This window comes from Cannabis sativa, chromosome 3, assembly GCF_029168945.1.
Source record: "Cannabis sativa cultivar Pink pepper isolate KNU-18-1 chromosome 3, ASM2916894v1, whole genome shotgun sequence".
NCBI lineage: Eukaryota > Viridiplantae > Streptophyta > Magnoliopsida > Rosales > Cannabaceae > Cannabis > Cannabis sativa.
Genome location: NC_083603.1, coordinates 57,082,529 through 57,226,707, shown reverse-complemented (window position 1 = coordinate 57,226,707; position 144,179 = coordinate 57,082,529). Strand labels below are relative to the sequence as shown.

The following is a 144,179-nucleotide window of genomic DNA, read 5'->3' as shown; positions in this document are numbered from 1 at the left end:
TTGAAATGTATAAAGAAAAATTTGGTAAAATATATTTTAATTCTATCTCCTTCAATGTATCTTCATTTTAGTTGAGCAATACAAGTAGTATTATCTTCACAGAAAACTACTTGTGTTGATACTTCTTTATTGAGTGTAATCCTTATATTTCTCGAATATATTATGTCAATGATCTCACTCTCATACATTCTCTACTTGCTTCAATTGCAAGTACATTAACATGATTTAAAGTTTCCTCATTAAAAACCTTGTCAGGAAAATCTAGTGGGACAAAACCTAAGGTAAGGAAAAAAGAGTGCAATATATATTTTATATTCATAACAATTTGTAAGTTGCCTCGTTAAAAACCTTGCTAGGAAAACCCAATTGGACAAAACCTGAACTAAAGAAAAAAGAGTGCAACATGAATATGTCTTCCCCTCATGCACATATGATTCATAATTCTTTTGGTGATAATATATCTCATAAGATTATCGTCATCACTTTTAAAATATCACCGTATATTATCTATGATCATATGTTTTCTATAACTCTTCTAAGTGTATGTGTGGACTTCAAATTATGGATGAGGGGTTCCTGCAACATCAATATTTATCCAACAAGTGGTATCATTCATGTGTGTATACAACTTTGTTCATACTAAAATTTAAAATTTCAAGTAGATATGAACATAACACATTAATGATAATATAAATTTTCATTTGTGACAATGATGGTACTCTAAGACCATATATTTGTTCTATTCTTACTGTATGATCTTAATTTCCATATCAAATGATCATATATCTATAATTCTTGATGCATAAAGCACTTCAAGACTTCTCTATGTAATGAACAAACTACATATATTTAATATTTCTCAATATACAAAAAGAAAAAAAAATTGTTCTTCAATTAATCAAACACTCTTCAGGAGTCTATGACAACGTATAAATTACAAATTTATATTGCATAGACAATCATACGTGTTTTTCAAACAATAATTTACTTACACTTCTTTATTCATACAAAGATCTTTATCATATAGTGCGCGCGACTTTGAATTTATGTCACTTAAGACATGTATTAAATTCTTCTAAAATTTTTAGATAAGACTTATTTTAAATTCTCACTATATTAGGAGCTCAAAATAAATAACTTTTTATTGCAACATTTACGTGACGCTTATAAATCCTTATTATAAAATATATTCCAGGCTATAATCAAATCATGATTATATTTTCTCAATATTTAAGCCTTACTTCAATCAATCTCATGTTTATGCAAACTTTGTACAACAATTATTTTGTACAAATACATATATATATAAATTTCTCACTAGAAATATTTATTTGCACACCCTACAGGTCTTACTTCACTTTATGCGAGTAAACTTGCCTGGACTGCGTTATAATATTTTAGCCAAAAAACAAAATATATGTCGATAATTCTCGAAAAATCTAATACCGTGGTACCTGCTATATCATGTTAGTTTATTGAATATGCAAACATTCAACATCTATTGTCGACAAAAATTTAGTATATGATAATTTCCTCCCATATTGACATAACTTATAGAGATCTCTTTAAATTACATATTTTTCAAATATGTTTATCATTTATAGGTACCTATATAGAACCACTTCGGGGATTCAATTATGCTCAAATATGTTATGTCTAACTTCTCTAGGGAGTCTCTGTTGGGTTTTGTGCCCTAAATAAAACCCTTTACAATCTGATTAGTTATCAATATAAGAAATTTGAAGTGATTTATGTTTGCATAAATTTTAACCAGACATCTGCTATTAAGTGGGAGCTATCTGAGATGTAATCAAATAAGGACCGTTAGAAGATATTCAAGAAAGATTTATGAAAGTGATCTATATGTTAGATATTAGGGAACTGTATACCAGTTATTCTTATATCTACCCCAACTCATTCAAATTTTGAGGTGGTGGTTACTCTTGGGGTGGAGGAGTTATTCTATAATAATTCAAGCTCTACCAGAGAAGATTTATAACTTTATAAATTCGAAATTACTAGAAAGTTATTTTACTGAAGAAAAGTCTATGCTGTATTATCTCAATTCCATATTTTAAAATATGAGAGATATGTCTTCTGTTTATTCAGATGTACTTTAAACAGTAAGGATTTCAGTATCCCTTGTTGAGTAATGCATATAGTAAAGGATGTTTCATAAATATTTTTTTGAACTAGTTTTCAGAAGTTTGGGTGGATTCAAATATACTACACTTGATCTGAAGATCAAGACATCAGATTGATTAAATTGCACAGTTTGTTTTATGTTAGTGCAAGTGGGAGTTTGTTGAGTTTTGTGCCCTAAATAAAACCCTTTACAATCTGATTAGTTATCAATATAAGAAATTTGAAGTGATTTATGTTTGCATGAATTTTACATGCTTATGGTTTAATATGTTTATTATGTTTATACACAAAATCTGTTAAGTCCAGATCATATGTTTATTCACAATTGTAGTATTGTCAACACAGTGGAATGTGATTGTGATCATATGATTCAAAAGACTAAGTCCCTGTTTCACCAGTGTTTTGGATTTACACTGATGTGATAATCAGCGATGATCTGTACTTACACTTGGAGTAAGTGTTATGTTCTTTCTAGAACATTGGTAAAGTATACTAGTTTCGAATGTATGGAGTATACATTGGACTGGACCGATATTGAACTTAGTTAAGATATTTTAAACTTACCGTTGTATCTTTCCAAGTCAATATCAGTAGTTGATCTTAAGATTAAAAGAATCTAAATCCCGATATGCTTAGGCTCAACTCAGGAGTGCTATTCATGTTCTTTGATTTATTAGTTAAGCCTACTTTTGGGTTAGGATGATACGTATATTTTGGGAACATGATAGTATGATTGAGTGGGAGTGTTGAACATAAATATGGAATCTATAGCTTCTACTGGTGTATAGAAGTCAAGTGATGATTCCCTTCGAGCTTAGCTAAATAGAAGCAAATGGATTAGCTCTTGTTTAAGTGACTAATTCTTAGATCACTAAACATCATTTACAGGTAGCTAAGTGTTTTAAGGGGCAAAATACATTGAGGGGTGTAAACGATAAAATTATCCCATCTCGATGTAAATCATCTATATAGAGGATCTTTGATCACAATAAGGTTATAACGATTGTTAAATGAGATAGCATATCTATATCGTGGAACATATAATTGTTGGAAATTATTTTACCAGGATCTTAGATCTACTCACAAGTATGTTTATTAACACCCTAAATATGAACTTTCGAAAACGATGAAATAAACACGTATAAAGTTTAGTAAACCTTACATTGGTTGCAGCGGAATAATATGACTTCTTCCGTGCATATATCTAGCCCTTGATTCCTTTCTGTAGCAGAGCATTATCAATATCTGAACCTGGATCTCTTTCTCTGAATCTTTGATGCTGAAACTCCTTTTGTTGAATGTCTTTCTTCACGATCTTCCTCACTATGATTGAGGTATTGCTTGCTGTGTGTGGGCACTACTCTAATCACTAAAGGAATTTTGAAATTATGAAGGAAGAAGAGAGAGAGAGGGTGGCGGCCAAGGTAGAGAGAGAAAGGCTCAGGTTTTCTGATTCAGAAGTGTCAGAAGAAAAGTGTAATTTTCGTGAAGCCTTCACTATCTATTTATAGCATTCCACTAGGGTTAGGTTTGAATTATTTGGCATTAAATAAATGAAAATATCAGAGGTAAATTCCTATAAAAGTGGCCGGCCCTATACTAGTGGATTTGGGCCTCACTTTTTGCAATTTTGCAGTTTTATCTTTTTTGCATCTAATTTTCTCAAAAACGCCAATTTTCTAATTCAACCATTTAAAAGCCAATTTTAACTTTTTAATAACTATAAATAATTATTAAATAATATTGTCATTTATCATATTTATTAATTGAACCATACAAAGTATCATAATTAATAAATATGCCCCTAAAAACCTTTCTTTACAATTTCGCCCTTACTTAGTGAAAAATTCACAAATAGACATAGTCTAATTTGAGAATTATAATTGATTAATCAAAACCAATTATATGAGTCTTACAAGCAATATTATCTCAACTAGTGCGGGGACCATGGGTCTATATAACCGAGCTTCCAATAAGTAGATCAAGAATTTAGCACTAAAATTCACTAACTTATTAATTCTTCGTTGAATCCACGCATAGAACTTAGAATTGCACTCTAAGTATATAAAATGCTCTATATGTTCTACCATATAGACGCATCATTAGTTATCCATTGTTATAATCCTAATTTGATCAATGATCCTCTATATGAATGATCTACACTGTAAAGGGATTAAATTACCGTTACACCATACAATGTATTTATTCCTTAAAACACTTGACCCCGTATAAATGATATTTCAGCTTATGTGAAATGAGTACTCCACCATTTATGTTCGTTTGGTCAAGCTCGAAGGAGATCATCCTTTGCTTACTATTTGCCAGATAGAAGCTATAGATTCCATGTTTATGTTAGCGCTCTCACTCAATTGCACTACCGTGTTCCCAAAATGTACGTATCACCCTGACCTAAAAGTAGGCTTAACTAACAAATCAAAGAACACGAATAGCCTCTCGAGATTGAGCCTAATCATATCAGGATTAAGATCATTTGATCTAGGATCAATTAGGCGATATTGACTTGAATAGATATTACAGTAAGTTTATTAAATCTAAGTCAAAGTTCAATATCGGTCCCTTTCGATGCATACTCCATGCATCCAACCTGAGCTTTACTTTAACCAATGCTCTAGAAAGAACATAGCATTTCTCCAAATGCAAGTAAACTCTGTTGTAGATTATCATATCAATAAAACCCTATGTCTGATAAATCTAGGAAACTTTATTCACATAGTCATGTTTACTTTCCAATGTGTTGACGGCACAATAAACAGGATCAAGTATGTGAAAAGGGTTTCAGATGAATTTATACATTATGTACATATAATCATGAAATAAATCATGTGACCCATGCAACATTAAATGTTATTTCTGGTCTATATTAATAAGTAAATCTGATTATACTGAAATGAGTTTTATTTAGGGCATAAAACCCAACAATAATATGCTCTATATAAGTCTGAGAGTGCAATTCTAAGTTCTAAGAGTGGATTCAACGAGGAATTAATAAGTAAGGATTTACTTAGTAAATTCGGTTCACTTATTGGAAGCTCAGCATATAGATCCATGGTCCCCATTCTAGTTGAGACTATACTGCTTGTCAGACTTAATATTTGATTTGTGATTAATCAATTATAATTCTAAAGTGAGACTATGTCTAACTTGTGAATTTTCACTAAGCAGGGGTGAAATTGTAAAAAAAAAAGATTCTAGGTTTATTTATTAATTAAGAGACTCTATATGTCTAATTAATAATTAAATTAAATGATAATATTATTTCATAATCTATTTTAGTTATTAAATAATTAGTTTTAGCATTTAAAAGGTTAGAATTGGAAAATTGGCATTTTTGAGAAAATAGAAATAAAAATTGTGAAAACTGCAAAATCCAAGTGAGGTCCAATAACACCTGTGGCCGGCCACTTAAGCAGCTTTTTCCAATTAATATTTTCATTATTTTAATGCCAAATAATTGCTAACTTAAACCTAGTAGGTGCCTATAAATAGAAAGTGATGGCTCAGTCAAATAACAAGTTTTTCAAGTCTTCTGTCAGAAATTGCCTTTTTAGAAAAACTGAGCCTTCCACTTCTCTCTCTATAGCCGACCCTATCCATCTCTCTTTTCCTTTTCTCAATTTCGAAACCTTAGTGATAGAGTAGTGCCTACACACAGCAAGTGGTACCTCAATCATAGATTGGAAGACTGTGAAGGATCACACACAAAGAGAAGGACATTCGCGCTCAGATCTTGATAATACTCTGCGACAGAAAGGATACAAGGGTTAGAGATCTGACTGGAAGGAGACATTATTTCGCTGCATCAATGTAAGGTTTTCTTAACTTTATATGTGTCTAATTATCGTTTTAGAAAGTTAATATTTAGGGTGTTAAACAACATACTTGTGAGTAGATCTAAGATCTTGGTAAAATAAATTCTAACAACTGGCCTCAGAGCCATGGTAATTGATTTTCTTGCAAGAAATTTGGACTTGAAAACGATCGTTTGTGATTTGGATGGTTTCATGTTGTTTTGTGTGGTATATGATGATTGATTGATGTTTGTGAATTTTCATGAAAAATAATTGAAATTCTGTTTCCGGAATTATGTTTATTGGATAGTATGGAAAAAATTAAGCAATTTACTTTTTTACAGAACTCAATTTCGATTTAATTTTAATTAGTTATGATTTTTTGAGGTTTCAAAAAAATATTGGGATGAAGCACTCACCCACGCGTGCGGAACCGAGTGATCCTCGGTCAGGCGCATGTTTGGACAAGATTTTGTCCGAGCAACACGCCCAGAGGTGTCTGAAACCCCTCATCCGCGGGCGGATATGCTGCAGGTGTCCCTCTGCGCCGAGTTTTCTCGGTCGTGCACACTCCCCTGCGCGTGCGGGCAGTATGCAATGCATACTGTCCGTACTGCATGCAATTTTTTCGTTTTTCTTCGTTTTTCATGCTATTTCATGGAATTAACTTCCGATTTTTTGTGTAGATTTGTATTTAGATTTTTATTTTTCAATTTTTAAATCTAATATCAAAAATAAATTAATTTGAAATTTTTTTAAAAAAATTAATCTTAGATATTAGTGTAATTTGAATTTGAAAATAAGTAAAAATCTATCTTTTTGCTTGATTTTTTATCTTATTTTTAAATTTGATTATACTTTATCTTATTTTTAAATTTAATGTCAGAGATTAAATTTTTTACATTAAATATTTTTTTTAAATAATTTGACCTTATTTAAATTTAAAATAAGATAACTATAATCATGATATTTTTAATAGAAATAAGATATTTTGCTAACTTTTAAATTTTGTTATTTTATTTATTTAAATTAAATTATAAAATCTGAAAAAAGATATTTATTTATCTTTTTTAATTTTTATTGAATATTTAATTTATAAAATAATAATAATTTTTTTAAAATAAAAGTAGTTAGCAAATTTTTGAAATGATATTTAGGTTAGTTGAAACCTAATTTTTCAAAATTGTAGGTTTAATTTTAAATATTATTTATTTTTTAAAACTTGAAAATATTTTTTTTATTATTTAATTATTTTTTTTCGAAATTTAATTATTTAAAATTAAATAAATCCTACATCCAACTATCCAGTTAATCTTGTTGCAGGAGTATGTGTTTTAGCTTATGTGTAAGTTTTATAAAACATATTATTGCTTGATCTAAATTGCCATGGTTAACTTGTTGACAGATCCAATGATCTGATTATAACCCATGGTTCACTTGTCAATAGGTCAAGTAAATAATTTGTAACAGGTAAATTTTACAATCTTCTTTCATCTGTGTATGACCTAGCAACATGATAGGATCCATCCAAATGTGTGCCTGTGTGAGCCTATATGTTTATTTTATTATATAGATGCATATAGGTTGTTGCTAAATAAAATGTCACACCATGATAGATTTTATTTAGGTCCATTTAGTTATTGGACCTATTTAATTAATAACAGTTATTTATTTTAAGGTTAAATTCCTCTCTTTTGGGCCTTGTCTGAGTGTTGGGGGCCAATAGAAGTGGGTACGACGTACTGAACCCAGCTCCCCCTCACATGAACTACCCCAATTATGAAGGCACATTTTCCTGATTTGAATAGATGTGCTAGGTTAATTAAATTAGTTTAACCTAATAAAATTGATTAGCAACATAATTAACTTTTAAAATATATGAAATTTATTTTCATTTAAATATTTTAAAGTTAATTTTAAGAAAAACACTCTTAGTTTTAGATATTATTTCTGGACAAACTATTTGTATTTTTCTTGTATTTAATTAAATAAAGAATTTTAACTAACTAGAATCTTTCTGAAGCTTATTTAATTAAATATTCTTATTTAAGTTATAAATTAGTTACTTTAACTTATTTTTCTTATCTAACTTAAATTTGAATATTTTTTTTTAAATTTAAATTAAGTTGAGGAATTCTAGGCATTAGATATTGAAGATTCTTACGATATTTTTTAAGTTAGTTTTAAACTTAAAATGGAATATTTTTCAAATTAAGTGGTTACATCTTAATTTTTGATATTTAATTAAATTTAAATTTGAAAATATTTAAGTTCTAGATTTTTTTCTATAACTTAAATTAGATATTTTTTGAAATTTTTGTTGAAAAGATACTTAGTTGAAATAAGATATCTTCTAGATAGTTATTTCTAGACTACTTATTATTTCTAATATTAAATAGGAAAATATTATACATTGTGAAATTAATTATTTAAATAATTAATTTTGGTACAATTTAAATAAGTATATTTTTTTCCTAGTATTAAACTAGAGATTAATAATTAAGTCTTCTCTACACTTAATTATTTATTTCTTGAATTTAATACATTTAATTAAATTGAATATTAAATATCTAAGTTAATTTTCATCATGATACTTAAATATTTCTTTTTCATGACACTTAATTAAATAGAAAATTATTTTTCAGTTGAAATTTATTTTTTCAACTTAAATTTTAATAATTTTCAAAATATATTTTCTTTATTTTATTAATCAATTTCGAAATTGCATTTAATTATGCAAGATGATTTTGAATTTATCTCGAAAAATAGATTAAGTTGTAAATTAATTAATTATTTTAATTAATTTTTGGACCAACTTAAATCAATGATTTTTTCATTTAATGATTAATTTAAAATAAATGAATTAAAGTATATTATTAGAAATTGAATTAATTAGTCAAAGAAAAATCTAGATATGTGATATTTTTGCTTGAAGTATTTTTTCTAAGTAATTATTATTTAAGTATTTTGAAAATAGTAAAGTTTTATATTTTCTTTTTTTCGAAATACAATAACTATATTCTCATGAAAATTTAAATTTGAGTTGCAAATTAATTCAAATTAATACAACTTAAATTAATAATTTTCTTAATATTTATATATATAAAAAAAATGACTACTAAGATGGAAATAATTCAATTTATTTCAATCACCATCTAAGTATAATTTTATAAATATTAATGAAATTCTAATTTAGAATTTTAATTCTAAATTCGTATTTAATGAATATATTTTGTTATAAATAATAAAGAAAATACATTTTAAATAATGAGCTTTATTATTATTATTAAGATATTCGATCTCCATTGTTGGTTTTACATAGCTTTTGTTTTAGTGAGTAATCCTCCCTAATGGAGGAACGTTCATTAGCAAGTTAGCACCGTTTAATCTCAAAAGATAAGTAGCTTTGTAAGTGTTTTATATGGTATGGATCACCCTAATGGTGCCGACTGTATTTGACTTACAAAATATGAAACAATGGTAGAAGCTCATAAGATAGAATAGCCTTGACTCTCGCCTAAATGGGACAACGCTGGATTCCAATCTTGATCGAATAAAAGGTTGCTAGAATGTTTAACATTTTAGATGAGCTGACAACTCTATTCAATGGATGGTAGCTTTGACTCTCGCCTAAACGGGACACTGATATCAGTTTGTTGAAAACCTTGGAAATTATTTAGGATTGTATTTTTTTTAGTATTTTCTCTTATCATTCCTACATGCTATGTGCTTATAATTTCTGAATTGGATTTTGTGTTTAAACCATTGTTGATTTCTATTTATTATTTTGTAGTATCCTGTATAACCATGATGAATCCCATGTTATCACTCTTGACCGAAAGTAAGCTAAATGGATCTAACTTTCTAAAATGGAATGAGAACATTAATATTGCTCTCATAGGAGAAAGTGCCTTGTTTGTGTTAACTGAGCCGTCTCCTGAAGTGTCGGGTGACAATGCAACCAAAGCTATTAAAGAGAAGTATGAGCGTTGGCAGAATGCTAACAATAAAGCTCTATACTTCATGCTTTCCAGCATGGTTGACACCTTTAAAACTCGGTTTTCAAAAACCGAAAAGGCTGCTGAAGTTATGACGAAGTTAACTGAACTATTCAGTAGGGCATCTATTCAAACTCGCTTTGATGCGACTAAGAAATACATCAATGCACGAATGGAACCCCATCAGAATGTGCGTGATCATGTTCTCCTAATTGCAAGTTATTTCCAAGAAGCCTCGGATCATGGTGCTGAAATGGATCACACTACTCAAGTAAGCCTTATCTTGAATAGTCTGACTCCAGCTTTTCTGCCCTATACATCAAATTATGTCATGAACAAAAAGGACGTAGACTTTCATGAGTTAGTCAATGACCTTCAGACATATGAAAATTTGATTGGAGGACCCAAGAAGAAAAAGGGTAAACCTCCAAATTCTGGCAATGGTAATGGGACGGTTAAACCTGAGGCACATGTTGCCTCTACTTCAAGACCCAAATCTAAGAAGAAGTGGAAAAACACCAAGAAGCGAGCCAAAGCTGTGAAAACAGTTCAAAACAAAAAGGCTGCTGCTTTTGGTGATGTACTAAAAGGAAAGTGTTTCTACTACAATGAGAAAGGTCATTGGAAACCCCAATGTCCTAAACTTCTTGCAAAGAAACAAGGTATTTCTTTCTATAAACTTTAAGAGTTTTAGTGAATTATTATCCAATTGGATTATTGATTCTGGACTAACTTTGTTTATTTGCTTCTTCTTCTTATAGGCCAAGCTACTTAAACTCAGATGCTATCTTAGTGAGTTGGATCGGAAAGCTGGGCAAAAGGGTGAAGATGAAGCTCATTTATTTATCTATTTTTTGAATTCATTGTTTTAGTTTAAAAAAAAATTGGATTTCGAATTTTAGTTTGGGATTTTTATCCCTGTTTTTTCTCATATTGTTGCAATACTTTTTTTATTAATAATATTGTATTTTCTATTACGAATAAATTGCAATTTATGAGATTGAGCTTCATTTACTTTATCTTAAACCACAATTACCTGTAATATCCCAGAAAATAAATAATATTTAAATGGACATATTTTATTAAATATGTAATTACTTGGAAAATGAAGTAGGATTATGATCTTACTTAGGTAAATTGTTGAGAAATTATTTAATGAAGTGCGTTATTTTGGGCCCGGTAATGGTGGAAATTTAGCTATGTGGTTAGCAATGTCACGACATTAAATGAAAGAATTATTTTAAGAATATCCCGGATTAAGTTAGAATTTTATTAGAATGTCGGATTGGGGAATTAGTAAAATTACCAAAATGCCCCTAGGGTTTCTTTTAAAAAAAAAAATATTTACTTGTGAGAGGGGTAAAGTAGGAATTCAAGAAAATATTTTTTTGACTTTTCTTTTCTTTTCTTTGCTGCTGCCTTTTGTTTTAAAAAGGAAGGAAAATTTTAAAAAAAAAAAAGAAATCAAAGCATTTTAAAAAAGGAAGAAAAAGCTTCCTTCCAAGAGAAGTAACCCAATTTTCTCAACCTTCTTCTCTTCTTCCTTCGAGCAAACTGAACCAGCCTCTAGAGGGATTGTTTTGCTTCAGCCAACATCAATTTTCAGAGCTAAACTCCATCTCCAAGTTAACCTTGCACCCTAGGTAAGTTCATCCTTTTAGTTTTGGTGTTTTCTTAGGTTTTCAAGCTAGGTTTTGTTACTTTTTTTGAAAATTTTCAAAGCTGTAGGTTTAGTGAAGGTGTAGGTTTGTTATCCAAGTTAAATAAGGTCTGTTAATGCATGTTTGGATTGAATTCATGGCTGTTGGGATTGATTGGTGAGTGAGAAAGCTAAAAGAAACTTGATTTCTTCACTTGAGTGTGTGATTTCAAGCTAGAGATTGAACCATTGTGTTTTGCAGCTTAGGTTATGTCATATGTACGTTAATAAACTGTTCTGGAAAGTTTGGATAGGTTTGGAGGGGTTTTGGTTCGATTTTGGTGAAAAGGAACTTTTGTTCTGATGCCGCGAACCGGTCGACCGGATGGGTTACGGTATACCAGTAACCTGGTCGACCGGTTGCCTGCGAGGAGAATTTCTTCGGGTTTGTTTTATGTTCGGTTTTGACCCGGGGAGTTGTGTACTATCTGATTTAAATTAAATATGGGATGCTTGACCTAAATGAGGGTTGTTGGGAGTTAGGTTACATTTGATTTCTAAATTAGGGTTTTAATCCGAATATTATGTTAAGGTATTTATTGTGTTTCAATTGTCGTGACATAGGACCGGGATTGCCTAGCTTGTTTTTCCACCCAGGTCGGCCATATTCTTGACTTCTGAATTAAGGTAAGAAAAGTGGTAAGCACCGTATGTGGTTAAAAATCAATGAATGAATGGAGGTGATTTTGATTATTAACATGATGTTGATTAAAGCTTATTAAGCCTAGGTTATTACCTAGGGTTGGAAACGGTTATTACCGTTATGAGTAATTACTCTTGAAACCGCGGTTAGGTTTCTTACTTATCGTTTGCGTTATCGGGCAACGATAGTGACATATTCGACTCGTATGTAACGAGTGGTAAAAGTGGTACTTTATTAAGTACTGTGGAATGTATGATGTTTAAGGAAATGCTTATTATTATCGAATAGTGAGTAAACATAATGGCATGAGAATAAGTTGATAATCATTTTCTTTCAATTATTGTTTTAGTCACTTTCTTCTTTGAGTCTCGTGACTCACCGGTGCTTTATGGTGCAGGTAAAGGAAAAGCTAAAGTCGAACAACCATGAGTTATGGTCACAAAGAAGAATGTACATACCAGCCGCAGTGCAGCCCAGTTTAGGATGCTCTATTTTGATTGTATTTTGGAAAATATAAAGTTTATGTTGTAAAATACTTTGAAACCGGTTGTAAATATTTTGGAAACAGGGGGACCCCATAAATCATGTTACTTATCTTTTGTTAAATAGTTTAAAGGTTGAGTTTTAACTATCAAAATTTTTAATTACCCACACTTTTAGTATAATTACATCTTATATAATTATTGGTATTTTAAATAAAGTGCACACACGTGGCGTCCCTGTTGGACAGGGCGTTACAACATGGTATCGTAGCGCCAAGGTTTTTAGATCCCGAAGACCGGTTTGATATGTACATTGGCCGCAAGGACTCGATCGACTCATGGTTTAGTAAGTTTTAAGTTAAAAGATAGTTTGCTAATTTTACCGATTACCCGATTACTCCGAATTATGTCGATATCAGAATGTTGTGGGAAGGATTATAATATATGGAAATACTTATCAGTATTGTTATTACTTGGAATGTGATCGCAGGTGTATAGTTATGCACCCAAGGCGGACTGGTAGGGGTGCCCGCGAGCTAGCTGGGCTCAGGGCTGCCGGTGAGGGAGAGAACCCTTTACCACCACCTAATTGGGAACAGGTTATATCTCGCTATGCAAGAAACTATTCGGCGACGGGGTGAACAAATCGAGAATTAAGAGAGCGAGCGAGCTCGGCCCTGCTGTAAATCGAATCCCGATCCTCCGCACCTCTAGTAGTGCCACCGGATGCAGGAAATCGTTTGGAACCATTATATGAACGGTTCAGAAAGCAGAACCCGCCAGTGTTTGAGGGTGGTGCTGATCCACTCAACGCAGAGCAATGGATGAGTATGATAACATCCATTTTCGATTTTATGCGAGTTGAAGATAATGACCGGTCGTGTGCTACCTATATGCTACGAGATGATGCCCGTATTTGGTGGGAGATTGTATCTCAGGGCCATGATCTGAATAATATGACCTGGGAAACTTTTCGGGCCTTATTTTTTGAGAAGTATTATAATGAGTCTATTAAGGCAGCAAAGGCGAGAAGAGTTTATACGGTTAACTCGGGGTAGTATGACTGTGACAGAGTATGCTACTAAGTTTGATCGATTGGCAAAGTTTGCCTCAGATGAGGTGGCTACTGAAGCTGCTAGAAAAGCCAAGTTTATTCGGGGGCTGGATGAACACATCGCCCGGGATGTGATTGTTGCTTCTAAACAACCGGGGGTTGCCCGAACTTATGCTCGGATAGTTGAGTTGGCTTTAGTTTCGAGGGTGCAGAGGCTCGGATACGAAAGAAAAATATTGCCGAAGAGATTCATGGAAACAATCGGCAGTGCCGGTTCGGGTAGGGTACCGATCTTGGTGACCGGCAGGAAAAGACCTAGTGAAACATCGGCCAGCAGGCCCAAACAAAAGATTCCGGGGTAACCAAGGTTTCCGTCGTAGTGGGAATGAAAACCGGCGGACTTTTCCCGAATGTCCGAGGTGTAAAAGGCATCACACAGGCGAGTGTCGGGCTAGGGCCTGTTTCCACTTTGTGGAATGGTGGGTCATATGAAGAGAAATTGTCCACAATTGCTACGGTTAGAGCAAAAGAAGGATGATACACCCGCTCTGCTCGAGTGTTTGCCCCGACTCAAGCCGAGGCCGATGCCGGTCCATCTCTTGTGACAGTCGGCTTCGTTGCCGGTACTTTATTGATCGTATTAATTGATTCGGTGCGACGCATTCTTATATTTCAAGTAGAATAATTGAGCACTGAATAAACCTAGTGATGTGCTTTCTAGAGGTTTTGGAACCTTGTTGCCCTCTTGGGGAGTTGGTTATCTCCGGCGGGTGGGTTCGATCCCTTCCGGTGTTTGTGGAAGGAAGAGAGTTATCGATTGATCTGATAGAATTAAATCTGGAGGATTTTGATGTTATTTTGGGGATGGATTGGCTTGCTAAATACAACGCCACCATTGATTGTAAAAGAAAGATGGTAACTTTTCAGCCTGAGGGCGAGGACCCTTTTGTATTTGTGGGTAAGATGCAAGGATCTCGGATTCCCTTAATTTCAGCCCTTAAGGCAAGGGATTTGTTGTGTGAAGGGTGCATTGGTTTCCTGGCAAGTGTTGTGGATATTTCCAGGGAACCACTAGCGGGACCGGAGCATGTCCCAGTAGTTCGAGAATTTCTGGATGTGTTCCGAGAAGAGTTACTGTGGTTGCCACCAAAACGTGAAATTGATTTTGAGATTGATTTAATACTGTGAGCTGAGCTCGTATCGAAAGCTCCCTACGGGATGGCACTGCGGAAAGTGAAAGAGTTAAAAGTTCAATTACAGGGGATGATGGATTTAAAATTTACTAGACCTAGTACTTCACCTTGGGGTGCACCAGTTTTGTTTGTGAAAAAGAAAGATGGAACATTACGAATGTGTATAGATTATCGGGAGTTAAACAAATTAACAGTGAAGAACAAGTACCCTCTGCCAAGAATAGATGATTTATTTGATCAGTTGCAGGGTAAAATTGTCTTTTCTAAGATTGATCTTCGATCTGGTTATCACCAACTGAGGATTCGAGAGGAGGATATTCCCAAGACAGCTTTTCGGACCCGGTATGGTCATTATGAATTCTTGGTAATGTCCTTCAGATTAACAAATGCCCCGGCAGCATTTATGGATTTGATGAACCGAGTGTTCAAAGATTTTTTGGATGATTTTGTTATTGTCTTTATCGATGATATTCTAATTTATTCAGACTCGGAAGAGACTCACGAAAGACATCTTCGAATGGTATTACAACGTCTCAGGGAGCATAAATTGTATGCCAAATTTAAGAAATGTGAATTTTGGTTACCTCAGGTGAGTTTCTTGGGGCATGTGGTGAGTAAAGATGGTATTTTAGTGGATCCAGTAAAGATTGAAGCAGTGCGTGACTGGCCTCGACCTAAGTCAGCAACTGAAGTTAGAAGTTTCCTGGGGTTAGCAGGGTATTACCGAAGATTTGTTGAGGGCTTTGCAAAGATTTCTATGCCTTTAACTGAGTTGACCCGAAAGAATTGTAAGATTGTTTGGACTGACAAGTGTGAAGGTAGTTTCCAGGAATTGAAGCAAAGGTTGATTACCGCTCCTGTGCTAACCTTACCAAAAGGTGACGAAAAGTTTGTGATTTATTGTGATGCGTCCAAACAAGGGTTAGGTTGTGTTCTTATGCAATCAGGGAAAGTGATTGCTTATGCATCCAGGCAATTGAAGGAGTATGAGCAACGATATCCTACCCATGATATTGAATTAGCAGCGGTTGTCTTTGCACTAAAAGTTTGGCGTCACTATCTGTACGGTGAGAAGTGTGAAATTTATACGGATCACAAAAGCCTCAAGTACTTTTTCACTCGAAGGATTTAAATATGAGACAACGACGATGGTTAGAACTGGTCAAGGATTATGACTGCGAGATTCTCTACCACCCTGGTAAAGCAAATGTGGTAGCGGATGCTCTAAGTCGGAAAGGACCAGGGCAAGTTTGTGAACTAAAGGAAATCTCAGCCAAGTTGGCTGAGGATATGACGAGAGCGGGAATTGAATTTGTAATTGGAAAACTTGCTAATATCACCATACAATCTAATCTATTGGAAAGAATTAGAGTAGCCCAACAAGGTGACCTTGAGCTACAGGGACATAAGGAGAAGTTAGAGGCTGGATTGGCAAGAGACTTTTCATGCTTATCTGATGGGTTGTTGCGATACAAAAATAGAATCTGTGTACCTTAGGTTGACAAAGAAATCGGACAAGAGATTCTTGATGAATCTCATACTACACCGTACTCCTTACACCCGGAACAACCAAGATCTATCATGATGTGAAAGCTTTATACTGGTGGCCGGGTATGAAGAGGGATATTGTTGAATATGTGTCAAAATGCTTAACTTGTCAACAAATTAAAGCAGAACACCAAAGGCCGGCAGGTTTGCTTCAACCTCTAAAGATTCCTGAATGGAAATGGGAAGACATCACCATGGATTTTGTGGTGGGATTACCCAGAACAGTAGGGTATTATGATTCTATTTGGGTGATAGTGGATCGATATACAAAGTCTGCTCACTTTCTCCCGGTGAGGACAACGTATACAGTGGATCAATATGCTGATTTGTATATTAAGGAAATAGTTCGACTTCATGGTGCCCCAAAGTCGATAGTTTCAGATCGAGATCCAAAATTTACATCCAAGTTCTGGGGAAGTTTACAGCAAGCAATGGGTACTAAGTTGAGATTCAGTACAGCTTTTCATCCTCAAACCGATGGTCAATCTGAAAGGACTATCCAAATACTTGAGGATATGTTGAGGGCATGTATAATGGACTTTGAAGGTTCTTGGAACAAGTACCTACCTCTGATTGAGTTTTCTTATAACAATAGTTATCAGAGTACCATTGGCATGGCTCCGTATGAGATGCTTTATGGAAGGAAATGTCGATCACCTATTCACCGGGATGAGGCCGGTGAACGTAGGTATCTTGGACCTGAAGCTGTCCAAAGAACGAGCGAGGCTATTGAGAAGATTCGAGCTCGTATGCTTGCTTCCCAAAGTAGACAGAAAAGCTACGCGGATCCAAAGCGTAGAGATGTTGAATTCCAAGTTGGGGATTTTGTTTTTCTTCGGGTGTCCCCAATGAAGGGAATTCGAAGGTTCGGGAAGAAGGGAAAGTTGAGTCCCAGATTTATTGGTCCATTTGAGATTCTTGAGAAAGTAGGTCAGGTAGCTTATCGGTTAGCTCTACCTCCTGCCTTATCTGGGGTTCATAATGTGTTTCATGTCTCGATGCTTCGGAAATATGTATCTGATACAACTCATATCTTAAGTTATGAAGACATTGAGCTTCAAACCGACCTGTCATATGAAGAACAACCAGTACAGATCTTAGACAGGAAAGAAAAGGTGTTGCGAAACAAGACTATTCCACTAGTCAAAGTGTTGTGGCGGAATAGCAAAGTTGAAGAAGCGACTTGGGAATTAGAGTCGCAGATGCGGGAGTTGTATCCCGAGCTTTTCAGGTAAATTTCGAGGACGAAATTCCTATAAGTGGGGGATAGTTGTAATATCCCAGAAAATAAATAATATTTAAATGGACATATTTTATTAAATATGTAATTACTTGGAAAATGAAGTAGGATTATGATCTTACTTAGGTAAATTGTTGAGAAATTATTTAATGAAGTGCGTTATTTTGGGCCCGGTAATGGTGGAAATTTAGCTATGTGGTTAGCAATGTCACGACATTAAATGAAAGAATTATTTTAAGAATATCCCGGATTAAGTTAGAATTTTATTAGAATGTCGGATTGGGGAATTAGTAAAATTACCAAAATGCCCCTAGGGTTTCTTTTAAAAAAAAAAATATTTACTTGTGAGAGGGGTAAAGTAGGAATTCAAGAAAATATTTTTTTGACTTTTCTTTTCTTTTCTTTGCTGCTGCCTTTTGTTTTAAAAAGGAAGGAAAATTTTAAAAAAAAAAAAGAAATCAAAGCATTTTAAAAAAGGAAGAAAAAGCTTCCTTCCAAGAGAAGTAACCCAATTTTCTCAACCTTCTTCTCTTCTTCCTTCGAGCAAACTGAACCAGCCTCTAGAGGGATTGTTTTGCTTCAGCCAACATCAATTTTCAGAGCTAAACTCCATCTCCAAGTTAACCTTGCACCCTAGGTAAGTTCATCCTTTTAGTTTTGGTGTTTTCTTAGGTTTTCAAGCTAGGTTTTGTTACTTTTTTTGAAAATTTTCAAAGCTGTAGGTTTAGTGAAGGTGTAGGTTTGTTATCCAAGTTAAATAAGGTCTGTTAATGCATGTTTGGATTGAATTCATGGCTGTTGGGATTGATTGGTGAGTGAGAAAGCTAAAAGAAACTTGATTTCTTCACTTGAGTGTGTGATTTCAAGCTAGAGATTGAACCATTGTGTTTTGCAGCTTAGGTTATGTCATATGTACGTTAATAAACTGTTCTGGAAAGTTTGGATAGGTTTGGAGGGGTTTTGGTTCGATTTTGGTGAAAAGGAACTTTTGTTCCTGGTCTGCCAGAACCGGTCGACCGGATGGGTTCTGGTATACCAGAACCGGTCGACCGGTTGCCTGCAGGGGAGAATTTCTTCGGGTTTGTTTTATGTTCAGTTTTGACCCGGGGAGTTGTGTACTATCTGTTTTAAATTAAATATGGGATGCTTGACCTAAATTAGGGTTGTTGGGAGTTAGGTTACATTTGATTTCTAAATTAGGGTTTTAATCCGGAATATTATGTTAAGGTATTTATTGTGTTTCAATTGTCGTGACATAGGACCGGGATTGCCTAGCTTGTTTTTCCACCCAGGTCGGCCATATTCTTGACTTCTGAATTAAGGTAAGAAAAGTGGTAAGCACCGTATGTGGTTAAAAATCAATGAATGAATGGAGGTGATTTTGATTATTAACATGATGTTGATTAAAGCTTATTAAGCCTAGGTTATTACCTAGGGTTGGAAACGGTTATTACCGTTATGAGTAATTACTCTTGAAACCGCGGTTAGGTTTCTTACTTATCGTTTGCGTTATCGGGCAACGATAGTGACATATTCAGCTCGTATGTAACGAGTGGTAAAAGTGGTACCTTATTAAGTACTAGGAATGTATGATGTTTAAGGAAATGCTTATTATTATCGAATAGTGAGTAAACATAATGGCATGAGAATAAGTTGATAATCATTTTCTTTCAATTATTGTTTTAGTCACTTTCTTGCTGAGTCTCTGTGACTCACTGGTGCTTTATGGTGCAGGTAAAGGAAAAGCTAAAGTCGAACAACCATGAGTTATGGTCACAGCAGCAATGTACATACCAGCCGCAGGCAGCCCAGTTTACAGGATGCTCTATTTTGATTGTATTTTGGAAAATATAAAGTTTATGTTGTAAAGTACTTTGAAACCAGTTTGTAAATATTTTGGAAACAGGGGGACCCCATAAATCATGTTACTTATCTTTTGTTAAATAGTTTAAAGGTTGAGTTTTAACTATCAAAATTTTTAATTACCCACACTTTTAGTATAATTACATCTTATATAATTATTGGTATTTTAAATAAAGTGCACACACGTGGCGTCCCTGTTGGACAGGGCGTTACATTACCACATTATATTTATATGTTGTATGTGTAAGTGTTTTTATTATTGATACAAATTCTATAATATTTACAACTCTTAATAGAGTTATATTAAATAAAAACTAGAAATTATTTCTATGTTTATTAATAATTGTTAATTCTAATATGATTATTAAGAATTTGTTTAATAAAAGGATCTTTTGATCTGATAGGGGTGGAGAAAAGTTAAGAAAACTATGCAGTTCAACAATCTTTTATATCTAATGAACTCTGGATTGTATTCAACTCCACATAATCTCTATAACACTTAGAGAATCATGATCTTTATAACCTTTAGGGGTGGATCATAATCTCTATATACTTAGGGGTGGAATTTATCCACAATACCCTATGTAACACATATTTTCTTTAAACATGGAAGTAATATAATGAATTAGCTATTATGAGTATAAATCCTTGATCTTAATTGTATGTTCCAATTTAGTTTTACTGTTGTAGTAAATAATGATACCGATAAAAGTTCTTTGATAATGTATCACACTACCTTAATTGAGTGGGAGAATTTTAAAATTCTTTACCCATCTTCATTAGGTTGACACTTGTGATAGGAACTTCAGAACACTACTGAAAAGCAAATCTAACCATTCATGTGGATAGATATAACTTATCAGAATTATGAGAATAAGATAAAAGAATTCTAGTTTTGTCTATTCGAATGACTTGAGCCAAGATTTCTTAATCCTCATAACATTTTATAGTATCTTAATTTTGATTACTTAATCTCTGGCAAGTATTTTTCACTTCAAATACTAGTCTGCTATGTTGACGATTTAGTCTTAAAAGAAACTCATAGTTTCTCACTAATACAATAAGTCACAACTAGATAACTCTCCAAACAATAGGAGGTTAAAAGTATTATTTAACCGGACATCTACTATTGAGTGGGAGCTATCTGAGATGTAATTAAATAAGGAACGTTAGAAGATATTCAAGAAAGATTTATGAAAGTGATCTATATATTAGATATTAAGGAACTGTATACCAGTTATTCTTATCTCTACCCCAACTCATTCAAATTTTGAGGTGGTGGTTACTCTGAAGGTGGAGGAGTTATTCTATAATAATTCAAGCTCTACCAGAGAAGATTTATAACTTTGTAAATTCGAAATTACTAGAAAGTTATTTTACTGAAGAAAAGTCTATGTTGTATTATCTCAATTCCATATTTTAAAATATGAGATATATGTCTTCTGTTTATTCAGATGTACTTTAAATAGTAAGGATTTCAGTATCCCTTATTGAGTAATGCATATAGTAAAGGATGTTTCTTAAATATTTTTGTGAACTAGTTTCCAGAAGTTTGGGTGGATTCAAATATACTACACTTGATCTGAAGATCAAGACAACAGATTGATTAAATTGCACAGTTTGTTCTATGTTAGTGCAAGTGGGAGTTTGTTGGGTTTTGTGCCCTAAATAAAACCCTTTACAATCTGATTAGTTATCAATATAAGAAATTTTAAGTGATTTATGTTTGCATGAATTTTACATGCTTATGGTTTAATATGTTTATTATGTTTATACACAAAATCTATTAAGTCCAGATCATATGTTTATTCACAATTGCAGTATTGTCAACACAGTGGAATGTGATTGTGATCATATGATTCAAAAGACTTAGTTCCTGTTTCATCAGTGTTTTGGATTTACACTGATGTGATAATCAGCGATGATGTGTACTTACACTTGGAGTAAGTGTTATGTTCTTTCCAGGACATTGGTAAAGTATACTAGTTTCGAATGTATGGAGTATACATTAGACTGGACCGATATTGAACTTAGTTAAGATATTTTAAACTTACCGTTGTATCTTTCCAAGTCAATATAAGTAGTTGATCTTAAGATTAAAAGAATCTAAATCCTGATATGCTTAGGCTCAACTCAGAAGTGTTATTCATGTTCTTTGATTTATTAGTTAAGCCTACTTTTGGGTCAGGGTGATACGTATATTTTGGGAACATGATAGTATGATTGAGTGGGAGTGCTGAACATACATATGGAATCTATAGCTTCTACTGGTGTATAGAAGTCAAGTGATGATTCCCTTCGAGCTTAGCTAAATAAAAGCAAATCGATGAGCTCTTGTTTAAGTGACTAATTCTTAGATCACTAAACATCATTTACAGGTAGCTAAGTGTTTTAAGGGGCAAAATACATTGAGGGGTGTAAACGGTAAAATTATCCCATCTCGATGTAAATCATATATGTAGAGGATCTTTGATCACAATAAGATTATAACAATGGTTAAATGAGATAGCATATCTATATCGTGGAACATATAATATGCTCTTCATAAGTCTTAGAGTGCAATTCTAAGTTCTAAGAGTTGATTCAACGAGGAATTAATAAGTAAGGATTTACTTAGTAAATTCAGTTCACTTATTGGAAGCTCAGCAGATAGATCCATGGTCCCCATTCTAGTTGAGACTATACTGCTTGTAAGACTCAATATTTGATTTGTGATTAATCAATTATAATTCTAAAGTTAGACTATGTCTAATTTGTGAATTTTCACTAAGCAGGGGTGAAATTGTAAAGAAAAGAGATTCTAGGTTTATTTATTAATTAAGAGACTCTATATGTCTAATTAATAATTAAATTAAATGACAATATTATTTAATAATCTATTTTAGTTATTAAATAATTAGTTTTGGCATTTAAAAGGTTAGAATTGGAAAATTGGCGTTTTTGAGAAAATAAAAATAAAAATTGTGAAAACTGCAAAATCCAAGTGAGGCCCAATAACACCTGTGGCCGGCCACTTAAGCAGCTTTTTCCAATTTATATTTTCATTATTTTAATGCCAAATAATTGCTAACCTAAACCTAGTAGTTGCCTATAAATAGAAAGTGATGGCTCAGTCAAATAACAAGTTTTTCAAGTCTTCTGTCAGAAATTGCCTTTTCAGAAAAACTGAGCCTTCCACTTCTCTCTCTATAGCCGACCCTATCCCTCTCTCTTTTCCTTTTCTCAATTTCGAAACCTTTGTGATAGAATAGTGCCCACACACAGCAAGTGGTACCTCAATCATAGATTGGAAGACTGTGATGGATCACACACAAAGAGAAGGACATTCGGGCTCAGATCTTGATAATATTCCGCGACAGAAAGGATACAAGGGTTAGAGATCTGAGTAGAAGGAGACATTATTCTGCTGCATCAATGTAAGGTTTTCTTAACTTTATATGTGTTTAATTATCGTTTTAGAAAGTTCATATTTAGGGTGTTAAACAACATACTTGTGAGTAGATCTATGATCCTGGTAAAATAAATTCCAGCAGTCTCTTACCGTTTTCATTACAGTTATCATTTTTAAATTATCAATACTTTATAACATTAAGGTATCTCTTTGAGTACATCTAGATTTAACAACTTTAGGACGAATCAAATGAACATTTATTAATAATTTATACATTGTTCATTTACGCTTCAGGCGTTTTCAACTCATTTTATCTCAACTTTGAATAATATTGATTTGCAGTTGGCATATATCATTTTGAACTATATCGTTCTTATATACTTTGGGCAAGGATCATTTTTCAAAATTATCATCGATCCCAACTGCTTCTCTCCCCATGATCGATAGAATTTTTTAAAAATTGTGATATCTAAATATTAATACACATGTAGAGATTTCACTATATATCACAATGAATCAATATTTGTTTAAACTCATATATACTATATGACATTGAACTTCAAGTTTAATAAACTTCAAGTTTAAGTTTAGTAGTTATGAACTTAATTCATTTCTTCGAATGAGTCATACGTGTATAATTAGAAATACATAAATTCACAAATTTTGTAAATCCATGATGATATGATCTTATCACATCGATAAGAAACTATACAATAAAAATCGAACAATGGCTCAAGATTGTTCAAAAAATATAATTTAAATATTTTCTTGAAAAATAATTTAATATATATTTATTTTTTAGATAAATAAATAAAATCACTTATATTAAAATAAATTATATTAGAAAAATAATTATCAATAAAAATATAATTTTATCTTATAAACAAATATAAAAGAGAAGAATATGAAAACATATAATTTTCCTTTTTCTATGTGCAAAACATATGCATATTCTTCATTTGAGCCTTATAAATTAACAATGAGAAGAATCTTCTGGTTCTTCAATAAAATTTAGTCAAATCCTTTGACAATTTATTACATATAATTGATCATGTCAAAACAACTCAACTCATGAACTTCAAGTTCACTATAATTTGTATTTCAATGAAACTCTCATAAAGTAATAATGTAAAATCACTACAACATATAAGTAATCATTACAAGTTTCATTTTTTATATACACAAAAATAATTATATTATTTGCCAAAACATATACACTCTTCAGGAGTCAGTATTATGTTTATCAATCTTTATATTTCTTCATCATCAATTCAATAATGTGTACATTTAAAAGGTACATGACAACTTCATCATGTTGTTGTAATGATCAAATAGATATAACTATAATATAGCATTTATTTTTTCTCGTATCTTTCTAACAAGTCGTCTAATTTATTAATAGACTATTCATCGGTCTAATTATCATGACTTGCCACTTTCATAACTAGATCAAAATTATACATCTAGGTACATACAAAGATATTTTACTACTCCAAGTAGCAATTTAGGAAGCTTTTTAAATAATTATTTTGTGATTCTTTATCACTTTGATTATATTAGATTATATTAAATCACTAACAAATATTAGTAAATTATATATTCACTTCTGGGCATATGCAAACTGAATTAAATAGCAAACATATATATATACATATCTTATACCAACATAGTTTGAAACTATTGATTTTAAGAAATAAAATATATATTCTTTGAAATAGAATTTCATGTCTATTCATTCTCTTCATGGAATGATATTTAAATATTCTAAATATACAATAAATTTGTGATATACTAAAGTATATGTACAATTCACATGCTACTCAATAATCAAATATACTTTTATCTTGATTATAAGTGTGTCCGTACTACAGGTACGCGACTACTATTATTCAATTCCACACATGATATATAGATTTCATGATGTCATTGAATATTTAAAATTATTGCATTCACTTCAGGGAATGTCGTTGAACAAGTAGAATATTATTATAAATTTCTTAAATATTTATTAATTGTTCATCTATAAAAATATAAAAAATTATTCAGCAATTTCTTTTACAATATTTCAAAGAATATATGAATACAATTTTTACATAATCTTCAAGCTATATGTAAAATTTGATCTATAATATAAGTCTCATGCAATAATTTTCAATATAAGCATTGCAAGTAATAACAATGACTAATATATAGAATATGAACAATCTTTAAAAGTAATTGAATTCAATTCGTATCATTCTCTGCAGGAAATGATGAACAATAAATACATGTCTCATGTATTTAAATAACATTAATCATGTTCATTGTTATTCTTTTGATGTTTCAATGCAATTGTTGGGTGTACATCCAAAGTCCCACATTGGCTAGAAATGGGAAGGATCTTGGGTATATAAGGATGAACACTATCTCCATTGGAATGAGGCCTTTTGGGAAGGTGCCTAAAAACAAAATCGTGAGGGCTTAGGCCCAAAGCAAACATTATCATACCAATGGAGAAATAAATGGTGTTTAATGGTCCTTACAAGTAATATCATAGCCAAATCTCAAAATTAGCCATGTGAATGTATCCCTGGATTGCCAAACAAAAAAGAAGGTGAAGCTTGCTACTAGAGCCGTCAGAGGTTTAGATCTGGTTTGAAGGGATTTCGAATCTTGCTGGTGAAGGGATTCATCTGTTGGATTTTATGCCCTAAATAAAATTCATTTCAATATAATCAGATTTACTTATTAATATAGATCACAAATAACATTTAATGTTGCATGGTTCACATGATTTATTTCATGGTTATATGTATATAATGTATGAATTCGTCTGAAACCCTTTTCACATACTTGATCCTGTTTATTGTGTTGTCAACATATTGGAAAGTAAACACGATTATGTGAATAAAGTTTCCTAAATTTATCAGACACAGGGTTTTACTGATATGATAATCTACAATAGAGTTTACTTGCATTTGGAGAAATGCTATGTTCTTTCCAGAGCATTGGTTAAAGTAAAGCTCAGGTTGGATGCATGGAGTATGCATCGGAAGGGACCGATATTGAACTTTGACTTAGATTTATTAAACTTACCGTAATATCTATTCAAGTCAATATCGCCTAGTTGATCCTAGATCAAATGATCTTAATCCTGTTATGATTAGGCTCAATCTAAAGAGGCTGTTCGTGTTATTTGATTTGTTAGTTAAGCCTACTTTTGGGTCAGGGTGATACGTACATTTTGGGAACACGGTAGTGCAATTGAGTGGGAGCGCTAACATAAACATGGAATCTATAGCTTCTATCTGGCGAATAGTAAGTAAAGGATGATCTCCTTCGAGCTTGACCAAACGAAAATAAATGGTGGAGATCTCATTTCACATAAGCTGAAATACCATTTATACGGGGTTAAGTGTTTTAAGGATAAAATACATAGTAGGGTGTAACGGTAATCTAATCCCTTTACAGTGTAGATCATTCATATAGAGGATCATTGATCAAATTAGGATTATAACAATGGATAACTAATGATGTGTCTATATGGTGGAACATATAGAGCATTCTATATACTGAGAGTGCAATTCTAAGTTCTATGCGTGGATTCAACGAAGAATTAATAAGTCAGTGAAATTAGGTTATAAATTCTTGATCTGCTTATACTTATATAGATCCATGGTCCCCCCACTAGTTGAGATAATATTGCTTGTAAGACTCATATAATTGGTTTTGATTAATCAATTATAATTCTCAAATTAGACTATGTCTATTTGTGAATTTTTCACTAAGTAAGGGAGAAATTGTAAAGAAAGAGTTTTAGGGGCATACTTATTAATTATGATACTTTGTATGGTTCAATTAATAAATATGATAAATGACAATATTATTTAATAATTATTTATAGTTATTAAATAGTTAGAATTGGCATTTAAATGGTTGAATTTGAAAATTGGCGTTTTTGAGAAAATAGAAATAAAATTTGTGAAAACTGCAAAATCCAAGTAAGGCCCATTACACAGATCTATGGCCGGCCACTTGGGATGCTTTTTCAAACTGATATTTTCATTATTTTAATGCCAAATAATTCAAACCTAACCCTAGTGGAATGCTATAAATAGATAGTGAAGGCTTCAGGAAATTTACACTTACCTTTCACTTTTTCCTTCAGAGACAAACCTGAGCCTTCTCTCTCTATACCTAGCCACCACTTCTTCTCTTTTTTCTTCCTCTTGAATTTCGAACCTCTTAGTGATTAGAGTAGTGCCCACACACAGCAAGTGATACCTCAATCATAGTGAGGAAGATCGTGAAGAAAGACTTTCAGCAAAAAGGAGTTTCAGCACAAAAGAAGGAGAGAAAGAGATCTAGGTTCAGATATTGATAATGCTCTGCTGCAGAAAGGAATGAAGGGCTATATATCTGAACGGAAGGAGTCATTATATTCCGCTGCACCCAATGTAAGGTTTACTAAACTTTATATGTGTTTATTTCATTGTTTTAGAAAGTTCATATTTAGGGTGTTAATCAACATACTTGTGAGTAGATCTAAGATACTTGTAAAATAATTTCCAACAACTGGCCTCAGAGCCATGGTAATTGATTTGCTTGCAAGAAATTTGGACTTTAAAACGATTGTTTGATGTTTTGGATGGTATCATGTTGTATTGAGTGTTATATGATGATTGATTGATGTTTGTGAATTTTCGTGAAAAATAATTGAAAATCTGTTTCTGAAATTATTTTTATTGGATAGTATAGAAAAAAATTAAGCAAGTTACCTTTTTACATAACTCAATTTCGATTTAATTTGAATTAGTTATGATTTTTTGAAGTTTCGAAAAAATTTCGGGATTGAGCAACAGGGACACGCGCGCGGAAATCATGCAAATCCTCCCTGCGCCGTGTCCTCTCGCCCATGCATCCCCACCAGCGCGGGCGGACGAGTATGCACAGCATACCGTCCGTACAGCTCGCATTTTTTTCGTTTTTCTTCGATTTTTCATGCTATTTCATGGATTTAACTTCCGATTTTTTGTATAGTTCTGTATTTATACATTTACTATTCCTAATTCAATTCTAATTATCATAATTAAATTAATTAATATTTTTTAAATTTAATTCATGATATTAGTGTAATTTGAATTTGAAAAATAGTAAATATCTATCTTTTTTGCTTAATTATCTATCTTATTTTTAAATTTGATTATATCTTATCTTATTTTTAAATTTAAGGTCAGATATTAATTTTTTTAAATGAAATTTTTTTAAAAAATAATTTGACATTATTTAAATTTAAAATAAGATAACTATAATCATGTAATTTTAAATAGATGTAAGATATTTTCCTAATTTTTAAATTTTGTTATTTTATTTATTTAAATTAAATTTAAAATCTAAAAAGATATTTATTTATCTATTATAATTTTTATTTAATTTTTATTTATAAAATAACATTAAATTTTTAAAAAGTAGTTAGCAAATTTTGAAATGATATTTAAGTTGGTTGAAACCTAATTTTTCAAAATTGTAGGTTTAATTTTAAATATTTTTTTATTAATTTTGAAATTTTGAAATTTTATTTTATTTTATTTTATTATTTTCGAAAATAATTTTTTTTATTTAATTAATTTTTTGAAATTATTTATTTAAAATTAAATAAATCCTACATCCAACTATCCAGCTAACCTTGTTGCAGGAGTATATGTTTTAGCTTGTTTTTAAGTTTTTAAAACCTATTATTGCTTGATTGCAAATAGCCATAGTTAACTTGTTGACAGATCCAATGATCTGATTTTAACTCATGGCTCCCTTAGTCAAGTAAATAATTTGTAACAGGTAATTTTCACAATCTTCTTTCATCTGTGTATGACCTAGCAACATGATAGGATCCATCCAAATTGTGTGCCTGCGTGAGCCTATATGTTTAATTTTGTTATAGATGCATATAGGTTGTTGTTGCTAAATAAAATATCATAGTTTTTGATAGATTTTATTTAGGCCCATTTAGTTTTTGGGCCTATTCAATTAATAACAGTTGTTCATTTTAAGGTTAAATTCCTCTCTTTTGGGCCTTGTGTGAGAGTTGGGAGCCATAAAAGTGGGTACGACATACTGAACCCAGCACCCCCTCACATGAACCACCCCAATTGTGAAGACCCATTTGCTTGATTTGAATAACTGTACTAGGTTAATTAAATTAGTTTAACCTAATAAAATTGATTAGCAACATAATTAATTTCATTTATTTTGAAATTAATTTAAGAAAACCATAGTTTAAAGAATTTTATTCTAAGTTAAACTGTATGTATTTTCTTGTATTTAATTAAATATAGAATTATAACCATCTAGATTCTTTCTGAAGCTTAACTTAAATTTTTCATTAAATATTCTTATTTAAGTTGATATTTAGTTATCTCTAACTAATCAACTTAAATCTAAATATCTTATGGATTTAAAATTTCAAAATTAAGTTGAGGAATTTTAGGAATTAGTTATTAAGATTCTTTAGATATTTTTTTTAAGTTGATATCTTTTCGAATATTAATTAAAATGGAATATTTTCAAATTAACTGGTTACAACTTAATTTTTTGATATTTAATAAAATTTAAATTTGAAAATATTTAAGTTCTAGATTTTTTCTAATACAACTTAAATTAAATATTTTTTCAAATTTTGTGAAAAAAAGATACTTAGTCAAATAAGATATTTTCTAGATAGTTATTTCTAGACTACTTATTATTTCTAATATTAAATAGAAAAATATTATACATTGTGAAATTAATTATTTAAATAATTAATTTTGGTACAATTTATTTTAAGTATATTTTTTTTCTAGTATTAAACTAGAGATTAATAATTAAGCCTTCTCTACACTTAATTATTTATTTCTTGAATTTAATACATTTAATTAAATTGAAAATTAAATATCTAAGTTAATTTTCATCATGATACTTAAATATTTCTTTTTCATGACACTTAATTAAATAGAAAATTATTTTTAGTTGAAATTTATTTTTTCAACTAAATTTAAATAATTTTCAAAATATATTTTTTCTTTATTTTATTAATCAATTTTCGAAATTGCATTTCATAATGCAAGATGATTTTGAATTTATCTTGAAAAATAGATTAAGTTGTAAATTAATTATTGATTTTAATTAATTCTTGGATCAACTTAAATCAATGATTTTTTTTTCATTTATTGATTAATTTAAAATAAATTGAATTAAAGTATATTATTAGAAGTTGAATTAATTAGTCAAAGGAAAATCTATATAGGTGATATTTTTGCTTGAAGTATTTTTCTAAGTAATTATTATTTAAGTATTTTGAAAATATAAAGTTTTTATACTTTCTTTTTCAAAATACAATAAATATATTCTCATGAAAATTTATTTTGAGTTGCAAATTAATACAACTGAAATCATTTTCTTAATATTTATATATCAAAATTACTCTTGAGATGGAAATATTTCAATTTATTTTATCACCATCTAAGTATAATTTTATAAATATTAAATTAAATTTTAATTTAGAATTTTAATTCTAAATTCGATATTTAATGAATATATTTCATTATAAATAATAATGAAAATACATTTTAAATAATGAGCTTTATTATTAAGATATTCGATCTCCATTGTTAGTTTTACATCGCGTTTGTTTTAGTGAGTAATCCTCCCTAATGGAGGAACGTTCATTAGTAATTTCGCACCGTTTAATCTCGAAAGATAAGTAGTTTGTAAGTGTTTTATATGGTATGGATCACCCTAATAGTGGCGACCATATTTGACTTGCAAATTATGAAACAATGGTGGAAGTTCATAAGATAGAATTGCCTTGACTCTCGCCTAAACAGGACAACGCTGAATTCCAATCTTGATCGAATAAAAGGTTGCTAGAATGTTTAACATTTTAGATGAGCTCACAACTCTATTCAATGGATGGTAGCTTTGACTCTCGCCTAAACGGGACACTGATATCAGTTTGTTGAAAACCTTGGAAATTATTTAGGATTGTATGTTTTAGTATTTTCACTTGTCATTCCTACTTGCTATATGTTTAATAATTTCTGAATTGTGTATGAATTTATATTGAACCATGTTATTTTCTGTTATTAAGTTGTAGTTTAATTTCGAATCTTCATTGTTGGTCTAACTTGGTTTGTTTATCTAATGAGATAAATCCCTAATGGATTTTCACCATTAGACATACATAATAGTGTTAGATCTTGAAAGATAAATATTGTATATGCGACATCTAGCTGTTCATCAATAGATGACACCTTAGACTAGTATTTTTACAATATGAAACAAGAAGATTGTATAAATAAGATTACTTTGACTCTCGCTAATCGGAGCATCGTTGGATTCTTATTTAAACAATGAAATTATCCTAATTCCTCTTAGCTTATTCATTTCGAATTAGCTCAATAACATATCATTGGATGAATGGTCTATAAATTATTTCATGTCATTCTATTTTCTCTTAAGAAATTAAATGACATATGATTATAACCCGAAATTCTATCCCAAAATGATATAAATCCTCAATCTTAGAAATCTCCTACTTGTATGGGCAAAACTTAGAGTTTATATTAGTAGTGGAGGTCCAAGAAAGAATTACTCATTATATTTGGTATAAATTTAAGTCTTTGACTTTAATTTTAGATTCCAAACATAAATTTTCTTATATTTATAATTCCAGAATACTATACAGTTACACTTTCACAAGTGTTTAATACCATTTTCTATCAATGGATTCAATCTGTATGGAATTTGAGTTTAATATTCTGTGACCAGGATCCATTACACTATTCTAAGAACTCTTTGATGTAACTAAACCTAAGCCATCAAAAGACACCACCGCATTTTTATTAATCTATGGCATTTGTATCTTGTTCGTAGTGGTTTTGACAAGATCAATCTCTGCAAAGAGTTAATATGCCTATATCCACTGAAAGTAGTTCATCTCATTCGCAGATGGATGTACATTTAGGGGTGGATATGAGTTTTTCGTTGTATTCTTAAAACGATCACTCTAGATTATACCTTATGCAAAAAAATTTGAAATGTTTAAAAAAATTTCTGATTTCTAGCAATGGTGATTAACCATTAAGGTAAGTGGTTAAAGATCTTGCGAACTGATAGGGATGGAGAAATAGTTAGTAGATATGAAGTTCAAAGATTATTAAATTGATTTTTTGAATTATATCCAAACTTACCTCCCCAGAAATTTCGATTTGCATATTGATGATTAGTTACTAGTCGTTGCCTAAACCCTTCTATGGTAATACAATTTCAGAATGATGTGATGGTTGTATACTTAATGTAAATCATTACTAGATTCATGGATGACCTAATCAAAATCTTAAGAAAAGCTAGAACTGTTAACCATGGTTTGTTAGCTATTCTAAGTGATTACGGGTGGACCATCCCATAGTCAATAGATAACAAAGTGTTTGTTTAAACAAATACTACTTTTCTAAGATAATGACTATGTCTGAAAATAAAGCAGAAAATAAAGGAGATATTTTTCTTGATTCCAAAAGTGTTCTATCATCTTATTTGACATATGATGATCCCACAGCCTCTGTTGTCTTGTCACAACCGAAGAGATCAATACCATTTAGTTTTCTTAGACATAATTCACGGTACCTTGTCGTAGTGGGAGAGTTTCTAGGAACTCACCTTCTTATGACTTGGAAGACACTAGTGATTAAAATCTATTGTGAGTTTAAACAAGTAATGGATTGTCAAGATAAGAAACTAAGAAGAAAGCCAAGAGAACTATAGTTTGATCCATTCACATGGAGTAACCTAAAGTTTTATATTACAAGGACATAAAAGGAAATTTTCGTTTATAAGTCTATTCAATGGACTTAACAAAACTTCCTGTTCCTAGTATTATAGGTTTGAGTTTATCTAAACCTATGGCTTGTGGTATACCGGGTAATTACTTACTCTAATGCAAGCTACTTACTTTAGTAAGATGCTGAATCATTTTCTTTCTAATGGCAATCTATAGAAGCTTCACAACTTCTTAGGCATAGATTTTAATTATCTAAGGAAAAGTCTCAACTATTCCAAAAAAGATAAAGCCATGAAAGAATTTCTTAAATCAACAGTGAGAGGTCTTAGATATGCTTTTGTATGCCTTAGACCAGACACCTGCTGTTGAGTGGGAGTAATGAGTAGGTATCAGATTAATCCAGGAGAAGAACATTGGAAGACAATCAAGTAAATCTTAAGATTAAGAAGAGGAACTATATGTTAGTCAATAAGGGTGTATTTAAAACTCTTAGACTACACCACATCAGATTTCGAAATTTGCCTTTGTGCTAGAAAATCTTTCTGATATGATGGTGATTACTCTGGGGGTGGAATAGTGATTTTGGAGAAGTGTAAAAACCTATCTGAAGTCTCTAGGTCTACCAGAAAGGGACTGAATGTTAAAGTTGCAGGAAAGGTACTTATTCAGTCTAAGGAAAGTTCTATACATTTTTGGCACCATTCCAAATTGCCTTAACTACTAGTGTTATTTCTTGATTAACCAAAAGTAGTTGCCAAAGGTATAGAATCCAGTATCGCAAAAGAGTAGACATATAGAGAGGAATTTCACATTATCAATGATTTTGTGATTAAGGAAGAGTAATGGTGGAGAAAAGGTTGTGTTTAATTCAACCTTTCAGATCCTATTACGAGGAGTTTACTACTACTACACTTGATTTGTATATCAAGGTGTTGAGATTATTTGAAATGCACATTTTGTTTTATATTAGTGCAAGTGGGAGTTTGTTGGGTTTTATGCCCTAAATAAAACTCATTTCAATATAATAATATTTACTTATTAATATAGATCAGAAATAACATTTAATGTTGCATGGTTCACATGATTTATTTCATGATTATATGTATTTACTTATTAATATACCCTTTTCACATACTTGATCCTGTTTATTGTGTTGTCAACATATTGGAAAGTAAACATGACTATGTGAATAAAGTTTCCTAGATTTATCAGACACAAGGTTTTACTGATATGATAATCTGCAACAGAGTTTACTTGCATTTGGAGAAATGCTATGTTCTTTCTAGAGCATTGGTTAAAGTAAAGCTCAGGTTGGATGCATGGAGTATGCATCAGAAGGGACCGATATTGAACTTTGACTTAGATTTATTAAACTTACCGTAATATCTATTCAAGTCAATATCGCCTAGTTGATCCTAAATCAAATGATCTTAATCCTGTTATGATTAGGCTCAATCTCAAGAGACTATTCGTGTTCTTTGAATTGTTAGTTAACCTACTTTTGGGTCAGGGTGATACGTACATTTTGGGAACATGGTAGTGCAATTGAGTGGGAGCGCTAACATAAACATGGAAGCTATAGCTTCTATCTAGCGAATAGTAAGTAAAGGATGATCTCCTTCGAGCTTGACCAAACGAAAATAAATGGTGGAGATCTCATTTCACATAAGCTGAAATACCATTTATACGGGGTTAAGTGTTTTAAGGATAAAATACATAGTAGGGTGTAACGGTAATCTAATCCCTTTACAGTGTAGATCATTCATATAGAGGATCATTGATCAAATTAGGATTATAACAATGGATAACTAATGATGTGTCTATATGGTGGAACATATAGAGCATTCTATATACTGAGAGTGCAATTCTAAGTTCTATGTGTGGATTCAACGAAGAATTAATAAGTTAGTGAATTTAGGTTATAAATTCTTGATCTGCTTATTGAAAGCTCAGTTATATAGACCCATGGTCCCCCCACTAGTTGAGATGATATTGCTTGTAAGACTCATATAATTGGTTTTGATTAATCAATTATAATTCTCAAATTAGACTATGTCTATTTGTGAATTTTTCACTAAGTAAGGGCGAAATTGTAAAGAAAGAGTTTTAGGGGCATATTTGTTAATTATGATACTTCGTATGGTTCAATTAATAAATATGATAAATAATAATATTATTTAATAATTATTTATAGTTATTAAATAGTTAGAATTGGCATTTAAATGATTGAATTTGAAAATTGGCGTTTTTGAGAAAATAGAAATAAAATTTGTGAAAACTGCAAAATCCAAGTAAGGCCCATTACACTCTGTTAGAACTATTATTTTCTGTAGTGACAAATTATGTCCAGTAGCATTCCAGTTGCGTCTGGGACTCGTAGTATTTTGTCTGGGGTTCGTACTGTTAGTGTTAGTCCACGTCAGTAAAGATATTTTAGGTTTTAATTGTTCAGATGGTAACAGCTGTCTATTTCGGGTTTCTTGGTTTAGCTGGGTATAAATACGATTTATGGGTATTTTGTTGACTAACTTTTGATCGGAGATTTGAGATTACGTTTCTTTCGTCTTGTTTCTTCTGTATGTTTCATGGCAAGTCAGATCTTGGAGCTTGAGGATGTTCATCAATGGCGGAATGATCTGAATCTGGAATTGCTGAGTTCAAACTGAAGGGAGTTCAGTGTCATCTTCATCATCAGATCTGAAGGGATTTCAGGTTGAAGACATGTTGAAGAAGAGCTCAGTTGCAACACAAGGGATTGTGCATTAACAATCAGTGTTCTTGATTGTTGTTGGTAATTCATTACTAATTGCTGTTAAGGTTGTATTTGATTCCTTTAGAGAGAATTGGAAATTGTAAATGAACCTTTGAGAATTAGTGGATGAATTTACCCTGGTTCGGGGAACCCAAGCACTAGTTGGTTGAGATGTGTTCTCAGTGCAGATGAAGCTTGTAAAATTCTGGTGTTGAATCTTTGATTTTGTTCTTTTTATATTCAAGCTTAAATCAAGATAAAATCAATCTAAATATGAAAAAGATAGGTTAGACAAGAACTTGGGCTTACACACTCTATGGCCGGCCACTTGGGATGGTTTTTCAAACTGATATTTTCATTATTTTAATGCCAAATAATTCAAACCTAACCCTAGTGGAATGTTATAAATAGATAGTGAAGGCTTCAGGAAATTTACACTTAACTTTCACTTTTTCCTTCAGAGAAAAACCTGAGCCTTCTCTCTCTATACCTAGCCGCCACTTCTTCTCTTTCTTCTTCCTCTTGAATTTCGAACCTCTTAGTGATTAGAGTAGTGCCCACACACAGCAAGTGATACCTCAATCATAGTGAGGAAGATCGTGAAGAAAGACTTTCAGGAAAAAGGAGTTTCAGCACTAAAGAAGGAGAGAAAGAGATCCAGGTTCAGATATTGATAATGCTCTGCTACAGAAAGGAATCAAGGGCTAGATATCTGAACGGAAGGAGTCATTATATTCCGCTGCACCCAATGTAAGGTTTACTAAACTTTATATGTGTTTATTTCATCGTTTTAGAAAGTTCATATTTAGGGTGTTAATCAACATACTTGTGAGTAGATCTAAGATCCTGGTAAAATAATTTCCAACACCATCTAGCTTACTTAAGGGGATCTTGAGTGGTTTAATCGAGGGATTCTTGTATTCGAAGGGATTTCGAATCTAGCTAGTGAAGGGATTCATCTAGCTTACTCAAAGGGATCTTAAGTGTTGGAATCGAGGGATTCAGGTTTAAATCTGTAATCGTCTAAGGGGAGGCAAAGTGGTCCCCTAGTTTGACTGGAGGATTGTTGGGTGTACATCCAAAGTCCCACATTGACTAGAAATGGGAATGATCTTGGATATATAAGGATGAACACTATCTCCATTAGAATGAGGCCTTTTGGGAAGGTGCCCAAAAACAAAATTGTGAAATCTTAGGCCCAAAGAGAACAATATATATCATACCAATGGAGAAATAAATGGTGTTTAATGGTCCTTACAGTAATTTTCTTAACATTCTTTTTGGGTATTCAAAATCCACTATACAATTGCATCAATAATAATTATTTTTAATAATTCTTTAGTTGTATTCATATAAATACAGCATTTTTGACAAATAAATAATATTTACTTCAGGAAATATTTGCCAAAATCTATAACGATATTAGATTACTTTTCATTGTCCTCAAATAATACAAGAACATATATATATATAGATATGTATTCATATCTTTTATTATATTTCAGTCAGTTATATGATGAATATAATATTTGCATAATCTTTAGGATATATGCAAGATTTTATTGAGGACGCATAATCTTCAGGATATATGCAATATTTTATCAAGGATACATAATCTTATGGATATATGCATAATTTATATAGATTTTCTCTACTATATCATAGATAAACAATATAGCATACAATATATATGAATTCAATAATAAACATATAAGAATATATACCTACATATATAATATATAGATATATAGATATATAGATAAAAAAAAAGTTCTTGAAATTGTTTTAGTCAGATAAGTATATATAAATATATATTTAGTGTATTGTGACCTTGAACAACTCAAGAACTTCAGCAAAATATTTACCTTGAAGCTTGGGCAAAGACTCGTGCTGATAACGTATTATAAAATAATATAGAATAATATAAAATTGATAAGAAGAAAAGAAGAAGAGAGAAAGAGAAACTAAATGAGAATTTCTCAGTTGTTTATTTCAATTGGAGTGAACCTCTATTTATACAAAATATGACTAAAAGAATGGGAAACTAAATCAATAAATAAAAGGAAAATACAATGAAGCATTAATGATGATAATTAATTTGGTGATTTGGACATCCATAAATAAGATTTCATAACAAATGACTAATTTTCTTTCATTTTGTTTATAAACTTTTTTTTAGTTAAGAAAACAAACAACAAGAGTTACAATTACAACAAGAGCAAAGAGAGAACTCTACAAACTAACTCCCTATCAAGTTGTAAAGTATCTCGAGCTTTATTATGGGCAAGCACATTTAGATCCTCGGAACATGATGAAGAGATGCATTAGGAAACGAAGTAAAAGAGTTTAGGATCTTAAAGACAAGACTTGAAAGAGCTGAACGATCCTTCATGTTAGTTGGAGACAGTTTGTTTCATTGCGTGTGATAAGCAACTTAACTACTGAGCACCACATGAGAGCATGAAAGAGAGCTTGAGCTTCGACAAAGAGAGGTGAAGATGCTCCAACTTTAGGCAAAGAATCGCATTCAAATCATATATTTAGAGAGAGAGGGAGATTAGAGTGTAGAGAGATATTGGGAATAATCTAAAACGGTGTCTCGTAATGGTACTGAAAATATTGGGAATGATGTGAAATGGTGAGTTTGTGAGGAGTAATGGTCATGAAAAGGGGAATGACTTGAAACTCGACTTGACTTGAGATAAATTGAAGTCGGCGGTGGCATGTGACCGGAAGTAATTCTTCGAAGGGTTGGTAGACCAGAAAACAGTTCTTTAAGGCCTTGTTTGGTAACCATTTTAAAAATAGTTTTTATTTTTAATCAAAAATACGAAAATAGGTTTTGAAAGTGTGTTCGGTAAGTAAAATATATTTTCTAATTTTTTAATTTAAAATCAAAATTGATTAAATTTCAAAAACATATTTTGGTTGATTTTTAAAATTTTTAAAATATTTTTCTTCTCTCCGCCTTGTGCCTTCTCTCTTGCTTGTCTTCCTCACTCTGTAGCTTGCTCCAAATGCCTTCAGTGATTTTCCATGGCTTCACCGATTCTAAGTAAAGTTATCTTCCTCTCTCTCCCTCCCTCTCTCCCTCACCCCCTCTCTCTCTCGCCTCTCTCTCCCCCTCTCTCTCTCACTTTTTTACATTTTTATCTATTTCTTCCTTCAAAAGTAAAAAATTTAAAAATGAAAAATGAGAATAGCATGAAGTAGATTCATAGAGAAGAAGATTTTTTATGATTTTCTCTTATATTTATCTGACTTTATGTTTTTCATTGGTTCAATCTCTAAAATAAGATTTTGGGTTTAATCTCTTAAATGAGACTTTGGTCTTTTAGAGTTTGCTATTACTTTCTTTTGGCTTTCTAATTGTGCTAAAATTTCATCTCTCTTTATTTCATATGTTGTTTATGTTTCTTTCGATTTACTGTTGACTAGATTTTTAGCCAACCAACGCGGAGTTGTAATTAATAATAAATTAAACCAAAATCGTAATAAATGCATATAAAGAACACAAAAATTTAAAGAGGTTCGGTCCCAGATGTTGGTAATAACCTATTCTCCTTTTATTTTATTAATCGAAGTTGCGAAATCAAGAACAAGCTCTTGAATGCAAGGAATAAAAATAGTAGAGTTTTTTTTAGTGTTGAATTTTCGGATCCCCTTCCCAACTCATGGTTCTCACTTCAGGAGACGCAACCATCGCGAAGATATCTCAATCATCTCCTTAACAATTTTTCGGGGTAAATAAATGTATATCAACATAACAAAAATGAATTTAAATATCACTTTAAATAGAAAGATATAAAAAACATCTCAACATTTATTTTAATAATTATTTATGGACTCCTCAATTTATTTTATTTTTTTAAAAGAAAAAGCAACATCATTTATTATTTCCAAAAAAAGCAACTAAGCATTTATTATTAATAAGCAACTAATAAAAAAGAGAAATGCTAAAAGGCATCCTAACACTTTTTGTGTCAATATTTTTATTGGTCTAATTAAGTATTCAGTCCCATATAATTTAATATAAAAGCTTTTAGGGAGTATCACTAGCCAATAGCAACACAACATGCTGAGAAGATGCTAGACAACACTGATACCTAAGAGCAATGCGAAAATGATAGAGCCATCCATGGAGAACAAGACTTGTTAAATAGTTAATCATGTGGTTAATCATTAAATGAGATGGCATTTTCAAATTGGTCCGACAGAAAATTTGACAGGGGATCCGAGTCCTTTTTAACGATTAACCGAAGGTAATTATCTGTAATTTTATAGCACATAAAATATGAAAATAAAAATGGATTATTTATTGTGATAAACAGTGGAGATTCCTTGCTATACAACCAGTAACATGTATGAAGATAACAATAAGGTCTAATATCAAATTACTCTTGTTAAATTTTATACGTAGGAGCTAGAAGCGTATTAGTATATCTGAAGACCATATTTAAGCTTTAGATTCAAAATTTTCTTGCAAGAATCGGTAAAGCTCCTCGGCAACTAAATTGGGATACTCTTCTTGTGGAAGAAGAGCACCCGGTACCTCCACAAACTTGTTCACCCCCTTGGTTCCTCTGAGAGCTTCCATTTCTGCTTTTGACCTCTTTGGAGATCCCTTACTTGATACAACCAGAACTGGTGTCTTTCCCTCCATAGCTGCAAAGAGTTCAAGAAACTCTTCACGGGATTGAACAGGATCGAGGAGACCGGTCAGGAATGCAGCAGGCGCATAACGAGCACCTTCCTTTTTCGTCAATGCGTATCTGCTTTCAATAATTCCTGGAGTCACATTTTCGGGGTTTGCATAGACATGAGATTTGTATTGGGATTCAATGGCCTTCTCATTGCTGACTAGCATATTGTACATCATCCAGCCAACAGCAGGAGCTCTTAAGGTGCCCCTAAGCAGTCCATACCTGGTACGTTTGTCATGAAATTTAAAAGACCAATCAGGTGAGCAAATTTAGTACTAAATTACATGAAATCATTGGAAATAGTACATTTATTAAATTTTCCACCATATTCTTATTCCTCTTTTTTCATTACTCCTAAACTAGACGTACGTTAAGTGTTATATTTCTCTGGTGTAATTTTATCTAGCTAATATAAAGGCATAGATTACGTATCCCTACCAGTCAAAGCCGATTAAAAATCTCTATTTTTACAGGTTACGAAGGTGGTATTTCATTAAAAGTACCTTGTCTCCATGCCAGAATCTCGACCAAACACAATAGGTAGAGGACCAGCCCAGGTAGGTGCTACAGCAGCAATTGCTTTTGGCTTTACAAGTCCTTTTTTTGCTGCACGAACAGTAATTGTGGCTCCATGCCCTCCACCAAATACCACCAAATCATTTTCTGCATTATGAATTGAGATTGTTAGCAGTTTATAATTAAGAGAAAAAGTAGGCAAGAGGAAATATTCAAATTGCAAAATGATTAAATGAAAATGATTGAGAAAGCAAACTTTTAGGATATCTCATTGACAAGTGTGGATTGGTTGGTGGTTATATGTACTTCGGTACCCTCCTTTCTTAAGCTAGTCTTTTGGTAGTGAGTTCTACTTTAGTGGTTATAACAAATGGTATCAGAGACATACACCCTCAAATGGAATCACATCGACTTGTGGAAAAAGCCCATAATAGGCCACCGTAGAGTGGGCAGCCGTGGACGTCCCCTCCAAAGGGGGTGTATTGTTAGGATTCCACATCAGCTAAGTGTGAGATGGTGAGACTGGTTGGTGGTTTATAATTATTTGGACACCCTCCTCTCTTAGTTAGTTTTTGGGATTGAGTTCTACCTAAGTGGTTGTAATCAAACAAAATTTTATATGCCACTCAAAAAGAAACACGAAGATGAGCACCCTAAAATACAGGTCGAGTGTACACTATCCAAATGAAATGATAACGTAACTTAAAACTCTTAATAGAAAATGAGAAGCTTTGAGGTAAATAGAATACAATATTGGAGTCCGTTGATGAAATTCCTACTGAAAATAAAACAGAAACTATATTATCGAATAAAATTTTTGGGTTGAGTCACAGACTAGGTCACTCTCTTTAAGACATTCGTGGCACTACCCAGAATTGTAAAAGCAGTCGAAAATTGCTGATTGTCCCTAAGATAAAACAACCCAGTTATCGTATACCGTATCGGAACACTACTATACTGTAGCGAACTGTCGAATACACCCTCAAAATAGATATCGCAGATGGAATTTTTGATAGCGAAAATTGAGTTTGTTTTTTTAATATGAAAAAGATGTGTTTCTCCTGTTAATTCAATTGCATTATATAGACAAATGAAATGAAAAATTATAATGGGAAGAAAAATGTTTTCTGAATTGTGGGGAGTAGTTGTTGAACGTGTCCTATAAACTGATACGACTAAGTAATCAGTTTCGATTAAACACATTTCTCAAATAAATTAAATAATAAAGAAAACATTACCCTTATAAACAAAGATTCAAATCCCATGTGGGACTCATTCTATTTCACACACTAGGACACTCTCGTTTTGTCAAATACTCATTAACTTTGTAAAATGTTCCAACAAATCAAAACCAGACCTAGCAATTCCCAAACAGCTAAGCTCTTAGTCACACATTTACTTCCCCTCCCCTCCCCTCCCCTCCCCTGCCCTCAAGCATACTGTGGATATTATATAGCAAAACTATCCCAAATCCCCACAAAATTCTCACCTGCCCTCTAACAATTCTGCTTACTTATGCCCATCCAAATAATTGGGTTCTAAAATCTTTAAAAGTAAATCCATTTCTCCTAGACTCAGAAATCTCTCATTATTGAGATTTGAACCTGCAGTGTCTTTAAGTTTCATTCAATCAACTTGGTATCAAACAAAAAACCAATTAGAGCACTTGGGTAATGACATTTTATACCAAATAACTTTGTAAAAATACTGCAAGAAGACTTTAAGTAGTAACTGCAAAATTCAGACCCACAAGAACATAGAACACACACAATACAAATATAGCAAGATAGCCAAGAATTGGATGAAAAATTCTGCAAGAAGATCCATATGAAGGATCCTAAATCGAAAAAGAATCAAAGTTAACAGATCAATCATAGCAAAGCTGAAAGATGGTGTAGTCCACAGTTCTGCTTTTATAACCAAAAAATGAATGTTAACCAACCTGAAGAGTTCATCGGACCATCGGGTGCATTGATGAAATCAACCAAGAATTTCTCCATTACATCAGCATTGTAGTCTATCTTAGGTCTGTCAGAGTACCCCAAACCCGGCCAATCAACAATGGTGGCACGCCAATTGACTTGACCAGTTTGCTGAACTATATTTCTAGCTACTGATCGCCATTCTTCAACAGTACTAACATCAGAAATTGTTGGTACCATTAGGATATTTTTGGATGGATCACTGCTCTTCCCTTCATGTGCTTCATAGTAGATGTTAATTAAATTTTCCTTGAATTTCCATTTCCAGCTATTAGTCTAATATTAGAAAAAAAAAAAAAGAAAGAAGTGATCATTCATCAGTCAGTGACATACACATAGCCAAATCTCTTCATATTTCCATTACTAACAAACCAATAACACAAGTGGAATCTAAGAGATAGCATGATGCTTTAAGTTACAGCAATAAGCTCTAAGCAAATGACATCCCGGCTCTCACACATTAAACCCATTAGAACTAATCTCCCAGCGAATCTAGTTTGTAATTATTCCTTCTACAGTGAAATTAGATAGGGGTCGGTCTCTCCCTTTTTCTTTTCACAACATTATGCTGAGATTCTTTTCATTATGCGGGAATCCTTTTGTTCAATTTCTTATCAGATTATGTGATAGTATCTTGCTTCAAATAAATACAAAATTAATATCTTTTTCTTCATAAAATTACTGTAATTTATTTTATATCTTAACTGATTAGATCTTGATAGTTGATACTAACGAAGGCAAGCTTAAAAGTTAAAGCACTGGTCAAAGAAATGATCTGATCAAATTTAATTAAAATCCCCCAATTTTATCCGATAACTAAATGTATGACCCTGAAATTAACATAAAAATTTCAGCTTTCATGCAAACCCAACGGTAAAAAATCGCCGTTCATGGTAAGATGAATCATGAATGTATATATATATATATATATATATATATATACATATTAAAATTTATGGAGACAGAAAGAATATAAAATTTAGAAGGCCACCTTCGTGGGAAGAGGTGACTTATCGTCCACAGAGAGCTTGTCCAAAGTGGTTGAGGCTTTAACCGTAAGCGATTTTGAGAAGTATGCAGTCTGAGTGAAAATGGGTTTGTGGGTTTTACTGGAAAAGGCTAATGATGGTGATGAAGAAGGGTAGAATGTCGCAGAAAATGCCATGGAAATTTGAGAGAGAGAGAGAGAGAGATAGGAGCCTAGTATTAAGGTTCTCTGCCGAACGGTGTATTGAGAGAAGAAGAAGCTGACCACGTCCTTGTGAAGCTGAGATTTTTCTGTATTTGTCATATGGTTTGTGAAGTTTATGTGCTTTCCCACAAACGACGTAGATTTTGGTGACGTTTTCAAGTTGTTGTCGTTTTTCAAGCTCACCAGTTACTTGGCAGTTTAAACAGTTTCCTGCTAGGACTTCAGTTGAAAGTCCTTCCATCCTTTACCAGAGAGAGTGAAACGTGAAATTGGTTCAGAGACTCACATATCGCTCTCGACATAGCTATGCCACTAAGTCCAAGGTATAATGCTTCCCTTTTCGCTCGAGATAGACTACCCTGCTTCAGATCTACTGCTTCCAGCAACTTTTGTGCTAGTTCTTTAAGACCTCATTTTCATTACTCCTACTACATAAAATTATTCTGTACAAATACGGGATCTAATGTTGCTTTGTTGTTGTTTCGCTTGCCTCTCTCCACCCTCTTGCCTTGCATTGAAATTTCCCCCAATAACAAAACGCACTTCAAATTATGTATATACTGTTGTGGATTCATAGTATATTGTGAATTGGAAATGGAATAGTCATAGACCCAAAAGTTCTGATTTTGAATTCATTTCAGAAATAAATGTTTGGTCTATTTTATTCCTTCAAATGGTGTGGTTAGTTTTCTTGGACGTAATCGTTGAATCCTGTATTAATGGATTCCAGACATTTTAATATTTTGTGACTAGTCTAATTCTTTTTTAATTATAGCTGTTCAGGTTTGTGTTCAATGGGATTTTGAATTGCTATGCCCCCTTTTGTTCTTTTTTACTCACTGTTTCTTGAAATGTAGGTGGGAAGCTTGTTTACTAGACCACTAAGAGAATCCAAGGGGTTAGTGCCTACTACCTAGTACTAGTATTATAAGCTTATTTTGCCTTAAGTTCCTTAAACATGATAGTCTCATGTATTGCAATGACATATTTGGTATATACGTTGGTGTATTGCACTATTGCAGCATGTGTCAAGTATAGTTATAAACTGATATGTGACTTGGTTTGTAGTAACTGCTGAGCCTTAACAGTATCTTTTGGGCCCTTACATACCATAATGAGACAAAATCTTCTGTTTTAGTTACAGTTCTAATATTTGTAAATTATGTTTTAATTTTTATTTGTTAGTAGGCCGATAGAAGATTGGTTTTGGGATATTCAGCACATGATTACATTTTCTGTTTTTATTTTAGAGAGTTGCCTTTTGTTTAAGTGTTGTTTGCTGGTATTATGTGTAGATTCCACACTTGAGACCTACTGAGTACAAGCGTTCTAGACTTTCAAGGAACAGGAAGACCGTGAACCGCCCATACGGTGGTGTATTATCTGGTAGAGCTGTTCGAGAAAGGTTTGTATTTGAATTTTACTTTTTTAGGATTTTTCAACACATCTTTCTCCCTAATGTGTTTTATGAACATACTTAATCGAACTGTTAGTTTTTTTTTTTTTCAGATTTAATTTCAGAAACATGTAGCCTCTGTTGCTAAAAAAAATTGCTCTCTCTTGTCCTCTTTTTAATATGTGGCAGAATTATCAGAGCATTTTTGGTGGAAGAACAGAAGATTGTAAAGAAGGTTTTGAAGATCCAGAAAGCAAAAGAAAAGTTGACTTCAAAGAAATAAGTTGTCAATGTGAAGCTGTGTTTATTTTGATTTGATGGAAACAAATTTTGATTTTATTGTGTTGATTACATTTCAGAAATCATAGATATAAGGTTTTTCTTACAATTATGATCAAGCTTTACTTATTCTCATTTGTTTGCTTTAATTGATTTTTTGAGGAACAAGGTTCTTGTTGCGAGGGATTTGTTCCCTGAAACCTTGCAGGTGGAACAATGCATTCATATTTCATTTTCACTTGGTATGACATTCCTCCATTAGCGAGTCCAAACAATTTATTCATGTATTTTTACATTAAACCGAACCAGGCCAATTCATCTGCAATTTGGGTGGTTAAGCAAAAGAAGGTATTAGACAAATTACCCCAGTAATGCCTTCAATACCACACACAACCACTTCTACCAGACTTTCACACACATGTGTATGTCTTCATTTGTTTGAATATATAGGCCTATTCTGTTTGAAATACAAAAGGAATCCCATGATCTTGTCAAGAGGAGGTGACACCTCTTTCACCACCGGATGTTCGTTCACTTCTGTGACCCATGAGTAGAGAAACGGTGTCATTTCTGGGTCCATGAATTTCACACCAAATACTTGTTCTTGAACTTCGTAGAAACCCAATGTTGCAACTGTCAAAATGTCCAGCACCCCTAAATTCTGGCCATTTGTGTAAGGACCATCTCCTTTGAAGAAATCCTTGACTCCTTCCTCCAGTACTTTCTGTTTCTCTATGTATTCTTTGGATTCTTTCACTTGTGTTTCCCCATCACTCATTATTACTCGAGACTTGCTCTCGATCATCTGTAAACAAAACATTTATTATGCATAGAAAAACACATATGGCAGTGTGATTAGCTGAGAAAAGAAGTATGTCTTACCTGTTGTTGAATATAATTAGCCCAAAACCGTACTTTGGCTCTTTCATAAGGATCTTCTGGAAAAAGTCTAGGAGAATTTTTCCAGGTTTCATCGATATATTCAAGGATGATATATGACTCAACAATGGGCTTTTCATTGTGAACGAGTAGTGGGATCTTCTTATGAACAGGGTTGCAGGTGAGGAGCAAATGGCTCTTATTGCTCAAATCTTCTTCAATATATTCATAAGGTATGCCTTTAACTTTAAGGGCCATTTCTACTCTCTTTGAGTAAGAACTAGCCCACATACCATGAAGCTTTACTTCACATTTCTTCCCCATGTCTCTCTCTTCTTCCTTAAATTTTATGAAATGACATATGTGAGGGCATATACCAAATATATAATGAACAATTACCTCATTGAGTTGTGTTTTGAACTTTGAAGATAAGTAGAGCTAGTTCATTGTGAACTATATACGACTTAAGATTTAAATAATGTACACACATTGGACTGAATTGTGATTGGTAGCAAATTTGTATTTTTCACCCTGAATAAGTAACCCAATACTTTAAGAATCCTCATGTTTGTATAATATTCTTCTGCGTTAGAAAAAGTCTTACTAGTTCTCCTCTCTCTGTCAGGCTTAATATAAAGATAATATATTGAAAAGCCTTATTCAACCAATCATATATTGTGTTTAGAATTAATATTGGAAATCAATGCTAAAATATGGTTGACTATGATGCTTAATATATATAACACTTGCTGGTGGAAAAGCTATGATAGCTATTAGGGGTGTTCATCCAATCTAATCCGCACTTTTTTGGTCAAACAACATCCAATTCGCACTAAGTGCGAATTTTATATTTTGGATCCAATCCGATCCGCATAAGAGTTTAAATCCAGTCCAATCCAATCCGCAATAGTGCGGATTAGATCGGTTATTTCGGATCGGTTATTTTTTTAATAATAAATTATTTAATATTTCATAGAAAAAAAATTTAAAAAAAGATTATTGTTTCTTAATCTCCAATAATAATCTATTTCCATCTCTATTTATATACAAATTAAACCAATATACATATATATCAATATATATATATTTATCTTTAGATTTAAACTAAAATATATATGTATTTAATTACTAAAATAAATAAGCTAGTATATATGTATTTAAACTTTATGTGTATGTGTTTATGTGAATAATAATTATTTTCTTGTGTTTTTTATTACAAAATAAATAAAATGCACCAACTCAATATATTACTAAAAAAGATTAAGAAATTAGAAGTTTGTGTCTTTTTTTAATTAATATATATTACATATTATAATTTTTTAAAAAAATATATAATTAAGTTCGGATTGGATTGGATCGGTTATTTTTTGAGATCAAACAACATCTAATCCGCACAAGTGCGGATATCCGCAATTTGCGGATTGGATTGGATTGGATTGGATTGGATTGGATTGGATTGTGCGGATTGGATTGGGTCGGATACTTTGTGAGCACCCCTAATAGCTATCTCTTCATTGCCAATGTCAAACCTGTTGTAAAGGTTGTGCGCTTAATTTCTATAGTGGCCCTTTCGCGACTCAAACTGCCGGTACGCTTTCCGGCTCGCAACGACTCGAACGGGCGGGGGCTCTCATAAAAATATCCAAGTCAACTGTTAATTAATTAGTTGGCTTAAAACTCTGTTCCAGTCTATGCTCCTTCAGCTCAGACTCCCAACCATCATATCTTACAAGAGTTGTACCAGAAATGCAATTCTTTGAAACTAATCAATCAACGTAAGCTTTCACAATACCAGTAGCCACAACTGTTTAAGTTAAATGTTCTTGTCGTTATGTGGTTTTACCAATTCTGTTTGTGTTATTTATTCACTTGTTGAGGCTGTAATTAAGATGATGAATGATGATTACAGGGAAATTTTCTATATGGGTGAGGTTAATTATGACTAAATTTAGTGTATAGAGATTTGATTTACTATAACTTCAGACTCGATTGTATTTAGTGAATAAATGTTTTGGAGAAGAAAAACCAATCATATAAATTACAAAGGTCGCCATGGCCCAAGTTACAACAACATAAGAACAGTTGACATATACATTCATTCTGCTGCTTAGAGCTTATTTGATAACATCTTTGAAAAAACAAAACTCAGAAAAAACATGACACAATCTTAACAACAAGAATAACAATGGAAAGTCTTATGACACTGCAATATCAAGGTGCAGAAGATTTAAGGGCATATTCTCTGATATACTTGAGGAAAGCAACAAGCTTATCATGAGGAGGGAGTGCCTCTTTCACCAAAGGAATATCACCCAGAGCTGTTATCCATGCTGATACCAGTGGAATCTTCTCATGATCGATGACATTTATGCCAAGGACTTCTTCTTGGACCTTTCTACCTCCAAACATACACACCATAACCAAATCTACAAGTCCCACGCTTGCGCCGTCGACTTGAGCACAATCAGGATAGAAGCTTTTCAAGCCCTCTTCAAGTACCTCTAGTTTATGGGACACTTCCATGAAAGCCTTCTGTTGTGCTTCTCCTTGAATGCTTTTGAGTGCGTTTAGCATACTCCCAAACAGCTGCATGTGTGTGCCAAACATAACCAAAAAGCCTTAAACATCTTTCATTTCACTTAAACATCAAAATCAATATATCTCATTATATGATGATCTATCATCCTAATTCTCACCTGATCAAGATAACTGGCCCAGAATCTGACTTGGGATCTTTTGTATGGATCCTCAGGCAAGAGTTTAGGACCAGTTTTCCATGTTTCATCAATGTATTCAACGATGACAAGTGACTCTGATAGGGCTTTACCATTGTGGACAAGTACAGGAACCTTCTTGTAAACAGGGTTATATTTGATTAGTTCTGAGCTTTTGCTAGTTAAATTTTCCTCCACATATTCATAGGGTATGCCCTTAAGAATAAGGGCCAGTTCCACCCTTTTTGCATAAGGACTTGCCCAAAACCCATGTAGTGTCACCTTGTCTTCTCCTGCCATATTTTTGTGTGCAAATGTTTTGATGACTAGATCTAGATGGTGAGTGTGTTTGGCTAGCAGGTAGTAGCTTAATATATAGATGCACACACAAAATTTTAACTTGTTTCTGAAGCCCTTCTTTTTTCCTTGGTTTTTTATTAAAAATAATGATCTGTAGATCTTATTTGCAATGTGAATACATTCTGGTTGATTGATCCAATTAACATGTTGATAAGCTCATTGACTTGATCAGAGAAGTTTGACTTTTCCTTCATCTTCCTCGAATAAGCCATAAGCCATGATCCAACTCTATTATTTTCTCTAGCCTTAGTTTAGTTGAAGAGACTTGGCCACTGGGGTAGAAAGTACTATTATTAATTAAGAAAAAAAAGTATTATTAATATTGTTGCACTAATAAAACAATACCCACAACAATAAAAAAATAGGGAGATTCTATAATGTGACTGACACATTCTTTTTCTACAGTGATACGATACAGTAGCAAACATTGATCGCACGCTACATATGCAAGAAATACCAACGTAATTTGGGCTTTTAACCACCAAATCGATATTTCTAAATTAAATTATTTGAAAAAGAAAAAAAAAACAAAATCAAATTAAAATTGTCACGTTAATATGTCAGTTGGGCCAGAAGTTGTCAGATGGGTCAGAATAAATGATGTCAGGCGGTCTTTCCACCCTCTTTTTCATCGTCTCTTCTTCACTTTTTACCCTCTTTTCCATCCTTCAATTTTCCTCTGTTCTTTTATTCTTTTTTTTCCATGGTCTCTTCTTCATTGATTTTAGAAGTAATATTTTCTTTATTACTCATTGATATTTTGTGTTATGAATCGGAGTTAAATTTAACACTATAAAATCAAAATCTAATTATTTTTGGGCTGATTGTCCATTTCGTTCTATGAATATTGTTAAGAAAAAATTTCACATTTAGAATACTAAAAATAAATACAAACCACAATTTTACCTATGCCAAATTTATAGCATAAGAGTTTATTTGTTTAGACTCAACCCATCCATTATTATAAGAATAATTTCTTAATTACAATTCATTTGTTTAAAGGAAACACCATTTGATTCCAATTACGATGATACTAAATAATTGAGGTAAACTTTGGAAAAATTGGAGTCAGTTTGGAATTGCTATTGAACTCGGTAATTTTGAATAATTGAGCTGCCTATATACCTTCTATGTGAAGGATCAAGTCACTTGTAGTTCGAAATGAGGTAGTTTAGGATTTGAATAGAAGAATTCCGATATATGACCACTTTCAGGAATTCTTTGCTCTTTGAAAACTTAGAAAAAAATTCCTAGGTGTATGACTTTTTATACAATTTTGAAATTTGTGTTTTATGTTATTTTACGGTATTGGCGATTGCACTTAGTCTTAACAACTAAGTTGCTTACGTATCCATTTTTTTAATGAATCAAGTTAACCGTAGTTCATGATATGATATTTTTGTGATGCTTTCTTAATTAACAGGCGAATGACCTCTTTTTGGAAACACCATTTGATTCCAATTACGATGATACTAAATAATTGAGGTAAACTTTGGAAAAATTAGAGTCAGTTTGGAATTGTTGTTGAACTCAGTAATTTTGAATAACTGAGCTGCCTATATACCTTCTCTGTGAAGGATCAAGCCAATTGTAGTTCGAAATGAGGTAGTTTAGGATTTGATAGGAAGAATTCCAGTATATGACCACTATCAGGAATTCTTTGCTCTTTGAAAATTTAGGAAAAATTCCTAGGTGTATGACCACTTTCATGCCCACACATAGCAAGTCAAGTACTCAATCTTAATAAATAAGACGGTGGTAACCAACCTAAAGGAGAGAAAGAGATTCAGGCTCAAATCTTGATAATATTCTGCGACAGAAAGGAACAAGGGTTAGAGATATTGGCGAAATGAGTCATTATATTCTGCTGCAACCAATGTAAGGTTTTCTAAACTCTTATGTGTTTAATTTTATTATTTTAGAGATTTTCATATTTAGAATGTTAATCAACATACTTATTAGTAAATCTAGATCCTCATAAAATATTTTCTACATATACAATATATATTATATATACATTATATATATACAATATATAACATATATACCGAATATATATACATATACATATATATGGTTGGGTATCAAAAGGGAAACGGGTCGACCACCACATCAACCACTGTGGCCGGCAGTGGCCATGGTGGCCACGTGATGAGCACGTCGCAAGCATTATCGTTCAAGGGGAGACGGATCACGCGTGACCCAGTAGACCCGACTGGGTCTTCTCCCAAGCAGGGCCTCACGGCCTTCAATGGTGGTCGAATCACCGTGTATGGCTTGGGGACGACATGAGCTTTGGGTCGAATGACCCTAAACCCGTTCGGGTCTCACAATGTTTGGAGAAGGGACATCGAACCTATCATGCATGTCGTTGATGTTGGAGAAGAAAGGACTGAAGATCCGTGTATGGTGGTCGGACCACCATGCATCCCATGCATGGGATTTTCTCACGTGGGCACGGTACCCAAAACTACTCGAGTAGTTGTGCATGGATGGGAAAATATTCTTGAGTTGTGATGATTTCGATGTGCATGGTCAGATTTCAAGATTAGAAATAGAGCTCACATGCAATGAATATTACAACAAATAATTTTTACGTAAAATTTAATTTTAAAAAATAAATAAATTACAATACATAAAAATTTCTATGTCTCATTTTAGCTTACATTATTTTTTAAAAAAATATATAATCTCCACCTAATTATACCATATAATTAATGATTCATCACGTCTCATACATTTATAATAATATAATCATCCATTCACGTAATATCACATATATATATATATATAAATGCATAAAATTCACACATCATTTAATGTATACACATTCATGAAACTGTTCTTGATATCAATTGTTAGTTTTATGGTACTAAATCAGGTACGCAGCGGAAGAGTTTTGTATTATCTGATTATCATTGGACCATATCCCAAAGAATCTTCAGATGTGTGTACTTTAAATTAAAAAAAAATAAAAATAATAAATTTAGAGTATACCTCTTGACGCTTATCTTCAAAACTTCTTGTAAGTTGTATTCCTTAATTCAGATGATGAGCGAATTGCAATTTGAACTCACACCAGTGTCTTTCGAATCGAGCCACCACACACAAGGAATAGTGCTGACTATTAGAATAAAGTGTATTATATTTTTTTCTTGTTGAGTTCTCAACACATAAGCAAGAACAACTAAGAAAAAAAAATTAATTTTCTTTTTCTCTATAACTTTTGAAATTTACTATGTAAACTGTATATCCAATTTCTCAAATTAAGTTTCTATTTATAGTAATTAAATACCATTAATTTATTCATTATTTAATTGTTTAAACAAATAAATTTTTATAATTGAATTCGTTTACTGATATTTATGAGAGAATCTCTCAACTACTTGAGAGAATATCTCAACAACCTTAAAATATCTATAACCACTTTTTAAATTAGATATTTACTTAATTGAATTAATTAACTCAAAAAGACAAACTCCACAGGGATAGGGACAATGCTAGGCGCCTACCTATATCTTTAGGACAAAATTGGTGTCTTTTTTCCTGACAGCTTTTGTCCTAACAAATCTTGTCTCAATAAATTTTGTCTTAGTATTTTTTGTCTTTTTTCCTATTTAATTAATTTGAAATTATTTATTTATTACAAAAATAAATAATTACTATTTTTCAATTCAAAATAGATTTTTTTGAACATCTTTATACAATTCTTTATTCTTACCCTTGACAGTGTTTCAAGGTGTCAATTCGGGGAGCATGGACCTATAATTCTAAGCTTCAATAAAATAAATTATTTATTGAATCTCATCAACCAAATAATCCCTTGTTTATTAACTCTATGATTACTTAACTATAATTATGGAATTCCACTCTTAGTAATTATAGAATTATATTTATTGAGTTTAACTGCACTGTCCATTGTTGTAATCAATTCCAGTGATTAGCCCTCCATGTGTTGGTTTGTAATTAGTTTTGGTCAAAATATAATTTTACCTTTCTAATTACTTCTTCATCCTTTAGTTCTATTAATTCACTAATGGACGTATAATTCAAAATCCCATCTCAATTTATACACAACATTCCAGTTTTATAATTAACACATAAGAGGAACCAACATTGGATCCGTTAGGAAAGTCAAGATTCTATAATCGTACATCATGTTCCTAGCCATCCATATTATTAGATTCCCAAACCAGAAGTTGTAAGAGTCATCTTCTCTGAAAAAATTTAACGAGTGAATTAAAGAAACTAATAACATGAATAGGAGTTCATGATAACTTAAAATTTAGGTCGATCTACTATTGATCATCGTTATGATATGAATTAGGTCTTTATGATAAACGTCATGTTAATAAAGGCAGCTTTATTCATATCGGTCCTTGTCATATATAATCTCTATTATACACAACACTTTCACTTTGATGTCTCACTACATTCGTAATCCGAACCAATATTACTTGCACCGAAGAACGAGCATTAGTAAACTGTACTAGCAATCATTGATTAAAGATTTCATAACTTTAATATGTTGTTGATTGTTTTATTCGTAGCTAAATAATTTTAGTTCTCCACACAGCTACAAGCCATTATCTCATATATGAATAAGGAATTTTCTGATATTTAATGTAAATTATTCAATAATAAATATTAACAATTTAACATTTACACATATATCAAATATTTAGCTATTTATTTAATAATAAAAAATATATTTACAAGCTTTTCAGGGCACAAACCCTAACATCTTTATGCTTCAGCTATTGAATCTCATGTATGCTCAGGTATGTATGCATCTAGTTTTGATATACATAGTGTCTATGCTAGACAGATACTTAAGTGACCCCAGTATGGATTATTGGAAGGCAGCCAAATGGGTCATGAGGTACTTATAAAGAACAATGATTATATGCTCACTTGTCAGAAGTCTAAAAATTTGGAGATCATTAGGTATTCTGACTCTGATATTGTGGGTTGGCAAGAAACTAAGATATTCAATTTTGGCTATGTCTGCTTGTTGTTTAGAGGAGCTATATCATGAAAAAAAGTGTTGGGTTTTATGCCTTAAATAAAACTCCATTTCAATGTAATCTTTATTATTCAAATATCAATAAAAAGACAGAAGTATGTTCATCACTTATTTGTGTGTCATTTGGTTCATGTTATCATTTATATGTTTATTTGATTTATAAATTCATCCAAATCCTTATCACATTTATATTCTTGTTTATTGTGTCGTCAGCACAGTAGAAATTAATCAAGATTATGTGCTTAAATATATATTCCTAGATTTAGCATTACACATGGTTTAACTGATATGATAATCGACAACATAATTTACTTGCACCTTGGATAAGTGCTATGATGATTTTCTTCGAGCTTGGCTAAACACAGATAAATGGTTGAGTACTCATTTCAGTGATTATGTTTAGTTCACTGAAATATTATTTATAGGTGGCTTAGTGTTTTAAGGATAAAATGCATGAAAGGGTGTAATGGTAATATAATCCCTATACAATGTAAATCATCTATAGAGGATCATTGATTATTGAGATTATAACAATGGATAACTGATAGCATATCTATATCGTGGTACATATAGAGCGTTCTATATAACTGAGAGTGCAATTCCAAGTTCTATGGTGGATGCAACAAGGAATTAATAAGTCAGTGAATTTACTTAGTAAATTCTAGAGCTACTTATTGGAAGCTCAGATATATAGGCCCATGGTCTACATACTAGTTGAGACAATACTACTTGTAAGACTCAGTTAATTAATTTTGATTAATCAATTATAATTCTAAAATTAGGCTGTGTCTAGTTTATGAATTTTCACTAAGCAATGGCTTAATTGTGAAGAAAGAGTTTCTAGGGTTTATTTGTTAATTAAGAGACTTTGATAAGTCCAATTAATAAATATATTAAATGACAATATTATTTAATAATTAATTTTTAGTTATTAAATAATTAGAGTTGGCGTTTCAATGGTTAAATTAAAAAAATTGGTATTTTTGAGAAAATGAGATGGAAAAATGAGAAAATGGCGAAATTGCAAAGTGGGGCCTAGTATCCATTCCATGGTCGGCCACTTTGTATGGATTTTACCATTTATTTTTTCTATTATTTTAATGCCAAATAAATCTAACCTAACCCTAGGTGGTTTCCTATAAATAGGTAGTGATGGCTTTAGGGAAAAGATGATGCATCTCATTCCTTCAGATAAAATTTGAGCCTCCTTCACTAACCCTAGCCGAAACCTCTCTTCTAAACTGAAGCCACATAGTGAAAAGCGTGAGTGCCCACACACATCAAGTAGTACTCCATCATAGTGTGTAAGGCTGTGAAGAATCCAGTTTCAAGAGAAGGAGATTCGGACTCAGATCTTGGTGATACTCTGCTACAGAAAGGATACAAGGGTTAGAGATCTGAGTGGAAGGAGACATTATATTCCACTGCAACCACTGTAAGGTTTTTTATACTTTATATGTGTTTTTTTCATATCGTTTTAGAAGTTCATATTTAGGATGTTAAATAACATACTTGTTAATAAATCTAAGATCCTGGTAAAATAATTCCAACAAAAAGTGCTTAACAAAGTCTAAACACATAGACATTAAGTTTCTAGCTATTAATAGAGAGAGTTCAGACTAAGATAGTGTTATTGAGTATAAAAGAACAAACTTATTTTTAGCAGGCCCACTAATTAAAGGTTTGACACCCAAGGTCTTCCATGAGTGAAATACTCATATGGGTGTTGTTTTACTTGAAGATGTGCAGTTTTCGTGGGAGTTTTTTTTTTCTATATTAGTTACTTTATAGATTGACATTATTACACTACTTTAAGTAGGTTTAGCTTTCTGTAGGTTTTATTATCTTTATTGCTCTGAATGTATTACCTTTCAATTGTGATTTGACATAAAATTTGAAAGACTGAGGATTGATCTCACTAAGGAATAAATGACCAATTGAAAATAGGCATGATTAAGATCACATTGCATGTAATTTCCAGTTACATATACATACTTGATCTATGTCATTAAATATATTTGATATGGTGATCATTGATGGGTCTAGTTACGATAAATATAAAGCCTGCTTTGATCTCATATTGGTATAGGAAATGGACCAGATTGTTTAAAGGAGATGTTTGGAGAATAATTAGCAAGTTTATGTGCACATAAGGTTATCAAATATATTTTTTATTGGAATTAATTTGCAGCCCAAGGGGGAGATTGTTAGGTTATTTTTAATAATCTAATAAGTAGGCTTACAAATTAAGATAATTTATTTGAGGTAATATTCTAAATTGGACTAAATAAGTGATCTAATTAAATGAGCCCAGTAAATATTATATTCGGTATGGGCTTTGTAATGTGTAATACCCAATAGTTAACCTAATTAGGGTTTATGGGGCTCTAATTAGTTTTCTATATAAAAAACATTAGGGTTTGATCCCCAAGGCTAATCTCAACTACTCTTTTCCTCTATCTTTATCAATTGAGTGAGAACTCATAAAGAGAACATTAGTCTGTAGAAGACCATATACCTACAGTCTCATCTCGTATCTAATATCATGGAATCAGGTATGTCTTCCATCTATTGATTCAGAGTAATCTTGATAATCTGTCGTGAGTTTAAGATCCATATGTATTTTAGATCTAATTACTAACAAAGTAGCCAAAATATTGTATACAAAGAAGCCAACTGGAAAAAAAAAATAATGTCAGTAATTTATATTTGGCAAAACATAATTAATTTATAAATATTATAAATTATGAAAAAAAAATTACAAACTTAATCTATAGTGCATGCATTCATGAATGCTCTCAAAATCAAAGAAAAATAATACATCACTAAACATTATATAATAGTACAATAGAAATATATATAAATAAATTTAAATATGGATGGATCAATATATACCAATGTATACTATTGATCATTCTTTTTTTTTTTTTTTGATGAATAAGAAATCTTATTGCTCCAACCAAACTTTTACATCACTAATCTTTACAATTTACTAACAATACAATTACATTTTGATTCTATACAAATCAAGTCATTAGTATCCATGCTTTATCTTCATCCTTAGCTTTCTTAGGAATCAGCCCTTTGATTCGAAATTTACTCATGTGCTGAGCTTTCTTGACCGTGGTGCTGATGAGTCATTGTTGTTGATTCCATAACACCTCATTCCTTGCTTTCCACACATAATACACCAAACTTGCAAGTACAGTCTTTACCATACTCTTCCTAGCTGCTGAGAATTTTTTCGTGTTGTGGCAAGCTTGAAGTAGCTGCTGAATGTTGTTTGCTGGTGTGTTCCATTGCAGGAACTTTTTCATTTCTTGAAGGCAACTCTGGCTATAATCACACTCAAAAAAACGAGCGCGTAATAGTTTCCTCTTCTTTGTTGCATAGTAAGCACTTTGTATCCATGGTGTGCACGAACTTGCTTAGTCTCTCTTTTGTATTCAACCTTTCCCAAAACACCCAGCCAAAGAATAAACCTATGCTTTGGAACAATAAGTCTATCCCAAACTAAGTTACTCCAAGACAGTTTTTCATTTTCAGCAAATAGCAGATGATATCCCTACTGTATGTTATATTTCTGCATAACAAAACCTGTTAGTGAAATCATTTGCTAAAATTTACTCTTGACAACCACTATTTTTTTCCATGCCCAGCTACAATCCAATGGAGCAACATAGCTCCACCAATCTTGCTCCTTGATATACACATTGTGTATCCATTTGACAAAAAGACAATCTTTTTTACTAGCTATATCCCACACATACCTCCTCAAGGCTGCAATGTTCCAATGATGCACATTTCGAAATCCTAAACCCCCTGCTGCCTTGGGTCTGCAAACTGAGTCCCATGCCACTAATCCAAGACTAGCCCCTTCTTGTGTGCCTTTCCAGAGAAATGATCTGCAAGTAGCTTCAATGTCCTTCAACAGTTTATTTGGTAGGATAAAGATTTGAGCCCAATAAGTATGTATGGCTAGTAAAACTGAGTTAATCAGTGTTACTCTCCCCATATAAGATAAGTTCCTAGTGCTCCACATCCTTATCCTGCTTGTCATTTTTTCCAGAAGGCTTTGACATTCTGCTCTAAAAATCTTCTTTGAACATATAGGGATACCAAGGTATCTAAATGGTAGTGTACTCCTTGTAAATTTAGATGCCTCAATGATTCTATTTACTTCTGATTCTTGCATTCATGCACAGTATATTGCTATTTTTTGCTCATTTGGTTGCAAACTAGATGAAGCTGAAAATAATTTCAGCCCTTTAAGTAACAGCAGAGCAGATATGAAATCTCCATGACAGAAGACTAACTAGTCATCAGCAAAGCACATATGGTTCAATCTTAAAGATGCACACCTGTCATGAAATTTAAACCCTGGCCAATATCCTACCTTGATAAAGATTCTAGATAGGTACTCCATTCCTAACACAAAGAGGAGGGGAGACATCGGATCACCTTGTCTTAACCCTCTCTTTGCATTGAAGAATCCACACATAGAGCCATTCAATAAGAGAGAGAATTTCGGGGTGCAAATACATTCCATAATGAGCTTAATGAACTTACCAGGAAATCCTAGTGCAGTCATCATCTCTTCCAAGAACTCCCATTCTATAGTGTCATAGGCCTTTCTTAAATCAATTTCGATCACACAGCTTGGTCTACAGTTTTTCCTCCCATAGAACCTCACCAAATCTTGACATACCAACACATTATGAGCAATGAACCTTCCATGAACAAATCCTCCTTGGTTCTCTGCAATAAGATCAGGAAGGACTTTCCTCAATCTATTACAAATTACCTTGGTTGCCACTTTATACACCACATTGCAACATGATATTGGCCTGAAGTCCACCACACTTTTAGGACAAGAAGTTTTGGGAATTAGTGTGATAGTAGTAGTGTTAATCTTTTTCAAAATCTTTCCAGAGTTTAAAAAAGATATAACAGCTTCTACTAAATTAGGTCTCACTAAGTCCCAATTATCTTGGAAGAAAGCAGTCCCATAGCCATCTCGTCCAGGTGCTTTGTCCTTATCAATAGAGAATATAGCTAATTCTACTTCCTTTGCTGTGTACTCTGCTAGTAATAGCTGTTTATGACACTCTGTAACTTTAGGCCCAAGATCTACTACTGATTGAAAAACCTTCCTTCTTTCTGGTGCATTCGATCCCAATAGCCTCTGATAATACTCAAGGAAAGCAGATTGGACTTTATCTGGAGAATCACACCAGTTTCCATACTCATCTTCAATCGAGAAGATCTTGTTTTGGAGTCTCCTCAATTTCAGAGAATCATGGAAAAGGTGGGAATTGTCATCCCCAAACTTAGCCCAACTGATTTTAGTTTTTTGAGTCATGAAGCTAGCAAAAGCCTTGCTGATTTATGCATATTTCTTCCTTACCATCTGTTCATGCTTCATCAACTCTTCATTCCCTAGATCATGACTTAGTTTCCCCTGTATCTCTGCTAGCATTGTCTTTGTCGTAATCTCTATCTTTCGTAATTCAAAAAAACCTGTCTTGTTAATCTGCTTCAAAACTGCCTTCAGTCTTCTCAACTTGTGCACTATGCTAAACATTTTCGAGCCTCTACTTTCTTCCTTCCAAGATTGTGTCACCAGTTTGTCATAATCCGGAGCCATCTTCCACATATTGTAATACCTAAATGGTTTTTTCCCATAGCTTTTATCTTCTTAGATAATTACCAAGATAGGACTATGGTCAAAAGCCATCTCAGGTAGGAAAACGACTTCAGAATAGGGAAAATTATTTAGCCATTGAGTGTTGACCATTGCTCGATCAATCTTAGAAAAATTCTCTCTTCTGGCTTTTGTTTATTGTTCCATGTAAAAAAGGAACTTGAAAATTTCAGATCAGCCAACTTGCATTTCTCCATAGTGTCTCAGAATCTCTGATATGGTAGGCTTTGAGCTCTTTTTCAACCTCTTTCATTAGCATTCAAAATCTCATTGAAATCCCCCATTATTATCCATGGCTCATCTATTTTTAGTGCCACTTCCTCTAATTCAGCCCATAAATCCTCTCTCTTCTTTTCATCATTAAAGGCATATCCTAATGACACAAAAAATTTCTCCACTTGCTGCTGTTATTGAACATAGCAATGAATCAGTTGGCTAGAGTAATATCTAATATCCACAGAGTAAACACTAGGCTGCCAAGCAAATATTATTCTTCCTTTATCCAACCAAGGATTATTGTTTGTAAAGCACCAACCTGAAAAAAGACTAGTATATAAGGTTCCCATATTTTTGTTTTGAACATTTGTTTCTAGGAGACTAACAAACCCAGCTCTCTTCGAAAAGATCAATTGCTTGACCTCATTAGGCTTTTGCTGGCTATTAATCCCCCTTACATTCCAACATAAAAATCTATCCATTTGAGGACGAGGGATCTTCCTCCCCTCCTGTGTTGTTCCTTATTACCCCTTCATCTCCTAGAGTTTCAAACATGTTCTGCACAGTAGTCTCATCTTTCTCATTGTTCACCATCACTTTCTTGCCTTTACTCACTCTTTGGAACCCCTCATCATCTATCTGCTGATCCTTTTCTGAGATTTTCTTTTTTGGCACCCACACTTGTTTGCCTTGTTCATGCTTTTCTTCTTTTTTCCTACATTCTTTAGTGCTATGTCCAATCCCAGAGCAGTTGTAACACACCAGAGGAATCTATTCATATTTCACTTCTAATTCCACCTCATGATTAAACTCATCTATGAAATCAATTTTTTCAGGAAACTCTTGAGCCAAACTAACCTGAATTAATATTCGAGGATATTGCAGCCTATCTCTGTTCTTGGTGACATTGTCCACCTGCAATGGCTCTCCCAATTGACTCATTATTTTGAACAGAGATGATTCCCCCCAATATTTGATTTCCAGCCCTCTCAATTGGATCCAAGTTGGTACATTTGACACCTCCTCCTTGGTGAAATCATCTATTGGATTCCAAGGTTTCATCACCATTGGTTTCCTATCAAAGAAAACATATCCCTGCTGCATCACCTTATCTAGTTGCTCCATGTTCTGGAATCTTATGATAAAAATTCCCTTAGCAAGTAGGCCAACTTTAACCACTTCTTCCTTCCACAGCCTACACACAAAACCTTCAAGAATGTTTATAGGAGGATTCGCTCCAATTACATAGCAAACTAATGAAGGTTTCCAGTAATTAACTTCCTCTGCTATATCCTCAAACTCAATTTTAATCTTCTTCTTTGATCCAATGACCTCAACCTCATTATCTGAAAGTTCAAACGAGTTTTCTAGGTTTCTGACAATATTAGATCTGAGAATAGGGGTGATACCTTTTTCTTAGTATTAATGTCTTGAGCAGTTCGATTGGCGATCGAGAGCCAGTCTGAGAAGTCATTACGAATCTCACTCTGCCTCCTGATGCTTAGCTCCGATTCTCCAGGTGAAAGAATTTTCTCTGCGTAGTGTTCGTTTTCCTCATGACACTGTTCCATTGAATCAGTAGCTTCCTCAATCTCCAATTCCTGTATTCCTAACACTGCGTCCATGGATCTAGTCTTGATGACTCTATCCGAGGAAGATGGACCAGTCTTATTTCCTTTAGTTTTCCCTTTCCCGGTCATTTTTGCCCTTTTTGCCATAGCTCTGGTGAGACACCAAAAGAGAGAAAAGGAGCGGGAAAAGATTAATTTGAATTAATCTTATCTATTGATCATTTGTTGTTTTAGAAAATTATTTGAAGAAAGAGAAAATAAAATTATTTGAGTTATGATGTCAATATGTAATAATATAGGATTAGAGATATAAAGTATATATAATTATGGAGGAGGTTTCAATGGTTACATTAAATATGTAACCAATATGGTTACATTTTTTTTAGCCATTAGATTATCATTGAATGATTGGGATTAATTTGGAAATTAAATAAAAATAAATAATAATTAACTTATAATCTAATAGTTACAAACTTTAATGAAGGTTAATTATATTTTAAAATTAAATTAATTATAATTATTAATTAACTTTTCATAATTTATTATTAAATAAGGATCTTTTAACCATTTTTTTCCCTTAAATTATTAAAAATTTTATAGAAAAATTCTTTATAATTTAAAATTATACACATATAATTTCATAATTGAAATTTTATTATACTTATAACTTTAATTTAAAATTATTACACTTAATTATTTAGTTTTTTTACTTAAATATTTAAAAAGTAAAAAGTGAAATAGGTTGAATGTATTTTCTAAAAAAATGGATAAACTCCTCCATCTTTTTTTTAGAATAATTAGCATATTTGCCCCCTGAACTTTCGGCACTACCTAGTTTTGCCCCTTAAAATATACGGCTTGTTAAAAATTCTCCCTAAAATATAACACTTACATAATTATGCCCCTTCTCTTAGGTTCAGTTATCTTTACCGTTATAAATTAGCATTTTTACTCCCTAAACTTTGATTAATATGAAATTTTCCCCCTTTTACTTAAAAGATAATTTTAAAAATTATAATATTCTATTTTTTGGCAATTATAATATTCTATTAATTTTGAAAAAATAATGAAAATTATTAAAAAAACTTGACAAAAATATTAAATTAATTAAAAAAAATATTAATTTTACTTAAAAAAAATTATATTATTCTTGAAAAATATTTTTAAACATTATTTTATTTATAAACACGTATCTTAAAAAATCAAACAAAAGTTATTGACAATCTAATAAATTATTTAAATAAGCTAAGATTTTTTGAAAAAAAAAAATCAAACTTATTTATATTTATAAATTCATATCTTAATAAATAAAGAAAAATAATTAAAAATTCAATGAAAATATAAAATTATTTTTTAAAAGAAAAACTATAAATTAAACTAAAAAAAATGTCATGTTTACTTAAACAAACCTACATTTTTTGAGAAAAATAAAATATATTCAAGTTTATTCCCGTAAAAATTAATTTTTATAAAAATTAAATTTTAATATTTTTTTAAATATCTAAATGAATTTTTTAAATGGCTTAATTAGTTTTAAAATTTAGTTTATTTTTTAATTTTGTAATCATTCAAAATAACCTTTTCTTAAGATCTACGTTAATTTTTTGAGATTTACTAGAAAAAAAAAATGTTGAATTTTTTTCATTTTTATTCTGAGGGGTACAATTTGGTAGTTGTCAAAATTTAGGGAGCAAAGTTACTAATTTAAAAAGACACGTCAGCATTTAAACGGAATAATGAGACGGAACCTAACAGAAGGACTAAATTTCTGTATGTGTAAAAGTTCAAGGGGGATTTTTAACAAGCCGTATATTTTAAGGGCCAAAATTAATATTGTCGAAAGTTCAGTGGGAAAAATTGCTAATTATTCATTTTTTTATAAGGAGATATTTACTCAGAAAACCAAACTAGAGTCAAAAAAAAACAAAATCAAGCTCCCCCACTTTACGAAGTAACCTCAAACTCAAATAGAAAAACTTATACTTAGTTCTTCTAGTTATTAAAAAAATAATTTCATATCATTTAAAAATAATTAATTATTAAAAAATTTATTATACAAGAAGAGAATTCTAATTTGTGTAAAAAGAAGTCTCATTTTTGTAAAACAAAAATAAAGTTTTATTGTAAATATTATTATTAAATGGCTTAACAGTTAACATAATTAGAGTACGTATTTATATAAAAAAAATTATTTAGAACTATTAATTGCTAAAAATGATCTTGTTAAATATTCAAATAATTATTTTAAGAACATAATTAATTATAATTAATTGATTCTAAAAAAAGAAGTTTTACCTATTAGTAACCTTCTATTATAAATAAAAGAAAAATGTAATCATGATGGTTACAATAAAAATGTAACCATTGAGTAATCACCCATGGTTATATTTTTATTGTAACCACCATGGTTACATTTCTGTTTTACCTGTAATAGTAGATTAACAGTAGGTAAATCTTCCTTTTTTAGAATCAATTAATTATAATTAATTATTTTCTTAAAATAATTAATGAATATTTAAGTTAACAAGATTTCTTTTAGCAATTAATATTTATAAATAATTTTTATACAAATTCTTACTATAATTATTTTAACAGTTAAGCCATTTAATTATAATATTTACAATGAAAATTTATTTATTTTTTTTTTTACAAAAATTAGACTTATTTTTACACAAATTAGAATTCTCTTCTTGTATAATAAATTTTTAAATCATTAATTATTTTTAATTGATATTAAATTATTGTTATAACTAGAAGAATTAAGTATGAGTTTTTCTATTCGAGTTTGATCAGGTTGCTTCGTTTTTGAGCTTGACTTTATTTTTTGACTCTCGTTTGGTTTTTTGAGTAAATGACTCTTATAAAAAAAAAATAGAAGAGTTTAGCCATTTTTTTTTGGAAAATGCATTCAACCTATTTTATTTTTTATTTTTTAAAAATATTTAAATAAAAAAATAACATAATTAAGTGTAATAATTTTAAATTAAAGTTATAAGTATAATAAAATTTTAATTATAAAGTTATATGTGTATAATTTTAAATTATAAAAAATTTTACTATAAAAAATTTTATTATAAAAAAAATAATAATTTAAGGGCAAGGAAAAATTGCTAACAGATCCTTATTCAATAAAAAATTACGAAAAATTAATTAATAATTATAATTAATTTAATTTTAAAATATAATTAATCTTCATTAAAGTTTTATAAGGAAATAAATTATTAGGTGACTATTAGGTTACAGGTTAATTATTATTTATTTATATTTAATTTTTAAATTAATCACAACCATTCAACAATAATCTAATGGCTAAAATTCTTCAAAAAAATAAAATAAAATTAATGCTAAAAAAAATGTAACTTTGATAGTTACATTAAAATGTAACTATTGAAACCTCCTCCTTATATATATATGTTTAATTATTTGTTGAATACCTTATACCTTTGGCGAAGGTTTTTTATAAATGGTAAATATTTTAAATTATTTAATTAATAAATTATAAAAAATAATAAAAAATTAGGAAAAATAATTTTATTTATTATATGTATGTATATTTATTTTTATCAATTGAATTGAAAAAGTGGTTTATTATAGATGTATAGGTTTTTAATTAATTAATGAATTAATATTTATAAATTTAATCACAAATAAAAAAAAATAAATAAGAGAATCAATAAAAGAAAAAAAAAATAACTTTTAAATTAATTTTAAAATATCATGCTTCATATCTCTCAATATAATTGTTTATTAATTAGTTTTCATTTCTTTAGCTGGTTATTGACAAAATAATGTCTGACTAGTTTTAAGGACTCTTTACAATTTGAAAAGCGAATTTGCTAAGAGTTTTTTTTTTTTGGAAAATTTGATTTTATATACTTAAAAAATTAAAAAAAAAATTATTATTAAACCAAAACCCTAAACCCTAAAAAAACTATGATTTTTTTTTTCAAAACCCCAAAAATACCCCCCTCACAATTCAAACCCATTCTCTCTCTGCATCATCTCTCTCTCTCTCTATCTCGCATCCCAACCGCCCACCCTCACCACCACCTCCGACCTCCGACCTCCGACCTCCGACCCTCACCACCACCTCCGACCACCCGCACCAACACCCTCGACCCAGCCCCACTCTCTCGGACCACCCAAATGTCGCACCCCCTCAGCCCCACTCTCTCTTCCTCTCTCTAAAATCGCAAAAAAAATAAAAAAAAAAAAATCCCCTAGGTCCGATGGTCGGACCATGGGGTCCGACCAAATCGGACCCATCGGACCCCATGGTCCGACCGTCGGACCTGGGTCTCTCTTCCTCTCTCTGAAAACGCAAAAAAATAAAATAAAATAAAAATATATGGGTCCGATGGTCGGACTCAATGGTCCAACCATCGGACCTGGGGGAATTTTTTATTTTTTTTTTATTTTTTTTGTGATTTCAGAGAGAGGAAGAGAGATTGGGGCTGAGGAGGTGCGACATTTGGGTGGTTCGAGAGAGTGGGGCTGGGTCGAGGGTGTTGGTGCGGGTGGTCGGAGGTGGTGGTGAGGGTCGGAGGTCGGAGGTTGGAGGTGGTGGTGAGGGTGGGCGGTTGGGATGAGAGAGAGAGAGAGAGAGAGAGATGATGCAGAGAGAGAATGGATTTGAATTGTGAGGGGAATATTTTTAGGGTTTTGAAAAAAATGTCATAGTTTTTTTTAGGATTTAGAGTTTTGGTTTAATAATAAATTTTTTTAATTTTTTAAGTATATAAAATCGAAATTTTTTTTTTTTTTTTGCTGAGAATTTGGTAAGAGTTGATAAGTTGTTTATTGTTATTTTAGCTTTAGCCCGTTCAACTTTTTCTTAATCTTGGGAATCTTTTGCTTTTAGTCTATTTGGAATATACAATATCCATCATATCTATTTTAAGGGCTGGATGATAGATTGAAATTTGAATATTGAATATCACCTCTTATTCCACATTTTTTTTTTTTTTTTAAATATCAATTGATGTAATATTCGAGTTGTTTAAACCTAGTAATCAATATAAAATTTTATTCAACTTAAAGTTTTTATTTTATTTTTTGAAATGGTCAGAATGAATAACTCATATGTCGCACAAACTGCTATATGAAAAGAAGAAATGTTGATTGGGACATTGACACTTTAAGCTAAGATTGATATCTTTAAATCCATGTCCTATTCAAATTTTTCAGTCTTTCTTTTTTTCTTTTTTATTTTTTTTTGACGCGAATTTTTCAGTCATTCAAAATTTTCAGTCATTCTTGAATAGCGTACAAACAATCATAGATTTAGGTGTATCACGTGCAATAATTTAATTAATGTTATTTAGATGCGTAATTTACAAATTTCTTCCACAAATTTGTAAAATATACCCTTAAGTTTAAGGACAAGTTTCACTCTCTTTCTTTGAAAAAGGGCTATCTATCCTTACTATCAAAATTGAAACATCTCGATTTATGCTCTCTAAGCACATTTTTTTTTTAACTAAAATAGAAAGTGAAACTTGAAAAAAAAAAATGAACTTCAATCATATAAATAAAAATACTCTATAATAGAGAATGGATAGGAAACTCTCTAAAATTTCGTTTGGTACGTTATATTGTATTGTATTGGGTTAGATTGTATTGTATTGTATTGTATTGTGTTGGATTGTATTAGTATTATTTAATACAATACTATATTTGGTATTGACTTGAATTAATATATTGTGTAAAATTATAATCTATTTTCAATACACTTGATCCAACACCAATTACGGGTCGGGTCTGGGTCTCGGGTCCGAGATCGGGTCCCAATCCCGGTCCAGGTCCGGTTCGGGTCTAGGTCCATGGTTCCGGTCCTAGGTCTGGGTTACGAGTCCGAGTCTGGATCCGGGTCCAGGTATGGATTTGGGTCTCGGGTCTAGGTCCGGGTCTAGGTTTGGGTTCGGGTCCGAGTCTAGGTCTCGGGTCTCGAGTCCGGGTTTGTGTCCGGGTCCGGGTCTGGGTCCCGGGTCCGGGTTCTGGGGTCCGGGTCTGAGTCTATGGGTATGGGTCCGGGTCCGGGTTTGGGTTTGGGTTTGGGTTTGGGTCCGGGAGCCAGGTTTGAGTTCGAGTTGGAGATTAGTGTTGACCCCGAATGTTTTGTAAATATTATAATACAAGCTAATATAGAGCATTTATTATGTATTAAATAATACAATATACATTATATTAAAAAGTTTGGTCGTAATAATCAATACAGTACATTGCTTTATCTAAATATAGTGTTATTTATTATTTAATACAATATGACTCTTATACGGCGTACCAAATGAACCCTAAATGTATGGAGCTCCATACTTTCCTGCTAAACCTTTTTAATAGTATTTTAATTAATTTTTTTTTTACTTTTTTATTATTTTATAAAATTAATTTAAATTTGACAAATTAAATTATAAAATATCATTAAAATAATTAAATACGAATTATAGTAGAGATTATGATTGAAGCAATAATAATAAAACTGATTTATTTATTTTAATTTTTTAATTATTTTAGTTGAAAAAAATAGAGAATATCATTAAAAATGCTCGAATATTTAAATATCAATTTTAGTACCTTTAAAAAATTCGATGATAGTGATATAAGCGGTATATAATTACCGAATGACTTAATTAGTGATATTCTAGTCAATAATGGATAGTAATTTTTAACTTCACAATTGATTAAGTTTGAATACGTAACTAGAAATTATATATATCTTTATATACTAAAAGTGCCTATCTAAAGGTATTTCTTAGTTTAACATTCTTGGTTTAACAGAATATACTTAAAAATAAAAGAATATTCTGTTAAATTTAACGATTAGGTTTGATCTCCCGTTAAAAAATAAACCCAATAATTAAACCCAAAAAATTAAACAATCTTTTAAATAAACAATCTTTTAAATATTAATAATCTCTTTTTAAATTAAAAAAATCATCTTAACCACATATCTCTCTAACAAACCTATCTTGGGAGAATATTAATAATTTTTTTATTTATTTTTTAAGAAAGAAAAATATAGATAAAATATCTAGAAAAGATAATATAAAAGAAGATTGATTGTGTTGGCTTAGAGATTTTTGGGCTTGGGCTTAAAAAAATAATAAAAAAAAAGATGAAATGGGCTGTAATTAGTATTTACCTTATATGTTTGAGCTTATTTTTAGTTTTATTTTTAATTTTACCACCAAGAGGAGAAGGTTGAAAAATATTAGAATATGAAAATATTATTGGTGCTTATTAGTAATTTGCAAAGAATGTGAAAGTCTATAAATATATAGTTGTGTAGCTATTATTAGATATGAAATGAGATAATAGAACTTTTTTCAATTAGAAGATTAATGTACATTTTACTATTAATAACATACATTATTATAACACAACTATGTTTTACTTACTAAATATACTGACACATATTTTATTTTTATAAAACAAATCGTTCAAATAATTATACTATTTTAATTATTAATTAAAATAAAAAACTAAAATATTAAATAAAACTAACACTACGTGGCTTGGCACGTAACAATCACCTAGTATATATATATTATATAAAGTGTACTTGAAATTATTGATTTATGAGAAATTTATGGGTGACTTTTAATTTTTATTTAATAAAATAATAATAAAACAAATCCTATTAATATTTGAACTGATATTAAATATTCGAGAATCACAACCCAAAAATAAAACAACCGGGATTAATCTCAAAAATAGCTTTTCCCCTTTCAATTCAAACCTCTTTCTTCTTCTTCTTCTTGCAGCTGATGGGAAAGGGCTTTAGGATGTTAAGATTAATGATAATTTTGCAAAGCTTTTTGAATCGTTGTATGTTGCAGAACAAAAGGCAAGAGAAGTAATTGCGATGCAAAAATTTTCTGCTTCATATATATAAAACATGGGCAAATAAAATCTGTATACGATTGCAGTTTTTTCTTTTTCTTCTTAAAAAATATGGCTAAATAAGAATTGTATACGATTGCAGCTTTTTTCCCTTTTCTTAATATTTAGATAAATAATTAATAATTTTTTTTTATTTAAAAAAAAAATCACCCAATAATTTCTCATAAACCAAGAATTCGTCACATTTTATATAGAATAGATACACGGTGAATTGATAATGCATATCGATTAATTTTAACCTTTATAAAAAAATCTAACTTAAAAGTTTGAAATATTGACTGCAACTGAATATTTTTTAAAAAAATATATCAAAATTTAAAAATATAAATATATCATATATCATATTATTTACGCTGTAAACCTTATTAGATAACTAGGATAACTATGATAACTATATATATCCCACATAACATATATATTAGTTTATATATATTGCTACAATCAATAAAAGCAGGTGGCCGAAGATGGAGGCTTAGAAGTAAACAAAAGATTTGACACTTAAGGTGTGTGGAGAAGAAGTTGACAAAACACTAGCAAATTAAGAAGAATAAAGTTGACAAGTGTACTCCAATTGTCAAACCACTAATGAAACAAAATCACTGATAGAAGAAACCCAAATTCTATAATCAGGTTAGACTTTTTTTATTATTATTGATATGAGTTCTATCACTTTCTTTATTGTTATCTAATTTGTATAAATTGTATTGGTATTATAAATATACAATACTTTAAATTGTATTGGTTTTACAAAAATACATTACTTTTTTTTTTTTGAAGAAATACATTACCTAAAACATAAATACCTTACCTAAAACAAAAACTAAATATAACAATACCTTAAATTGTGTTTTCACATTTATTTAGTCCGAGTTCTTTGTTCCTCCAATTATACTTTAGAATATTCTGCATTCGAAAATTGATTTGTTCAGGGAGAAGAGATATCAAAAACTAAATATAACAATATCTTAAATTGTGTTTTCACAGTTATTTAGTCTGAGTACACATTTATTGATTCACTACATATTTTGTTTTATAATTAATTAATTGTTAATCAATTTTTTTTATGTATCTCTATAATTTCTGTTTTTTTTATTAATGTGAAACTTTAGCCTTAATTAGTTTCCTTCTAGCCCAATAAAATTAAGCCAGATCTACTTCTTACTTCCCTTTCATTATATTTTAATTGATGTTTAATTCTTTATATATTCTCTATATATTTTTCTAGATATTTAGTCATTGTTATTATTAATGATTTAAAATTGAATTATTGATCTTAGATATTAATTGATGATCAGCATTATTATAATTAATAAGATATTGATTATATTTTATAACTCTTTTTATTGATTACGTAGTCATTAATGTATTTTTTATTTTGTCTATCTATTGTTTTATTTGAAAACAGGTGAATAAATGGCTACAATATACACAACAATTAAGGACATCACTCCAACTACAGAAAGTTGGAAGATTGAAATGAGAGTGTTAGAAAAATCTGGAAAGCGGACAAGCAAGAGTTCACCACTCAAATATCAAAAGCTTATGTTAGCAGATAAAAAGGTATACAATTAGTTTATTTACCGTTGAAATTGTCAATACTCTACTAATAAATGCTAGATTTTCCGAATTCTGACTATAAACGCGCTGCAACAGATTATTATTTCATAAATATATTTTTTTTTTCTTAAAAATGAACACAAGGTAATGATGTTGAAGCAGTAATATTTGGCACTGAAATTGATGCTAGAGAAAATACTTTAGAAGTGTTCCACACTTACTACATCAGCAACGCCTATGTAAAAAAAGCAGCCCCACCTTTCGATAAAAAGCGAGACTACAAATATTCTTGGACAGTGAACTCAAGAATAGAAATCGAAGAAATCCAAACAGAAGACAACCAGATATCAGTACCAAACTATGATTTCATTATGTTTAGCGACCTGCATACACTTAAAGAATTCAGCAAACCAATAGGTATTTACAATTTGATTTTCATAAATATATATTCCTCATTGACTAACTATTTAATATTTCAATTTATTAGATATTTTGGCTATTGCTCTCAAAATGAACCCACCAAAAGAAGTCAACACTCCCTATGGACTACATACAATTCAAGAGATATATTTAATTGATGAAAGGTAAACTATACATTTAATCTACCACTATAAATACACCCTTGTGTAGTTTTTTAAAAATAAAATAGTTTTACATGCCTTTCATAAGTTGATTTTTAATTAAATAAATTATGCACACCATGTCTAATCATCTTTAATGAAAATACATCACTGTTTGCAGGAACACCGCCGCTTTGTCGACACTACCATATTCAATTTATCAAAGAAAAAAATGGATGATCCAGATATATGCGGACCCGGCTAGAATGAAAAGTGCAAAATACAAAAATTACACTATTGTCTCTATCAAAGAAACTGAAGATTGAAATCCACCAATGACTATCATTAGTTTTCTTATCTACATTTTTTAGACTAATGCTATCTTCAATTATCAACAATTTAGAGATTGACTTTTAATTTTCTTTTTATCTTGCCCCCATTTAAGTAATGTTTCTTTAAATATTGGAACATCAATTTTTAATTTATTTTTGGATTAACTTAAGAATATATTTCAACCATTAAGCTTTCTTAAACACTAATATATTGCATTCAGTATTCAATAATAATCTCACTTTCAAATAACATAGAAAAAACTTAATATAAAATTTAATGCACGTAGTTTTTTGCTAGTATATATATATATGTAAATATAAATTGTGAGGAAATATGCTAACATTTTTTATACATTTATTTTGTAACAACTTGATTATTAAACGCACACTCTTTTCTTAAGCAAGCCATCTTATAAACTCATATTTATATACATGGAAGAAGTCAGAAAGGAGCTATCTCTAGATTTTAAAGGAGATTAAATTACATTTTTTTTTTTCTTTTAAATAATTGGTCTTACATAAAAAAATAAAAATAAAAAATGTTACTAATCATTTAACAAATTTTAGAGGGGACTTGAGACCTCATACTCGGTGCTTTACATGGTTCTGTGTTTGTTTATACATAGAATCATATTTTTTTTGGTTAGAAATCTTTACAAAATACATCAAAAATTTGAAAATTAATTACAAAACTACATAAACATAATATTTTTTTTTACTTTAACTCTTTGAATTTTTTTATTTACAAAAGCACATCTTCAATAAAAATAATAAATAGTTTTTTAGTTGTTTTATAATTTATGTCTAATTGTATTACTGTTGTCATGAGATTATTTTTTGTTGCTTTATAATTTATTTATAGCTATCATAGTGTTGATTTATTATTGATTCTTTAGTTTTCTTATTTTTTGCTGAGAAAGTATATACATAAACATAATATTTTTTTTACTTTAACTCTTTGAATTTTTTTATTTACAAAAGCACATCTTCAATAAAAATAATAAATAGTTTTTTAGTTGTTTTATAATTTATGTCTAATTGTATTACCGTTGTCATGAGATTATTTTTTGTTGCTTTATAATTTATTTATAGCTATCATAGTGTTGATTTATTATTGATTCTTTAGTTTTCTTATTTTTTGCTGAGAAAGTATATGTTAGTAATTTTAAAACCTTAGAAGAGTATTTTTATAAATACTCTTTTAAACTTATAGATAACATAATTTGTAATTTTAGGTCGTAAAATCGTAAATAAAACATTAAAAAAAAATTAAAAATTCTTCTTTTTCTTGCAAAAATTTATATTAATAAAAGAGTGAATTTTTATTTATTTTTTATTTTTTTTGAGGTATACGTTTGCAAAATATGACTTTTGTGAAAAAAAAAATTATTTTATTGGATTTTTTTTTTTTAAAAAAATAAGATTTAAGTAATATAATGTAATAGGTTACTCATCCGGTTACCTTAAGGGTACCTGGTTACTCTTATTTAGGTTTTCCATATTTTTTTTTCAATTTTTTTTTTTGAATTTTCCCAATAATATAACTTTTTTTTGTTGAAATTAATAAAATAATTTTTCTTTTGAAAAAAGAAAAAGAAAACTATATTTTTGTACAGATGATATAAAAATCCATTAAATTTGTAATTTCATCTTAATAAAAGTTATATGGGAGTTGAGAATCTCTTTGTTTATCAAGATTTTTAGAAATTGATTATACAATAAATTAAGCTTAAAGAAGAAAGAAAGATTTTTACGTAGTTGAGACGTTAATGGGGTTTAGTTTATGAGTCAATATTATTGAGCTAGAAAAACTTCAAAGTATTCTTACACAAGTGTTCTTGCCATAGCTTAAGAGCCTAATTCTTAGCCTTTGATTGCGGAAATGATTTTCCAACCTTTTGCATGAAGGAATAACATTCTATTTATAGGCTAGAGTCGGGTATGGATGAACCCAGACCCAGTAGGATTTTAATGTATCAACTTGGCCCATTGATGCAGCAAAATACAATATATATTGACTTTGGGCCTGTTAGGTGAGGCCCGATTCACGAGATAACAGTCATTCATACGAGTGGGGACAGTTTGGTGATGACAGGTATCATGCGCAACCATGTTAGTACAAAGAATGTCAGAGAATATGGCGATGGACAAAAATATAGTTTCCTTTTGGTGGTGCGCACATTCTCTGGGTCTAACATATAGAACAAACTCCTAACACGGTGGGACCCTGTGTCAAATTATTTGATATTTATTGCATTTAAGACCACATTTATGAGTTATGGGTATTTTTGTAATTTTAACTTGACAAGAGTAAAAATCGTAATTTTATTATATATTGTGGTAATAGAATATATTATTATATAGTATGTTCATTTTTGTTTTATTGCATGTGATTTTTAATAAATTTATGCGGTATAGTCACAATCAGGTATTTTAGCTTGAATTTGGTTCAGGGTCCAAAATTTATGAGTTACGTGCTTAGGAAAATAACATGAAAAGTTTATTTAATTATATGATGATATGAGTACGTATGTGGATGTGAATTTATTAAATTTCCCATAATTGTTATTTGTATTGATTTTTAGCCTTAGGGGCAAAATGTTCATTTGATCAATTTTATTAAAATGAATTAAGTCATTTTGTTGAATGATTTAGAAAAGGAACAGTCAGGGCATTAAATGTTCAATGACGTGCCTCAAAGTTTTGAACTGCCGAAACTCAAAGCATGCAATTTTTCGAATTAGGCAAATACGATTATACCCTTAGGATCATTGAAAAAGTTCTTTTTAATTAAAAAATTACTTTTACTGGGCAATTGTTATACCCGAAATTTAGGTATGTACCAGAAGCTGACACGTACCCTACAAAAGGAATATGAATCAGTTCAAAGAGTATATATTAATTAAATTGCATTATTAAATATAATTTAACTAACTTATTCTAATTAATTAAAGTTGATAAAAATATTCAAACTTGTTGACTACATAGGCATATGCGAGATAAGAATAATAACTATTAGCTCATTTAGTTTATGAGACAATATGTCCACCACGGGATAAACAGAGTAATAAAGATGTACAAGGCGAGACACGAAAGGTCTTACTAGCTGTTGACTCACATACACGAGCAGGGTGAAAATAACTACACTCAATCATCTCGTGTTCTACACGACGTAATAGTCATCTCTCGCATCATCACTACAATAGGAGGGTACTGCGAGATGAAGCGTATCTACACTTACTATTTTTTTTCTCTCAAGATAGATAAGAAAGATAACTCAAATTCGACGAGAAACAACCTTCTTTGTCAGCATAGTCGTTTAAAGGATAAAGATAAGGAGCAGTTGAGTAGTTGTTAAATATTATCCCATGTGCAAATAAATGAAACGTGGGGAATGTCCATGTTTCATGAGCAGTTGAAAATGAATCGATCTCAATAAAAATAAATGCCAACCTATACACCTATAAATAGGAATAGAATCTATGGGAAAAGGAACGACAAAAAAAAAAAAAAGAAGAGAAAATTCGATTGTTTATTTTTACTAAGATTATACTTTGTATTTAAATAACTATCCCTAATAATATGGACTCGTGGAGTATATAAATTTTAACTACAAAACCACATAAAATATCTGGTGTTTATTATTATTATTATTAAATTCTGTAGTAAATTTATTACAAAACAAGCTATATATTTGATTAACGAAAATCTGCGTTAACAACCAAAAATATATACATGTCTTTCTTTATTATTTTCTTAAATAAATAAAAAAAAAATGTATGATATTTTTCAGAAAATTAATAATTATTATGGTTAATCTAAAATTTTAATTAACAACAAATTTTGAATATTATTATTTTTTATAAATAGCATTTAAATTAAATATTTTTTTAATGAAAAATTATGTTGTTTATTGAATAACATCTAAAAAAATTAATCATATTACTAAAAATATACATAACGAAAATACTAACTAAGAATAAGTATACGTGCATTGAACGTAATATTAACCTATTCATTATAAAAACAATATTTTAAACGGATTAACCCGACCAAACCAACAAAATTATTGGGCGAGTAAAACTATTTCTAATTTTTAATTAGGTGGGTTACAATTATAAATTTGTAGCCCAATATTTATATTGGTTTGGTAAAAATATACCATAACTCCACCAAACCAATTGGTGTGCGCTCCTAATATGAATGACACATCAGTCATATCAGTATTTTGTTAGTCGCATGAAATATAGGATTTATTTTAAGTTTTATTTCATGTAGCTAACAAAATACTGAAATGGTTGATGTCATTGGCATGACGGTAATTAAAAAAAATAATTTATTTTTATTTATAAATTGTTAATGAGGAAATGATTTTATTCTACAAAAAATTACATATGTAACACTGACATGATAATAATACATTATTCATAATATTTGGTTTGTGATAAAACTTAACAAAGTCTTATAATTTAATATTGTAAATAGTTTTAAAAAAAAATATTTAACAGACAAATATTTGAAAGCTCAATTTAATTGAAGTAATATTTTAGAGTAAATATCATAAAATATTATAATAATTATTAATGCATTATAAATTTTTGTATTTCTAAATATCTATAAATTTATAACATTTTTTTAATATATATTCAATAAAATTATAAATTCTAGACATTGATTTTTTTATTATAATCAAATAATAAGAATTAATATGCAGAACAAAAAAGTATCAATTCTTGTTAAAAAAAAAGATTAATTTTAATATCAAATATTTCTCAAAAACAATTATTTTTTAAATCAAATAAATTTGAATGACTACGTTTTTTTGACGAATTATTAATATTATTTCAATTCACTATTTTTTTTTATATAATTTTTGAACTAGAAAAGAAACAAAAAGAACTGGGCTATTTTATTACTAAGTGCAATTACACATACTTAATTTGTTACTCAACTTAACACTTATGAAATCGTACTTTGCACAAAATTCTAAGTTTTTATAAACCATTTCAACCGTTGATTACCCCATTAAATAAAATATTATAGAATCAATCACTACCACTAATTGCTGAAAATATAAAATGAAATGTCAAGAATGGGATTCGAACCCATGCCCTTTCGGACCAGTACCTGAAACTGGCGCCTTAGACCAACTCGGCCATCTTGACTGCATACTCATTCATTATATTATTATTATAAACATATATAAAACCATTCACATTCACTTATCACTTCAATGCTTCCTCCTTCCAAACTCCATCATATAATCTCTCATCTAAGAATTTGCTGATTTTTTTTTTTTTTAATGCACCACATGTTGAATGACTGAAATGAATGCAATTTATAATAAACATTCAAGAGTTCATTTTTATAGCCTTGAGGCCTTGAGATTTAATATAAATCCGGATTAAAAATTTTCAAGGTAAAGAAAGAATAACAGAAACTAGAAGATAATTATCCATCTTCCAAAAAATGTCAATAAAGTGGAGTTACATCCCAACCCATTGTCCCATTTATATTTTTCTCTAATTACACAAGAGATTGAGAGAAAAAAAAAAAGAAAAAAACCTTGAGCTATTTCATTCCTTCCCAATAATTTTATTAAATCTGGGTTGAATCACTGAAAGAATCATTCTCATCCGTTTCAACTAAAATGATTTCTATGATTTCTCATGTCATACAATACAAGGCTACTCTCATATAAATCCTGCTAAAATGAAAGTTTAGTATGTACCATAATAAGGCTCTTTTCGTTCTTCATTTCTTTTCAAGGAAAATGAGGGTAACTATGGTTGAATCTTATTAACAAATAGATTTTTCTCAATAAGGATTTGATGGCATAGAAGCAGAATTACACTCTACAAGTACACCGAGCTTAGCAAGAGCTAACCTCTCAATACAGCTGGAGCTCCAAAACTCTTTTACACTTGCAGCCTTTTTACTTTGAACTTTTGGTTTCGTGTTCCGCAAAGCACACTGTAAAGATGTATAATATATCTATTTAATTGGTTATTCACTAGTTAAAAATTAAAGCTTCAACTAATAGCATGAGAAGACCTGATTGGAAGCCTTTTCTTCAGTATCTTTTTATCTCTAATTTCGTCATATAGAGTTTCATAAACAGAATTAAGTTATATGATTCTTCTTCAGCAAATCTTCCACAAGAATTTTTGGCGCTGCTATCTCCCTTTTATCAGCCTCAAAGATTGTATCCACAACCTCCAGAACAATTCCTTTGCGCACCATAAGGCGGATGATGCCAACAGCCTCAGGAATTCTATGTTTCACACAAAGACTATTCAGCACCCTTCCAAATGTCATTAGCAGGGAAAGAAATCCCTTCTCAATCTTTTCAATAAGGAAATCATAACCAAAGTCAGTATTACCTGTTGGAAATTATTTTACCAGGATCTTAGATTTACTCACAAGTATGTTGTTTAAACATCCTAAATAAGAACTTTCTAAAACGATAAATTAAACACATATAAAGTTAAGAAAACCTTACATTGATGCAGTGGAATTAATGTCTCCTTCCACTTAGATCTCTAACCCGTGATTCCTTTCTGTAGCAGAGTATAATCAAGATCTGAGCCCGAATGTCCTTCTTCTTCAAGTTTTGATCCTTCACAGTCTTCCAATCTATGATTGAGTTACTGCTTGCTGTGTGTGGGCACTTACTCTTTCACTGGGGTCACGAAAAAGATGAAGAAGAAAAGAGAGAGGGTTTCGGCCAAGGTGTAGAAAGTGGGGAAGGCTCAGTTTTCTGAAGAGAGAAATTTCTGTCAGAAAAGGTTATTCAAAGATGTGTATTTGACTGAGCCATCACTTTCTATTTATAGGCAACTACTAGGTTTAGGTTTAGAATTATTTGGCATTAAAATAATGAAAATATTAATTTGAAAAATCAACTTAAGTGGCCGGCCATGGTGTTGTAATGGGCCTCACTTAATATTGCAATTTTATCAAATTTTATCTCTATTTTCTCAAAAACGCCAATTTTCCAATTCTAACCTTTTAAATGCCAAAACTAATTATTTAATAACTAAAATAGATTATTAAATAATATTGACATTTAATTTAATTATTAATTAGACATATAAATTCCATTAATAAATAAATAAACCTAGAAAACTCTTTTCTTTACAATTTCACCCCTGCTTAGTGAAAATTCATAAAATTAGACATAGTCTAACTTTAGAATTATAATTGATCAATCACGAATCAATTAATGAGTCTTACAAGCAGAATATTCTCAACTAGAATGGGGACCATGGATCTATATGCTGAGCTTCCAATAAGTGAACCAAATTTACCAAGTAAATTCTTACTTATTAATTCTTCGTTGAATCCACTCTTAGAACTTAGAATTGCACTCTCAGACTTATATAGAGCATATTGTATGTTCCACGATATCAATATACTATCTCATTTAACCATTGTTATAATCTTATTGTGATTTAAAGATCCTCTATATAGATGATCTACATCGAGATGGGATTTCTTTACCGTTCTCACCCCTCAATGTATTTTGCCCCTTAAAACACTTAGCTACCTGTAAATGGTGTTTAGTGATCTAATTATTAGTCAGTTAAACAAGAGCTCATCCATCTACTTCTATTTGCTAAGCTCGAAGGGAATCATCACTTGACTTCTATACACCAGTAGAAGCTATAGATTCCATATTTATGTTCAGCACTCCCACTCAATCATACTATCATGTTCCCAAAATATACGTATCACCCTGACCCAAAAGTAGGCTTAACTAATAAATCAAAGAACATGAATAGCACTCCTGAGTTGAGCCTAAGCATATCAGGATTTAGATTCTTTTAATCTTAAGATCAACTACTGATATTGACTTGGAAAGATATGTATAACGGTAAGTTTGTAATATCTTAACTTAGTTGCAATATCGGTCCAGTCCAATGTATACTCCATACATTCGAAACTAGTATACTTTACTAATGTCCTGGAAAGAACATAACACTTACTCCAAGTGTAAGTATACATCATCGCTGATTATCACATTAGTGTAAATCCAATAACACTGATGAAACAGGGACCAAAACTTTTGATTCATATGATCACAATCACATTCCACTGTGTTGACGATACTGTAATTGTGAATAAACATATGATCTGGATTTAACTGATTTTGTGTGTATGAATGTAATAAACATATTAAACATATTAAACCATTAGCATGTAAAATTCATGCAAACATCAATCACTTCTAATTTCTTATATTGATAACTAATCAGATTGTAAAGAGTTTTATTTAGGGCATAAAACCCAACATTACCTACTCTCAAGAATCCATCAATCATGACTCGGTAAGTGTAACTGTCTGGATCAGTGCCTTTTTCACCCATTTCACTAAATAGCTTTTGTGCCATGCCAACCTTCAGTTTTCCACAGAAAGCATTGATCATAATATTATACGATGAAGTTGTATGAGAAACCTTAAATTCTTGTTCAGCTCTTCTAAATAGTTTGTATGCTCCATCCAAATCCCCATTATCGCAGAGACCATTAATCAATGTACCAAAGTAAACAATATCTAGGGCTAATCCCTTATCTTGAATTTCATCAAGCAAGTCCAGTGCTTCACTTATTTTCCGAGCTTTGCAAAGGCTTTCTACAAGTATGTTGTACATAATGATGTTAGGGGCACATCCTTTCCCCAACATTGCTCTAAACATTTCCATCACATCTTCGTTCCTTGCAGCCTTGCAAAGACCATTCAATAGAGTGTTATATGCTATCACATCAGGTGTAACACCATGACTCCACATGCTACTTACTCCCTCAATGGCATCATCCAAATTCAACTGTTTACAGTAACCATCAATCAATGTATTAAAGGTAAAAACATCATGAAGACAACCTTTAGAAATAGCATCATTCATAAGTTTACTTGCATCAGAAACACACCCCATCTTGCACAACCCATTTATAACTAAATTAAAAGTCCATATATCAGGGTTACAGACATTTTCTGACATATCATTCATCAGCTGCAAGGCTTGCAAAATAAGCCCGTGCTGAGACAACCCTCTGATCACAGTATTATACAAAACAATACTTGGCTTTTAGCCCTTTCCCAAAGCCTCAGGAAATACATCCATGGAACGGTCTATATCACCCTCCTGCCACAAACCATTGATTAATGAGCAATATGTGAACTCATCAGGCACAAAGCCCTTATAAGTTGCATCTTTCAGAAGATTATCTGCATCTTGGATCTTACCCTGTTTGCAATATCCATCAATGATAGTGTTGTAGGTAAATCAATCAAGTTCAAGTCCATCATTCACCATTGTATGAAGATAGCACTCAGCTTTATCAACCTCAGACTTTTTACACAAACCACAAATCAATGTATTATATGTAACAACATCAGGAGTTAGGCCTTCCCTCTTTACTCCATCTAAAAATCTGATAGCTTCACTAACCTTTTTAGCAAAGTCCTTGAATGAAAATATTGAATGTAAACAAATTTGGAGATACCCCCCTCTTATAAACCTTGTTAAAAAGTTTTTCACTCTCTCGAACATCCCCTTTCTTAGCAAAAGTATGTATAAGCTTATTGAATGTTGTAATATTTGGACAGAAACCTTGAGAAAGCATGTTCACAAATAATTCATAAGCCTCAGCACAAAAGTCTTCTTTATAAAATCCACTGATGACCGTACAACATGCAACTGCATTAAACTCACAACCCGGGGAAGGCATGTTATTGAGAAGCCTCAATGCAGCATAAGGCCTATTAGTCCTACAGAATGACTTGATCCTAATTGTATAAGTATATACATCTGGTTCGATTCCTTTATCTTTCATCCTCATATACACTTTGTGGGCTTGATTAAAATATCCAGCCTCAATGAGTAAATTCATGACTGCATTATAAGACTGCACTGAAGGTTCACAATTATAAAAATCCATCCTCTCGAAAATATTAACAGCTTCTTGAACCTTACCTGTTCTTCCATAGTTTCTCATGGCTCCAATATACACTCCTTCGAGTAAACCATTATCCACGTTCATTCTCATCTCTAAGAGTAACCGTTCCATAGCTTCAAACTCCCCATGAAAGCCAAGCTTATCAACCATACATTTGTAAGTAAGAAAAGTATGCTTAAATCCATCTTCCCTTTTCACTGAGTTGAACATTTCAAGTGCTTTCAGTGGATCCCTTTGGTACTTTACCACAGAGGCAACATGTTTGGGAAGTAAAGAAGCATAACCCATTTCAAAATCTGTACTATAATCACTAATAAACTCTAAAGCCCAGAAAAATTTAACCCTTTCCCTATCAAATCTTCAGCAACTTCAAGGTTCTAGAGGTACATTAAAATAGAAAATGGTATGCTTCATACTTAAAAGGCACATAAATTTTTCTCTTTGTAAGCTGCAACACTAATACAAAGACAAAAATATTATCACCAGCTGAGAATTATACATGTGTTTGGAAAACCTAAGCGGAACTGGAACTAAACATCTCATTGTCACCAATCCTGATGATAAAAATGAAAATTTTCTCAAAAGAGTAAAGCATTACACCTGAGAACGCAATGTCGTTAACTCAATTTGGGGATATTAAAACTTGTCTAGGGTTTGAAGAGACATAAACTGTAAGGGGCTTCTCTGCAGTGAGTTCATGAACACCACAATACACTAGCTACTTATATAATTCCACGTCATCAACTATGATTATCTTTGTTACGTGGCAAATGAAAAATGCAGCTGCATGGTGATTATGTAGTACCGCGACGTATGAAATCACGAGTCCCTTCTTTTTTTTTCTTAGCTGAATATTACCGATCGCTTCGTTGCCAAAAGCCCATGGAAACTTAGGCCATAATAGCAGAGGAAGTGTTTTTCGATTCGCGGAGGAGAAAACATGACAGAATCGACGGGACAATGGTTGCAGTATTCGTTGATCGATCTATGCCAAAAGATGGAAACGGGTATGGCTTTGGACTCGGATATGATTTCGGGTTTAGTCTCCTACTATGAGCTCGCTGATCCTCAAGACGCCAAAGAATATCTCGACGTAATTTCCCACTTTTTTTTTTCTCTCGCTTTCTTTCCATCCAAACTGGTTCCTGAAATCTAGTTTATAGCGCAGAATCTTTGAATTGAATTTTCATGGCTGAGATTTGTTAAATTTCATTACTTAGGCATTGATAGTTCTTGGTTATTGAAATATTACGATACAACCATGCACGATTGAATTGTTGTTGAAATGAGTTTATTTAATTTGTTTTTCATGCATTCAATTTTGTTTGAGTTTTGCCTCTAGGTTGCCATTGTTGTTGGGTGTTGTGTAGTTGAATGAGTTTCGACAAAGCAAAGATATGAGTTGAGTATCCTTTCCTTGACCTTAATGGATTCCTCTTCACCTTTTAATGTGAAATTATAGTTTGTTTGATCACATTCTTGTATTAGACACAAGTTAAGCATATGAGGAGAAAGTGATCATGTATTATTTGAATGTGCTAGCATTGGTTGACATTCCATGTAGTTCTGTGCACAACAATGGTCAGGTCAGTGTACATTTTTCCTTTTTCCAAGCTATAAGAAGTTTGAAACATCTCCAATTTCTGCTGCAGAATATTATTGGACAGGAGGCTAGAAAATCTGTAACTGATGAGTATTTACAGAGAAGAGGCTACGTAGATCCCCACAACTCTAACCAAAGTGTTTCAACTTCTCAATTTCAAGCTGTTACGAAAATTTATAATCACTACGCAAGTATACGCAATCAAGTAATAAACTCACACAGGTGAGGTCGAACCACAGGGAATTGGACTAATTACTACTAAATTATACTATTGATTCTATCTGGCAAAAGAATACTTTAAATAAGACGATTCAGAAAATTAAAAATAACAAAGGAAGATTAATCAAGATAAGAAAATAGGGAGACGAATCCTGTTGTTAAGTTACCAATGTTAATGTCTAATTGCTATCCTTCTCTTGAAGTGAATGACAGATTATGAATTAACCTAGCTCTTTTCAGATCTTCTAGGTTCTAAATCTCATGCTCTCTAATTAATCTCTTAATTAAACTAACATGAAATCAGCATTAAGCAATAATCTAAATGTCACAAAGGCTATGTAAATACTTTCGTTTCACATCAAAACCTAGACTATCCAATTTTAGCATTCTCAATTCTCACTTTTCAGATTTCGAATTGAGATCATAAAACATGTAAAAGGTGATCAATCTTGCACATGGAAATTAAACACAAATATGAATAGTGTTCACAATCAAGATGGAGGAATGGCAATTATTCATTAACTAGGAAAAACTTAAACAACATTCATCATTCTCCCTAAATAGGAGTTTAGTTCAAAACATCCATAATCAAATCCATAATTAACATTGAAATAGAAAAGAACATAGAAAAATTAAAGAGAAGAGAAAGAACTAGTTGAAGCAATTGATCCGGGTCGCCACAAGCCGCTCTTCTAGCCTCCTCCTTTGTTTCTAGGGTTCCAATTCTGAATAAACCCTAATTTTCACGAACTCCCTCTATTTAAACCAATTCTCATCTTTAAAATTCGTAAAATTACGAAACTGCCCAAAAATCCCGTCACTGGGTCCCCGTCGCGACTGGCAATGCCCCCGTCACGACGGGGTTGAACTTCGATTTCTTAAAAATTTCTCTGCCAGTTCCCGTCGCGACTGGCATGTTTCCCGTCGCGACTGGAACAGGCAGCGACACAATTTTTGGTTTTTCTTCTCGATTCTTTCACCACTTTTCCTCAATTCTTGTACATACTTTCTTTAAACACCCGAGGACCTGAAACAAAAGAATCAAGCGTAATATAGTCCTAAAACTAGAAACAAAGAGTGAAAACTAACCGAAAATAAGACCCAAAACTTAGACTAAAATTAGCCTAACAATTTCCCCCAAACTAGATTCTTACTCGCGCTCGAGTAAGATAAATGCTACTAACTACTAATCTACTAACTACGCTATAAGATAATCACAACACTACTGCTCATGTACTGTTCTCTTCCATTACTCAAACTAGAATTTTAATTCCACCAACTCTAACAATTAATTTAGATGCTCAGTTTTTCACATGCTGCACAAACACAAGATGACTTCACAATCGAAACAATGTTATAATGGTTTTACTCTTTCCAACCATTCCACTACCCGATAACTCATATGCTTGCATGCTTACCTCTCTCCACTAATGTTGACAACATCCTTTCAGAATCAATAGGGCTTTTTGAGGTTTATAAAGTATGGCTTAGATATTTGGAAAATGAAAAACAATTTTGGCTAAAGATATCATAAGCACAAAAATAACCCACAAGCTTCTTCTAATTTCAAATTTTCCAAAATGTTCCCACAACTAACCAAGATTGAGAATTTTTTTTTTCTTTTCCCAACATCACTGAATTTTATTATCTTTCTTGAATCATATATATATTTTTTTTCAATATATTCTTTTTCAGTGATATTGATCTTACAACTTATATTTTTTTTTCTCAATCTTGCACGTTTTTTTTTCTATCTTCTCTCACACCATGCATTTTGCTCCCCCAAACTAATTATATAGCTTATGGTATCATTGATAAAATAGTGAGGACAAAATTTAACAGTGTGGATACATATTTCGATTCAACAGGTGAAGAATAAAACAAGTTTAGGCTCAAGAGGGTTAACTAAGGATAATCATTTCATGGTAGGCTTGAAAGGCTCAAACTATCCAACAAATGCCTAAATCATATTCCTATTGAATGTTGTCAAGGATTTCGCCTCAAAAGAATAAGACATGCAAGTTCTAAGCTATCCTGTCAATCTTACCACAAACCATAGTAAAACAATTATAACATATTTCACAGATCGTCAAATTGCATTCTTACCCATGTTTCTAAGCATCCAAACTAATCCAAAGAGTTAAGAGAATTAAGCACACAGTTATTTTGCAATTTTAGAGCACATTACATTAAACAAAGAAAGACACAGTTATCTTTTATCTTATTGCCATTCCTAACTAAAACAGAAAACTAAAGCAGAAAATTAAAAATGCAGAAAATAAAATTTTTAAATCCCTCCCCCCAAACTAAAGATTCACATTGTCCCCAATGTGTTATTATACTAAAGGTGAGAAGGACTTACCTGAAACCCCATCAGAAGGGGTTTGGCCTCAATACTGCTTCAAATTGGATCAAGTCCACCTCTTGCATCCAATAGGGTCCTTGTACCAAATGAAGAAAATTGACCTCCAATGTTGCTAATTTTAGAATTTTGCACAAGAGTAAGTTCACTTTTAAAATTACCACACATGAATCTTTTACAACGACGCCGAATCGTTCGAAGTCTCTCTTTAGGCTTTGCTCTCTTCTTATCATCTTTAACAAAAGAATCCTTCACCATCTCAATCTTGCAACAGGTAGGAATGTCGGTTGGGGTAAAAACATTAAAATTGACCTCTTCATCTTGCACTCGCAACTTTAACTCCCCCTTTTGAACATCTATTAGTGCTCGACCCGTGGCTAAGAATGGTCTTCCCAAAATAATGGGAATAGTTGAATCTTCCTCCATATCAAGAATTAGGAAATCAGCAGGGAAGATAAACTTACCAACCTTCACCAGTACATCTTCAATTATCCCACGAGGATGAGTCAAAGAACGATCCGCCAGTTGTAAAGTCACTGTTGTAGGCTTTGCTTTTCCCAATCCTAGCCTTTTGAAGAGAGACAAGGGCATTAGATTAATGCTTGCTCCCAGATCACATAGAGCTTTAGTTTCCACCGAACCCCCTATAGAGCATGGAATATCGAAACTACCCGGATCTTTAAGCTTGGGCGGTAGTTTCTTTTGCAAAATGGCGCTACACTCCTCAGTTAATGCCACTGTTTCATAGTCCTCCAATTTTCTCTTCTTAGACAATATCTCCTTCATGAACTTCACATAACGGGGCATTTGTTCCAAGGCTTCAGCAAAAGGAATGTTGATGTGTAGTCTTTTAAAGACCTCTAGAAATTTTGTGAACTGCTTGTCTAGATTGGTCTTTCGGAGTCTCTGAGGATAGGGTATTTTCACATGATGATCAATACTGATTGGTGGAGACTGCTGTGGTGGTGCTGGACTATCAGTAATCTTCTTATCTGATGATGCTTGAGTTGGTGTTGTTTGAACTTTAATCTCTTCATCCACTGATTGTATCATCTCAGGCCCATCATATTTCTTTCCACTCCTTAAGGAAATTGCTTTACATTGCTCTTTTCCTTTTGCATCATTAGTGCTAGGCGAATTTCCTTGAGCTTGTTTTTCCACTTGAGTAGCCAATTGTTCCATTTGAGTTTCTAGAGTTTTAATAGAGGCTCTAGTTTCCATCATGAATTGGAGCAATAAATCAGCTTGGATAGTGGAGCCTCCACTAGAACTTTGTTGTCGCAGCTGTTGTTGGTTTTGTTGGGGCTGGTTTCTCTGCTGGTAGAACCCATGTTGGTTGTGCCCATAATTATTGTTTTGGGAATAGTTTCCAATGGCTTTTGCTTGATTCATTGGCAAATCATCCACATCTGCCTGACACTCAGAAAAGTGATGGGGACCTCCACATATCTCACAAACCACTTGAGCTTGTTTGGCTTGCACTGCGATCAGCTTTGTTAGGGTCTCAACCTGAGCTGTCAGCTTTGTAATGGCATCCACCTCTAGCACACCAGCTACCTTCTTAGTTTGACTCCTTTCAGTTGGCCACTGCTGATTGTTTAGAGCCATCTCCTCCAATAGATCATAAGCCTCATTAGCACTCTTTCTCATAAAGGCTCCACCAGCTGCTGCATCTATTAGAGTTCTAGTATTACCAACCAACCCGTTATAGAAATTATGAACCAGCATCCACTTCTCAATACCATGATGAGGACACTTTCTGATTAAGTCCTTGAACCTCTCCCAAGACTCATAGAGAGACTCATTCTCTTGTTGACAGAAATTGTTGATCTCTCCTCGCAGCTTAGCAGACTTTGCTGGGGGAAAGAACTTAGACAAAAATTTAGTTGCTACGTCTGTCCATGTTGCTATGGAATTTGGTGGCAAGGAGATTAACCAACTCTTGGCTCTTTCTCTAAGTGAGAATGGAAACAATCTCAAACGAATGGCATCATCACTAGCTCCATTGACTTTAAAAGTCTCACAAAGTTCCATGAAGTTCGAGAGATGCAGATTAGGATCTTCAGAAGGGAGGCCACCAAACTGAACTGAAGACTGCACCATTTGAAGGATGGCAGGTTTAATCTCAAAGTTGTTTGCATCCACTGCCGGTGGCCTGATACATGACTGCACTCCCGTCAGAGTAGGGAGAATGTAATCTCTCAAGCTACGGCCATTAGCTTGATCTTCCACGGCGCCTCCATTATTACCGTTATTACCCCCATTGTTTCCAGCATTATTGTTCACATTGGCAGCCATGATTTCTGATGTTTCAGCAGTTGCTGAAACTCTTTCTTGCCTCTTGTTCTTTCAATTCCTCCTGCAAGTTTTCTCGATTTCAGGATCAACTGGTAATATGACTGCTTGTCCTTGACGGCGCATACACTTAGGATTCCTGAAATAGATCAAGAAAATATTGCAAGAAAAAGGTTAGAAAATCAGCAAGAGAAAATATACCAAAGTAGAAGTTAGTATAATTTTGGGTAATATTAATCTTTATACAATTCCCCGGCAACGGCGCCAAAAACTTGTTACGAAAATTTATAATCACTACGCAAGTATACGCAATCAAGTAGTAAACTCACACAGGTGAGGTCGAACCACAGGGAATTGGACTAATTACTACTAAATTATACTATTGATTCTATCTGGCAAAAGAATACTTTAAATAAGACGATTCAGAAAATTAAAAATAACAAAGGAAGATTAATGAAGATAAGAAAATAGGGAGACGAATCCTGTTGTTAAGTTACCAATGTTAATGTCTAATTGCTATCCTTCTCTTGAAGTGAATGACAGATTATGAATTAACCTAGCTCTTTTCAGATCTTCTAGGTTCTAAATCTCATGCTCTCTAATTAATCTCTTAATTAAACTAACATGAAATCAGCATTAAGCAATAATCTAAATGTCACAAAGGCTATGTAAATACTTTCGTTTCACATCAAAACCTAGACTATCCAATTTTAGCATTCTCAATTCTCACTTTTCAGATTTCGAATTGAGATCATAAAACATGTAAAAGGTGATCAATCTTGCACATGGAAATTAAACACAAATATGAATAGTGTTCACAATCAAGATGGAGGAATGACAATTATTCATTAACTAGGAAAAACTTAAACAACATTCATCATTCTCCCTAAATAGGAGTTTAGTTCAAAACATCCATAATCAAATCCATAATTAACATTGAAATAGAAAAGAACATAGAAAAATTAAAGAGAAGAGAAAGAACTAGTTGAAGCAATTGATCCGGGTCGCCACAAGCCGCTCTTCTAGCCTCCTCCTTTGTTTCTAGGGTTCCAATTCTGAATAAACCCTAATTTTCACGAACTCCCTCTATTTAAACCAATTCTCATCTTTAAAATTCGTGAAATTATGAAACTGCCCAAAAATCCCGTCACTGGGTCCCCGTCGCGACTGGCAATGCCCCCGTCGCGACGGGGTTGAACTTCGATTTCTTAAAAATTTCTCTGCCAGTTCCCGTCGCGACTTGCATGTTTCCCGTCGCGACTGGAACAGGCAGCGACACAATTTTTGGTTTTTCTTCCCGATTCTTTCACCACTTTTCCTCAATTCTTGTACATACTTTCTTTAAACACCCGAGGACCTGAAACAAAAGAATCAAGCGTAATATAGTCCTAAAACTAGAAACAAAGAGTGAAAACTAACCGAAAATAAGACCCAAAACTTAGACTAAAATTAGCCTAACACAAGCGTATGTCAAGCCACCATCAGAAAAAGTTTCTGGTAGCGGAAGCAAAAAACCTTTGAGAACACCCAAAGTTGTTACAGCCCCTAGTAATCAGACAAAATCTAAAAAGAATGCAGCTTCTTCTCAGCAGGGTAATCGAGTTTTAGCTGAGTCCAGTGACTCGAAAGCTATGCAAAACGGGAACCAAAGTAATAATAATAACAACAAAAAGAAGAAAGCTGGGAAAGTTATTTCACTTGCAGAGGCTGCAAAAGGATCCATTATATTCCAACAGGGTAAACCATGCTCGTGCCAAGCCCATCAGCATAGACTAATTAGCAATTGCTTGTCTTGTGGGAAGATAGTATGTGAAAAAGAGGGGGAGGGTCCTTGCAGCTTCTGCGGTTCTCTTGTGCTCGGGAAAGGGAGCAAATACGCTAGTTTAGATGAAAGTCTGCCTCTCATATCAGATGCTGGAGCTGTAGCTGAAGCCTATGCTAAAAGACTTGTTGATTATGATCGAAACTATGCAGCTCGTACAACTGTTATTGATGACCAAAGTGATTACTATGAGATGGAGGGTAACAACTGGCTGTCAATGGAGGTAAATTTGATATTATCTGACTACAAGGACTCATTTATGTATCAGTGTATTTGTTGATAGATTCACTTAAAGACTTTTCTCAATGATTCTTCATTCTGTCCTTTTCCATTTACAGGAGAAGGAGCTCTTGAGGAAAAAGTGTGAGGAGATTGAAGAAGAAGAGAAGGCAAAGCAAAATAGAGTGGTTGTGACATTTGACTTGGTTGGCCACAAGGTGTTAGATTTTTCCAAATGGTCATCCTTTTTTGGCATAATGATAATCTGAAAAAGATAACAAAAAATCATTTATCCTTTTAAAATTCACATATGTTCCTTCAACTATGATAATGGAAATATTAACAAAAGGACAGTAATTAACACCTTTAAGACACCCAAATTATTAGGGCCTTCCCTACTTTAATTAGAACAACATAACTTCTTTTCGTTCTAATGTGTCGTTCTTCTTATTATAGTTCTAGTTTTTATCTTCTCTGAGGTGAAGCAATAATGATGATTGACACGATTATGATAGTGTCCCTCATTATAAACCTGCTCTGCTGATGTTAATATGCATAATATTGATCATTAAGGAGTGAAAGAAGACAAGAAGGATTAGAGTAGATGAGGACAGTGGTGGTGAGCTGAGCTTGGATTTGGAGGAGACTACGGCTAAAGAAAATGGTGGATTTTAGGTGGGGAAGATTGTTCAATCTTAGGAGGTGAAACAGTGGATTCATCAAATCAAGCACCTCAAAGTTGGCGGTTTAGTCCTTTAAAAATTCAATTGTCATGAAGATGATAACTGCTAACTGACAAGGCACCCACATTTCTTCTTCACGAATCATAGATGCAAACAAATGTGAATGAATACCTTTTACGACATTTTGAAATAAAACATTTAAATAACATATTGTGATATTGGATTGTATTATGCGTGTGTCAAATAACATATTTTTCAACTCTAATTTGTATGATATATATTAAATAATTATTGTTGTAAATTCAGCAACAATAACACAAAGAATTCAATCTAAAACCTGCATTAAATCAACAACTTGAACATCAATAACATACACAAAATAAACCAGTTAACAACACAAAGTAACAAAATAGAATTGAACTAGAAGGAGACAACAAGATTTATCCTGGTTCCGGTCCTAGAGATCAATTCGATCTCTGGCCATACTCCAGCTGAGAAAACATTACCAATTCTTTCATTAACATGGAGAATAAGAGAGCAGTAATACAAGCACCAATTCAAGAGCAACACAGCTCTGCAACACTCGAGAAAAACACAAGAGAAACAGTCTTAGTTTCTCAACTCCTACCCGAGTACATCTGTTCTTGACCCCTTCAAGAACATGGTTTCACAGCTTAAAAAACTAAGCACTCACTCTCTAAACTCTCTCTTTTTTGAAAGGAAAATCAAACTTTATTAACCTTCAAATTCTGTCACCAACATAGGCAACAACTCTGTTGGGATATTTCCCATACTGAAAATACAATCAGGATAAAATGAAGATGCCCTTGCAAATTCATGAGCGACTCTATTAGCTGACCACTTAATAAAACAAAAATGGACATTGCTTAAATTAGCCAACATGGCTTTGCATTCCTGAATCACACAACCAAAGTAAGAAGACAGACTAGTCAAACTCCTTAAAGCTTGGATGACCAGAAGACAATCGGTCTCCACCCATACAGAACTAGGCGGATGATTTTTAATCCAACTTAGAGCTTCTCGAAAGCTCAAAGCTTCAGCAACAGCCGGAGCAATATTTCCCATGTGCAACTTAGTATGGCCTTTAATGAGTAAACCGTTATGGTTTCTAACGACAAAAGCACCCCCAAACCGATTATCTTCTTACAAAAGTGGAAAGAGTAGCCTATTTATAGGTACAACTCACAGCTAGAAAATAGGTTTCAAAATCGGCACCAACTAACTAACTAACATAACAGAAAGTTAGTTAAGTGTAGGTGAGTTAGTTTTAGGTTAGTTTAGAGGATCAACTTCCACAAATTTCCACCTTGATTCTTTAAAGCAATTTTCTAGCTATCTTTTCATAGAAGCCTTGATGATGTTGATATCTCAATATGTTCAGCAAGTACCAATGTTCAGCAAAGTGAGACAATGCATCAATTTGCTGAAAGTGAGAACCTTAGTTCCCATGTCTGCATGGTTGTCACTTGTGTGCACCTTTTCCAATTCTCCTCAATCTTCTCTCGAATGAAGTATCGTCTAATGTCAATGTGCTTGCTCTTCTCATGGTATACAGGATTCTTACATAGGTGAATTGATGACAGACTATCAGAATAGACTGTCCCTTTGTCTTTGAGTAGATGCAGCTCTTGTAGTATCCCCTGTAACCAAATAGCTTCCTTAAAAGCTTCAGTGGTGGCCATGAATTTAGATTTTGTAGTTGACAGTGCCACCACTGGTTTGTTGTGATTTCCAACATATCCAACTTTTGTTGACCATGAACACATAAGCAGTAGTAGACCTTCTGTTATCCATATTTGATGCATAATCAGCATCAACATAGCCTTCTAATCGCACATTTGATGTGTCTCTTTGATAAATCAGACCATACTTAATTGTACCTTTTAGTATTTAATCAGCCACTTCACTGCATTCTAGTGTTCTAACCCATGGTTTGCCATAAACCTGCTTAGTACACTCAGAGAATGAGCTATATCTGGCCTAGTATTGACCATGATATACATTAGGCATCCAACAGCCATAGCATAGGGTACACCTTTCATGTTTACTCTCCCTGCTTAAATTTTAGGACAATATTCATTTGACAATTTAAAATGCCCTGCAAGTGGCACACCAGTGGCATTGGATGAATCCAAATTGAACTTCTTGATTACTTTCTCAATGTAGCTCCTCTGAGTTAGTGTCATCTTCCCTTCTTACCTACTTCTTATGACTTCTATCCCCAGAATTTTCTTGACAACTCCCAAGTCCTTCATTTCAAATTTAGAGTTAAGTTTGTTTTTAATGGCTTGAATTTCAGTCTTGTCTTTGCTAATGATCATCATATCATCAACATGCAGTAATAGGTACACAACCTTACGTTTCCCTATTTCCATGTAGTAGAGACAAGAGTCAAATTTTGATCTTGAAAACCCAATACTTTGAACAAACTGATTGAACCTTTGATTCCACTGTCTGGGTGATTGTTTGAACCCATACAATGATCTTTTAAGAAAGCAAACCAGATCTGTTTTACCATTTTCCACCTGAAAACTAGGTGGTTGCTCCATGAAATCTCTTCATCCAGAAATCCATTTAAGAAAGCAGTTTTGACATCTAACTGCTCCACCTCCAAGTCATTTTGTGCAGGATTGGCTAGCATCATTCTTATGATTTTGTACTTCACAACAGGTGAGAAGATATCTGTGTAGTCTTCCCCTTTCAACCTGTGTGAACCCTTTAGCTACCAATCTAGCTTTGTATCTAGGTGACTCACCCTCTGTCATTCCCTCTTTTTCTTTAAACAACCATCTGCATGAGACAACCTTCTTGTCTTGTGGCCTAGGCACCAGAATCCAAGTTTTATTCTTCTTTAAGGACTGCATTTCTTCTCCCATAGCAATAAGCCACTTTTTCTTTGATTTGCAAGCAATGGCTTCTTCATAGGTAGTTGGTTCAGGTTCACTCTCAGATTGAACCACAACTAAGGCATAGGCTATCAAATCAGCCTCAGCATACTTGCTAGGGGGTTTGATCTCTCTCCTTGTCCTGTCTCTAGGCAATTGGTAGTTGGTTAAATTTTGTTGATTATCTTGACCAATTTCTAGAGTTTCCACCTCAGATGTGCCTGCATCAAGTTCTTCCACAGTACTATGTGTTTCCACCTCAGTTGATGTCCTTACTTCTGGTGTGTGTGGTGATTGAATTGAGACTTCCATCCTATCAAAATTAATCTCCAACTCATCTAGGTCATCCCTGTTTGTACCTGCAACATTAGAGTCCTTGCCTTCCTTGGCTATCAAGTGCATGAAATTATGATCATTAAAGACTACATCCCTAGATATAATAATCTTAGGCTTCCCATTTTCAATATGACATATTCTATATCTATTAACACCCTTAGGGTATCCAAGAAAGAAACATTTAATGGCCATAGGTTCCAACTTGTCAAGTTTCTGGTGTGCATATACAGTGCATCCAAAATCTTTAAGTGATTCAAGTTAGGTGTATTGCCATGCATTTTTTCATATAAAGTTTTCAGATTAATGACTCTATTGGGACTCCTATTAATCAAATAGCATCCAGTAATGAGAGCCTCTCCCCAATAAACATATTACTATATTCAACAAAGTCCTATTCATTCTCTCAGCAACACCATTTTGCTGAGGTGTGTGCTTAACAGTCCTATGCCTAAAAATTCAAACTCAGAACACAGCAAGCCAAATTCAGTATTGATGAATTCTAAACCATTATCTGTCCTAAGCACTTTCAATTTCTTTTCATACTAGTTTTCAACTTCAATTTTCCATTTCCTAAATTTTTCTAGGCATTCATTTTTAGTTTTAAGTAGATAAACCCGTACATGCCTACTGAATCATCTACAATAGACAAGAAATAAAGTTTACTTGAGTGAGTTCCAACCTTGTGAGACCCCCACAGACCAGCATGGTCATACTCCAATGGCCTCTTAGAGCAATGATTGCTTGCCATGAACTTCAGTCTGTGATGCTTTCCCAACACACATGCTTCACAGAATGGTAATAAATTAGGTTTGAAATTTCCTAGTAGCCCTTGCTTGGTCAATTCTTTGATCCCTTGCTCACTCATGTGACCCATTCTTTTATGCCACATTTCCATCTCGGTTTCTTGGTGTTGTACAATACTGGCTTCACAAGCCATTACTATTTTTCCTTGCAGAATGTATAAGCCATTATTCTTTTCACCTTTCATGATGGTAAGAGACCCCTTTGCAATTCTCTTCTGACCATTGCAAGATTTATAATTGTAGCCTTCATCTTCAAGTGTTCCAAGTGATATCAGATTTTTTCTCAACTCTTGTATGTGTCTCACTTCATGCAGTATTCGAACAGTGCCATCATAGTGCTTGATAGCAACTTTTCCAATGCCTATTACCCTACAAGAATTGTCACAGTGATTTTTCAATTGCAGTGCTATCTTTGCTAATCAAAGAATTTTCTTGAAAATCGTGTCAAATTAAAACTTTTAGTATTAACTATAAAACTTTATAAGCTTTTTATAATTAGTTACAAAAGTCGGGATCCCGTTTCTAATATTTTTTTACGAAATATTCCAAAATACAGTACAAAATGATAACCCCAGATGTCCCGTGACCGAACACTCCAGGTCGCACCACCATGACATGTACAACCTCATCCTAGCTTAAGCTCACTCCTGTTCAGCCTTCGCCTTTCCCTTACCTACACATGAAAGTAGATCTGTGAGTCGAGAGACTCAGTAAGAAAAGCATATAACATATCACATAATAACGACTTGTATCTAGGTGCCCATACACCTATTTACAAGGCTTAACAAATGAGTAAGAGCGTTCTATACTAGGGTACAACCACTATACCACATACACTTCGTACCAACATTGTACGAGTGTTGGTAGGGTTTGTTTCGTACCCTGAGTACCACTAAGTGTTATACCACACACATCCTGTACTTCCCCATACTTGTGCTGGTAACACCGTAATATACTCTTTAAACAATATACACTATACAATGCACTCTGTACCATTTCCGTACAAGTGTTGGTAGTGTACCAACCATAACAAGCATGCATATACATTTCTCACATACATACATTTGCATATATCACATATTATACGTTGTTCTTACCTCTTTTTCGAATTCAAGTGAGTTGGCCGACCGGAACAGAAAGTCCCGTGCTAGATTGATGCCCTAATCACATAATAAAAATTGGGAATATCACACCAAAACCCTAATTCGGGAAACCCAAACCTCCAACTCAAGGTTCTGCTATTACTAACTGGAACTACGATATCATAAAAAACTGGGAATCACCCAAACGAGGCTTTGAAATGGACACGAATGGAGGAAATGAGTTGTTTGGGGAATTTGCCAAAACCGGTTAACTCGTTTTACAGGTCCTAGCAAACTGGTTAACCGGTTTGCACCAGGTTTCCCCAAATAATTCACAACCTGCTCAAAACATGTCCAATTGCCACCAAACTTTCCAAAACACCTATAATGAGCTTACACAACCATTTCCAATCAATAGAAACTAGAAAAACACACAAGCTCAAAATATGCCATGGATGAACGAAGCTTAAGTTTTCAAACTCAAGCTTGTGCATCCATCACCCAAAACAACCAAACTAGCTGCAAGAAGCTATTTCCAACTCAAATTAAACTTAAAATTCAAACCACACATAATTCAAACCCTAACATCCCCTAAATCACCAATTTACATACTTAACCAAAATAAAGCTTCAAAAACACAAGATTATAAGTTCTAGGGTTACCTTATTAGCTTCAAGATCACTTGAATCCCTTGCTGAATTCTAGAAAAATGAAGAAAAAGGTTGGTTTCCTTCTGGATTGGGTTGGCCGAACAAGGAGAGAGAGAAAGGAGGATGAGTTCTCTATTTTTTCTTATTTTTCTGTATTTTCCAAATCACCAAATTAATCAATTAAACATTATTTGGCTGAAAATAATCTAAATGGCCAGTTGCCATTCCCTTAAGCAGCCACCAAGCCTCCTCTTAAAATGACAAAAAATACCCTTTTGTTTACAACTTAGGCCATTTAAGGTCTAAGGGTAAAATGGTCAAAAACAATAATCCCGTCCAAACCCGGATTCTATTTTTCTCCAATAAATATCCCCCTAAGAAAAAGATTCTAAACTTACCCATGTGATTAAAATAGCCATCCATCACATTTTCCGTTGTCGCCAAGCAAAAATTACAAAAATAACATAATTCAAATATAACTCAAATAATACACCTAGAGTTTAATAAAATCTCCGAAATTGAGAAATTATAACTATAATGTCCATTTCTAATGGGACCCACAATTAATTAAATTCACAAATAACTATAAAAATATCAATAATTAGTGCTAATTGTCTTTACTAATCCATATGATAAAATGCGATCATTACAACTTTCTTATAATCAATAAAATTTTCAAGAGTAGGACACATATGGCATCTGCATCCAGAATCAAGAATCCAGTTATTTGTGATTCTTTGATCTGATACCATGTACAAGTCACCATCAGAGGAGCAATGATTTGAGTCTTCTACATTTGAAGCAGAATCATGCTTCTTTTCTCTGTCTTCTTTGAGTTTATTCTTAAACTCAATGCAGAACCTCTTGATGTGGCGTACTTTCTTACAAAAATAACATTTTATGTCCTTCTGATATTTTCCCCTGGACTTTGATCTTGACTGCAATCTGTGTTGGCTTTTGAAATGATCATTCTTGTAGTGATCTTTACCCATGTTGTTGTCTCTTCCTCTGGCTAGGTAAGCTTCATCCTTGACATTGTCTTTTTCTTTGGCCATTTCTTGTTCTTTGGATTTCAAGGCTCCAAGAACATCATCAAGGGAGAGAGTATCTCTTCCATATTTGATCACAACCTTCAATTCTTGGTATGCAGCTGGCAATGATCTGAGAAGAATGACAGCTTGGCTTTCTTCATCAACATTGTACTTCAAGTTAGCCAATCCTATAATAATTTGATTAAAAGCATCAAGATTATCATCTAGAGACAAATGAGAAGACATTTTAAAATCATATAAAGATTCTATCAGATTGATCTTATTAGTTAGAGAGGGTTTCATGTTGATTTCTTCAAGTTTGCTCCACAATTCTCGAGCTGTCTTCATGTTCTGAACCTTATTTCTTACAATGTTTGACAAGTACATTATGATAGTGTAGTATGCCAATTCTTCCATGTATTTAAGCTGTTCCTTCTTCAACTTGTCAGTCAGTTCTTCCTTGGGTTTTAAAGCTTTGGCAACTTTTTGATGAACAAGTATTCCTTTTAAGCTTTCTCTCCACAGGCCAAAATCCCCTGTCCCATTGAACTTCTCAAGTTCGAATCTTGTTGCTCCTGTCATGATTGGTTGCAGATGATTCTTGATTGAATCTTGATTCTTTACTTCCCTTTATTGGATCTTGAACCTGCAACTCTGATTTTGTTGTAAATTCAGCAACAATAACACCAAGAATTCAATCTAAAACTTGCATTAAATCAACAACTTAAACAACAATAACATACATAAATAAACCAGTTAACATTACAAAGTAACAAAATAGAATTGAACTAGAAGGAGACAACAAGATTTATCCTGGTTCCGGTCCTAGAGATCAATTCGATCCCTGGCCATACTCCAGCTGAGAAAACATCACCAATTCTTTCATTAACATGGAGAATAAGAGAGCAGTAATATAAGCACCAATTCAAGAGCAACACAGCTCTGCAACACTCGAGGAAAATACCAGAGAAACAGTCTCAGTTTCTCAACTCCTACCTGAGTACACCCTCTGTTCTTGACCCCTTCAAGAACATGGTTTCACAGCTTAGAAAACTAAGCACTCACTCTCTAAACTCTCTCTTAATTCTCTTCTTACAAAAGTGGAAAGAGTAGCCTATTTATAGGTACAACTCACAGCTAGAAAATACGTGCGAAATCGGCACTAACTAACTAACTAACATAATATAAAGTTAGATAAGTTAGTTAAGTGTAGATGAGTTAGTTTTAGGTTTGTTTAGAGGATCAACTTCAACAATTATAGTGCTATATAAAAAATTAAATTTGAGCCAGAACTATCTGATGTTTGTTGACATAATTATTTTTGAATAATACAATTCGTATAATGTGAGAAAGTAGAGTGTTTAAAGAAGAATAGAGAGGAAAATTAAGAAAGAGAGATAGATCAAGCTCCTTCTTCTCCTCTTCACAAACGTAAACCATCCACATTATTTTTTATTAGATTTTCCCTTCTACCAAACACCCCACTTTTCTCTTCTTTTCTCTTTCAGTCCACTTTGAGTGAGGAGAGGAATATTAAAAAATATAATAGAAATTAGGGTAAATAAAATTTTAGACCCTGTATTTTACAAATGTTACTAATTTGACCATCTGTTTTGTTAAATGACAAAATAAATCCTATATTTTTTAAAATGGTAAAAATAGGACACTGAGCTCAATTTTCAATAATTTCAAATTTTAATATAATCAACTTTAAGACAATTTTTAACATTAACAGATATATAACATATAAGTAGTTTTGTTATAGTATCTCTAGATTAGATTATTATTAAATTTTATTTTGACAAAAATCAGTTTAGGGTTCTATTTGTATAATTTTAGAAAATACAATGTCCATTTTATCATTTAACAAAATAGAGGGTCAAATTGGTAACTTTCACAAAATATAGGGTCGAAAATGGTATTTACCCTAGAAATTATATGTAAAAGTTAAAGGTTTACTTTTTTTAAAAGGCATAATTAAATAATATTAATAAGTATAAAATTTTTATTTTGTTTACAATCTTGCAATTTTTTTTTTTTGTCTCTTTTTTAAATTTTTATTGTTAGAGCATCTCTAATGGTACATTATTTTACTAAATTGGTATAGAATCTTTACGCAATTTTACTATAATGGCATACCAAATTGGTGTACATCGAATTCTACACCATTAATGGTGTTGGATTTTGAATCTACACCAATTTGGTGTTAGACTTTTTTTTTTTTTTAACATTATAACCCTTATTTTAATTTATTTTTAAAAATAATCTTATATTTAGTCCTCAAATAAAAAATTATCACAAAAATAGGAAAATACAAAATAACAATAACAAAAATATTATTAAATAAAATAAAACAATAACACTGTTATAAAGCTAAGAAGAACAACATAAATGAAAATAAACATTAAGTAAAAAAAAATAATTTAATATGATCACTTAAGGATCTTAGCTTTGAAGAATATCAAAATATTTGTTATATGGACTTGATGTATTTTAAGAAATTTGATTTTCTTGAGATGATTAATATTGTTGGTGATCTCTTTTTTGCGTAATCCTTGTTTGCTCATTTTAAAAATAGTCACGTATATTAGGATCAATTATAGAATCTAAATCTTTCAATAAAATTTTGTTCTCTTTCTGATATTCTTTTAAAGCCAATCTTTGCTTTTGAATTTCATAATTTTTTTCTCTAGTGGGGTTGCTCCAACTAAATATTTCAATGAGCTGTTGATTTTCTTTTTTAATAGTTTTGACAATAGTAGAAAATTGTTCATCATTTTTCTTTTTTGATTTTGCTTTCTTCACCCCAATAGGTCGTTTAGATGAACTACCTCTATCATCATTATGTCTACTGAAAATGATGAAAGTCCGTGAGATGTAGTTTGGGGAGACTCGGACTCCACTGAGTCAAAATTTTTGTAGCATTAATATTATCTGTAAATTTTCCATATCCTTAAGTATATCCCACACATGATTAAATTTGAAACCTTTCTTGTAATTTTTATCTTGAGCTAGTAGAATCTTGACTCGATTCAACTACAAAAATCATAAAATATAACATTAAAAATAAAATACATTAATAATAATTTAAATGTTACAAATACTTACGATATCTTATTGAGATGCACCACTTGAATTTAATTCTTCAATTTGTTTTATGCATCTTTTGAATTTAGAAATCGCTTTAAAGATCAATAATATCCGAACATGCAACAATCTTTTGTTTCTATCCTGAGTGACATACGTAGTTTTAGAATTATTGAAATCATTCGCGACTCGAGACCAAAATGGATCACTGGATTGGTTTTTACCTATTTGCGGATTTTTAGAAATATCAACATAAATATGACATAGATACATATCATTCTCATTTGTGTATAAAAAACTTCTTTGAGTGTAATGAGTAGCAATTATTTTGTGAGAGAACGTAAAAGAAATAATTATAGCCTGAATTGAAAATGTGTAGAAGAAAAATGATGCGGCAAGGATGTAAGTGACACAGAGATACAACATGGAATTTATAGAGTTAATTATATGTTCACATAATGACTTTGTCATCACATTCAAAACAAAATAATCCTCATGTAACGCCCTAATGCTAAGGCACATTACAGTGATTTTTCAATTACATTGCTATCTTTGCTAATCAAAGAACTTACTCGAAAATCGTGTCAAATTAAAACTTTTATATTAAATATTGAACTTTATAACTTTATAAAATCATTTACAATTACCGGGATCCTGTTTTTAAACTTTTATACAAAATATTCAAAATACAATATACTGGTCGCACAACGACTATAAAATAACAACCCCGGATATCCCGAGACTGAACTCTCAAGGTCACAGATAGGGATGCACATGGGGACGGGGCAATGCGGGGAATGCGTTCCCTGCTCTCGTACCCACCTATTATATTTTTCCCCGTCCCCGCCCCGTCCCCGCATATTCCCCATCGGGGAACGGGGCAGGGAATCCCTGTCGGTAATGGACACCATAACGGGGACCCGTTTATTACAAAAAATTGTAAAAATACAAAATTAATATTTGTAAACATTAAATTAAAACAACATAAAACTAAATTCATTCCATAATTGATAGTCATTTAGATAAATTCTAAAATTAAAAATCCTTCAATGTAAAACTTAAAATCCATAAAGATAAGCTTAAAACATAAACATAAACTTGAGAACCAAACAAACACACACAACTTAATAAAATTGTAATAATGTCTTCATCTTCAATTTTGAAATCTAGTAGTAGTCACCACCACCATGCAAGAGTTTTTATTTTTCAAGCATCGTAAGCCACAAAACTTTGGCCCTAAAATAAAAATGTCATCAATTATAAGTAAATAGATATTTTAAAGAAAAAAATAGTAAACAAACAAATAAATAAATGTTAATTTACCGCTTCATCATCTTCCACATCATCAAAAAATGTACTATATGAAGCCTCATTTTGTGATGCATCTATGAAATAAACAATATTGGCATTAATATATTTTTTTTAATATAAAAGAAAATTAAATAATAAGAGTAAGTTACAATAAACATACGTAATTTTTCATCCCATAGCCAATCTTGTGTACATACTAAAGCCTCCAACATGTTCGGATGAAGCCTATTATGACAAGGAGTCACATGTCCTCCACTAGTACTGAAAGCAGACTCAAAAGCAACTGTAGACACTGGGATAGCCAAAACATATCTAGCAACTTGTTGTAATGTTGGATATTTAAGACCATTTGTCTTCCACCAAGCTAAAATATCAAACTCTCCACTCCTAGGCAAAACTGCTTCCTCCAAGTATAAGTCTAACTCAGACTTGTAAGTTTCCACATTTAAAGTACTACTAACATACAAGTCAAAACCAACTAAATCATCTATACATCCATCATTATCTCCACCAAGTCCAGAAGCATTGAATAAAAGTTCAAGAAGATTTTCTTTTCCATCATTCGATTTATATTCTTTCACTAAATCATAGCACAACATTCTAATTCGCTTAACTTCATTTTGATATTCACCCACATAAATTTTAGGAAAGTAATACTCAATCAATTTCATCTTGAACCTTGGATCCAAAACAGTTGCTATGGCTAATATGCCATGAATGGAAGTCCAATACTGCTCAAATTTATCCATCATATTTAATGCCATAATCCTAATCTCATCATAGAAAGATTTAAGACACACCTTAAGCAACAACCAAATTTTACAAATCTTAGGGAAGAAATGATTAGCAGTAGGATATTTAGTTCCATAAAACATCACAGTTACATTGTAAAACAACTTTAATTTTTCACACATAACTTTTGCCAAAAGCCAATCTTGCTCACTAGGTTCTTTTTTGAAAATTTTTCTCAGTATGTATTAGGCGACTAAATACATCTTTATAAATAATGGCACTAGTAAGCATCAAATAAGTAGAATTCCACCTAGTCATGCAATCAAGCACTAACCTTTTGTTGCTAGAGCATGATAATCCTTTCTTAGCCTCTTCAAACTTTTCAACTCTTTTTGGAGTGCCAATCCAAAAAACTACACTCTCACGTATAGTTTCTATGGCACCTTGAATTGCCCCTACTCCTTGTTGAACAATCAAGTTCAAGATATGAGCAGAGCATTTCATGTGAAGTAGTTTCCCTTTCATTAGTAAAGAAGCATTTCTCAATTTTTCTTTCATTTGATCCATCATGGAAATATTCACAGTACAGTTATTCAAGGTAAGGGTAGACAGCTTGCGCTCAATAGACCATTCAATCAACCACTCCATTAACACTTTTGCTAGAAGTTTAGCAGTATGAGGGGCGGGCACATATATAAACCTGAATGTACACAAAAAAAATTATTAGCATATATCGATATCAAATATTGACATAATAAAAAAAATTCTAAGCAATTTATCATATTACCTGATAATTCGATTACGCAAAATTCAAGAATCATCAATATAATGTGCAGTCACCACCATATACCCTCTCTTTTGATTATTTGATGTCCACATGCCAGTTGTAATCGCAACTCTACTACGATTGTCATTCATTGGGTTCATTGTCTTGGTCTTTTCATTCTCATATATCTTCAATATATCCCTCCTAAATAGTAGTTCGAGATACATGTCTGAATAATGGTTGGAGAGAGTTGACAAAGCTTCTAAATCCATCATGCTCAACCATATTGAGTGGATACTCATGCAAAACAATCATCTTAGCAAGTTTTTCTCTTGAAAACTCTTGGTCAAAGTTGTGGGCAGCAAGTGAAGTACTTCCATCATTCTTCCTACTTAGATTCAAGATTGATTGTTTTATATCACGATTCTTTCTAAGAGGACAAATCTTGAAGTGATCATGTAAATGTCTCGTTCCATTTCTGCTTGATCCTCCCAATTTCTTTTGACAGTAGTTGCAAATTGCCTTGTCAACTCCTTCAATTTTTACCTTCTTGAAATATTTCCAAACAAAAGAAGTCAATTTTCTCTTCACCTGAGTATTCTCATCATCAATAATAGTTTGAGTTTCTGAATTAATATTATTTGGAGGAGTTGATGAGTCTACTTCTTTAAGTGTATTTGGTGTTGATGCTCCTTCTATTTGTCCATATGTTGATGGTGTGTCTTTTTCATTCTCACTCATAGTTCCACTACATATAATAATAGATATGTAAAAGGTCAATAATACACATGATAAAATGCAAAAATTATTTTAAAGTACAAAAAAAAAATAAAAAACAGTTATGGACTTATAAATTTATAATGTTTAAAATAGAATAACATAAAATAATAAAACATAAAAAAAAATATGTAATACATAAACATATTTTATTATATTTAATATGATACACATATTTAAATACAAAATCTAATATATATATATAATATACCGCAAGATTCGCAAGAATTACAACTTTACATGTAGATATAAACATAAATAACATATGTAAGACACACAAATATAAACATGCAAAAGTCGATACAAGAAAGCAGTTACAACAACATATACTTATATACATTCCATACATCTTATTAAGAATAAAATACAAAATAATATTTTGTAACGCCCTAATGCTAAGACACGCTACAGTGCTTTTTCAATTATAGTGCAATCTTTGCTAATCAAAGAATTTTTTCGAAAAACGTGTCAAATTAAAACTTTCATATTAAATATTAAACTTTATAATATAATGACATATTTATAAATGTCGGGATCCCGTTTTTAAACTTTGTAAAATTAACATTCCAAAATATACATTTATTACAGGTCGCACAGCGACTATCAAAATACAATCCCCAGATGTCCCGAGACCGAACACTCCAGGTCGCGCTGCTTTGACATGTACAATCCCACCCGAGCTCAGGTTCACTCCTGTTCAGCCTTCGCCTTTCCTTTACCTACACATGGAAGTAGAACTGTGAGTCGACAGACTCAGTAAGAAATGCATATAACATACCATATAATTTTCGACCTGTAAATAGGCGCCCATACACCTATTTACAGAGCTTAACAGATGAGTATGAACGTTCAATACTAGGGTACAACCACTATACCACATACACAACGTACCTCACTGTACGAGTGTTGGTAGGGTTTACTCTGTACCCTGAGTACCACTGAGTGATATACCACACACCTTAGCACTTTCTCATACCCGTGTTGGTATCACTGTATCGTACTCAAAACAACAACACTCACTATACCAATGCACTCTGTATCATATCCATACAAGTGTTGGAAGTGCAAATCACAATTTAAGCATGCATATATAAACACATATACATACATCCAGATAATCACATCACACATTATATCCAGTTCTTACCTGTTTTCCGAATTCAAGTGTGCTGGCTGACCTGAATGAAAATCTCGTGCTAGATGGATGCCCTAATCACATTTTGAAACCGTATAAGTTACATGATTCAAAACCTATTCCCGGGAAACCCAAAACCAAAACCCTATTTTCTGCTATATTCCCAATGGGTTATTCTAACTCTGGAAATGAGGAAACACCCAACTGAGGCATCGAAAAGGCAAAAATTGAGAAAATGAAAGGCCCGGGGAACCCTGCCAAAACCGGCTAGCCAGTTTTTGTGGCACTAGCCGGTTTGCACCAGGTTTCCCAAAACCTTTCATTTGTTGCTCAACTATCCACCAATTGCCATGAAACCTTCCAGAGTACCTAATTAGGGCATAAACAATAATTTCCAGCCAGTAATTCACAGAACAAACCAATAAATCTCAAGTTGCCATTAAAGCTCAAAGCTTTGAACTCAATGTTCAAAGTTGCATAAAACTTAAACCAATCAACCAAACCAGCAACTAGGAATTAAAATCAACTCAAACAAGCCCTAGAATTCGAACTATGCAAACATCAAACCCTAACAGCCCCTATAACCCAAAATCACCTCTTAAAACCAAAATACAACTTCATAAACTTAAAAGGAAAGGAGCTAGGGTTTACCTTAATTGTTCTTCCTTGAATCCTTGGTTGAAAACACAGAAAAATATAAGGAAATGGCTGGGTTTTCCTTCTGGTTTGAGAGGGCCGAACACCAAGAGAGAGAAAGGAGAAATAATATTTCTCTAATTTTAATTTCTTTTTCCTTAATTTTCTTTCTTTCAAAGTAAAACCCCTCTTTCCATTCAATTATGCTGAAAGAGAATAGGTGTCATCACCCAAGGCTGCCACCTAACCCTCATTAGCCATTTTTTTAAATGACTAAAATGCCCTTTAACCTAAAACTAGAATATTTCTAAAGCTAGGGGTAAAATGGTCAAATTCCATAACCCCGCTCAACCTCGATAATTTATTTTCTCTAAAATATTTCCGACTAAGAAATAAGGTTCTAAACTTACCTATGTGATCAATCAAGCCATCCATCGCATTTTCCGTTGTCGTCGAGCAAAAATCACAAAAATAACATATTTCACATATAAGCTAAATAATACCCCTAGAGTTTAATAAAATCTCCGGAATTGAGAAATTATAACTCTAATATTTATTTCTAAATATTGGGGTCCACAATTAAATTAATTTACAAATAATAATAAAATAATAAAAATTAGTGCTAATTGCCCTTACTAATCCAAATTACTAGCGCGATCATTACAAATATCCCCCCGTTAAAAGGATTTCGTCCCCGCAATCTAACCTGAATAGCTCTGGATGTTGAGTCCTCATATCCGACTCCAATTCCTAGGTGGCTTCTTCCACCTAACTATTCTTCCAAAGCACTTTAACCAGTGTAATAGTCTTATTCCGAAGAACTTTTTCCTTTCTATCCAAAATCTGTATAGGTTGCTCTTCATAGGATAAGTCTGATTGCAGTTCAAGGGCTTCATAACTCAAGATATGAGTCGGGTCTGACACGTATTTCCTCAACATAGAGATGTGAAATACGTCATGAACAGTCGATAACACTGGTGGTAAGGCTAGCCGATATGCTACCTGCTCGACCTTCCCGAGTATCTGAAATGGCCCAATGAACCTAGTGCTTAACTTACCCTTTTTGCCGAAGCGCCTAATACCCTTCATTGGTGAAACCCGTAGGAAAACATGTTCCCCTGCCTGAATTGTAACATCTCTGCGCTTCGGATCAGCATAACTTTTCTGCCTGGTTCGAGCAACAAGCATCTGAGCCTTGATCTTATCGATAGCTTCATTGGTCCTCTGCACTAACTCTGGACCCAAGTACTTCCTTTCTCCTGTCTCGTCCTAATGAATAGGAGAACGACATTTTCTACCATATAACATCTCATAGGGAGCCATCCCTATTGTACTCTGGTAGCTATTGTTGTAGGGGAATTCAATTAAAGGCAAGTACTTACTCCATGAACCCTCAAAGTCCATGACACAGGCTCACAGTAAATCTTCCAATATCTGGATTGTTCTTTCTGGCTGACCATCAGTCTGAGGGTGAAAGGCTGTACTGAACTTTAACTTGGTACTCATAGCCTTCTGAAGACTCACCCAAAATTTTGATGTTAACTTTGGATCCCTATCTGACACAATAGACTTAGGGGCTCCATGGAGATGAACTATCTCCTTCACATACAATTCAGCGTACTCATCCACTGAATATGTAACTTTCACTGGTAGAAAGTGAGTTGATTTTTTGAATCTGTCCACTATGACCCATACTAAATCATACATTCCCGTAGTTTTAGGTAATCCAGTTACAAAATCCATTGCAATGTCCTCCCACTTCCATTCAGGAAGGACTAAAGGTTGCAGTAACCCTGCCGGTCTCTGATGTTCAGCCTCAATCTGCTGCCAGGTTAAACACTTGGACACGTAGTCCACCGCAGCTCTTTTCATCCCATACCACCAGAAGTAGGGTTTCAAATCCTGGTACATTTTGGTGGTTCCCGGATGCAGTGAATAAGGTGTGGTATGAGCTTCATCCAGTATCTCTTTCTTAAGTTCATCAACATTAGGAACACAAACTCGAGCTTTGTATAACAACATTCCACTGTTCGAGACTGAAAAGTTTCTAGGCCGACCAGCCATTACTTCGTCTCGAACCTTAACTAGCTCGGGATCTTCTAGTTGTGCCTTTCTGATTCTCTCCAACAGATCAGAATGGAGTGTCAAATTGTGCAATTTCCCAACCACGAACTCAATCCCTGCACTAACCATTTCAGAGGCTAAATGAGGGGCTATCATAACCGTGGTATAAACCTACCTGGGACCTTTTCTGCTTATAGCGTCGGCCACAACATTGTTGGAATTTATGCCCTAAATAAAACTCATTTCAATATAATCAGATTTACTTGTTAATATAGATCAGAAATAACATTTAATGTTACATGGTTCACATGATTTATTTCATGATTATATGTACATAATGTATGAATTCATCTGAAACCCTTTTCACATACTTGATCATGTTTATTGTGTTGTCAACATATTAGAAAGTAAACATGACTATGTGAATAAAGTTTCCTAGATTTATCAGACACAGGGTTTTACTGATATGATAATCTACAACAGAGTTTACTTGCATTTGGAGAAATGCTATGTTCTTTCCAGAGCATTGGTTAAAGTAAAGCTCAGGTTGGATGCATGGAGTATGCATCGGAAGGGACCGATATTGAACTTTGACTTAGATTTATTAAACTTATCGTAATATCTATTCAAGTCAATATCGCCTAGTTGATCCTAGATCAAATGATCTTAATCCTGTTATGATTAGGCTCAATCTCAAGAGGCTATTCATGTTCTATGATTTGTTAGTTAAGCCTACTTTTGGGTCAGGGTTATACGTACATTTTGGGAACACGGTAGTGCAATTGAGTGGGAGCGCTAACATAAACATGGAATCCATAGCTTCTATCTGGCGAATAGTAAGTAAAGGATGATCTCCTTCGAGCTTGACCAAACGAAAATAAATGGTGGAGATCTTTGTTGGAAATTATTTTACCAGGATCTTAGATCTACTCACAAGTATGTTTATTAACACCCTAAATATGAACTTTCTAAAAGGATGAAATAAACACATATAAAGTTTAGGAAACCTTACATTGGGTGCAGCGGAATATAATGACTCCTTCCGTTCAGATATCTAGCCCTTGATTCCTTTCTGTAGCAGAGCATTATCAATATATGAACCTGGATCTCTTTCTCTGAATCTTTGATGGTGAAAGTCTTTCTTCACGATCTTCCTCACTATGATTGAGGTATCACTTGCTGTGTGTGGGCACTACTGTAACGCCCTAATGCTAAGGAACGCTATAGTGCTTTTTCAATTATTGTGCAATCTTTGCTAATCAAAGAATTTTCTCAAAAAACGTGTCAATTTAAAACTTTTATATTAATTATTAAACTTCATAATATAATAAAATATTTACATATATCGGGATCCCGTTTTCAAACTTTATAAAATTAACTTTTCAAAATATACATTTATTACAGGTCGGACAGCGACTACCAAAATACAAATCCCCAGATGTCCCGAGACCGAACACTCCAGGTCGCGCTGCTTTGACATGTACAATCTCACCCGAGCTCAGGTTCACTCCTATTCAGTCTTTGCCTTTCCTTTACCTACACATGAAAGTAGAAACTGTGAGTCGACAGACTCAGTAAGAAATGCATATAACATATCACATAAATTCCGACCTGTAAATCGGCGCCCATACACCTACCTACAGGGTTTAACAGATGAGCAAGAACGTTCTAGCTGCTTGTGCTACTGACCATGATATCACTCCTACCAGCACTATAATCGTGCTGTAGGACCGGCACTATGTTCGTGCCGCTATGATAGCATCAATAGCATCCAAAAGTATGATTGGCCATGATATCACTCTTAACCAGTACGATGCTTGTACTGCTGAACCGACACAATGGTTGTGTCGCTATGATAGTACCAAAACATACTTTCCAGGGTGAATAACACTCTTAACCTGTACGATGCCTGTACTGCTGAACCGACACAATGGTTGCGTCGCTATGATATCACCCAAACATATACAAGGATACACACAGCATGCATATATATATATCATACATATACATACACCAAGATATTTATATCACACGTTATATTCAGTTCTTACCTATTTTTCCGAATTCAAACGTGCTGGCCGACCTGAACGGAAATCTCGTGCTAGATGGATGCCCTAATCACATTTTGAAACCGGGTAAGTTACATGATTCAAAACCCTAATCCCGGGAAATCCAAAACCAAAACCCTAGGTTCTGCTATGCTCTTAATGGGTTATTCTAACTCTGGAAATGGGAAAACACCCATCTGAGGCATCAAAATGGCAAAAATTGAGAAAATGAAAGGCCCGGGGAACCCTGCCAAGACCGGCTGACCGGTTTTTGTGGCACTGCAAACCGGCTAGCCGGTTTGCACCAGTATTCCCCAAACTTTTCATTTGTTGCTCAATTCTTCACCAAATGCAATGAAACCTTCCAGAGTACCTAATAAGGGCATACACAATATATTCCAACCAATAAACCAAAGAAAAACTCAATGAATCAAGATATGCCATTAATGATCAAAGTTTTGAACTCAAAGCTCAAAGTTGCATAAAACCTATACCAACCATCAAAACCAGGCACAAGAAGCTAATACCAACTCAATTGAACCCTATAAATCGAACCCTAAGCACACCTAAACCAAACAGCCACCAATTCTCAAATTCACTATTTCAAGCTAACTCAAAACTTGAAAATACACATACTCAAGGGTTTTAGGGTTTACCTTAGTTTGATTCTCCTTGAAATCTTGATAGAAACAACAAATTCAGCAAGAAATCCCCTGGTTCCTAGCTGGTTCGAAGAGAGAGAGGTGAAGAAAAGAGAGCTTCCTTTGAATTTTTGATATTTCCTTTATTTTTTTTTCTTTTTCTTCAAATGAGAGAAATGCATTTCCTATGCATTGATTCAGCCCACACAGAGGGCAGCTGTCACACCCTCACACAACCACATAAACCTCAAAAGAAAAAGACTAAAATGCCCCTAATGTAAAATTCTAGGTTATTTTCAACTTAGGGGTAAAATTGTCAAATTTCATAACCCCGCTCAAACCCGATAATTTATTTCCTCTAACATATTTCCCACTGAGAAATAAGGTTCTAAACTTACCCATGTGATCAAACTAGCCATCCATCGCATTTTCCGTTGTCGCCGAGCAAAAATTACAAAAATAACATATTTCACATATAAGCTAAATAATTCCCCTAGAGTTTAATAAAATCTCCGGAATTGAGAAATTATAACTCTAATATTTATTTCTAAATATTGGGATCCATAATTAAATAAATTTACAAATAATAATAAAATAATAAAAATTAGTGCTAATTGCCTTTACTAATCCAAATTACTAAAGCGGTCATTACAATTATCCCCCCGTTAATAGGATATCGTCCTCGAAATCTAATCTGAATAGCTCTGGATGTTGAGTCCTCATATCCGACTCAAATTCCCAGGTGGCTTCTTCCACCTTACTGTTCCTCCAGAGCACCTTAACCAGTTCAATAGTCTTGTTCCGAAGAACTTTTTCCTTTTTATCCAAAATCTGTACAGGTTGTTCCTCATAGAATAAATATGGTTGCAGTTCAAGGGCTTCATAACTCAAGACATGAGTCGGGTCTGATACGTATTTCCTCAACATAGATATGTGAAATACGTAATGAACAGCGATAACGCTGCTAGCCGATATGCTATCTGCCCGACCTCCTCGAGTATCTGAAATGGCCCAATGAACCTAGGGCTTAACTTACCCTTCTTCCCGAAGCGCCTAATACCCTTGATTGGTGAAACCCGCAGGAAAACATGTTCCCCTGCCTAAAATGTAACATCTCTGCGCTTCGGATCAGCATAACTTTTCTGCCTGCTTTGAGCAGCAAGCATCCGAGCCTTGATTTTATCAATAGCTTCATTGGTCCTCTGTACTAACTCTGGACCCAAGTACTTCCTTTGTCCTGTCTCGTCGCAATGAATAGGAGAACGACATTTTCTACCATATAACATCTCATAGGGAGCCATCCCTATTGTACTCTGGTAGCTATTGTTGTGGGAGAATTCAATTAAAGGCAAGTACTTACTCCAAAAACCCTCAAAGTCCATAACATAGACTCGTAGTAAGTCTTCCAAAATCTGAATAGTTCTTTCTAACTGATCCTCAGTCTGAGGGTGAAAGGCTGTACTGAACTTTAACTTGGTACCCATAGCCTTCTGAAGACTCGCCCAAAACTTCGATGTAAACTTTGGATCCCTATCTGACACAATAGATTTAGGGGCTCCATGGAGACAAACTATCTCCTTCACATACAATCAGTGTACTGATCCACTGAATATGTAACTTTCACTGGTAGAAAGTGAGCTGACTTTGTGAATCTGTCCACGATGACCCATACTGAATCATACATCCCCGTAGTTCAAGGTAAACCAGTTACGAAATTCATTGCAATGTCCTCCCACTTCCATTCAGGAAGGGCTAAAGGTTGCAGTAACCTTGCCGGCCTCTGATGTTCAGCTTTAATTTGCTGGCAGGTTAAACACTTGGACACGTAGTCCACCACATCTCTTTTCATTCCATACCACTAGAGGTAGGGTTTCAAATCCTGATACATTTTGGTGGTTCCCGAATGCAATGAATAAGGCATGGTATGAGCTTTATCTAGTATGTCTCTCTTAAGCTCATCAACATTAGGAACACAAACTCGAGCTTTGCATAACAACATTCCACTGTTCGAGACTGAAAAGCTTCTAGGCTGACCAGCCATTACCTCGTCTCGAACCTTATCTAGCTCGGGATCCTCCAGTTGTGCCTTTCGAATTCTCTCCAGAAGATCAGATTGAAGTGTTAAATTATATAATTTCCTGACCACAAACTCAATTCCTGCACTAACCATTTCAGAGGCTAGTTGAGGGGCTATCATAACTGTGATACAAATTTGCTGGGACCTTTTCTGCTTAGAGCATCGACTACAACATTGGCTTTCCCGGGGTGATACTAAATTTCACAATCGCAGTCCTTAACCAGTTCCAACCACCTTCTCTGCCTCATATTCAAATCTTTCTGGGTGAAAAAGTATTTGAGACTTTTATGATCAGTATAAATCTCACACTTTTCACCGTAAAGATAATGTCGCCATATCTTTAAAGAAAAAACCCCAGCAGCAAGCTTTAAGTCATGAATTGGATAGCGCTGCTCATAATCTTTCAGTTGACGAGAGGCATAGGCTATAATTCTGTCAGCTTGCATCAGAACACATCCCAGACCCTGTCTGGATGCATCACAGTACACCATAAATTTCTCTTGATCTGATGGCAAAGCTAACACCGGAGCTGTTATCAAACGTTGCTTCAACTCCTGAAAGCTTGTTTCACACTTATCTGACCACACAAACCTCTGATTTTTCTTGATCAATTCGGTTAGGGGCATAAAAAGTTTAGAAAATCCTTCGACAAAACGTCGATAATACCGTGCTAACCCGAGAAAACTTCGAACTTCCGTCACAGACTTGGGCCTCGGCCAATTCTTCACGGACTCCACCTTGTTTGGATTAACCATAATTCCATTCTTCCAAACAATATGACCCAGAAAGGACACCTCAGACAACCAGAATTTGCACTTTTTAAACTTTGCATACAGTTTGTAATTTTTTAAGTCGCTGCAATACCATTCAGAGATGATGCTCGTGCTCCTCTTCTGATCGAGAGTATACAAGGATGTCATCGACAAACACTATAACGCAGTTATCGAGGAATTCCTTGAATACTCTATTCATGAGATCCATAAAGGCCGCAGGAGCATTAGTCAATTAGAATGACATTACCAGAAACTCATAGTGCCCATATCTGGTTCTAAAAGCAGTCTTCGATATGTCCTTCTCTCGAATTCTAATTTGTTGATAACTAGATCGTAAATCAATCCTCGAAAACTATGTCTTTCCTCGAAGCTGATCAAACAGATCATCGATTCAGGGCAACGGGTACTTGTTCTTAATCATTAATTTGTTTAGTTCCTGATAATTAATACATATTCTGAGGGAACCATCTTGCTTCTTCACAAACAGAACCGGAGCTCCCCAGGGCGATGCACTGGGTCGGATAAACCCAATGTCGGAGCATCCCCTGAAGTTGCAACTTAAACTCCTTGAGTTCGGCTGGAGCCATTCTATATGGAAACTTTAGAAACAGGTTCGACTCCAGGTGCCAGATCAATTACAAAATCAATCTCTCGCTGTGATGGTAATCCCGGTAACTCCTCAGGAAACGCGCCGAGAAAATCTTTTACAACTCTAACTGCCTCAGGCCCAAATGTTTCAGGTCTGCGGGAGTTAATTACCACTGCTAGAAATCCTACACACCCACTGCATAGTAAATCTCTAGCCCTTAAGACAGAAATAACCGGGATCCGGGACCCCTGAACTGACCCAACATAAACAAATGGATCTTCACCTATTGGCTGAAAAATAACCATTCTCCGCTTACAATCTATACTGGCCGAATACTTGGACAGAAAATCCATTCCCAGCATAATGTCAAACTCAGTTAATTCCAATTCTATGAGGTCAGCGCTCAATTCCCTATCTTCGATCCTAATCGGCATAGACCTAATGCGCCTATTAGAGATAACCAATTCCCCACTAGGCATTAGGGTTCCAAACCCTCTTTCTAAAATATCCCAAGGCCTACTCAAAAATGAATTATTCTCATAGCTACATATGAACGTGTAGCTTCCAAATCAAACAACACAATATAAAAGAAGTCGTTTACAGGGAACTGACCTGCCACTACAGAAAGGCTTGTTGCATCATCAACTTGAGCATTAGCATTCACCGGGGTAGGAACAAATACCGCTTTTTGCTCTTGTTCTTCTTTCTCCACCTGTGGGCAATCTTTCTTAAAATGCCCAACCTTGCCACATTGAAAACATACCTTTCGGTTGCATTCTCCGGGATGGTGTTTCATGCAACGTGGGCATTCAGGGTAAGAATAACTCTGGCGTCCTCCCTTGCCTTGAAACCTTCAGAACCGCTTGTTCTGTCTTAAACCCACCACTGATGACGTAGGTTTCCTCTTTTGCTCAATCATGGAGCTCCTGCCACTTTCACCATAATCTGGATTCAGGCAGGTAATATTCTGACCCTTTACCATAATCTCGTGAGGTCTCATAATAATTTCCTCAGGGCTTTCAGCCCAAGAAGCATTCTTCATATTTGAACCTCCCTGAAAGTCTGAAGGTTCTTGGATCCAAATCTTTCCATGCAATGGTTCCACTTGATTACCAGCCATTCCATGCTTTGCTGGTAATACCGAATCAACAATGATTGGCATATGTGGTAAAGATACTACAGGAGACCTTTGCTATTTCAACCTCTGAATCTCTTCTTCATGTCGTTGAATCACAGCTTCCATTTTTGCAAACCTTTGCTCCAAATCCAACGGAGCCTGTGACGGATAACCATCACTCCCGTCGGAAGCCCTCCAAGGGATTTCACCTTGGTTACGGGAACAACTTGAACTCTATTCTCTCCAACCGTTACTAGCCCTGGCCACTTTATTCTGACTCTCCATAATGCACCAGGTGTCCATTCTATAAGACTAACCTGTCAGTTAGTAAGTCAGCTTGGTCAGGCAACGGCCTATTTACATACTTACTACCGCACTTATGGATTTTAAGGCAATTCACTTAACATAAACAGTTATAATCTAATATGCTTCCTAACATGCTTTCACATTCATAATTTTTAAAAGAAAATGCTAAACAAGTACGGGCTTACTGAACCGTGAACCGAGCTTTCTCTGATGAAGATTGTACATATCTTAGCAAGCTTCGGTAGACAAACCTAGCGACTCTGATACCAAAATTGTAACGCCCTAATGCTAAGGCACGCTACAGTGCTTTTTCAATTATTGTGCAATCTTTGCTAATCAAAGAATTTTCTCGAAAAACCTGTCAATTTAAAACTTTTATATTAATTATTAAACTTCATAATATAATAAAATATTAGGGAGGATTACTCACTAAAACAAACGCAATGTAAAACCAACAATGGAGATCGAATATCTTAATAATAAAGCTCATTATTTAAAGAGAGTTGTATTTTCTTTGATTCTCTTTATTTAATCTATTTATTTTAAATATATATATTAATTAAAATTTCCAATTTAGAATGAAAAATTCTAAATATAAATTTTAATTTAATATTTATAAATTTTACTTAGATGGATATGAAAATAACATGAATTATTTCCATCTTAGTAATAATCTCCAATAAATATTTAGAAAAATATTCAATTTAAGTTGTTACAAAATTAATTTAAATTAATTTACAACTCAAATTTAATTTTCTATAAATATATATTGCATTTCGAAAAAATTAAAGTATTTAAGAATACAATTTTCGAAAATGCATGTTAAAATAAAAAATAAATCCTGGAAAAAATTATTCTAATTTAATGTTGGCCCAAAATTAATTAATAAAATTAATTTACAACAAAAAATATAATTTTCCTATTTAATTAAATATATAAGAAAAATTTCAAATATTTAAGTATGATGATGAAAATCAACTTAAATATTAATTTTCTATTTAATTAAATACACTAGAAAAATACTTCAAGCAAAAAATATCATCTATCTAGATTTTCCTTTGACTAATTAATTCAATTTCTAATAATATACTTTAATTCAATTTATTTTAAATTAATCAATAAATGAAAAAATCATTGATTTAAGTTGATCCAAGAATTAATTAAAATAAATAATTAATTTACAACTTAATCTATTTTTCAAGATAAATTCAAAATCATCTTGCATTATGAAATGCAATTTCGAAAATTGATTAATAAAATAATGAAAAATATATTTTACTTCATTTATTTTAATTAATCATTAAATGAAAAAAATCATTGATTTAAGTTGGTCCAAAATTAAAATAAATAATTTACAACTTTAATCTATTTTTCAAATAAAAATTCGAAATTCCAGCATTTAAGAAATGCAATTTCGAAATTTGATTAATAAAATAAAGAAAAAAAATATATTTTGAAAATTATTTAAATTTAGTTAAAAAAAAATTTCAACTAAAAATAATTTTCTATTTAATTAAGTGTCATGAAAAAAGAAATATTTAAGTATCATGATGAAAATCAACTTAGATATTTAATTTTCAAATTAATTAAATGTATTAAATTTAAGAAATAAATAATTAAGTGTAGAGAAGGCTTAATTATTAATCTCTAGTTTAATACTAGGAATAAAATATACTTAAAATAAATTGTACCAAAATTAATTATTTAAATAATTAATTTCACAATGTATAATATTTTCCTATTTAATATTAAAAATAATAAGTAGTCTAGAAATAACTATCTAGAAAATATCTTATTTGACTAAGTATCTTTTCCACAAAATTTGAAAAAATATCTAATTTAAGTTGTATTAGAAAAAATCTAGAACTTAAATATTTTCAAATTTAAATTTAATTAAATATCAAAAAAAAAAAAAATTAAGTTGTTACCACTTAATTTGAAAATATTCCATTTTAAGTTAATATTTGAAAAGATATTAACTTAAAAAAATATCTAAAATATTCCATTTTAAGTTAATATTCGAAAAAATATTAACTTAAAAAATATCTAAAGAATCTTAATAACCAATGCCTAAAATTCCTCAACTTAATTTTGAAATTTAAAATTCAAAAGATATTCAGATTTAAGTTGATTAGTTATAGATAACTAAATATCAACTTAAATAGGAATATTTAATGAAAAATTTAAATTAAGCTTCAAAAAGAATCTAGATGGTTATAATTCTATATTTAATTAAATACAAGAAAATATATATAGTTTATCTTAGAATAAAAATTCTTTAAACTATATTTTTCTTAAATTAATTTCAAAATAAATGAAATTAATTATGTTTCTAATCAATTTTATTAGGTTAAACTAGTTTAATTAACCTAGTACAGTTATTCAAATCAGGCAAATGGGCCTTCACAATTGGGGTGGTTCATGTGAGGGGGTTTTGGGTTCAATATGTCGTACCCACTACTATGGCTCCTAACTCTCACACAAGGCCCAAAAGAGAGGAATTTAACCTTAAAATGAACAACTGTTATTAATTGAATAGGCCCAAAAACTAAATGGGCCTAAATAAAATCTATCAAGAACTATGATATTTTATTTAGCAACAACAACCTATATGCATCTATAATGAAATTAAACACATAGGCTCACACAGACACACTTTGGATGGGTCCTATCATGTTGCTAGGTCATACACAGATGAAAGAAGATTGTAAATATACCTGTTACAAATTGTTTACTTGACCAAGGGAGCTATGAGTTAAAATCAGATCATTGGATCTGTCAACAAGTTAACCATGACTATTTGCAATCAAGCAATAATAGGTTTTAAAAACTTACAAACAAGCTAAAATACATACTCCTGCAACAAGGTTAGCTGGATAGTTGGATGTAGGATTTATTTAATTTTAAATAAATAATTTCAAAAAAATAATTAATTAAATAAAAAAAATATTTTCGAAAAATTTAAAAAAAATTAAAAAAAAAATCGAAATATTTTAAAAAAAAAATTAGAATTAAACCTATAATTTTAAAAAATTAGGTTTCAACCAATCTAAATATCATTTCAAAATTTGCTAACTACTTTTAAAAATTAAATGTTATTTTATAAATAAAAATTAAATAAAAAATTAAAAAAGATAAATGAATATCTTTTCCAGATTTTAAATGTAATTTAAATAAATAAAATAACAAATTTTAAAAGTTAGCAAAATATCTTACATCTATTTAAAATTACATGATTATAGTTATCTTATTTTAAATTTAAATACGGTCAAATTATTTTGAAAAAAAATTTAATTTAAAAATTTAAAATCTGACCTTAAATTTAAAAATAAGATAAGATATAATCAAATTTTAAAATAAGATAGATAATTAAGCAAAAAGATATATTTACTATTTTCAAATTCAAATTACACTAATATCATGAATTAAATTTAAAAAATATTAATTAATTTAATTATGATAATTAGAATTGAATGAGGAATAGTAAATGTATAATACAGAACTACACAAAAAATCGGAGGTTAATTCCATGAAAAAGGATGAAAAAACGAAGAAAAATGAAAAAATTGCGCGCATGGGCTGGCTTGGGCGTGAAACCTAGGCCCAGGGGGCTGCTAGCAGCCTCTCCGCGCGCGCACATGGTGCAGCGACACAACTCGATTTTTTCGAAACTTCAAAAAATCATAACTAATTCAAATTAAATCGAAATTGAGTTCTGTAAAAAAGTAACTTGCTTAATTTTTTCCATACTATCCAATAAAAATAATTTCAGAAACAGATATTCAATTATTTTTCACGAAAATTCACAAACATCAATCAATCATCAAATAACACTCAATACAACATGATACCATCCAAAACATCAAACAATCGTTTTAAAGTCAAAATTTCTTGCAAGAAAATCAATTACCATGGCTCTGAGGCCAGTTGTTGGAAATTATTTTACCAGGATCTTAGATCTACTCACAAGTATGTTGATTAACACCCTAAATATGAACTTTCTAAAACGATGAAATAAACACATATAAATTTTAGGAAACCTTACATTAGGTGCAATGGAATATAATGACTCCTTCCGTTCAGATATCTAGTCCTTGATTCCTTTCTGTAGCAGAGCATTATCAATATCTGAACCTGGATCTCTTTCTCTGAATCTTTGATGCTGAAACTCCTTCTTGCTTAAAGTGTTTCTTCACGATCTTCCTCACTATGATTGAGGTATCACTTGCTGTGTGTGGGCACTACTCTCACACTAAGAATTTCGAAATTCAAGAGGGAAGAAAGAGAGAGGGAGTGGTCGGCCAGATAGGGAGAGAGAAGGCTCAGGTTTTTCTCTGAAGGAAAAATAGAAAATTTAAGTGTAATTTTCCTGAAGCCTTCACTATTTATTTATAACATTCCACTAGGGTTATGTTTGAATAATTTGGCATTAAAATAATGAAAATATCAATTTAAATTCCCTACAAAAGTGGCCGGCCATGCATAGTGGATTTGGGCCTCACTTTTTGCAATTTTGCAGTTTTATCTTTTCTGCATCTGATTTTCTCAAAAACGCAAATTTTCTAATTGAACCATTTAAATGCCAATTCTAACTATTTAATAACTATAAATAATTATTAAATAATATTGTCATTTATCATATTTATTAATTGAACCATACAAAGTATCATAATTAACAAATATGCCCCTAAAACTCTTTCTTTACAATTTCGCCCTTACTTAGTGAAAAATTCACAAATAGACATAGTCTAAATTGAGAATTATAATTGATTAATCAAAACCAATTATATGAGTCTTACAAGCAATATTATCTCAACTAGTGCGGGACCATGGGTCTATATAACCGAGCTTCCAATAAGTAGATCAAGAATTTAGCACTAAAATTCACTAACTTATTAATTCTTCGTTGAATCCACGCATAGAACTTAGAATTGCACTCTCAGTATATAGAATGCTCTATATGTTCCACCATATAGACACATCATTAGTTATCCATTGTTATAATCCTAATGTGATCAACGATCCTCTATATGAATGATCTACACTGTAAAGGGATTAGATTACCGTAACACCCTACTATGTATTTTATCCTTAAAACACTTGACCCCGTATAAATGATATTTTAGCTTATGTGAAATGAGTACTCCACCATTTATGTTCGTTTGGTCAAGCTCGAAGGAGATCATCCTGTGCTTACTATTCGCCAGATAGAAGCTATAGATTCCATGTTTATGTTAGCGCTTCCACTCAATTGCACTACCGTGTTCCCAAAATGTACGTATAACCCTGACCTAAAAGTAGGCTTAACTAAAAAATCAAAGAACACGAATAGCCTTTCAAGATTGAGCCTAATCATAACAGGATTAAGAACATTTGATCTAGGATCAACTAGGCGATATTGACTTGAATAGATATTACGGTAAGTTTAATAAATCTAAGTCAAAGTTCAATATCAGTCCCTTCTGATGCATACTCCATGCATCCAACCTAAGCTTTACTTTAACCAATGCTCTGGAAAGAACATAACACTTCTCAAAATGCAAGTAAACTCTACTGTAGATTATCATATCAGTAAAACCCTATGTCTGATAAATCTAGAAAACTTTATTCACATAGTCATGTTTACTTTCCAATGTGTTGATAGCACAATAAACAGGATCAAGTATGTGAAAAGGGTTTCAGATGAATTCATACATTATGTACATATAATCATGAAATAAATCATGTGAACCATGCAACATTAAATGTTATTTCTAATCTATATTAATAAGTAAATCTGATTATATTGAAATGAGTTTTATTTAGGGCATAAAACCCAACAATCTCATTTCACATAAGCTGAAATATCATTTATACGGGGTTAAGTGTTTTAAGGATAAAATACATTGTAGGGTGTAACGGTAATCTAATCCCTTTACAGTGTAGATCATTCATATAGAGGATCATTGATCAAATTAGGATTATAACAATGGATAACTAATGATGTGTCTATATGGTGGAACATATAGAGCATTCTATATACTGAGAGTGCAATTCTAAGTTCTATGCGTGGATTCAACGAAGAATTAATAAGTCAGTGAATTTAGGTTATAAATTTTTGATCTGCTTATTGGAAGCTCGGTTATATAGACCCATGGTCCCCCCACTAGTTGAGATAATATTGCTTGTAAGACTCATGTAATTGTTTTTTTATTAATCAATTATAAGTCTCAAATTAGACTATGTCTATCTGTGAATTTTTCACTAAGTAAGGACGAAATTGTAAAGAAAGAGTTTTAGGGGCATATTTGTTAATTATGATACTTTGTATGGTTCAATTAATAAATATGATAAATGACAATATTATTTAATAATTATTTATAGTTATTAAATAGTTAGAATTGGCATTTAAATGGTTGAATTTGAAAATTGGTATTTTTGAGAAAATAGAAATAAAATTTGTGAAAACTGCAAAATCCAAGTAAGGCCCATTACACTCTATGGCCGGCCACTTGAGATGGGTTTTCAAACTCATATTTTCATTATTTAAGTTCTAGATTTTTTCTAATACAACTTAAATTAAATATTTTTTCAAATTTTGTGAAAAAAGATACTTAGTCAAATAAGATATTTTCTAGATAGTTATTTCTAGACTACTTATTATTTCTAATATTAAATAGGAAAATATTATACATTGTGAAATTAATTATTTAAATAATTAATTTTGGTACAATTTATTTTAAGTATATTTTTTCCTAGTATTAAACTAGAGATTAATAATGAAGCCTTCTCTACACTTAATTATTTATTTCTTGAATTTAATACATTTAATTAAATTGAAAACTAAATATTTAAGTTGATTTTCATCATAATACTTAAATATTTCTTTTTCATGACACTTAATTAAAAGAAAATTATTTTTAGTAGAAATTTATTTTTTCAACTAAATTTAAATAATTTTCAAAATATATTTTTTCTTTATTTTATTAATTAATTTTTGAAATTGCATTTCATAATGCAAGATGATTTTGAATTTATCTTGAAAAATTGATTAAGTTGTAAATTAATTATTTATTTTAATTAATTCTTGGACTAACTTAAATCAATGATTTTTTTTTCATTTATTGATTAATTTAAAATAAATGAATTAAAGTATATTATTAGAAATTGAATTAATTAGTCCATGAAAATCTAGATAGATATTATATTTTTTTTGTTGTAAATTAATTTTATTAATTAATTTTGGGCCAACATTAAATTAGAATAATTTTTCCAGGATTTATTTTTATTTTAACAAGCAATTTCGAAAATTGTATTATTAAATACTTCAATTTGAAATGCAATATATATTTATAGAAAATTAAATTTGAGTTGTAAATTAATTTAAATTACTTTTGTAACAACTGAATTGAATATTTTTCTAAATATTTATTGGAAATTATTACTAAGATGGAAATAATTTATGTTATTTTCATATCCATCTAAGTAAAATTTATAAATATTAAATTAAAATTTATATTTAGAATTTTTCATTCTAAATTGGAAATTTTAATTAAATAAATATATATTTAAAATAAATAGATTAAAATAAGTATCAAAGAAAATACAACTCTCCTTAAATAATGAGCTTTATTATTATTAGGACATTCGATCTCCATTGTTGGTCTTACAATAGTTAAATGTTTTCAATATAACCTTGAGACGCTAGACTTCGTCCCCCTATGGATGGTTATTCGTTGAACGCATTTAACACCGTAAGATCTCATTTGATAAGTGTTTTGTAAGTTTTCGTCTCTATTAGACTCTCCCCTACGGTGACTACTTAGAGATAAACTTATAAAACATGAAACAATGGTGGAAGCTCATAAAATGAGAATAACCTTGACTCTCGCCTACCGGGACAACGTTGGATTCTTATTTTGATCGAATAAAAGGTTGCTAGAATGGTTTGCATTTTAGATGAGCTGACAACTCTATTCAATGAATGATACTTTGACTCTCGCCTACCGGGACACTGTATCAGTTTGTTGAAAACCTTGGAAATTATTTAGGATTGTATGTTTTAGTATTTTCACTGGTCATTCCTACTTGCTATATGTTTAATAATTTCTGAATTGTGTATGAATTTATATTGAACCATGTTATTTTCTGTTATTAAATTGTAGTTTAATTTCGAATCTTCATTGTTGGTCTAACTTGATTTGTTTATCTAATGAGATAATTCCCTAATGGATTTTCACCATTAGATATACATAATAGTGTTAGATCTCGAAAGATAAATATTGTATATGCAACATCTAGCTGTTCATCAATTGATGACACCTTAGACTAGTATTTTTACAATATGAGAAGAAGATTATATAAATAAGATTACTTTGACTCTCGCTAATCGAAGCATCGTTGGATTCTTATTTATAAACGAAATTATCATAATTCCTCTTAGCTTATTCATTTCGAATTAGCTCAATAACATATCATTGGATGAATGGTCTATATATCATTTAATGTCATTATATTTTCTCTTAAGAAATTAAATGACGCATATGATTATAATCCCGACATTCTATTCCCAATTGATATAAATCCTCAATCTTAGAAATCTCCTACTTGTATGGGCAAATCTGACTTAGAGTTTAAATTAGTAGTGGTGGTCCACAAAAAGAATTACTCATTATATTTGGTATAAATTTAAGTCTTTGACTTTAATTTTAGTTCCAAACAGAAATTTTCTTATATTTATAATTCCAGGATACTATACAGTTACACTTTCACAAGTGTTTAATACCATTTTCTATCATTGGTTTCAAACTGTATGGAATATGAGTTTAATATTCTGTGACCAGGATCCACTTGCACTATTCTATGAACTCATTGAAGTAACTAAACCTAAGTCATCAAAAAGACACAACCACATTTTTATTAATCTATGGCATTTGTATCTTGTTCATAGTAGTTTTGACAAGATCAATCTCTGCAAAGAGTTAATATGCCTATATCCACTGAAAGTTGTTCATCTCATTCGTAGATGGATGTACATTCAGGGGTGGATATGAGTTTTTCGTTGTATTCTTAAAACGACCACTCTAGATTATACCTTATGCAAAGAAATTTGAAATGTTTTAAAAATTTATGATTTCTAGCAATGGTGGAAAACCATTAAGGTAAGTGGTTAAAGATCTTGCGAACTGATAGGGGTGGAGAAATAGTTAGTAGATATGCAGTTCAAAGATCATTAAATTGATTTTTTAATTATATCCAAACTTACCTCCCCAGAAATTTCGATTTGCATATTGATGATTAGTTACAAGTCATTGCCTAAATCCTTCTATGGTAATACAATTTCAGAATGATGTAATGGTTGTATACTTAATGTAAATCATTACTAGATTCATGGATGACCTAATCAAAATCTTAAGAAAAGCTAGAACTGTTAACCATGGTTTGTTAGCTGTTCTAAGTGATTAGGGGTGGACCATCCCATAGTCAATAGATAAGAAAGTGTTTGTTCAAACAAATACTACTTTTCTAAGATAATGACTAAGTCTGAAAATAAAGTAGCAAATAAAGGAGATATTTATTTCTTGATTCCAAAAGTGTTCTATCATCTTATTTGACATATGATGATCCCACTGCCTCTGTTGTCTTGTCACAACCAAAGAGGTTAATACCATTTAGTTTTCTTAGACATAATTCACGGTACCTTGTCGTAGTGGGAGAGTTTCTAGGAACTCACCTTCTTATGACTTGGAAGACACTAGTGATTAAAATCCATTGTGAGTTTAAACAAGTAATGGATTGTCAAGATAAGAAACTAAGAAGAAAAGCCAATAGAACTGTGGTTTAATCCATTCACATGGAGTAACCTAAAGTTTTCTATTACAAGGACATAAAAGGAAATTTTCGTTTATAAGTCTATTCAATGGACTTAACAAAACTTTCTGTTCCTAGTATTATAGGTTTCAGTTTATCTAAACCTATGGCTTGTGGTATACCTGGTAATTACTTACTCTAATGCAAGCAACTTACTTTAGTAAGATGCTGAAGCATTTTGTTTCTAATGGAAATCTATAGAAGCTTCAAAACTTCTTAGGCATAGATTTTATTTATCTAAGGAAAAGTCTCAATTGTTTCAGAAAAGATAAAGCCATGAAAGAATTTCTTAAATCAACAGTGAGAGGTCTTAGATATGCTTTTGTATGCCTTAGACCAGACACCTGCTATTGAGTGGGAGTAATGAGTAGGTATCAGATTAATCCAGGAGAAGAACATTGGAAGACAATCAAGTAAATCTTAAGATTAAGAAGAGGAACTATATGTTAGTCGATAAGGGTGTATTTAAAACTCTTAGACTACACCACATCAGATTTCGAAATTTTCCTTTGTGCTACAAAATCTTTTTGATAAGATTGTGATTACTCTGGGGGTAGAATATTGATTTTGGAGAAGTGTAAAAACCTATCTGAAGTCTCTAGGTCTACCAAAAAGGGACTGAATGTTAAAGTTGCAGGAAAGGTACTTATTCAGTCTAAGGAAAGTTCTATACATTTTTGGCACCATTCTAAATTGCCTACACTACTAGTGTTAATTTCTTGATTAACCAAAAGTAGTTGCCAAAGGTATAGAATCCAGTATCCCAAAAGAGTAGACATATAGAGAGGAATTTCACATTATCAATGATTTTGTGATTAAGGAAGAGTAATGGTGGAGAAAATGTTGTGTTTAATTCAACCTTTCAGATCCTATTACGAGGAGTTTACTACTACTGCTACACTTGATTTGTATATCAAGGTGTTGAGATTATTTGAAATGCACATTTTGTTTTATATTAGTGCAAGTGGGAGTTTGTTGGGTTTTATGCCCTAAATAAAACTCATTTCAATATAATCAGATTTACTTGTTAATATAGATCAGAAATAACATTTAATGTTGCATGGTTCACATGATTTATTTCATGATTATATGTACATAATGTATGAATTCATCTGAAACCCTTTTCACATACTTGATCATGTTTATTGTGTTGTCAACATCTTGGAAAGTAAACATGACTATGTGAATAAAGTTTCCTAGATTTATCAGACACAGGGTTTTACTGATATGATAATCTACAACAGAGTTTACTTGCATTTGGAGAAATGCTATGTTCTTTCCAGAGCATTGGTTAAAGTAAAGCTCAGGTTGGATGCATGGAGTATGCATCGGAAGTGACCGATATTGAACTTTGACTTAGATTTATTAAACTTACCGTAATATCTATTCAAGTCAATATCGCCTAGTTGATCCTAGATCAAATGATCTTAATCCTGTTATGATTAGGCTCAATCTCAAGAGGCTATTCGTGTTCTTTGATTTGTTAGTTAAGCCTACTTTTAGGTTAGGGTGATATGTACATTTTGGGAACACGGTAGTGCAATTGAGTGGGAGCGCTAACATAAACATGGAATCTATAGCTTCTATCTGGCGAATAGTAAGTAAAGGATGATCTCATTCGAGCTTGACCAAACGAAAATAAATGGTGGAGATCTCATTTCACATAAGCTGAAATATCATTTATACGGGGTTAAGTGTTTTAAGTATAAAATACATTGTAGGGTGTAACGGTAATCTAATCCCTTTACAGTGTAGATCATTCATATAGAGGATCATTGATGAAATTAGGATTATAACAATGGATAACTAATGATGTGTCTATATGGTGGAACATATAGAGCATTCTATATAATGAGAGTGCAATTCTAAGTTCTATGCGTGGATTCAACGAAGAATTAATAAGTCAGTGAATTTAGGTTATAAATTCTTGATCTGCTTATTGGAAGCTCGGTTATATAGACCCATGGTCCCCCCACTAGTTGAGATAATATTGCTTGTAAGACTCATATAATTGGTTTTGATTAATCAATTATAATTCTCAAATTAGACTATGTCTATTTGTGAATTTTTCACTAAGTAAGGGCGAAATTGTAAAGAAAGAGGTTTAGGGGCATATTTGTTAATTATGATACTTTGTATGGTTCAATTAATAAATATGATAAATGACAATATTATTTAATAATTATTTATAGTTATTAAATAGTTAGAATTGGCATTTAAATGGTTGAATTTGAAAATTGGCGTTTTTGAGAAAATAGAAATAAAATTTGTGAAAACTGCAAAATGCAAGTAAGGCCCATTACACTCTATGGCCAGCCACTTGGGATGGTTTTTCAAACTGATATTTTCATTATTTTAATGCCAAATAATTCAAACCTAACCCTAGTGGAATGCTATAAATAGATAGTGAAGGCTTCAGGAAAATTACACTTCTCATTCAGAAAAACCTGAGCCTTCTCTCTCTACCTTGGCGCCCACTCTCTCTCTCTCTTCTTCCTTAAGATTTCGAAATACTTAGTGATTAGAGTAGTGCCCACACACAACAAGTGATACCTCAATCATAGTGAGGAAGATCGTGAAGAAAGACTTTCAGCAAGAAGGAGTTTCAGCACTAAAGAAGGAGAAAAAGAGATCGAGGTTCACATATTGATAATGCTCTGCTACAGAAAGGAATCAAGGGCTAGATATCTGAACGGAAGGAGTCATTATATTCCGCTGCACCCAATGTAAGGTTTACTAAACTTTATATGTGTTTATTTCATCCTTTTAGAAGTTCATATTTAGGGTGTTAATCAACATACTTGTGAGTAGATCTAAGATCCTGGTAAAATAGTTTCCAACAAACATTGGCTTTCCCGGGGTGATACAGAATTTCACAATCGTAGTCCTTAACCAATTCCAACCACCTTCTCTGCCTCATATTCAAATCTTTCTGGGTGAAAAAGTATTTGAGACTCTTATGATCAGTATAAATCTCACACTTTTCACCTTCTCTGCCTCATATTCAAATCTTTCGGGGTGATGCAGAATTTCACAATCGTAGTCCTTAACCAATTCCAACAACGAATTTCTCTTGATCTGATGGCAAAGCTAACACCGGAGCTGTTATCAAACGTTGCTTCAACTCCTGAAAACTTGTTTCTCTTGATCTGACCACACAAATCTCTGATTTTTCTTGGTCAATTCGGTTAGGGGCATAGAAATTTTAAAAAATCCTTCGACGAAACGTCGATAATATCCTGCTAAACCGAGAAAACTTCGAACCTCCGTCACAGACTTTGGCCTCAGCCAATTTTTCACTGATTCTACCTTGTTTGGATCAACCATAATTCCATTCTTTCCAACAATATGACCCAGAAAGGACACCTCAGACAACCAGAATTCGCACTTTTTAAACTTTGCATACAACTTGTGATCCCTAAGTCGCTATAATACCATTCGAAGATGATGCTCGTGCTCCTCTTCTGACTGAGAGTATACAAGAATGTCATCGATAAACACTATAACGCAGTTATCGAGGAAATCCTTGAATACTCTATTCATGAGATCCATAAAGGCCGCAGGAGCATTAGTCAATCCGAATGACATTACCAGAAACTCATAGTGCCCATATCTGGTTCTAAAAGCAATCTTCGGTATGTCTTCCTCTCGAATTCTGAGTTGATAATAACCAGACCGTAAATCAATCTTCGAAAACACTGTCTTTCCCTGAAGCTGATCGAACAGATCGTCGATTCTTGGCAATGGGTACTTGTTCTTAATTGTCAACTTGTTTAGTTCCCGATAATCAATACACATCCTGAGGAAACCATCTTTCTTTTTCACAAAGAGAACCGGAGCTCCCCAGGGCGATACACTGGGTCGGATAAACCCAATGTCAAGCATCCCCTGAAGTTGCAACTTAAGCTCCTTGAGTTCAGCTGGAGCCATCCTATATGGAGCTTTAGAAACAGGCTCGACTCCAGGTGCAAGATCAATTACAAAATCAATCTCTCGCTGTGGCAGCAATCCCGGTAACTCCTCGGGAAACACGTCGAGAAAATCTTTCACCACCCTGACTGCCTCAGGCCCAAATGTTTCAGGTCTGCAGGAGTCAAATACCACTGCTAGAAATCCTACACAGTCACTGCATAGTAAATCCCTAGCCCTTAATACAGAAATAATCGGAATCTGGGACCCCTGAAATGATCCAACATAAACAAATGGATCTTCTCCTTCCGGCTGAAAAGTCACCATTTTTCGCTTACAATCTATACTGGCTGAATTCTTGGACAGAAAATCCATTCCCAGTATAATGTCAAACTCAGTTAATTTCAGTTCTATAAGGTCAGCGCTTAACTCCCTATCTTCGATCCTAATCGGCATAGACCTAATGCGCCTATTAGAGATAACCAGTTCCCCGCTAGGCATTAGGGTTCCAAACCCTCTTTCTAAAACATCACAAGGCCTACCCAAAAGATCAATTATTCTTGTAGCTACATATGAGCGTGTAGCTCCCGAATCAAATAATACTGTAAACAATAAGTTGTTGACGGGAAGCTGACCTGTCACAACCGAAGGACTGGCTGCAGCATCAGCTTGGGTGATAGCGAACACTCGAGTAGGAACCGGTTTCACTTCTGCTTTCGGCTCCTCTTTCTTTGCCTGGGGGCAATCTTTCTTGAAATGCCCCACCATGCCACACAAAAATCATGTCTTCCGGTTACACTCTCCGGATGATGTTTCTTGCACCGTGGACACTCAGGGTAAGATAACCCTGGCGTCCACCTCTGCCTTGGTTCACACGGAACCGCTTACTTTGTCCCGAGCCACCAAAAGCTGGGATAACTTTCCTTTTCTGTTCAGTGGTGGAGTCACCACCATTCCTACCATAGACAGGAGTAGGAACAATGGGGGTTCCACCAACACTCAGAGTCACCCGGGGCTCCTGAAGAAATTTCACCGCACCTTCGGCTCTCAAAGCCTTTTCAACCATCTCTGCATATGTGGTTGCCTCGGTGGTAGTAATCACTAGATCGTGTCAAATCTTTGCACTCAAACCAGCCAGATATTTCTCCTTTTTACTGAAATCAGTGGGCACAATTCCCGCTGCAAGCTTGGCCAGACGGTTAAACTTTGTTGTATATTCAGTAACCGACATTCCCTCAATTTGAACCAATTCAGTGAACTCTTTCTGCTTGGCACTGCGGACAACTTCATTGTAATATTTGGAGTTAAACAACTCCTTGAATTCTTTCCAGGTCATCACTGTGACGTCCCGAGTGAGGGTTATCAACTCCCACCACACGAGAGCGTCTTCTTGAAACTGGAAAGTGGCGCATGTCACCCGGTCATTACCAACCACTCCCATAAAATTGAGGATACGCTCGATCACTGTGAGCCACTACTCGACCTTCATTACATCAGGACCTCCCAGAAACACTAGAGGTGCCTGCTTCTGGAACCTTTCATACAACGGCTCCATACGGTTGCCAACAACAGGTTGCTCTGCTGGAACCGCTGGAACTGCCACAGCCTGAGCAACTTGAGGAGGCACGGCAGGAGGACCCTGCTGCCTCAACTTCTAAATCTCTTCATCTTGTTGGAAGATCCGATCTTGCATCTCCGTAAATCTTTGCTCCCAATCCGGAGGAGCTTGAGGTGGATTTAAAGGGCGACCACCCTGAGCTCTGCAACGGCCACGGCCGTGACCACGAGGATTTTGGGGATTCCTCTGACCGCCTCCAGTCTCAACCATATCACCCTGACTTCTTGTATTTTGCGGGGCGTCCATTTAATAGGACTTAGCCTGCGAATCCATAAGCCAGGTAGGTTAGACAGCGATCAAAACTTAACACCGCTCTTAAGGGGTTAAAGGCAACACACTTTTTTTTTTTTTTTATAATTAATGAAAATCTAATATGCTTCCTAACATGCTTTCACATTCACATTTATTTAAAATACTAAACAAGTACGGGCTTACTGAACCGTGAACCGAGCTTTCTCTGATGAAGATTGTACATGTCTTAGCAAGCTTCGGTAGACAAAACTGGCGGCTCTGATACCCAAATTGTAACGCCCTAATGCTAAGGCACGCTACAGTGCTTTTTCAATTATAGTGCAATTTTTGCTAATCAAAGAATTTTCTCGAAAAACGTGTCAAATTAAAACTTTCATATTAAATATTAAACTTTATAATATAATAACATATTTACAAATGTCGGGATCCCGTTTTTAAACTTTGTAAAATTAACATTCTAAAATATACATTTATTACAGGTCGCACAACGACTATCAAAATACAATCCCCAGATGTCCTGAGACCGAACACTCCAGGTCGAGCTGCTTTGACATGTACAATCCCACCCGAGCTCAGGTTCACTCCTGTTCAGCTTTCGCCTTTCCTTTACCTACACATGGAAGCAGAACTGTGAGTCGACAGACTCAGTAAGAAATGCATATAACATACCATATAATTTCTGACCTGTAAATAGGCACCCATACACCTATTTACAGAGCTTAACAGATGAGTATGAACGTTCAATACTAGGGTACAACCACTATACCACATACACAACGTACCTCACTGTACGAGTGTTGGTAGGGTTTACTCCGTACCCTGAGTACCACTGAGTGATATACCACACACCTTAGCACTTTCTCATACCCGTGTTGGTATCACTGTATCGTACTCAAAACAACAACACTCACTATACCAATGCACTCTATATCATATCAATACAAGTGTTGGTAGTGCAAATCACAATTTAAGCATGCATATATAAACACATATACATACATCCAGATAATCACATCACACATTATATCTAGTTCTTACCTGTTTTCCGAATTCAAGTGTGCTGGCCGACCTGAACGGAAATCTCGTGCTAGATGGATGCCCTAATCACATTTTGAAACCGGCTAAGTTACATGATTCAAAACCTATTCCCGGGAAACCCAAAACAAAAACCCTAGGTTCTGCTATATTCCCAATGGGTTATTCTAACCCTGGAAATGGGGAAACACCCAACCGAGACATTGAAAAGGCAAAAATTGAGAAAATGAAAGGCCCGGGGAACCCTGCCAAAATCGGCTAGCCGGTTTTTGTGGCACTGCAAACTGGCTAGCCGGTTTGCACCAGGTTTCCCAAAATCTTTCATTTGTTGCTCAACTCTCCACCAATTGCCATGAAACCTTCCAGAGTACCTAATTAGGGCATAAACAATAATTTCTAGCCAGTAATTCACAGAACAAACCAATAAATCTCAAGTTGCCATTAAAGCTCAAAGCTTTGAACTCAATGTTCAAAGTTGCATAAAACTTAAACCAATCAACCAAACCAGCAACTAGGAATTAAAATCAACTCAAACAAGCCCTAGAATTCGAACTATGCAAACATCAAACCCTAACAGCCCCTATAACCCAAAATCACCTCTTAAAACCAAAATACAACTCCATAAACTTAAAAGGAAAGGAGCTAGGGTTTACCTTAATTGTTCTTCCTTGAATCCTTGGTTGAAAACACAGAAAAATATAAAGAAATGGCTGGGTTTTCCTTCTGGTTTGAGAGGGCCGAACACCAAGAGAGAGAAAGGAGAAATAATATTTCTCTAATTTTAATTTCTTTTTCCTTAATTTTCTTTCTTTCAAAGTAAAATGCCCTTTAAACAAAAACTAGGATATTTCTAAAGCTAGGGGTAAAATGGTCAAATTCCATAACCCCGCTCAACCCCGATAATTTATTTTCTCTAAAATATTTTCCACTAATAAATAAGGTTCTAAACTTACCCATGTGATCAATCTAGCCATCCATCGCATTTTCCGTTGTCACCGAGCAAAAATCACAAAAATAACATATTTCACATATAAGCTAAATAATACCCCTAGAGTTTAATAAAATCTCCGGAATTGAGAAAATATAATTCTAATATTTATTTCTAATTATTGGGGTCCACAATTAAATTAATTCACAAATAATAATAAAATAATAAAAATTACACTACTACAATTTGGACTTTTAGTGACATTATTTAGTGACACGCACTTTTGTGCGTGTCACTAAATAATTAGGATTGATTTTTAGTGACACACATAATTAGACTCTAAACTTTCAGTATTAGTCTCTTATAATGTGTGTCACTAAATGTATGAGGCGTCACTAAAAAGTAATACCCATAATTTTTATTTTTATTTTTTTTTAAAAAAATATTAATCTATAGTGACACACCAAACGCGTGTGGGTAAACGTGTCCCGACATGCTAAGTGTGTCACTATATCATTTTACTTTTTTCAACTTTAATTAATATTTTTTTAAAAAAAAAACTTTAATTATACATAAATATAATTTGATATTTTATTTATTAAATAAATAAAATAATTAATAACATATTTATAACAAAAACCTATTCATATCTCTTTCTAACTCTCTCTCTTTCTCTGTTCAAAAAGAAAAAATCTCTCTCTTCCTTTCGTGTAAACCAGGGCCGGCGCCACCCCTAGCCAAGGGTTTCCCAGCTGCTCTGCTGCCAAGGCCGACCGACATTTACGATGATCTGAAGCCCAAACGGTTCAGGTATTTGGGATCGTCGCCCCTTAAAACCAAACCCAGGTACTCTTTCTTTCCTCCTCTGCTTCTTCTTCTTCTTTGAGATCGACGTCGATCTCTTCTTCTTCTTCTTCTTCTACTGAGATCGTCGATCTCGATCTCATCCTCTTCCTCTTATTTTTTTTTCTTTTCATTTTTTATCACAGATCTATGGGAGTACGATGTTTGCGTCAACCGGTTTGGGGTTTGTAACTACGGTGGCGGCTGGGGGTTCACATCGACGGTGACGGTGACGGTGGTTCGCATCGGCTAGGTTTTCGTCAATGTTTGCATCAGCCGAGTTGTTTTTGTCTTTTATTTTAGTTTCTGGTTTAGTAAATGGCTTTAGTAATTAATCTTTATGTTTGTTTTTTTTTTTTCATTTAGGGATTTTTTTGGGGACTCTTCTCTTTCCTGTGCCTCTTCTAGTTATTTCACTATTTTTTTTTTTATCTAATTTCTCTTTGCTTCTTAGTTTGATTGGAAAAAAAAAATAGTGGATAGTTAATTATGTAGTCAATTTGCTTTTAGTATGGGTGGTATTGTTTCTTCCATTACAGTATTTTTTTATATGAACACTCACATTGAGTAAATGGTGAATACACCTTAGAGTAATGTTGATTGCATTAAGTTGATTTTCTTTCCTGACTAGTTTGTTTAACAGCAATAACTTTACTATTTATTGCACACTGATCATTTGAGATTGTTTAGAGGAGCATAAACAGGTTATTGAGAATGCACCAAAATAGTAATAGCATTGGACTATTTAAAAGTTAATGTTGGTTATTGAAAGAGAGTTGGAAGACCTAATTTTACTCTCCTCAGTTTATTCAAATAGTTTAGTTCTAGGGTTCTTTTAAAGAGAAATTATTTTAATGTTTTTATAGAAAATGGTTCAATCTTATTCTTTTTTCAAGAAATGCTTTAAAAACTTGTAAAAATTTGATTTAGGCAACCCTAAAATAAAAACAATAACGAAATTCTTTTTATTTAAAAAAAAATTAATAATGCATATAATTAAATTGGAATAAAAATATGAGATATTATATTTGAATTAATTAAAATTATTATTATTATATTTAATTGTATTTGTATATAATTAATATAAATTATTATTTATAATATATAAAATCTGAATTAAAATAATTAAATATTATTTTTTTAGAAAAATATTAAGATATAGTGACACTTTATGTGTGTTGCTGTTGCCATTTCAGTCTGACAAATCTTGACTTTATAGGTTTATAGTGACGTGCATAAAGTGAATGTAAAAGGGTTTAGTGACACGTATGAAGTGTCACTAAAAATTGCCTTTCCAGTCACCCTCATTAGTGACACGCGTTGAAGTGTCACTAAAGAGTTTTAGAGTTACTCAATGTGGGTCACTAAAACCCATTTTTCTAGTAGTGTTAGTGCTAATTGCCCTTACTAATTCAAGTTACTAGCGCGGTCATTACATATTTTGTTCTACTATTTTAATTTATCTTTATATTCATGTGAATCGTGTATGTATATATAAATTTATGTACATTCATCAATTATGCAGAATTATACATATATCACATATCAATTTACATACAAGGTAAAATTTTTCAAATCTTAATAAATATATATATAAAATATAAAATTTACATACAAGATAAAACTTCTCAAATTTTAATAAATATATATATAGTATATATACAAGACAAACAAAATTGCTACCAAAGAAAAGAATGAATGATATTAATAATAAAAAAACAAATAAATCAGTTTCAGAATATTATTCAAAAAAAATATTCTACTAAAAATAAAATAGAGTACTAACCTCATATTTCCTTCCATTTCAGAGCCACTATCAGTATCACACACACCACAACCTCAATCTATGCGAGAGAAATTCTAGTTTAGACTGTAAGAGAAACTAAAAAGTGAACAATATATAATATATCTGCTTGTATGTATATACTATATACTCTACTTTGTATGCAAATATACTATTAATATATAATATTCAGTAAAATATTTTTAAATTAATAACGTATAATTTATGAAATTTAATATCAATTACTATTAGCCTCTCAAATCTGAATAATCGGTGGGTGGGGGTGAGGTCACTGAGGTGACTTTTTAGTTTCTATATTCAATTGCAATTTACAATACCAATCACCAATCAATCAGCAAGATTTTTAAAATCAAATTGATATGATTACAAAAAAAAGGGTAACCGTAAACCATATAAATGTCATACATAATTGTAAGAAGAGGAAAAACCGTGAGAAGAGGAAAAGTCCAAGGTATATATTTATTATAAGTAATTAACTATTATAATTTATATGTATTAATATATAATCGGGGATAAATCGGGGCGGATAGTACTTTCTCCAACCCCGCCCCGCCTCCGACTCGGGTACGTAAAATCAACCCCGTTCTCGCACCCGATCCCCGCTAAGTCGGGGAATTCCCGCCCCATTAGGGGCAGATTCCCGCGGGTCCCTGTCCCCGTGGTATTTATGTGCAACACTAGTCACAGATGCTATACCTTGAAGATTTTTCCCAACAACACAATGAGCCATTCTATTATGCTTTGAGGAGATTTAAAGAGCTTGGAGAGAGATTCTTAGAAGGTGTCCATTACAGCCTGCAACGTGGACACAGTCGTCACAACCTTCCGAAAAGGCCTTCTAGTAGAATTTGACCTATATAAAGAATTAACTAAATACCCTTGCAGGACTAAGGAGGATGTGCTTGCCAAATCATGCGCTCAAATCAAATGGGAGGAAGATGAATCGAATAACAAACCGATCTCCAACTATTCAAGTTCTCGTGAGAATCGAGGGCCAAGACGAGTAGAGCGCAAGTCATCTTATCATGTTGAACCATACCCCAACAACAGATCCAGATCATTTCAAAGTAGTGGAAGAGCTCCGCCCCAACGATCCTGTGATTAACAAGTAAGGGGAAAATCATCCCAAAAGTTTAGAGGCTATCAAGATAAAGCACCAATCCCAGAGTACACTCTAACAATAGACCCTATTGAAGTGGTTGCTGTAATGAAAGGCATGAGAAATAAAGTCAAGTGGCCTGGGAAGATTCAAAAGCCAGAAGCTCTGGAAGATATGACCAAATGGTGTGAATTTCATAGCGATCACAAACACACCACAACCGAATGTATAACACTCAAGTTTGAAGTTGCAAGACTACTTCGTCGAGGACAACTATGAGATTTCCTTTCTGATAAAGGCAAAGCAACCGTAGTAGAAGGGGATAAAAGATAAGAGAGTCTACCTAACCCCCTCAGAATGCGAGGACTGTGAATGTGATCTCAGGAGGATCAAAATTTAGTGGAATTACTTATTCAGCAGCTAAACGCCATGCACGAGAACCAATTAATAGCCAAGGAAAGCCGAGAAAGCCAAAGACAGTCGTTGGACAGACCATCAGCTTTGTCAATGATGAAGCCACATATTTGCTCCACCCTCACCATGATGTGTTAGTCATTTCATTTCTTAATGCTCTCAGGGATATGAAAGTTGACGAGTCAATAATCACCCGCAAATCTACAATCTTAATCGGGTTTAGTGGTGAGAAAAATCACTCGATTGGAGAGGTCAACTTGCATGTTTGGGCAGAAGGAGTAAACTTTCAAACCAAGTTCATCGTTGTTGATTGTCCTTCTTCATACAATGCCATCCTTGGCCGACCATGGATCCATGAGATGAAAGTTGTGCCATCCACATACCACCAAGTTATCAAATTTCCTACACCATGGGGAATAAAGTAGATATTGGGGGCACAAAGAGCAGCGCGGGAGTGTTATCAGAGTACCCTAAAAGAAAAAACAATCAACCTCATAGCAACTACATCAATCAAATGCAATGATTGATCCAGATGAGCCTAACATGGAGGAGCTAGAAAAAGTGAGCATTAGCAAGGAATTCCCAGAACACAAAGTACAAATTAGGGTCAAGCTCACACCGGAACTTTAAGCAAAGTTGATCAAATTTCTCATTAGGCATCATGACAACTTTGCTTGGTCTCACAAAGATATGAGAGTTATAGACCTTAACATTATTATGCATAAGTTGCAGGTAGACCCCAATTTCCCTCCAGTCAAGCAGAAAAGAAGAAAGTTCACTCCCGAATGCAACAAAGTGATCAATGAAGAAATTCAAAAGCTCATTGACATTGGATCAGTTAGAGAGGTCAACTATCCAGAATGGTTGTCCAATGTAGTTGTTGTCCAAAAAAAGAATGGAAAGTGGAGGATTTGTATCGATTTCACAGACCTCAACAAGGCATGCCCCAAAGATTCATTCTCGCTCCCTCACATTGACATGCTTGTTGATGCAACAGCTGGGCACGAGCTCCTTAGCTTCATGGATGCATTTTCTAGGTACAACCAGATCCTTATGCACCCAGATGATCAAGAGAAGACATCATTCATCACAGAATGGGGGATCTTCTGTTACAAGGTCATGCCGTTTGGACTAAAGAACGTCGGTAAAACATATTAGGGATTGGTAAATCAGATGTTCACAGACATGCTAGGGAAGTCAATGGAAGTATATATCGATGACATGCTCGTCAAATCGCTAGCAGTAGCAGACCACCTTAATCATCTCGAACAGTCATTCCTGGTATTGGAAAAATATAATATGAAACTCAACCCTGCCAAGTGTTCTTTTGGTGTTTCCTTGGGTAGATTTCTAGGATACTTGGTGACAAGAGTTAAAGCAAACCCAGATCAAATGCGCTCCATACAAAACATTCAATCACCAAAATCAATCAAGGACATCCAACGCCTTACTGGGAGGATAGCAATACTCAACCGTTTTATTTTAAAATCTTTTGAACGATGTCACTTGTTCTTCTCAACACTGAGAAAAACAAAGGACTTTAAGTGGTCAAAGGAACATGAAGATGCACTTAGACAACTTAAAGAATATCTCGCCTGACCTCCGCTCTTAGAAAAACCTAAAGATGGAGAAGCACTTTACATATACCTAGCAGTCTCTGAAACAACAGTCAGTGCTGTGCTAATCAGAGAAGAGGAATGCAACAACTTGTCTACTATGTCTCAAAGACTCTTCTAGATGCAGAAACAAGATACAACCAACTTGAGAAACTGGTACTAGCACTTATCACAACAGGACACAAACTCAGACCATATTTTCAATGCCACCCTATTATTGTGTTGACACAATATCCACTTTGTAGCATCCTACACAAGTCGGAGCTTTCAGGAAGACTCACCAAGTGGGCAGTAGAACTCAGTGAATATGACATCACATTCCAACCAAAAACAACAATCAAATCTTAGGTATTAGCTGACTTTATTGCTGACTTTTCCAGTGACATGCAGGTCCAAGCAGTAAAAGAGTTGTTGTGCTTGAAAGAGCAATCTAACTCTAAGTGGAGGTTGTCAGTAGATGGCTCAAGCAATAGCAGAGGATGTGGCTTAGACATTGTTCTCACCTCACCCTAAGGAGATGTCATTCAATGAGCAATCAAGTGTGACTTTAAGGCAACGAATAATGAAAATGAGTACGAAGTGCTCCTTACTAGGCTTGACCTCGCCAAAGAGATGAATATCAAAGCTCTTGAGATCATGTCGGACTCCCACTCATAGTCAACCAATTCAATGGCACATACCAGGCCAAGGACTCAAAGATGGTGACGTACCTCCAAGCTGTTAAAGAAAGACTGTCGAGCTTTACTGAAATGTCAATTAATCAAGTATCAAGGATCGACAATAGTCATGAAAATGCACTTGTGAACCTAGGGTCAGCAATTCAAACAAAGAGTGGAGTCACAGTTCCAGTCATCTACATACAATGGCCAGCAGTTTAGAAGCCTCAAGAAGAAGTCAAGGATGTGTCAGAGAACATTAGCTGGATGACACCCATAAGTCAGTATCTGGCTGATGGAAAACTCCCGCAAGATAGGAGTCAATCTCGAAAGATCACAGCCAAAGCAGTAAGATTCACTCTTTATGGCAGCAATTTGTACAAATGGTCATATTTCGGGCCCTTACTTAGGTGTCTCAATCCAACAGAGGCTCATTATGTTCTTACTGAATTACATGAAGGTGCGTGCGGTAACCACTTAGGTTCAAGAAGTCTCGGTAATAGGGCACTTACTACCAGTTACTATTGGCCAACCATGAGAGCCGATTCCCTCAGCTTTGTGCTGAAATGTGATAGATGCCAACGGTTCACCCAAGTTTCACATATGCCACCAGAAAAGCTTCATTCACTTCTAGCATCCTAGCCTTTCATGAAGTGGGGAATGGACATAGTAGGGAAGATGTTGAATGCTCCAGGACAATGAGTCTTTATGCTAGCACTAACAGACTATTTTAGCAAGTGGGTTGAGGCAGAAGCATTCGCAAAGGTAAGAGATCTCAAAGTTAAGAATTTTGTATGGAAAAACATAATATGCAAGTTTGGAGTGCCAAAGGAGATAGTCACAGACAATGGCTCGTAATTTGTAAGTTTAGAGTTCCAAAACTTTTGCAAAGAATGGGGAATCCAACTCTCATTCTCGACCCCAAGATACCCACAAGCCAACGGTCAAACAGAATCAACAAACAAGAGTGTTGTCAACACATTGAAAAAAAAGGTTAGAGAAAGCCAAATGAATGTGGGTAGATGAATCGCCTGGTGTTCTGTGGTCTTATCTCACTATTATAAAAACCTCTGCTGGTGAGACCCCTTTCTCGCTCACCTTTGGAATAGAAGCAGTCATCCCAGCAGAGACAGGATTTCCCACTTCCAGGTATGAACATTTGACTGATGATTAGAACTGGAAAAGTATGAACCTCGAGCTCGACTCACTTGATGAAAAAAGAGAGAAAGCCTTGATCAGAGCCGCAGCATACCAACAGAAGGTTGCTCAACATTTCAACAAAAACATTTAAGCATGAACATTCAAGGACGGTGATTGGGTGCTCCGTCGAGTATTTCAAAACACCAAAGAGACAGGAGCTAGTAATTTGGGCCCCAATTGGGAAGGCCCCTATAAGATTAGTAAAGTAATAGGACAAGGGGCATATTGACTTCAAGCAGAGGATGGTCGAGAAATAGGCAACAACTGGAATGCCACTCATCTAAAACAATATTATTTCTAACTCAGCCTTTTCTTTTTGTATTATATTTTCTATGAATAATATACTGACTTAAGCATCAGAGAGTCGACGGCTATGCCTTCGACTACACCCCAATCACACAGATGAGCAACCTAAAATTTATCTATGGTCAATTTCACAAGTATGGTATAGCTATCATTCAATTTTACAAAGATAAGCATCAATAAAATATCACCTACATCTAATTTTCACTAGCACTCAACTCACTAGAATACAAAGTTATTAATTTACCAAAATTATTTATGTTCAAAAACAAGGCCCACAAACAAGCCCATGAGATCATTACAAAGTCTAGTTGGATCAAAAAATTTAAACTTTTTCCAAGCCAAATAACAATTCAAAAATCTAACAAACCCTAAACTCCCTAACATTCTAGACATCAATACAACGAATAATGAGGAACCTCTCATATATATATATATACATACATAATCTCCTGAATCTAGCTAATGACCAAAGAACACTAAACAATTCAGAAGATAGGTGTATACCAAATCTCTCTCTAAAGATCATATCTTTCTATTCTTGTTGGGGTATATACATATATACCCATTAACCAAAATCTACAGTAAGCAAGTATATATATATATATATCTCACCAACCTCCTATCTATAAGCATAAAAGAAACAGACATCTTACATATACTCTTACGAAAAATATAGTTAAACCCTTAACTGTATGTATAAGGGTTTCTCTCTATTTTATCCAAACAAAATTTAGATCCATTGTTCTTATAAGAACCAAACTCAAAATTTTTTTAAAGATGAAGACATTTAAAGGTGGAATCTTTCATACAAAATTGAAATAAAGCAAAAAATAATTTTCTAAAATTAAAATACACTTGCATATATATATACACACACACACTCAAAGAATTCTAAGAAGGAACACATACCTTTTCGCAAAAAGTTCTTGGAGTTCTACCGAAGAGGAGAAAAAGCCAATCCCTCATGTCTCGTTTCAATGTATTACCTTTTATATACATACATAAATTGTATTGTTATTATTATTATTTCTTGCAACAGTACTTAAAACACACAATTTCCAAAAAAAAAAAAAATAGTAAAAAAAGACGCAGTACACTCTAAAGTGGTCAAAGATGTGACCAAAGGCGGATGTATATTATATAATATAAGGGCCATGGCCTCCCTAACATATATATGTGCTTAGATATATATATATGTAAACTGAGTTTTTTTGGGTAATTATTGTGTAAGATTCTTTGAAAAAGTTAAACTAAAATTTATAAATATTAACTTCTTTTTGTCCATATGTATTTACTTTGTTTATTTTATATAAAATTTTTATTTGTTTCTTTCTTTTTCTTTAAAGCATTTAATTGTTCTTTAATAATTAATTTGCTTAGTAGGATATACTATTTTTTATTTATTTCTTTTTCAATTATATATATTGATTTGCTTAGCAAATAGCAAGACATGTTATTTTTTTTTGAGGTACCACTTTAAATTTTTTAATTGTGTATAAAGTGATAACTCTTATAACTACACTTTTATAATTACCACAAAATAATTTTTTTCAGCTATGAATATAGTAAAAATTACATTTCGTAATAACACAAAAAATAAATATTCTAGTAGCTTTTCACTAGTATTGTATATTAAAAAAGAGAAATTGTCAAAAAAAAAATAATATAGATTCACTTATCGATAACTTTGATATGTAAATAGTTTGGCCCCCCTTAACTTTACATTCTGGCTTCGCCCCTCGATGTGACCTTAGCAGACTATAATATATACGAATTATTACTATTATTATATATTATTATTGTTATTATTTAAACATCATTACTATATTTATATGATATTGAATTGGCTCTTGGCCCACGTAAAATTTCTTTTTGACTCACAAAAATGTCTATAAATATTACTTTTATATTAATTGAAATAACTTGACATTGTCCATATGTTTTTTTTTTTTTTTTGGAAGAACAACAAAGTTCAATAAACTAGGAAAAGAACATAGGAATCACAGGGGGATTCCTTCCCCTTGAACAAAGCTAGCTGATAGGCTACAAATTCTAGCACTCTTTGCTAACGAGTCTACACAGACTAGAAACTTCCTAGGCACAAAATAAAAATTACAACACTGA

General features: G+C 32.8%; 4 protein-coding genes, 2 long non-coding RNA genes, 2 other non-coding genes and 1 pseudogene across 9 annotated transcripts; 3 read left to right on the top strand and 6 right to left on the bottom strand.

The window, feature by feature from the left end:
- Positions 1-39,902: 39,902 nt before the first annotated feature.
- On the bottom strand, positions 39,903-44,099 carry LOC115709833 (uncharacterized). Its single transcript, XM_030638068.2, has 4 exons — positions 43,800-44,099; positions 42,769-43,084; positions 40,814-40,973; positions 39,903-40,532 (listed from the first exon to the last, which is right to left on the bottom strand). Exons 1-4 carry the CDS (start codon positions 44,097-44,099, stop codon positions 40,064-40,066), a joined length of 1,245 nt encoding a protein of 414 aa, XP_030493928.2. The 3' UTR covers positions 39,903-40,063.
- An 85-nt stretch (positions 44,100-44,184) lies between these two features.
- LOC115709835 (uncharacterized) lies at positions 44,185-46,264 on the top strand. The gene is made up of 5 exons (XR_004010297.2): positions 44,185-44,323; positions 44,858-44,898; positions 45,296-45,405; positions 45,586-46,023; positions 46,126-46,264. It is a non-coding gene; the product is annotated as an uncharacterized LOC115709835 (long non-coding RNA).
- On the bottom strand, positions 45,785-47,095 carry LOC115709834 (glutathione S-transferase U10). The gene is made up of 2 exons (XM_030638069.2): positions 46,558-47,095; positions 45,785-46,480 (listed from the first exon to the last, which is right to left on the bottom strand). The coding sequence occupies exons 1-2, from the start codon at positions 46,876-46,878 to the stop codon at positions 46,106-46,108; spliced, it is 696 nt and encodes a 231-aa protein (XP_030493929.2). The 5' UTR covers positions 46,879-47,095; the 3' UTR covers positions 45,785-46,105.
- Positions 47,096-48,563: 1,468 nt separating this feature from the next.
- On the bottom strand, positions 48,564-49,876 carry LOC115709073 (glutathione S-transferase U9). The gene is made up of 2 exons (XM_030637107.2): positions 49,251-49,876; positions 48,564-49,140 (listed from the first exon to the last, which is right to left on the bottom strand). Exons 1-2 carry the CDS (start codon positions 49,566-49,568, stop codon positions 48,766-48,768), a joined length of 693 nt encoding a protein of 230 aa, XP_030492967.2. The 5' UTR covers positions 49,569-49,876; the 3' UTR covers positions 48,564-48,765.
- A 27,704-nt stretch (positions 49,877-77,580) lies between these two features.
- Positions 77,581-77,661, bottom strand: TRNAL-CAG (transfer RNA leucine (anticodon CAG)). Its single transcript has one exon. It is a non-coding gene; the product is annotated as a tRNA-Leu (tRNA).
- Positions 77,662-78,335: 674 nt separating this feature from the next.
- Positions 78,336-82,781, bottom strand: LOC133035481 (putative pentatricopeptide repeat-containing protein At1g74580; annotated as a pseudogene).
- A 5,597-nt stretch (positions 82,782-88,378) lies between these two features.
- Positions 88,379-88,485, top strand: LOC133036382 (small nucleolar RNA R71). The gene has a single exon (XR_009687041.1). It is a non-coding gene; the product is annotated as a small nucleolar RNA R71 (small nucleolar RNA).
- A 2,081-nt stretch (positions 88,486-90,566) lies between these two features.
- LOC115710517 (uncharacterized) lies at positions 90,567-91,245 on the top strand. Its single transcript, XM_061112697.1, has 2 exons — positions 90,567-90,980; positions 91,096-91,245. Exons 1-2 carry the CDS (start codon positions 90,567-90,569, stop codon positions 91,243-91,245), a joined length of 564 nt encoding a protein of 187 aa, XP_060968680.1.
- Positions 91,246-110,265: 19,020 nt separating this feature from the next.
- Positions 110,266-143,078, bottom strand: LOC133035480 (uncharacterized). 2 transcript variants are annotated; one of them, XR_009686682.1, is made up of 3 exons: positions 142,965-143,078; positions 136,747-136,830; positions 110,266-110,511 (listed from the first exon to the last, which is right to left on the bottom strand). It is a non-coding gene; the product is annotated as an uncharacterized LOC133035480 (long non-coding RNA). The 2 variants fall into 2 exon arrangements; XR_009686683.1 differs by lacking the exon at positions 110,266-110,511 and adding an exon at positions 132,532-132,764.
- Positions 143,079-144,179: the final 1,101 nt, after the last annotated feature.

What these genes read in the sequence shown, in the direction of transcription:
- LOC115709833 (XM_030638068.2), bottom strand. Translation starts at nt 44,099, where the DNA reads ATGACAAATACAGAAAAATCTCAGCTTCACAAGGACGTGGTCAGCTTC. An exon ending in TGGTCCGATGAACTCTTCAG is followed by an intron (nt 40,974 to 42,768) that starts GTTGGTTAACAT and finishes TTCATAATGCAG; the next exon opens with AAAATGATTTGGTGGTATTT. An exon ending in GATTCTGGCATGGAGACAAG is followed by an intron (nt 40,533 to 40,813) that starts GTACTTTTAATG and finishes CAAACGTACCAG; the next exon opens with GTATGGACTGCTTAGGGGCA.
- LOC115709834 (XM_030638069.2), bottom strand. Translation starts at nt 46,878, where the DNA reads ATGGGGAAGAAATGTGAAGTAAAGCTTCATGGTATGTGGGCTAGTTCT. An exon ending in CTAATTATATTCAACAACAG is followed by an intron (nt 46,481 to 46,557) that starts GTAAGACATACT and finishes TTTTGTTTACAG; the next exon opens with ATGATCGAGAGCAAGTCTCG.
- LOC115709073 (XM_030637107.2), bottom strand. Translation starts at nt 49,568, where the DNA reads ATGGCAGGAGAAGACAAGGTGACACTACATGGGTTTTGGGCAAGTCCT. An exon ending in GGGCCAGTTATCTTGATCAG is followed by an intron (nt 49,141 to 49,250) that starts GTGAGAATTAGG and finishes ACACACATGCAG; the next exon opens with CTGTTTGGGAGTATGCTAAA.
- LOC115710517 (XM_061112697.1), top strand. Translation starts at nt 90,567, where the DNA reads ATGCAAAACGGGAACCAAAGTAATAATAATAACAACAAAAAGAAGAAA. An exon ending in ACAACTGGCTGTCAATGGAG is followed by an intron (nt 90,981 to 91,095) that starts GTAAATTTGATA and finishes TTCCATTTACAG; the next exon opens with GAGAAGGAGCTCTTGAGGAA.